The sequence below is a fragment of the Thermobia domestica genome, chromosome 9, assembly GCF_964235325.1.
Source record: "Thermobia domestica chromosome 9, izTheDome1.hap1.1, whole genome shotgun sequence".
NCBI lineage: Eukaryota > Metazoa > Arthropoda > Insecta > Zygentoma > Lepismatidae > Thermobia > Thermobia domestica.
The window spans coordinates 209222247-209366425 of NC_137462.1; the positions used below are offsets into that span (position 1 = coordinate 209222247).

Below are 144179 nucleotides of genomic sequence, written 5' to 3' on the forward strand. Positions count from 1 at the left end.
CCTACAAGACTGTCAAACCAACTTAGATATCTACCTTTCAAATGAAAAGAAAAATGTGCGATTTATCATGATAATTTGTTTTTAAGCCTTGTGGTAAATGTTTCTATGTAACTTAACGTAAATGTTTTCGGTATTTATGTTTAGTCAGGGGTGCCCACAAGGGGGGGCTATGACGCAAACTGCGTCATTGAAATATCTGGGGGGGTAAAAATCTATATAAATATGTTTGAGAGGGTGTAAAAATTAATCAAGATGTTTTTTTTTTTCATGGAAGAACACCTACGGATAGGCAATTGAGGGGGGTGCGTCATGGACATGAGGGGGAGGGCACCACTGGTTTAGTTATATTTGATTTAGTTTCTCTCAGCAAATTCATGTTTCTTTGAGTTAATATAAAAGTTTATTCTTCATTGTTTAATCTTGGTAACAATAAACACGTATTGAAATCTTAATAACTTAATTTTATTCTCTTCCTTGGATAAATCTGTAAATGTCCCGTGCGTAACGTTACGCACGGGACAACATTTCTATACCTCATGAAATACATAAGGAAGATAATAAACAAATTTAATAAGTACCACTAACAGGCTAATAATAATTCTACTTTGGAGCAAAAGCTTCAATATTTTATCCTCTGCAATTGCAAAGGAAAGCCAAAAAATACATGTTTTCCGTTACGCATGGGACAGCGAAACATGACATGAGAAAACTACGATTTTTGCCTACCAGAATAAAACATTAATTAAAACAAAATTGTCAAATATTTGCCAAAGGTCTACTTCATATTTTTTGCTATTGTTCATATAATTACAGATTTAAAATTTAGTTTGAAAATTATTTGAAAATTGGGATATGTGAACAGTGTTGAGCATAATGAAGAACAGATAAAGTTTATGTGGTCAAAACCTAGTAAATATATTTTACAAAAAGATTTTAAATGTCTCAGTATATAGTTACACTATTTGTTAATAGAAAAACATAAACATCATAGTTTCAAATTAATTTTGAAAATTTACTGACAATGGACCACTTGCCAGAGAATCGCCCAGAACTGTGCTACATGGAAAAGTTCCAATGCATCGAATCATCTTATATGTGAATAAACAGTGTTAGATTTGTGTGTATGAAGTTAAGTTATTGCTATAAATTAATCAGATCGTGGGTAAATATAATCTATAAACTGTGCGACTGAAATACTTTTACATTATGCAGCTAGTAAAATCGAAAAACGACTCTAATTTCTTCAACTACATCTAGCCATTCTCTACGAGAAGGACTCGTACATAGTAGGGTAACTTAATAAGGTATTTAAAATCACACATCGTAACATAAGAAAAGCTCCAGCTGTATCTCGTTAATGGGAAGAAACGAGAGTATTGCCGGAACGGAAGAGGCAATATCATCGGTGGGCATGTAACAAAACAGTACCTTAAACGGAAGAACGGGACCAGCACCAAATTAAAAAGGACAATAACACAAGTGCACAAACAGATAACCAATCTAAATCAATACTACTCGAGTACATATTATCAAGTCATTTAGTGTTCATTGGTGTTTGTGAATGTGAGTTTTTTCCCTCTTTTTTTTTGTTTTAATTAAAGTTTGTCATCGGAAAACCTATGAAAATTCTCTTCTTCTATCCACCTTGAAAATCATCACAGGTATGTGTTGCACTATTGTTTTCTATGCTCTCTTTTTTTCAGCCTCGCCAGAGGAGTAGATAATCAGCAAATTATAGCTTCTGTCTGTCAGCGTATGAAAGTTATGTGTGACATTATTGGCCTTTGTTTCACTGAAGTTAAAACCACAGGAAAGACCCTGGGAATAGTACTTCATTTTGTTCTGAATAATGAGATTTGTCATTTGTAAATTCAAAGTAGTCATACATTAAAATTTAAATGTTCACATTTGCCTTTAATTTAATATTTGTTATTCAAGCTCTACCAACATTTGGATATTCATTTACATTGTTACATATTAACTAACTTTAATTATTAAAATTTAAATAATCTTTTCCTCTACATTACCTTTTTCAATGTTTAGGACAGTTCACTCCCTGTCCTACAGACCTGTTATCTTCTACGTCGTTTAGTTTTTGAATCGAGAAGATTGGACTATTAGTTAAGGAGATATAAGCCTCTAAAACCAAAACTATCAAAACTATTAATTCGCAGGACCCATCTTTGATAGCCGCCATATTGGATTCTGGCCACCTGTCGCAGTGGGGCCACTTCGATTCCTGCTTAGTTGGATCAAGGGAACAACATATCTGAGTGGCACCTTTTTAACACAAAGTGCAGGGTTTGGCCATTATTTTGCCTTAAGCTCCCCTACTAACAGCGGAGCATGAAAGCTTCTCAGTTGCGGCATCTGACCTGCCAATAATGGCAGAATATCTGTGATGATGATGATAATGATAGGTCATCATAGTCAAACTTCAATTAAATACTGTTGTATGCACTTTAGGTCTTAAAATTTGGCGAAAATGTTCCACTTCCATCGTGTTAAACAGTTCACAGTTAACACTATAGCCTAAGAAACTCGAAGATTTCTTATCACAGAAACAAAAGCTTCCAATCCAATTAGGATTGTTGCAATCAACTCTCTAAGGCCCTACTTCATATTATCGTCCCTCCTTCTTGCTCCATCCATTTCTTCTTTCCACTGCTCCACCTTCAAGAACATCCTATCTCTGCAGGACTTCTGTCAGGGACGTGGTGGGTCAGTGGTAGAGCATTCATTTTTGGCGTGTGGGATCCTGGATCGATCCCAGCTTCCGGTGTGCTTGAGATTCTCCCAATTTGTTAGTCCTCAATTACTGTCCAACTCATCTTCATCATTTTTCCTTAGCCTAATTGCAGATTTCCTCTGAGATTAAAAAAATCATGTTAATTTTAGATGTAGCTATTGTAGTACCTTAGTATCCGTATTTGGATCAAATATTAGCTAAAAAATTTCGTGTTCGAAACATTGCTACTGAATGACCACATTTGCATCTATATTAAAACAATACTACTTTTATAAGTTTTTTTTTTAAATTTTTACCTTTCACATTAATTGGATGATAAAACATATTTCGGAATAATTATATGCTTTATTTCCTCCTTCTTTCTTTTGTACTTTTTACTGTTGCTTAGTATTGTTACAATATTACAATACTGTTTTTAACAAAATAATCTATAAGTAAGTTTCGTTTCATCATTGTAACATTTGTATACATAATAATCAACTAAAGTAAATTATACCACAGTCAACACACAATTTTCAGTTTGTTTTTATTTTAATATATTTTCTCCTTCAGGTCATTGTCCAAAAATATTAAAAAACGTAAAAAGCGGCTCGAATGTTTTTCTTTATTTTTTCCTTGACGTCATTTTCAATTCTACAGAATTTGATTGGTTCATAAGTGAAGGTATGGCAGACAATACGACGAGTGATGGATCTTATGGGTGATGATGTATTTTGTGGGTGTGTAGTGTTGTTATTTCATGGATGTTTTTACTGAGACTTCGCTAAAATATGAATACATTTAACATAATTAGTTTTTGTCAAGTATTGGACATAAAGTCTTGAAATAAATAAGCCAAAAGGTAAGAATGATAGTAAATTTGCTCACTATAAGATTCTTTTGTTTTTATGTTTCTGTTTATTTTTAAGTAATAATGTAGAACTGCTTCTTTAAATAGGATTTATGTCATATATCAAAATGTAAGTCTACATTAATAATGAAGATTGCAAGTATTGCAAAGGTTTGTAGTAAAATTTAGTAAAATATTAGCATATTTTTTTGCAACCAAGTCTTCGGAAAACAGGAAAGGGAAACAAATGATTTTGAGCGAGAACCTATCCTAGTAAGGTGTAGAGTTATATTTTTGAATAATTTTGACATAAGTAATATCAGACTGAAAGGCGTCATGGTCCAGATTGAGAATACCTGGCACAAGATGTGAAACATACCTTGCGGTTTACGAAACTTAAGTGAAAAAAGAAATATTTTAGGCTAGTCTTCCACAGATGGCGGACTTGGATTAGACTCACATAAACCAGTTTTTAACGTTATATTACTATGTATTTATTGTTATTTTAGTGTATATTACCTAGAATTACTTTTCTTTCCTTTTGGCACACTACAAATAATTGTTGGAAAATTATAATTATTTCACTAATTTCCTTTTTATTGTTTTAAATTATGGCCTATGTTTAGCAGAAGGGGTCCAGATCTTTTCTCCTAAATTATTTGTGCGAGCGACATAAAAATATCTCAATTGGCATAGATAAAATTCAGAGAAAGCCATCAGAAGTAATTGTCGAAACATTACCGATACAAATCTTTTACAATTTTTACGTATAAATGCGGCTTGAGAATGTATGACATAAAAACTACAGTGCAAAAATTATTAACCAACCTTGCTGAGTGGCCAGTAAAAAACACGAATGTTATTTAACCGAGTGAGCGTAGGGCGAAGCTGGTGTCCCGAATATTAGCAAAGTTAAGCGTCTCATGGGAGCAGGCGCGTAAGCGAGGGTAGTGGAGGCAAGTGGGTTTGTGCAAGATACGAGTTTCAATTACACCTGTCATGGTTCCATAGTAGTAGTGCACCAAATGTAAAAGACACATTCTGTACATCGTACAGAAAAGCGGGACAGGACGTTTGGGCGCCGGACGCTTAGGCGCAAAGCCGTTTGGGCGCGAGGTACATAGTAAAAATCACAATTTACGACATATAAAGTAAGCTAGGCACTGAAAACTAAGCGCGAATCAAGATATATACATTTCCTACACTTCTATTTTTATCTCACCTCATTTATCTGTATATTTTCTAAATTAAATAGTTTAATGCGTTTGTGGCGTTTCTTGCCTAACCTCGCCATGGACTGATTTTTCGCTTGGTCACGATTCTTGTACTTCCGATCTAATGATCTAATTTTTCTATTATATAACAAAGCTAGGAAACGAAGGAATCAGACGAACTGTTAATAATTTTCTTAATGTTAATTAAAACATATTGATTTAATTTTTGTATTTTTTAAAAAAGTTAATGATTACATACTTATGAATATTAACGTTTATTTTATTTCGTATTACGTTTGCCAAACTCTTTTCTTCCTTAAGTCCAATAAAGAACTACCAATAAAAGATTTCCGCGCACTCGAGTTGAGGGAAGTGACCCGCGTAGCGTAGTCGCTAACGCTTTCGCCTACGGTGCGAGCGGTCCCGGGTTCGATTTCCGGTGGAGGCACTCGGTCGAAAAAGTGTAACACGCTCTTTCAGGCCAGCCACCCTGAATTAGGTTTTCCTTATTCACACCAGGCAAATGCCGGGGTGGTACCTAATTTATAGGTCCAGGTCGCTTCCTTCCTTCCCTTTCCCCGGATAGTGTGCTCCCTCAAACGTGACGGGCTAAATGGCCTTAGATGCCGAGAGCCCAGAAACCTATAAAATACTAAATTGTAATCGAGTTGAGGGAAGGATGTTAATACAGGGTGCCTAACACATTGAGTTTAGGAACTGCAGTATGCTGTATTTCTGGTATCACTTTTTTATTAACATTCCAATATAAAAATCAAAACTTAACACACTTTTTTTTCGTCCCATTGTAAGCATTTAATCTGCATTAAAGAGAGTGGCGAAAGGAAAAAAAGAACAATTTCAAAGTGAGAAATAATTGTTAAGTGTACATATATTGGTCATTTAGCCACTAGAAATGTGTTTGACATTCACACTTATTGCATAACTACAGTAGAAGGCCTGCTTTAAGTTTTTTAATGGAATAGGCTCACTATGTATGTAATGCAGCCAATCATATCTAGTCTGGTCTACTTAACTTTGGCTTGAAAAGTTATCAATAAAAAGCACACTTAACTTTGGCTTAAGCTTAAATTTACAAAATTTAATTGTTAATTCAGTTTTTAGAATTTTGAAATTCCAGTATTTCTAGTATGTAAAACAAAATCCAGTATAATTCAAGGACTTCCACTACAGTAGACACCTTGTGATATCTTGATTCGAACTTAGTACTCAGCGCCTAACATAATGACTTTTTAATTTAACTCGCGCCCAAACATCACGTACCGTGCAGAAATATACCGCCGGTGAAAAATAGTATCTAATGCAGTCATCTTTCATATGCATTCACTTATTTTATCCATTACACTTGTAAACCTAAAATACACCTGTATGACTTTGCATTTACTTTTGTCGCCTGCAGGAATTTGTTCCTTAGAAACATGTCTTTTCTTACAAAGTATTGAATTTTACCTGTATTCAAAATCGTCCAAAATGGGTATGCCAAAAGTGGGAAGGTTCTAGAACACATGTTCCCCACACAGGGTAGCAGCTAGGTTCGTTCATTTCTGTACGAGTTAAATATTTAATTCACATATTACCGAGCGAGCATTAGCGAGTGAAGACTGGTTAGAACCCCACAGGCACGTTGTTTTCTTTCTTACAGCTAGATGGGAAGTGGGACTTGTACAATCGTCTACTGAAATCAAGTATCATATTTCTTCCGTAGATTTGACGAATGTAGCACCCACAAAATGATATAGCACTCAAAATTTTGCCCCATTTCACCACATTTGCCCAAAATTTTGCCCCACTTCAGCACATTTGGTTCAGATACAACCCCCTCCGCTTGAGTTTCCGCTCTCTATTTCTGTTTTCCCTTCATTCTGCAGTATACACCGAGCCAAATTTAAGATTGATGAGGCTCTAAGCCAGCGTTTCCCAACCGGTGTGCCGCGAATGGATCGCTAGTGTGCCGCGAGGAAATCGAAACAAAATTATTAGTTCTATAGCAATCAAATTGCAAGACATTGGGAAAAATGTATATTTGTATTTAACATTAACACGAACCTCTACTATGAATCTACAATTTTGAGTTTCACACTGTTACTTTTCTGTACATTTTTAATGTTGAAAATAGTATTTGTTATCATTGTTATGGCCACTATTGCTTCTTTATTGTTGCAGACTATTTCGTAACTTGAAATTTTAAAATACATTCAGTCCTTTCGACAAAGCAAACATGCATACAAATTACCTACATTTACGTTTTAAAAGTAAAAGAGATTTGTTTGTTCATTCGTTATTAGTGATCTTCCTTCTTAGTGAAAGGTTTGATACAGTTTTCAAGAAAAAGTGTATTTTTAAAAGCCTTGGTCCCATATCTCATTGCAGTTGTTTTCTATTTTTGAATTAGAATTAAAAAAATCAGCATAATGATTTACCACGGGAGGAAATCAGTGATCGAGCTTTCTTCTCTGTGAGAAGGAGATCAGTAATCAAAGAAAAAATTACCACTATATTTTATATTTACAAATAATAATAATATCTATATGAGTGTGCCGCGAGAATTCAAGTTACACCTGTAGTGTGCCGCAAGTTGAAAATGGTTGGGAAACGCTGCTCTAAGCTATTGAAGGTAATAGGGCCCCTTATATGTCCAGCTGTGCAACTATCCATGCAGAACGTAGAGACCGTATATACTGAAATGAGCAAAAGAGTGATATTTTACGGAGCAAGTGACAGAAGAGGGCCCTGTTACTTACATCGTAAGAACCTACACAACACAAATTACTGTTGCTATATGTAAATTTTCTTTTTCTTTTTATTTATTTTTTGCAGTGCATTTTGGAATTGTACTTCCAGTTCTTTTTTACTTTAATTTTTGGACCCGAAGAGAGTTGGGCCCTAAGCTATAGCTTATTTACCTTATAGGTAAATGCGACACTGAGTGTACACGTCCTAGGTTAGCTATTAAGACAGTGTCTATTGTTTAGTGCAGGTAGCTAGAGGCATTATGAATACTAATAGCTAGTCCTTCAACAGGAAATCTTCACACCTGTTTGTCATTATATTTACAATATTAAAGCAGACGAGACAATTTTGATAAGATGACAAAATTAAATAACGACTTCAGCCAAATAGGTTTGTATTAATGTATTACCGGTATAATTTACACAGTTGTCAACTTTCTTGTGTACGTGGATTCAGTTTCTTTAGTTTTTTAACCCATTATTGACTTCTTCTGCATGCGTGGGTTTGCGACTTCAAATTATCTACCATCTTAGTATCCAAGAAGTAATTTTCCACCAGACAAAATTTCATAAAGAGATTACTCAAAACCTGTGTCAGACATCACGTTGCTCAACCTGATAAGAAGACATTATTACATAGATTAAGTATTTACCTAGTGGCCAGAAGAAGAATCTAGTTACAATAGTTGAATTCTTTTCATGAAATACATACCACTTTTATTTAATTTTTAATCGTACCAACGAAAGGGTACCACGATTGGAAACATTGTTTTATAAGAACGAAAATTCCAGAAGTATTAGTTTAGTTAATATTTATTACTTACACACTTTATTAGTTTTTTTTTTTTTTTTTAAATTTCGGGGAGCAGCCGAAGTGTGTCAGCTAGCAGGCTAAAAGAGACGCTATAACATGAGAGGGGAGAATTCGCCAATCAACAGAAACAGGTCACACCTTAGGACCTCCCTCGCCTGCAGACACTGCTACCAACTGCTATTGTTTTTTTTTTTTCCCTTAGTTCCACAGCATATGTACTATAAGCAAAGAACTTCTGAAAATGTTTAGCTCCTCAAATTTCTTTCCTCCTTTTTAGTTGGCTGTCTGTAGATACGTATGTGTCGTTGACCTTAAATGTACGTTTTTTTTTTTTTTTTTTTTTTTTTAACTTATGCTATTAAATGTAACGCAAACTAACTAACTCTATATCTTATGGGACCCGGAGGTTCAATGCCGCGTTCACAAAACGCTCTTTACTCGCTTCTGTCCTTAGACAACTGGATCCAGTTTCTACTTCGTACTCCTATTTCTGCGAGATTCTTCTTAATATTGTCCTCCCATCTTAACTTAACGCAAACTAGAACCTTAAATTAAAATGCTGTATATGGAAGATGTATATTATGCGTACCTTTAAATAAGATGCTGAATAATAATTATATATGTATATATATAATTTAAATATTGATAGGCAAATTAAGCTTGGGAAAGGTGTGCGGTGGGTTTATCTAATACGGGGGCCACTATTTATATTTTAAGCCTAACAATGAAAAAACAGTAATTTGTCATTGAAAATTGATTTATTGTTTTTCGAAATATTCTCCTTTATGATCAATACACTTTTGCATTCGTTCGAACAATTTGTCAAAGCCGATTTTCTTGAGACACCTCCATAATAAATATGGTTTCTGAACGCATCAACGGCTTCTTCCGCCGACGAAAATCGTTGTCCACGCAATTTATTCTTCAGATTTGGGAACAAGAACAAGTCAATGGGTGCAAAATCGTGACTGTACGGCGGATGACCCATCAATTCGAATTTTTGAATGTTCATATAGTCGGTTGTTAGACGAGATGTGTGAGAGCTCGCATGGTCTTGATGAAGAATGATCCGACGGCGCTTGTTTGTTTTCCGTATTTTACGGAAGACCGGCAAACAAATTGTGTACCATTCAGAGTTGGCCGTTCTACATTCCTCGAAAGGCAGATATACAATATCATTGTAGATTTTGTGGGGAACACGCCATGTACGTGTGTTTTCTCAGGGTCCTCCTGTTTCCTCTTACTTTCTTCATTCCACCATCTCATTCATTTCTAATCACCGTCTCCTTTAACCTATACGGTATAACCATGGGAAGAAAAGCTGAAATCATTTTATTTCATTTTTCTTACCCATGCCTGCACCAAAAGACGTCTTATAAAATTGTCATCAAGGGCGTATCATAAAGCCGAAAGCCTAGAAAAGATAGCTTTAAATGTACTAGTAAAACTTAGCTAGGCATCAAACGTTGGAGGTGAGAAAGCTACAGTAATGCCTCGAATGTACCTGGTATACATTCTAGCTTAGGAATAATGAATTAAAAAAAAAAAAAATGTGTTGTGTGCATCTCATTCGTTGAACCTAGTCTGCTGTTGCGTGACATAAAAATCTGAGTTGAAGCAGCTTCTTTTTCTCCTCCCTCGTGTTTCTGCAAGGTCTCTTCAATCTCTTTTCAGCATAGACGGGATATATTAAAAGAATGCTGTTAAACAAAGCAACAAATTAAAAAAAAAAAAAAAAAAAAAAAATCAAAATGAAATGAAAATAATGTTGAAATCATTTAGTGACGCAGGAGTGGATGCTGTTCGAGCTTTAGTTCAGGGTTACAAGGAGTTTAATCACAAGCTCTTGAAGAAATATGTTGTTCAGACTCCTGACATTCAACTATCAACTGAAGGAATGCATAAGAAATTTAGCAACCTCGAATCTAGGAAATTTAGACACTGCTTTCTTTGCTCTAGAATAATATCATACAAAGAATGGTCAATACGAACCAAATGCTCCAAAATCAAGAATAGTTTCTGTGCGAGAAAGTACCACAAAACAGAATTTTGTTTATAAGAGAAAAATGGTGAAAGATTTGCTCGGTTATTTTTGTATACGAGTTGTATGTAGGCACGAAAGTAACCTCTCTTTACTAGAATCAGACGAAATAGCGTAATTAAATTGGCTGCTGAATGGGAGGAGGATTATTGTTTTAAAAGATCATTTTGCTTGGTTTCTAAATTTTAATGTGTTTTTGGTATTTAAATTGCCTCTTACTGAAACTGAAGATAATATTAAAATGAGTAAATAATTTCGAGCAAACTTGCAAATTGAGGTTAATTTTATCCCTCTTACCTTTGATCAATTTCAATCCAAACGACAAGAATGATTTTACTGTAACACAGATACAGTGTAGCGCAATTTGATATTAACCACTAATCTCTCATATGCTATTTGGATTCAAATCAGACTATTATTTTCCTGGTGTGATTTCGGTAACCAATCTTCGTGCTTTGCATTGTATTTCCTTAAGTGAAGAGCTTCAGCCTCACAAAGATCATAACAGGTTAAGTTTGATTATTATTATTATTATTATTTATTTATTTATTTATTTATTTATTGGTATAGAAAACACTAAAACCAGCAATAACTTTTTAAAATGTTTGTGATTATCTACACTCACACTATGTACGGTACTTGACGGTGACGGTCAATATACATAAATGAAGACAATATTAACGCTGTCACTTAAATTTCGCTCAATTTCAAATAGTTCGTTCCAGTCGGTTTCTGCTTCTTTAACCCGTAGACGAATTGAAGCACTTCTGCTTACGGTCTATGTACAAATCTGAAAAAATGTACATACAATTTAAAGTCTCATAGGTTTGTATTTTTGAATGAAGCTGTTTATGTTGACTGATAGAGCGTATGGAATACATATTACAAGATAAAAGCATTTGCTCACCTGTTTGTATTGTTAGAAGCTGGAAAAACTTCGATATTTCCGGTACGTAAGTGAGTATTCTTTTTCTAGGATTATGAAGTCTTAATATATGTTACAGAAAAAGTTCTTCAAATGCTTTTAACTTCAACATGAATGGACATTTTAAATTTATATACGTAATATAGTAAATTTCGAACACTTTTTTTTTTCTACCAGTAATAACGTTTTCGTAATAATCTTGAGGTCCTATAAGTTGTGTTTGATTAACTCTAGATGTTTCGATAAGCTAGAACTGCGGAAACTTGAACGTTTGCAGCTCTTATATGATCTTTTATTGTACTTCCTTCCTATGTTTCGTTGTTGATTCCGGTGTAAGAACTGTTACAGTGACAATGGCGTGGTGGACCCCAACATATTGTTCACAAAGTAATTTTTTTTAAATACAAAAAGTGCTTTTTAATATTTGTGGGTCATTTGCAGCTAACATGAAACTTAAATTTCTACGCAACTTTATTCAGAGTTGATGACAATTTAGGCCAATATGGAAAGGAAATCAAATTACTCTTGGATTTCGTTGCACTTGAAGTGGGATGTAAGTGGAAAACCCTTTTCATTCATTTAACCAAAGTTTTCCTAGTTGACTGTTTGTATCTTTCTTGTTGAACCTAATATGCCCTTAGAAAGAAATTCAACCATTTCTTCAAAATCAAGAACTTATTTACGTACAGAAAAGGTATATATCTTTTAGTTTTAGAAATTCAGTAATGCATAACATTGAACACCAAAAGTACATTAATTTTCGTTATATATATGTAATCAAACTGTCGAGGTCCTACAAAATTAATACCGGGCCATTCCATATGAAATCAACAAATCAAGGTCGCTCATGTGTTTTAGATTTTCTTCAAATTTTGTACAGATGTTGTGGTATCCAAACATAGCACACTTGTAAAATTTTACAGCTCTACCTCAAAGGGGACTGCTGTAGAAGCGATTTGAAATTTGGGGGTTTTGAGCAAAACAATACCTAAGTTTACCTTCGACTTAAAGTACTGAAACCGCTAGATCTCCGAAAATATTGAAGCTATTTGAAAATGGTTTTCACTAAAAGAATCTTAAATTTGTAGCATTTAAAACATTGTACTAATAAACTTCTCAAGCGGAGTTAAGCATATGAATTTCGCCATCAAAAGGAAAAAAAGAAGAAAAAATGTCAAAATTTGGCAATTATTTCTGAAAAAGGCCCACCTAACATTAACTCAAATTTTCAAAATACACTATGTGATCAAAAGTATCCGGACACCCCCAAAAATACGTTTTTCATATTAGGTGCATTATGCTGCCACTTACTGCCGGGTACTCATTATCAGCGACCTCAGTAGTCATTAGACATCATGAGAAAGCAGAATGGGGTGCTCCACGGAACTCAGGGACTTCGAACGTGGTCAGGTGATTGGGTGTCACTTGTGTCAGAAATCTGTACGCGAGATTTCCACACTCCTAAATATCCCTAGGTCCACTGTGTATCTTGTGATAGTGAAGTGGAAACGTGAAGGGACACGTGCAGCATAAAAGTGTACAGGCCGGCCTTGTCTGTTGACTGACAGAGACCGCCGACAGTTGAAGAGGGTCGTAAAGTGTAATAGGCAGACATCTATCCAGACCATCACACAGGAATTCCAAACTGCATTAGGATCCACACCAAGTTCTACGACAGTTAGATGTGAGGTGAGAAAACTTGGATTTCATGGTTGAGCAGTTGCTCATAAGCCACACATCACGCAGGTAAATGCCAAACGACGCCTCGCTTGGTGTAAGGATCGCAAACATTGGACGATTGAACAGTGGAAAAACGTTGTGTGGAATGACGAATCACGGTACACAATGTGGCGATCTGATGGCAGGGTGTGGGTATGGCGAATGCCCAGTGAACGTCATCTGTTAGTGTGTGATGTGCCAACAGTAAAATTCGGAGGTGTTATGGTTTGGTCGTGTTTTCTTAGTGGGGCTTACATCCCTTGTTGTTTTGTGTGGCACTCTCACAGCGTAGGCCTGCTTTGATGTTTTAAGCACCTTCTTGCTTCCCACTGTTGAAGAGCAATTCGGGGATGGCGATTCCATCTTTCAACACGATCGATCACCTGTTCATACTGCACGGCCTGTGGCGGAGTCTTTACATGACCATAACATCCCTGTAATGGACTGGCCTGCACAGAGTCCTGACTTGAATCCTATAGAACACCTTTGGAATGTTTTGGAACGCCGACTTCGTGCCAGGCCTCACCGGCCTACATCGATACCTCTCCTCAGTTCAGCACTCCGTGAAGAATGGACTGCCATTCCCAAAGAAACCGTCCGGCACTTGGTTGAAAATATGCCTGCGAGAGTGGAAGCTGTCATCAAGGCTAAGGGTGGGCCAGCACCGTATTGAATTCCAACACTACCGATGGAGGGCGCCACGAACTTGTAAGTCAATGTTATCCAGGTGTCCGGATACCTTTGATCGCATAGTGTAAGTATCTTTGGTGTTCCTCTGCAACATATAAAAAAAAATTAGGAGGATGTTTTTTGGTATGTTCAATTAAAACAAATTATGACACAATGTAAGTTGAGGGCGGATTTAGGCACTTTTTGCTCAAAACTCCCAAATTTCCAATGACTGTTTCTAATTTTCCGTGTTGAAAATGTTGATACTTGTCAAGACTGAGGTGATTCAGTAAATGAATTGTGCCAGAAATTTGAAACTTCAAGTACCATTGCTGAAGGGACTTAGATTCTGTCATTAGTTCCAAAATCATGGACGACTATGAAAACTATTGAAACATTTAAAGAACCGAGTATCTCGTTCGTACATTAAAAGAACTGGCTTACTCAGAAGATATAAGTACAAATAATGGATTCAAACTGACAGAACTCAAAGTGATTAAAGATATAGACGACTTCATTGAGATTTTGGTAGGAAAAAAAAGTGACAAATCAGCGCAGGATCACTTGATAGCCAAATCCCAGAGCGACTACTTCAAATTCACACAATAGAGACTTTGGATGACAAATCATGCTTAATTATAGTTGATTTTGCTGAAAACTACTCGTGTATTCAAGATGAAGTTTAAGAGTAGCACTGGACCAACATTCTGCTCAACTGTGCAACATTCTAATCTTTTTAAATGTGACATCCTAAGAGATCCTGTAACTTCTGTTATCATATGTTTCATTATGTTGTGTCAGTGATATGTTAAAGCACGATGCAGTTACATTTTATGCTTTCCAAGTTACTCTTTTGAAGTATGTTAACGATATTTTCCCTCAGATTACTTTGGAGATGGGTCAGGAGCCCGATATACAGACTATAAATAAAACTTTGTCAGCTTATGTCTGCACGAGTGATTTTGGACTCACTTGTGTGTGGAACTATTTTGCCACAAGCCACGGCAAATGTGTTTTTGATGGCATAGATGGGACGCTGAAATCTCTAGCGAGACATGCTAGTTTACAGAGTCCACTGGATGACCGGATTGTTACTGTTGCCGATTTCTTCGAATTTTGTCAAACTATAACTAACTATAACCAAACCCTTTTTTATGCTGGAATATGTTGGAAACTTTCCTCCAGTGCTTCAAAAGAGACTTCAAGTTGCAAGGGACACGTGAAATTCATCATTATGAACACATCAGTCTGTTGAAACTTAAAGTCAGTCATGTATCTTCTTCAAAGACAACATTCACGTATTCACAGGAACATCGTGACGAATGTGAATTTCCTTCATTCCCATGGACCCACGAAAATGTTTTTCTAACCAAAAACACCTGACATATGCTGGATTCCATACGAAAAGTGCATCATTAATATTGGAGTACTGAGTATTTCAACTGGTGCTGACAGAAATTACAGGATTTCTGAAGAAGACATTCAAGCTATTGAGATCTTCTCTGAAATTGGTGATAAGAGATCTTAGGCTCAATATTTCAAATTGCTTACAATCAACCAGGCTCAATATTTCAAATTGCTTACAATCAACCAAACATGTAAATGTTATTTGTGTATTACATAACGATAGTTCACTATTGTTCAGTGTTTCTTTTGTTAAATCATACTATATAGGCTGCGTAATAGGCACATATTGTTATAAAATAATTTTATAAATTACATTTAAAGAAGAGTTTCCACTCCCCCCACCCCACAATAATCATCAACCATTGTAAAGGAACATACTTAGCTATGCAAGTCGTATTACTAGAAAATTAAATAATATGAGACTTGAATTATTATTATTTTCTTCAACATATCAAAAAACACTCTCCTAAATTTTTTATATGATAAACAGGAATACCAGAGCTATTTACTTTGAAAATTTGAGGTTAATGTTAGTTGGACCTTTTTCAGAAATAATTGAAAAATTTTGACATTTTTTCTTCTTTTTTCTCTTTAATGGTGAAATTCATATGTTTACTGACACTGACACTGAATCCAGCATTTCAGGGCACTTCATCACCGTTGTAAAATTCTGTAACTAAATTAAAGATGTTTGCAGGAATACTATGTCCTTTTATAGAACAAGATTTGACTAAAATACCATGCTCCTTTCTGATCTTCTGGGCTTTACGAACGAGATACTCAATTGTTTGAAATGTTTCAACAGTTTCCATAGTCGTCAATGGTTTTGGAACTAATGACAGAATCGGAGTCCTTTCAGCAACGGTACTTGAAGTTTCAGATCTCTGGCACAATTCATTAATTCAGTCACCTCAGTCTTGACAATTATAAACATTTTCAACATGGAAAATGGAAACAATTATTGGAAATTTGGGAGTTTTGTGCAAAAAGTGCCTAAATCCGCCCTCAACTTATATTGTGTCATAATTTGTTTTTCTTGAACATACCAAAAAACACCCTCCTATTTTTTTATATGTTAAAGAGGAACACCATAGATACTTATTTTGAAAATTTGAGGTTGATGTTAGGTGGGCCTTTTTCAGAAATAATTGCCAAATTTTGACATTATTTTTTCTTCTTTTTTTCTCTTTGATGGCGAAATTCATATGCTTAGCCCCACTTGGGGAGTTCATTACTACAAGGTTTTAAATGCTACAAATTCTAAGATTGTTTTAGTGAAAACCATTTTCAAATAGCTTCAATATCTCCAGAGATCTAGCGGTTTCAGTACTTTAAGTTGAAGGCAGACTTATGTGTTTTTTGCACAAAACTCCCAAATTTCGAATGGCTCCTACAGCAGTCCCCTTTGAGGTAGAGCTGTAAAATTTCACTGATGTGTTATGTTTGAGTACCACAACACATGTACAAAATTTGAAGAAAATTTAAAACACATGAGCCACATTTCAATTTCAAATTTGGTGATTTCATATGGAATAACCCTTCCTGTTTGTAAGTTGAAATTGAAACAATAAGTTTAACCATAGTAAATTATGGTTTGTCTGGGAATAACAGAAATTTCTTTAGTATGTCTATGCACATAATAAAATAGATGACAGTGTCTGAGTTTATGATAAATTGATAATGCTACTTAGAGAAAACAAAATAATAGTGCTATTGTGGATAAACATACTAGTACAAATATAAGTGCTATTTTCTTTCATGAATATATATGATTGGTTGTTTCTGGGTAAAGATAAGAGCATAACATCATATCCGTATTTTATTCATGCTAAAGTAAACAAGAAATAACTGTGATACCGAATTAAATAGTCGGACGAAGTGTAAATAGTGACTCTCAGTAGTGTTGATTGATTTCGAAGTGATTTAAATTGGATGATTTTATTAAATCAATAATGTCAATCAAATTTATTTTACTTATAAAGAAGTAAAATGAAGTATTTCTGACCATTCTTGGACGCAAATTGAACGTCAATCTGAAATTAGCATCTTAATCCGCATTGGTGTGATCTTAATAATGCAAATGTAAACAAATTATCAATTTAAACAAACATGAGAACATATCTGATGTTAGCCATAAAGTTGATATCTCATAGGCTTTGGTATTGAAAAGGGTCAGTAAACTCCAAACGAGCAGATTTCCCAGCTTTGTATCCCAAGTAGTAACTGTTTTGTAGGCGGTATATGCATATTTTATATAAAAAGATAGAAGCTGACGATTTACTTTTGTCTCACAGTTCCACTGTCTTATCAACAAAAAATGCAGTAAAAGGAGATATTACAGTGTTCTTAGAAGTAATTTATTTCCTTATGATAAGATTAGCTTATCTTTCTTTTTTTTTCTTAAGTTAAAAAAAAATCACTGATTTATATAGTAGCTGAATTAATTTAATAGGAAATTCAGTTTTTTGTTAAGTTTGTGGATAATTTTACATTTATTCAGTACGTAGATAATCAACTGAGTGCAATGTAACACGTAAGACACAGACCAAACACTTTTCTTATTTTATTTATTCATATAATAAACTTATTGATACAGGCTGCTGGGCTAATGTACACTGAAATTAATAACAAGCAAGAAATGTCAACAACAACGGGAAAGCTAGTCGGTTAGTTCCTATATTAAAGATCGGTATTTGCCTTGTTAAAATGAAGAGAGTGAACGGCCACTTAACTTGAAACCGATTCTTTCCGATTGCGAAGCAAGAAGGCCAATTAGCGTATAGCCGTAGATGAAACATGTGACAATCGACTCAAATCGTATTTCAGTAGTACTATTGTAACATCCACTAAGGGCTTGGCGAAGAAAATAGTGAAATAATTAGCATATTTGGCAATTCAGTTCTTAATATGTCAGTGGTTGTACATGCACTCAAGCAATGCATTTCCACTGGTAACTTAGTCAATATAATCCACATTCAGGTAAAAATGTAATAGATCTGGAGTTTCATACGTTAGTATTTACATAGTAGTGAATGTATTTAATATAGATGTCACGTGATTGAAAATAGTGTGTTGATAAGATATTGTGATAATTTATGACTAATTTTGTTTCTTTTTTCTCGTGATAATTATTCTATTTTTCCTCCTGATAATCAATTATTACAACGGATTGGTATAGATAAAACATAAAATTGTTTTTCTCCTGTCTTCAGTAGTTTTATAGAACGAGTTTCAGAAGAATTATTGATTAATCCTATGTTTGTAAGTATACAACGCATATATAGATATACATATTTTATAATGGATAAAGATAATTCAGAACGTTTACATTTTATAATTAATAGTGAATGTAGTTCACCTAAAAAGGTGTAAGAAAATACATTGTAAATTTTCATATCACATTAAAGTTTATATAGCAAAAGTGTGTCTTATACAGCGGTAATCGTGTACTGAGAAATGTCTTATTTGAACGAATTTCGTGACCATGCCAAGTTAGTGAGAGAAGATCTTCCCTATGATTCCGGGGAATGAGTTTTATTTCTACGTATATGTAACTGTGATATATACTGCATTTGGCTGGTTGTTTTGGAATTTAGTGTTCCTTTTTAGCACCAAACGTGGACCTCCAACGGCTATACGAAACGTGGACCTCCAACGTAATGTGATGCAAGTAAAATACCACATGGACATCCATCGGTAATCGAACCCAGAATTACAACAAGGCTATTACATTATATAGGTACGAGGAAGCTTGTGTACATTTTTATTCGTTTAACTTTCATGTACTTACAGACATAATATTTTTTTCTGTTTGTGCGGAGATTATATGAGACGTGGGTCGAAAACTTAACGTGGATATTTGAATCTATGTGAATTTCTCACTAGTTGATAGGGGACATTACAGTAGATTCAATTCGAAGGATGGTCGTGTAGTAAACACAGGTCAGTATTTCGTTCTTAATTTACTATTTTTCCTTTCTCTCATTCATTTTGCGGAGGTATGTTCGTTAAAGAATATGAACTTTGCTTCTGAAATATTATGTAAATGGTTACACGTACTAGTTCTCGGAATAAGTTCGTAATAATTTTGCATAAAGAGAGAAGGCTAAAGTGACTAATTAAAGATAGTTATATTATTGTCAAATCAATGTTTTGTGTTGTCCCATGATTTCAGGAAGTCAGCGATCTTCATGCATCATTTCAATGCATCTCGAAATACTGTAAGAATTTGGAGGTAAGAGAGTAAGAGGTTTTAGCATGGATACTATTAGCGTAAAAAAAAAATGCTTGATGCATATAATAGCGGCTGAGCCTGCGGCTTTGGATTTTATAGATTTCACGATTTTTGTAGACAATATACGATACCTTTGATGATTGCTTAATCCCTAAATTGATTAGTTAAATATTAATAGATTAGGTAAAAGAGATTCATGAATTCTCGGGAGATAAAGTAGCCTGCACGAAATGCGTATATGTAGATAATGTGTATAAAACAAATTTCTGTTGTTGCTGAACAAATACCTTTAAGTCATGTTACTAACAATTTGTTTCCTGTTCCGAAATTTTGAAATAAACTCTCAATGATTTCAACTATCTTGTCTGTAGTTTTTGTCTAGAGATGGTAAGGATTACAAGTTAAGATAATCAAATCCACTCATTTATATTGTTAATATTATAAAGGAAACACGTAAGTGTAGAATTAAACCAATGATTCCCTGAATAGATTTAAAAAATATCAGGTTGTCTGAAAAGATGGAGCCTTTGGAGCTCAAAATTGAGAATTCAAAAGTAACACTGTAAAGCCACATATGCATCATTTTGTTCGATTATCTTCTGCAATATTTTCAGCAATATCATAATCTCATCACTATAGAACTTTGTAGTTTTTGGTCAAAAAATTATAAAACATGGTTTTCACAGGCCTCCTTTAACAGAATTGTTGGAATTTTCCCCAGCCCAATAAACCCATTTTTTTAAAGTATCATATTAAAAAAAGCTTCAAACTTTAGATTGAATGGTAACCTTAATGAGATCAGAATTAATTTTTACATTCGTGTTTCTCAGCATGCGCCTAGTTTGAGAACTAGCTTTAAATGAAGACTCGCTGTAGAAAACAATGTAAGGGCCAGAAACAAAAGTTACTGTAACAGTAGAGACAAAAGATGGTAAATTGTGTTCAAGCGTCACAAAATAGAAAATACTATTGCTTAGAAGTACAACCTAGCATATAACGAAGTATGAAAATCGAACTAAGGCATAAACGTGTATATATATATATATATATATATATATATATATATATATATATATATATATATATATATATATATATATATATATATATGGTGCTTACATTGTTTTCTACAGCGAGTCTTCAAATATGTACATATTCATCAAAAGGAGATCTCCAGAACAGAATACCATTGAAAAAAAAAATATGTTTAGGAAACATACATAACGAATTTTTTGTTCAACTGTAATCTGGAACAAAAAGCAAATCGACTGCGTTCCCTGTTTTTGTAGTACATACTCGCGTATTAGTACAACCAATGATACGAAGTAAAATGCCTTTCTCCATGTGTCAATTAATTACAAATCGAAAATGTTTCATTTAAAAAAGGATTTATAAACATTTCATTTTGATAATTACACACATACAAACGAAAAAGTGTTGCAATATGAGAACAAAAATTTTCTTTTATGATAATTACAAATGCACAAATCAGACTTCCACTTTTTCTTTGTTTTTATAATACTATAATTTAAATCGAAGACACTGCAAACGCTTCACTTTAAAAAGGAAATATTGAAGATCTACCACTATTTACTCAAAACTACATCTGGAGAATTACACACAAAAACGAAAAATGATTGCATTAGAAAGGAGATCGGGGAAGCTTCCGAATGCTTCTTGCGTGTCTGGTGAAACATGTGACTTACAGTATGATTATAACATGTTACAAAAGTACTTTGATCGTGACAGCTGAAAATAAGACTTAAGAAAATAAGAAAAAAAAATCCAACATTTCAGTTCTTAAAAAAATCAACCCATTCAGATTCTTGCATTTTTTGAGGAAAATGTTGACTTTATTTAGGTAATTCGTGTGCGAAGTTTCATTGCAATATCTAGAAAGTTTGAGGAAAATATATATATCAGTCCTGGTTGACAATACTAAATTACATATATAGATAAGGAAAAAAGTAAGGTATACGAAATAAAAGTTCTTAAAAACAGTAATATTTTTTTCCGAGTATCATAGTTAATACGCCATTGTCTTCAGAATGAAACAAGCTTTCAAAAGGTACCATGCGCATGTCTTCATAATGTACGAAGAAAGAGAAATTTGTGATAAGTAGGGATTTTTTTTTAAAGACTTGATTCCGCCTCGAGTGGCCCCGGCTACAGTTATCCGAATATGATTACTTTGATTTTTCCGTACTATGGCCTATACGGAATGTGTATGCCATGTTTCGTTGTAATGTCTAGAATAGTTACGAGAAAAAGTTATTTCTCAGTCCTGCTTGACAATACAAATGATACTTAAGGGAAATCGAAGCCAGTAACAACACTCTTATCCCTCTAATATACCACGTATTACACTCAAATTACACCATTCAATTACCATTCGCTAATAAAGATGCAACAAACTCACATAAATAGCAAATAAAACAACACTCATTTCCCTTGTTTGGCTCGAAACTAAATCATATAAAAATTTTTGGATGTAAGAAAGGGGGAAAATGGAAAATTGCTATAATGTTCATTTTTTAATATATACGCATAAGCTGTGGACTTAAAGTACAGACAAACAATATTGATGAACAAATGTATTCCCCTTGATTCATAATTTTATCCAGGTTTATTGTATATTATGTCTGTTTTATTTTATTTTTTAAATTCTAATATAAGGAGTAAAATAGTGTTCACAAAAGCGAAAGAAATAGTTTGATACTGACCATAGTGAACGTATTATTATAAATTTAAAATATTTAGCATGGAATTCTACTTTGCATGTAATTGATTTCTTTTAACTTACTCCGCCTTAAATCTGAATAGCTAAAGATATATGCTATTGCTTATTTGTGCTAGCGAAAGAAGCATCCGTATTCCCCTTGAACTATAATTCTATCAAGGTTTATTATCTGTTTTGTCTGTTTTATTTTTTAAATTCTAATATAAGGAGTAAAATAGTGTTCACAATAAGCGAAAGAAATAATTTGATGCTGACCATAGTGAACATATTATTATAAATTAAAAATTATTTAAGTGTTTTCAGAAAGGTGCATAGTTTAATGAATGCCTGTCATTCCAGACGCTGATTGTCGTCTTTTTGGGCACATGGGATCAAGTATTTGGTAAACGGTGCAGTGTATGTATGGAGAGCTATTTAAAATCGTGCTTGCCGATAAGGTGACTGTGTCCAATAACAGTGAATTCAAGATGTGATAACTTTATAAAGTTTTTGTGATACATAATTTTTACAAGTATATCGTACTTCAACAAATTGGAATCCTGATTAATTCTACAAAATATAAAAACTGTATTTGATCAAAAAGTACATCAAATACTTCATCACATGTGTCCATATAAAAGACTACTGGGTAGCATCTGAACTGATGTGCATTTATTAAACCAACATTTGTGGAGCTTAAAAATAGGTAAGAGTTTTATAAAGGCAAATAGTTATAGTAGTGGACCAACTGAACAAACCTACTATAATGTCACAAAAACTTGTCATACTTCATTTTTCTTTTCTATCCACCTACCACAGTATGCTGTCTTATTTTCATTTTCAGTATACACTTTCGGTAGTACATCTTCAAATTTAAACACCAGTGTTTTTTACGAAATGGGTTCAATGAGTAATGGGTGTCAGTTTCTGAACAAATGTGCAGTTTTTGCATATCTTCTGCAATCATGCATATCTTGGACATGATTTTTCTTGTTTATATGAAGGGTTGGTATCTTAATGAATATATAGAGAACTTGGAGAATTGAAGAAATCGTTCAGATCTAGAGATCGCATCGATACCAAATTTGTGTTTGTACATTTATATATCTGGTGCGTTAAAAAACGTGTACACACTTTAAACTGTCATAGAAAATCTATTTTCCAACCTACAAGGTTATATTTCTGGGAAAAAATAATGTTCTACTTTGGGGTGGCACTGGAAGTTTGAGAATGTTGCTGCGGTTCAGAGACAGTGGATCCGTGAGTACGAGACGGATCCACATTCAGGGGTAACAATTACATGTCTACGAAAGAAATTCGAAGTTCATGGAACAGGCGTGATGTGCAGAAAGGCCGATCAAGGCGACCTCGCACTTGTAGCTGAATTTTGAGTTACATTCCTGGAACTATTTTAGCATTCACCTAAAAATCTTCAAGTCAGTGGTCACGTGAGAGCGGTGTAAATGCTAGTGTGTGCTGTACATAATGAAGCGTGTGTACATACCAAAGCTGATACAACAGCTGGGTAGCGGCGGCCCAGATTGCAGGATAAAATTTTGTGAATGGGTTCAGGAATGGATTCACACGTGAACCGGAGTTTATGGATAGTGTTGTTTCGTCGGATGAAGCACAATTTAACTTAATGAAACTGTCAATAGGTATAATTGTGTGTACGGGGCTGAAGATAATGCCCACATTACTGTTGAAAAGGCTGTGAATTTGGCTGGTGTAGATGTGTGTTGTGGTTTGTCTCCCAGGACTCGTTGAACTTTTGAGTTTTGACGGTAGTTACTGGAGAAAAGTACCTAACAATGCTTGCTGATTCTATTTTCCCTACCATTCGTGCAATGTACGGTTATGACATTTTTTTTTTAAACCAACAAGATGGAGCTCCGCCTCATACCTTGATCAGAATGTATCAGGGCAGTGAATACGACGCAGGGGAGCAATTGAATTTCCTGCACGCTCTCCAGATTTTACGCCGCTCGATTTTTTCTTGTGCGGTACAGTAAAAGATATGATGTACCGTCGTAAACTACATAACTGGGGTACACCTTGGGGTGAGATTCAAATCCAATAGGACACTTTGGTATTTGTGAAATCCAATAGGACATTTTGATGCGAAGGATGGAAACAGTCGTGTCTCATACTCAGAAATATAATAAATTTGAAGGCCACCATTTTGAACATTACTTTAAACACTATTTGAAACATTCAGTTTCACCAGAAAGTATACTTTATTTTTCAAATTAGACTGTAGCCTTACTTTTCCCAGACATTTAATCTTCGAGGTTGGAAAATAAATTTTATATGACAGTTCAAAGTGTCGATACGTTCTTTGAGGCACACAATTATATATATATATATATATATATATATATATATATATATATATATATATATATATATATATATCTCGAGAGAGAGAGGGGGGGAGTTGTCCCAGAAGTAATACGTCACACATTACTTTCTGACGCTACTATCCATCGCAGAGCGTTCCCGCCAGATGGGTTGTATAGTGGGGAGCTTTGGGAACACAGCGCATCGCACGGCAGTTGACTCTGACCTCCAGGAGCGTCAGGGCGCGCAATAGAGTGAACTCCGGTTTGGAAGTTGGCGTCAAAGAAATGGAGAAATTCGTGGAGCAGCTATACACTATCAAATTTTGCGTCAAATTGGGCATGGAAGACCTCAGCCGACACTTATCGGATGATTCAAGAGGCCTTTGGTGAGGACTCTGACCAAATCCCAGTCGGATATGTGGCACAAAATATTCAGAGAAGGTTGAGAAAATTTCACAGATGAAGTTCATTCTGTATGCCCTGCAACATTGCGTGGTAAAGATACTGTGGCCTGGTTGCGCGAGTTACTGAATTCTGATTGAAGAGTGAATGTTTAATTGTTAGGTGACACACTAAACATTTCGATTGTGACCGAAGAGTTGCAGATGCGGAAAGTATGCGGGAAACTCGTTCCAAGAGTTCTCACTGACCATCAGATAAGCAATCGAGTGGCTGTTTGTGTAGAATTTATCCAGTGTTGTGAAGAAGACCCTAGTATATATATATATATATATATATATATATATATATATATTTTTTTTGACAATGTAATAACCGGTGATAGGACATAGATCTTTGAATGTGACCCTGCAACGAAAAGGAAGATCGCTGAATGGCACACGGAGCAGTCCCTTCCCCAAAAAGGGGAAAATGAGCAAGTCGAAAATCAAAGCCATGTTCATTGTATTTTCTGATGCTAAAGGGGGTGGTCCATTCTGAGTTTGTACCGATTGGGCAGACCGTGAACACCAAATTTTACGTAGAAGTCCTCAAAAAACTGAAACAAAGGATTAATGTTAGGAGTGAAATAAAGAATTCGTGAAAGCTTCACTGTGACAACGTTTCCAGCCACGCCACCCTTGTCGTTCACGACTACCGGCCCGGATCGGTGTTACAACGGTTCCGCAACCGCCCAATAGTCACGACTTGGCTCCACCAGTTTTCTTTGTTTCCGAAGGTTAAGGTGGATCACCACCCGGAAGTCAGTATAGGCATTAGTTCATTGCCTTAACCAATACGTAACGAAATGCCACATATTATAAGTGTTGCACTATAAAATAATGTTTTGCGTCAGCTACAACATAAGATACTATTTCCTGTTCTTATGTATTCTGTTACCTAAAAAGTAACATATAGGAGAAAAACATGATGAGTTTTAAGATGAGTACGCAACATGGCGCTTGCTGTTAGATTTCCTATTCCTGTGCTCAGTTTTATGAAATTTTTACTTACAACCATAAATTATTTTACAAGTAGTTATCTCATTATGGAATATGGATAATATAGGGCCGTTTTTCGTGTTATGTTTTACATTTTATCCAAATATTATTCTAAGTTTAAGAAAATAGTTTTAGCGGCTGAATCTCATGCTTGCGCAGAACGCCATAATGCGCCGTTGCCAAACTTGCATGTATACTGTCGTGGTCACAGTAGTAGGGCAATTGCTTGTTAGCGTTTAAAGTCCAGAGGCGGAATCTGGGGTACCGATCATTTTGGGTGTATAGTAGTTCTTAATACTGTGTTTGTAGCTCACCTATCTACCAAAGAACAAAAACATTATCAAAATTTCAAAATAGAATTTTAAAAATTGAGAAAACTGCGAAGTATCGAAGTTTGTGAATTACTTTTCATTTTTAAACTATTTATTGACACCTAAATATTATACATACGTGCAATATCACGATAGTTTCTTTGATCATTATTTTGAATGTTAAATATGAAATATGTGTTCTTTCTTTCATTTGGGTTAATTCTAACTGGGGGGGGGGGGGGGGGTAATACAAACCATGGAGGTAAATACAGGCTCCAGAACTGAGTACCTTGTTTGTGTCTAAATTGTGATTAAGGTAGAAAACAACGAGCCCTGCGGGGCTTTTACCCCCCTTCGCACGCTCAGCTATATTTTGTGAGGTAAGTAATTCTGGCCCCCAATAATTAGATTTATCCCTTTTTAGAGGGGTAAAAGGAAAATAAAAACTCTTATTTCAATTCGTAGTAAATCATGTGTAAAATATGATCGTGTCTAAACACTTTTCTATCCGTAACTCCTGTGGCAACATCGCATGGGTCGCAATGTGCTCTGCCATCTAGGAGAAAGTTTTACCCTAAAGATGACTAGCGATCGAGCTTAAAGAAGAAATCCTTGAAATCATAGACATCAAAACGACTTCAACGAGGCTTTTAAAAGACGTCCTGGTTGAGGACTTTCAGTGGGTGTACAACGCATGAAAATGGGTCATACTTTGAAAATTTATAGGTGAATGTACTATTCTGATGAATAAACAATGAAGAAAAAAAAATGATGCATTACTTCTGGGACGAACCCTGTATATATATATTTGGCTTAGTTAAAAATAGGGTTGGCTGGTTTAAACCAGCTTTAAAAAAAAAAAAAAAAAAAAAAAAAAAAAAAAAAAAAAAAAAAAAAAAAAAAAAAACTGGTTTAAACCAAAAAACGAAAAACGTTCGTAAAAGGGGTAAATGTTCGTAAAATCTTGATGAACACACATTTGTGAGTTATCACATTTCACTCTCGTATATTATAGTATTATATTCATACCCATTCTTTACTCAAAGATATTAAACTACAAAAGCAACTTTATATATATATATATATATATATATATATATATATATATATGTGTGTGTGTGTGTGTGTGTGTCTGTGTGTGTGTGTGTGTGTTTTTTTTTGTTTGTTTGTTTGTTTATGAATGTTTCTTTTGTGATTTTTTATAGTTTATTATTTTTGTTATGCAGTTGCAATCGAAGAAAATTCTGAATATTGTTTCGTTTTAATAATGTTTACTGTTGATAAAATACATCGAGATGCCCTACTTTTTTGGGAGCGGGGTTATACAAACCTCACGAGAGGCATTTATTGAAATCTGAATTATTTTTATGTATAAATTGGTCAGAGCCAAAGTGGACTCAAATAATTCGTATCTTTATTGACTATTCTTACTGATATGCAAATTAAGTCGTGGTATTTCTTTAACTTGGACTAACAAAAGTCGCAGTGAACTAACTTGGACTAAATTAGTTCTTCTGTACAATGGTTTCACTTCTGCAACTGTTTATCTTTTTGTCCTTTTGAAATGATTCTTGATAATTATATTAACAAGTATGTAAAGATCAGTACAACATTTTTTTTATCAGGAGTCCTTCGTGAGTAAGTCGGCAGACGTATCGCATTTATGCCCAATTAGTCCCGGTTTCGAGTTCAAATGGAGAACAATTTCTCTCGGATGTAAGCCGAAAAGCCGTTTTTATTCCTCTTTAAGCTTATGTGACCCCTTTCAGCATAACCTGGTTGTTGTATAATAACACCAAGACGAAGCAAACTTATTTCTGTCCATATGGGATATAAATACGTAGAACAAATTATTAAAAAAAAAAAAAAAAAAAAAAAAAAAAAAAAAAAAAAACACGGGTTCAATAAAAAACCATGGTTTTTGCCAACCCTGGTTAAAAATATTTTTAATACGAGAAGTATTTTTTTCTTTTTTGAACGGTTTACTTTTAACACGTTCATAAAAAGGAGATTTCGACAAGGCGTTGGATGTGGCCGTTCCTTCTACGTGCTGTGTGCTAAACCCAAGTTGCGGCATGAAGAGGTCATCTATCAAGGACTTGAAAAGAAATTAAAAATTGAGTTTCGACTCGTATCTTAGACATATATTTTTACGTTTGTGTAAGCGTTTATGAATGAAGAGTAAAGTAAGTTTAAATGAGTGTTTTGGACGTCAGCGTTTTATTTTTATTTAAATTGTATGCATTTACACTATAGAGTCTACATCATTTTATGTTTCCTTCAACTAAGTTAGACATAATATAATTTATTATAAAATATGGACAATATTTTAATTTTTGTCTTCCTTTTTCTGTAACACAATTTTAAAACAAACTGTATAGCACTATGTTTCAGCCAAGTAAATCCTCGCGGTAAGCGGGTTTGCATATTCACTCTCCTAACTACAAAAACATTTACAATCGTTCGAAACCCAATCATTTCACGGATTTAACCTGTTTTACATAATTTCTTATGATGTAAAATTAATTGTGACTGGTGCGAAAAATACGTTTATACTTTGCAGGAGCTATAATTTCTAATTATTCAGCGTGAACTGAATCGTTTTTGACTGTAAACAAAAGCTAGTTGGCAGCAGGAAACCGCTTTATACAAATGTTCAAAGGAGGTTTCAGATAGCGTAAGAAATAGTCATGTAATTTGAGCGAGTAGTTTGTTAATGTTTCCAAACCCTAAACAAAGTTTTTATTTATTTATTTATTTTCTGGCGTGCTCCTAATTGAATCCGGGGACTGAAAGCATTTCTCTGAATGAATACTTTTGCATTCTTTCCTTCCAAATTCTATTAGGAGAGAATATTATTCGAATTGGGAATGTAAAATGCCATAGCTAAAAATAAAATACTAATTACGTTCAGTTTACTGCCCTCCCATTGATAACATAAAATGATTCAGTAAGTTTTTTTTTTTCTGAACAAATAGAATATTTCGTTTTTTTCTTGTTATGCAGTTTCAAATGGCAAAATCATAATTTCTGAGTCAGTGAATGAAAAAAATATAGTAAGTATAATGTGAACATTACTATGCATAACTATTTCTGGTGGGATGCTTATCTCAGATTAAGACTCGAGTACTGTCTCAGATTTCACATTAAATTACGTCCCTTCTTATCTGAACCTGATTGTTGAAAGCAAGGTTAAACTCGAATTAATTAGGGGGGGGGGGGGCGGTGGCTCACTGGTAGAGCGTTCACTACCGGTGCTTGGGGCCCCTGGTTCGATCCCAACTCGCGCCGTGTGGACTTTGTGGTAGATAAACACCGTGCTCGTGGGTTTTCTCGGAGTTCTACCGTTTCCTCCCACTTTCTTCATTTCACCATTTCATTCATTTCTCATCTTCACCGTTTCCTTTAGCCTAACCGGCATAACCGTGGGACGTAAAACTTAAAGATTTCTTTTCATTTTTTCGAATTAATTAGTCAGAGAGTGAATCTAACACGGTTACAAATTATAATAAAGTATGCCGTGTACGAGCGTTGCTTACCCGCTTCACCGAGTTGAAATAAAAACTATAAATGCACAACCCTTATGTCATGTTTGGTACAAACGACAGTAAAAATTAAATATTACTATTGTGGGCTGAATTTGGATTTAAACAGGATCAGAAGTTCCATTCTTTTACGACACTAATATCGATCATTTTTATATCTCCCCCAAGCTGCGGGGCTGAATTTGGATTTAAACGGCATCGGAAATGACATTGTTCATCTGAGCGACCCCGAGAGCTGTGGATTCGCCACTGATATCGGTCAATTTCGGTCATTTTAAAATATCTCCTCCTCCCCTGTGTTGTATTGTCAAAGAAAAGTGATAAAAGCATTCCCAGTCCTAAACCTCGTCTATGTTGAAAATTTGATTAAGAACGGTCAGGTGGTTTAAGCGATGCGAAGTCATAAAGTATTCACTTTCATTTTTATGTATTTTTCTATATCTGCCCCTCCTCATCCCGTAAGTTGCACCGTCAAAGTGAAATGATAAAAATCGTCTCAGGCCCGAACCTCATCTTTGTTGCAAGTTTAGAGATCGGTCTTGTGGTTCAAGAGTTACTAAGTTTTATTTATTTTTATGTATCTCCTCCCCCTCCTTCTCCGCTAGGTGTACTGTCAGAGTAAAATGATAAAAACCCTCCCAGGCCCGAACCTCATCTATGTTGAAAATTTGTTCGAGATCGGTCTGGGGGTTCAAGCGGTGCGAAGTTACATAGTCACTTTCATTTTCATGTATATAAAGTAACATTAGCATGTATACATATGTTAGGATTTGGTAATATTTTTACTATTCAGTGTTGTACACATTTGATTTTTATAATTAAAATTTTGCCAATAGATAAGAGACAAATGTAAATTCGCACATAAATTATCATTTCGCCCATGTAAATAAATACTGTATCGAGTTGATAATTTTTTTTTACAGTTTAACAACTTTAAAATTTTATATATATATTGAGCAGAAGTTGTCCAAGTTGTATTCGAATTCTGATTCGTCTTTGATTGGTACTTGATTCATTTAATTTTTGCTTGACGTCTGTTAATGCAACATAAGCCACATTTCTTTTTAATACTTTACTTTGATGGTCAGGCGAAGAAGTGTTACATACAGTTCTTCTGATTCTTTTCTCAACATACATCCAACAAAATATTTAATAGTGCTTTTTCCAGCGAAAGGCCCCAATACCCAGTGGCGGCTTGTGAGTATATGATATGGTAGTGCCACAACGTACACAATAAATAAGCACATATTTGTAAAAATAAAAAAAAAAAAGTACATGGAAAGGCACACATAACATTATTTTATTATAGTCACACACACACATATTATATATATATCTTCCCTTATAACGGATCACTTGCTTAACACACAATTTTAAATTACGCATTTGCTTTCCTAAATTTCCTACTTCCAGTTAATTTGTCGTCATATGATAGGAATGAAAACGGATATTTCACTAAATTACTTGCCGCATTCATCGTAATGTATTGTTCTAGTTTCACGGAAAGTAATTACAAATATAGAAAAAGAAGAAAACAGCACTACACTTAAATACTCAGCATCAAAACTTCGCAAAAATATATAATTGACAAGTTACATACACACACCACATTCAACACCACAAACACTCAGGCGCACAATGTGTTTATGTTTCAATCAGGGGGGGGGGGGGGATCATACCTGGGTTGACAATACAATAACGAAATAAACTTCAAATCGATTTTTGGGTCAAATCTAGATGGTACATATTGATATGTAATAAGTAACTACAGTAGTTTGGAAACACTGCAACAGGAACAAGTGAATCAGGAGTGACATGTTTGAATTTCAGGCGACTTAACTCCAAACCAAAGCCCCCTTTCCTAGAGCATCAAAACGTAAAACGAAACAAATCTCCCGCTTCGAGCCACCTTCGATCGTGGCACAAAACGCTAGTTATTTCTCCGTACTTTCCTCCTGCTCCCCAACTAACGAGCATGCACACAAACTATTTTTAGAACAGTCGGGAGAGCACGGGAGAACTTGGCACGAACAGAATAGAGATAGGTCTATATACTGCTAGCGTGCAAGTAATACTGAGCGCATCCAGTCACTGAGCGCGACTCAAACCAGCTTTTCGTGAGCAATGACGATGTTGCAAGTAAAGTATTGTGCATAAAATTAAAAAGTTTGTTATTTAGTAAGATGCAAATATTATTTATATTATTTTTTGTGTTATTTGTGGTAGTGCCACGGCACATTGACTCCCCTTCAGCGGCCGCCACTGCCAATACCTAATCCCCAGTGGAGATATTTTAATTTACTTCGTCGCATTTTTATTCCCTGCATAGACCAATGAACTGTCCTTGAATGAACTCAAACTTCCTTCGTGGTGAAGTATCTGAGATGAGGGCACATTCAATTGTATGAAAATAGAAACGGAAACAATGAAAATAGTGGTAGTCGCGTGTTTGTAGCATATTATATACGAGCGCTGACAATCAAGTAATGAGAATTGTTGAAAAAAAAAACAACAACTTTGCTTAAATTTTTAACCTGATCACCTTCAAAGTACTCCCCATGTGCCGGCACACACTTACTCCATCGGCGTTTTCATTGTTGGTAGCATCTCTGGAAGTCATCTTTTGGGATGCCTGCCGAAGCTCGGTTACAGCTGTTTGAATGTCTGTTTCTGTTTCAAAATGATGTCCTTTAAGAACTGCTTTCACCTTTGGGAACAGAAAAAAATCACACGAGGCGATGTCCGGTGAATAAGGAGGGTGTGGTAGCGCTGTAATGGATTTTGATGTCAAATACTGCCGAACAGACAATGCAGCCGCCCCAGTCCTCCGGTCATCTTTTTGTTGCTGTGTGAGGTTTTTCGGAACCAGTTTGGCACACACTTTTCGCATTCCCAAGTTTTCAGTTAATATCAGGCGCATTGTTTCTCGATTCATGTTCAGTTCATTCGCAATCATTTTCACGGTTAATCGTCTATCCGCTCGCACAACTTCCCTCACCCTGTCTGTATTCTCTTCCGTTCGTGTTGTTGTGGGTCGCCCACTGCAGTGTTGTTCTTCGATTGTTGTTCTGCCTTCCGCAAACATTTTGTGCCAACGATATCCCTGTGCCATTGATAACACTTAATTTCCAAAGGCCTGCTGAAGCTTCCGGTACGTTACCGTCGCAGTCTCGCCAAGTTTCACACAGAAGGAGATTGCGTAGCGCTGCTCAATATTATGTGCTTCCATTGTTGTGACGGGGATCCAACACATGGCCGCACTCTTCAACTTCTAATTCCACAATGAATAATATTTCGTGAGTGCCACGTGCTGTGCTAGTGGAGCAGGCCGAAAATCACACGCTGGCGGCACTTTCAGCCTGCAGGGTTGCCAGCATCAGCTGATAAAAAACATTCTCATTACTTTATTATCGGACCTCGTATTTCCTTATCGGGTTTTCATTGGCGCATCAGTTCAGAAATTCTTGAAGTATTTGTAACACTTTCTTTACTACAGTATTTTACAAATTGGGTAATGCTTTGTGAAAGTATAAAATCGTCAAATATTTGTTTGTGTATAAACTTAGGTTAGATGTGTACAATTTTGGTCATTTTATGTTTTTTTTTCAAACGTAATTTTAAATTTTAATTAAACCTCAGGAAAAAATAAGAGTAATGTTAATTAATAAACTCAGTATTGGTTTTGAGTGTTCTGTACAGTTCCATATATCACGAGGAATGAATATGACCTCGTTACAAATATATATATATATATATATATATATATATATATATATATATATATATATATATATATATATATTAGGAATTGCTATTCGCACCGATGGGTGGGATATGCGGATTCTTAGGCGTAGAATAAAAGTCTGGAGTAAAACAGAGAAGTGATATCATTTTTCACTTTTATAAATGAATGATGCGTACAGGACGTTTGCAAGAAATTTGATTACCTTTTTTTTTTTTAAGTGCTATATAATCTGTTGCAAATTAAAATTGAATAATAGAAATACGTGAGTGGAATAATTATGTGTCTATTTTGCAGGATGTCTGGTGGAGAGCGTAGAAAGCGAGCTTCTCGTGGGCAGGGATGGGAGGAAGCCAGTGGTGAGTTCTACCAAGAGAGTTACCCGTCGGATGTTGACATGGAGGCACTACAACGTGATCCGTCACGGATTGCAACTCTGCTTCCTAGTAAACAAATTCAGCATACTCTAGCAAGTAAGTTTTACAAGGAGTCACAAAATCTGTAATAAGCAAAATGTTTCTGGTACTTGATTATATGTACTTACAAGGAAAGTACTTGGGCTCAAATGGATGAATACGCACAAAAAGGAAAGCATATCTAATGTTAGCACCCCGAAAGCTAACAGTGATGTCCGTTTTTCTGCAAGATACTGTAAACGTCCTCAAGAGCAGAACAAAGTAGAACATATGCCATTAACTTCAGGGCTTCTATAAAGTATGTCCCCAGGCCATTTTTGCGGAAAAGGGTTGGGTGGATGGAAAAATCGGCGCACACGTATCCCATTATTTTTAGGAACACAGTTTGAATGAAAAAGCGTCCCAGGGTCCCCTTGAGGATTCCAGGCAGGATTCAACCTATATTTTCAAATGGTAAAGGGGGTGAAGTAGTATATCGTTGGAGAGGTATTGTGAAAAGAAAGAAGATGAAACAAGTTATTTTACGTTCAAGCAAATGGTGACGTTCATTTATCTGCAAGATGTTGGAAACCCACGAGAGGTCACGGTAGGAGGCGCACGTAGATAACGTGGTGTAACTATAAGTCCATATGATTATTCTCAATAAAATGATCAAAGCAGTACGGAAGACTACAGAATGCACAGCCAGATCGATTACACTTTTGAAAGCTTGCACAGGTTCACCATTGTCATAACTAGCTTTCTGCCATGCGTAACGAAGCGTTGGTCGATAAATATCATCCAAGAACTGATTGTAAATGACCGAATATAATTTCAGGAAAAAAAAAAAAACGATGTAAATCGGCTGCTGCACACGGGAAAGTAACTGGAAGTAACAGTAATTCACTTGGCGCACAATTTGTATTGCCGAAAGAAATATACGTCCAAAGGTTTAGCATATGTTGCAGTTTTTGGTTGAATTAGTTTCATATCGACACATTTTCCTACACAGGCATCCCGAAGGATATATTCACCCTCGTGTTCCGACCAAGAGTCACACAATACGAGCTATGTATCGTTGTCAGATAAATGTGAATTAATACGGACACAAAAAACTTGGTAAGATGTTCTTTCGTTATCTTCCCGCTTGCACTTGTGTCCACTACTACATTAGGAGGCCATCGTTCTTCCATGTCCTATGCAATACGGGGACCGAATTGACCACTGGATTCTTGAAAGCATATATACAATTTGTCAGCTACACGTCCATTTTTGTCTTCGGCGTTAGGAGGCCGGGGTTCGATTCCCAGCGGGAGCTCATGTGATTCGGATTCCACGTTAATCAGTAGGTCCCCTCTCATATAGCCTCGCTGCTGAAAGGAACGTTAAACTCAGAATAAACTCAACTCCATTTTTGCGGAAACAGTTGAGTGGATGGAAACATCGGTGCACACGTATCCCATTATTTTTCGGGGCACAGATGTTGAATGCAAACATATTGCCTCAGGGTCCACCGAAGGGTTTTATACAGGGTCCACCTCACTATTATCAAATAGTAAGGAGAGTCAAGTAGTAAATCGTTTGCAAGGTATCGTGAAAAGAAACAAGCTGCAAGAAATCTCGAGTGTGTATGCGTACCCTTGCAAAATGGTGATCACAAACTCCTTCATGACAACTGTGTTGACATTTTGACTGCCTACCATTTTGTACAGGGTAAGTGTAGAGACTCAAAACTTGTTTCACTTTGTTTCTTTTCACAATACTTTTCAACGATATACTACTTGACCCCTTACCATTTGAAAATTTTGGTTGGGCCCTGTCTGGGACCCTCTGAGGGACCATGGGACACATTTTTTTTCATTCAAAATGTGTGCCCGTAACAATAATGGGATACGTGTTCGCCGATTTTTCTATCCACCCAACCCTTTTCCGCAAAAATGACCCAGGGACAGACTTTATAGATGCCCTGTAGTTATGGCGCGTGCTCTACTTTGCGCTGCTCGTGCGGACATTTACAGCATCTTGCAGAAAAACGGACATCACTGTTTGCTTTCGGAGTGGCTTTCTTTTTTGTGCGTATTCAGCTGTTCGAGTCCAAGTACTTTCCTTGATAGTGGAACAGAGGAATATCAATGTATATAATTTCATATTTTGTATGTTTTTTGTTAGTAAACACCTATCATTCCTGTTTGCTGATAATCATTTTAGAAAATAATTTCATGTACACTGCTCGAGTGTAACAACTTTGATTACCGACTAAATGCTTTTTGGAGTATGGCTAAAACAATGTAAACACAGTGATTTCTATGAGACCGTCGGTTTCCATTAGAGTTTGCATACTATTTCAGAAATAATGCCATTTCGCTTTGTCGGCCAGTTTCAGGTCGTGCAGCAATTGCCATAGGTAAGAGTAAAATTACAAATATTTGCGCAGAATCTCCCACGCAGTCGATGCGAATTGCCTATTTCTGTGCTGGCTATGACGGTTGATTTTTGTGGAGTTAATGTGAAGCTTGCACGGACACATTCCTCAGTTTTGTCGCTTAGTTGTGGACGGTCGGAGACTTTTCGCTTAAGATATAACATTTTTCCTTAAAATAAAATGCAGCTTACGTCCCTATCGTCACAGAACTTCCTTCGAAAATTGAGTTGCGTACCAATAACAGACTGATTGTCGTGAAAATCGAGAACTCTCCTCTCTTCGTTAGCATCCGTTTTATCTCGTGTTGCTCCTAGCTGTGAATGTGTAACTAGTCAGCAGTTTTTACCAGCTGCAGAAAAGTTTTATCTTTCCGTGAGTAACACTTTTGTATATTTATGCATCATCAAACATAAGTGTGTTTCTCATCTAGAAGATCATTTGTAGTTGCCTATATGGGTCAATCCGTAAGAAGTGAGCCAGTATGGGTTGCTTAACCATTTTATAATCAAGTGGTTTTTGTTTGTGGATTTCTACATGATTACAGAATCCAAAAGTAATAATTTTAATTTTTTATCGTTTTCCCAACTCCAGTGGCAAATTGAAAGAAGATTTATTTGAAAACATGCGTTGATCGTTGCGTTCATAGGAGTTTGCGTTAACTCACATTATTCAGACTTGGTGAACCCTAGATTGATGAAACAAAAATCCGTTTTATTTAAGAAAGAACAGTCTGTCGTATGTCCAGTACATATTTAGTGAAATTTATGTGCAAAATAGTCCAATTCCAGCTAAACAACGAAATTGACAAATTTGTAATGTTCGAAGAATATCGTCCCAAGAAGGAAGGAAGTAATCTCAGGCTTAATTATTTGGGGATGTGTAGCTTTCTAAATGTGCTGTGTGAAAAAATAAATAAATAAATAAATAAAAAATAAAAAAAATAAATAAAAAAGATAAAAATAAAAAATAAACACCGAGAGTTGCTTTTTTAGAAGTTACAATGTTTCAAAAACGGAGACACCCTATATCTTTATTGGAACAGAGTTTAAAAATCTGAAATTTTGACACACAAACCCTGTATTATACTGTATTATACTGCTGTGCAAGTATCATGTTTGAATTTATCTATAAGTTAATTTACAGGACGTTATAAATTACACACACACACACACAGAGAGAGAGAGAGAGAGAGAGAGAGAGAAACGAGCAAAGTGTATTATATTTATAATAAATGATATATTGTCCAGGAATATGTCGTAATACATTTAAAGTACCTGTGTTACGTCAAGTAATTGACACGATGTAATTTGTTAAATGGACGTAAATAATTTGAAATCGTAGATAATTAGTTTTTCGTGGTCCCTTTAGGTTCGAAGTAAAGTAGTTCTATTGTATAAATAACTGTGGCTTATTTAGTCAGTATTTTATAACACAGTTTGTGCGAAGAATACAATTAATAAAATCACTTTCAAGTTAGAAGAAAATTATTGCAGTACGATTTACAACTTATTTGTTACTCTTGGATCCTGTTTGTGGCTTAGCTGTGATTGTTATACAGCAAGAAGGTTTGACATTTCTTTCCGTAATCTTATTTGTCCTGCCAGTAGCTGTTGTAATTCTAAAGTACTTAGTTTCCTTAGAACATTGTTCATGTGCACCCAACTCTGGTCTTTCTAATTTTTCTTAAAAGCAGTCCTCTGTCTTGCGGGATGATAAAATGTTACAAGTACATCATTATGTTCATCACCAATGTCATTCACTTTTGCCAGCCACCGTTGACCATCAAATACAGATGCGATAGAATATCTTCGGTGAAGTGTAATTTGTACAGCTTTTGTAGTGGATTGGGTTCCATATTGTATATACTTCATGAGGTAATGAAGCACTTAAGATTCATCTTTGACACAGGAATAAAACAATAAAAACTCATTGTGCTAGTAATTGTCACACAGTTTGCAAATCGGTCAAGGAGTTACTGTTGTGATGCTGAATGGATTCTTCATATTTTATGTAAGTAAACTGATTACTTTTAAATGGTCTTGACAAAATACAGATATTTCTCCTGGGGTCAAGATTTAGTTGCAATAAGGTCGCTGCAGACTTGCTTTGGTTACTTCTCGTTTTGTGGTGTCGCCGAAGCGTTTTTACCGTGACATGAACAGACAAACAAAAAAGATACTCAGCTTCCAAATCAAAATTGTCTTATGGAGACATACGTTTTATTAAATTTGTTTCGTTCTTATCCCGACTAGCAGCTTCGTCAAAAAAATAAATGAAGCATTTAACGTGTGGATGATTTTCTTCGATGTGGTTTACTAGATGGTGCTGAAAGTAATGGACTATAGCTGTAGTGTTTTCCAAAGTATCATTAAAGACATTGGCTTCTTACTTTACTTTCTTTTTTTTCAAATAATATACAAATAAATGAGTGGTGGTTTGACTGTTGACTCAGTGATTTACTCTGGGCCTTACAATAAAAGTATAAGTTTTAGAAAAATTAGCCAAAATAATAGTTTCTTCTTCAGTTAGATTTTCTTTTTTTTTTCTTTCTTTCAGAAATTTTATTTGGATTTTTGAAACACTTTTTTTTTTTTTTTTTAATGCAATAAGCTTCTCAGTTGACAGCTATTAATAGGCAAATACTAACAACTACCGATCTCATTTACTGCACCACTGTTGAGATATGGAAGAAATCACTTAAGTGGCTAAAACTTGTTTAGCATACTTGTAGTAGGTGTTTAGAAGTAACCAAGACATTATTATTCTATTCACATTGGTTACAACATCAAAATACTACCATGGTTGAAACGTTGGACATTAACGTGTCTATTTTCAACAAAAACCTCGTTTTAAACAACAACAATAATCGATAATTAAATTATGGACCAAGTCCAACTCTGGCACTTGCTTGTCCGTATTCCATCTTCTGTCCTCAGCTAATAATACATTCTTCTGTGTGTGAATTGTAACGTCTTGTTACTTGACTTGTAGGTAAATATCAAACACGATATTTGCACAACATTGTAATACACGATAGTGGGTTTATGTGTCAAAATTTCAGATTTTTAAACTTTTCGCAAAACGATACACGATGTCGAAATTTCGATTAGTTTTGAAATTTTCCGTTTTTGAAACATTGTAACTTGTAAAGGAAGCAACTTTGAATGTTCACTTTTTGTTTCTCATATAGTACATTTAGGTAGCTACACACTCCCAAACAATTAAATGTGAGAGTAAATTCCTCCTTCGGGCGATATGTCTTCGAATATTGCAAATTTGACAATTTTGATATCAACTATTTAGGGGATTTGGACAATTTCTCATACAAATTTCATTAAATACGTACTGGACATAAGATAGGCGGCCAATGTGGTTACGAATTTTTGCTCCACACACCATATTCACTAGGTCTGGCTCCGTCCAATTAAGGACTCATCAGCAGTATGAGAAATGTAAGGCATGTAGAGAACATATAGAGAAGAATGTGTCCGTGGACCAAATTGCAGATTTCTATCTCATCTCGTATTGGTATATCATGGTGAGGATAAGAACTTTCTGGCCTCCGCTTGTACATGCGAAGAAAATAATTTTCTAATTTCATTTAGTTTAAAAATAAGTATAGAAACTTTTTGCAAAATATTGGGTCAGAACGCAGTTATCTATCGCCGTAAATATTTCACCTTAAACTGTTTTGAAAATAACACGCATCTTTTTCAGTGCACACACACAATCTTTCTGCCTAGACTACACTGAATAATCAGTAATCAAGAGGGTGAAAATTGCAACATCACTTTCTTTTTCAGCAGATCAACTGGAAGACCACCCTCAACAGGAAGGACTTGTTGAAATATTCTCTTCATGTAACAAAGAGACATGTGGGTTTTTTTCTTCAGTGGTGTTCTGCTTCCTTTGAAACCGCCTGAGGACGGTTTGAGCGATCGGTCTATATAATTCGTATGTGGTGAGGGAACGCACTATACGCGGTTAATTTATGAATTTAGTGTCGGTAAATCAGCTCAATGGCCACTGACCAATAGCATGTTCCTGATGAGCTCCTTAGAAACACCATGGAACCAGATCTCCGGAAAATTGTTCTTGCAATCGCAGATGAGTAAGGCATATATTATATCAGTGTTGTTGAGAGGCTCTGCATAATCGGTAAGGTGACAGAGTTGGACTCGTGGACACCACATGAGTTACCGGCAAGTAATGATCACTGCTGGGAGGAGCGGTTTTCTGAGTGTATAAAATAACCGGAAAGCTTCTTGCGTCGCATTGTCACTCAATCTGCTACAACAATCGAGAACGGTCAGGACAGTGACAGATCGTGATCAACGAAGAGGATGTTTCCCTCCACCTGCAGAAAGTGTTTCTGGTGACGCGGAACGTTACAGTGCCGAATTCCATTAATGCACCGCAAACTATCCAAACTTATTCAGAAATGGTTACTAGTGGTCCTTCGAAGATTATCTCATAGATTTCCTTCTTCTCTTTGAGGTTAACCCTGGCGCTTCCCTGTTAACTCTGTTCTGCATCTACGGATGGCCATAACTACTACGCCTTTTTATCCAACTTTGGTCGGATACTTCGATCTCGAGCTTACGAATTGATGCATTGGTGCATCCATAATTGTCCATAATTCGTGTCTTGGTGTAGGAAATTACTTCCCTAAGTTCTTTGATGTTATCATCGAATACCCCCTCCTGTATGTGTCGAAGTCTTTTAAGTGTGGAGACTCATTTGCATCGAGCATTTGGGGCCTCACATGGTCTATCATGAATGAGTGAGGCTGTTCTTTCTCCCTTTACTTTCAGTAATATACCCAAAGAATTCCCTAACTTCTTTAGGGGCTACACATACGCCGCGCCGCCGCTGCACTACAAGGATAATGTGTATTTGTATGTTCTTTTCAGAATTTTTCGTATTTAGGGGTAAAAGTGCTGTTTAAAAGGGCACAATCTGCTGAAAAGAAGAAGAAGAATATATATATAGAACTAATTTTAATAGTTGTTATTGCATCGACATATTTTCTTGTTTCGGTTGCTATGACTACCTGTTTATGTTGTTGATAGAGTAACTAAGATATAATATAACGTTAGACCATCTTGTATGAATTTGGTGTTCATCATTTTAATGTTTCATATTTAGTATTTATCGCACAATATATATATACATATATATATATATTCTAAAGTGTATAATCGTGGTATGTGACTTATTTTAATCTTACGAAATTTATAAATACTAACTATTTAATATTTGTAACTGGGGAATGTAACGAAGAATAACGTTACAGCACGACATCCAGTTGTGCATTAATGACATCTATGATTAAAAATAATGAATGCACCTTTTTATCCGACATTCCTTTCTCTGGTTATGATTGTTTTCACATTTTTGCGACAAATTTTTCTACTGACTACAAAGCCGAAGGGGGCCATTTCTACATCCTGATATTCTCCTTCAGTTAATCGATGGTGTGTGGATTATTTTGATACACTCGTTCTTTCAACATTCCACATAAAAGTTAAATATCGATAAGTCTGTGACCACGGTGACCATAAGCCTCTACTTACTATTCACTCAGCAGTAAACAGTTCATGAACACAGACAAGAGGCCTCTCAGACGTGCGTCAGGTCGCTCCATCCTGCTATGACAACTAAAACTCACATCGTCGAATCACTAACATAACAAAATATAATCGCATAACAACAGAAAGGAAATTAATTATATTTCTTTTGTCATATTCTTCTTCTTCCTTTCTTGAACAACTTGTGCATAATTTAAAAGCACATTTTGCCCATAAATACAAATAAAGATGTTTGTTAAAATACAAGTGTCGTCGTATGTAGCGCCTGAACAATAGGACCTTTTATTTCTTAAAAAAAAAAAAAAAAAGTTCTGGACCGTTAACTATTACATACTAAATACTTAAGTCTTTGAATGACCCTCGTATATATAAAAATTACAATTTATATAATCATATATATCATATTTATTTTTATATCAATATTATTTTCATATTTTATCTCAATTCTCTTAATTAATTTCATTTCAAATATTATACACTTCAACGTCGATAATAGAAGTTGTTCAGATAACGGCGTAGAAGTTGTTTAATTTTAGGTCCTTCTGGGGCCATTGATACGTATAAGTTGAATGTTAACAAAATCTATATTATTTTATCGGGTAAAACTAAAAAGATTGTGAAAAGAATATCATTATGACATTTACATAATTGCTCTTTTAAACAAGAAAGGATCAAATATATGATAAATTCAAACAAAATACAAATTAAAATTGAAATATCGACAATATCCAGAACAAAACACGATAATTAACATCACAATATAAACTAATGTTTCGATTGGAACAAAAGAAGTTCTTATCAAGATCATAAATGTACGAATTGTTCCATTTGTTGATTCATTGAATTATCTTCATAGAATTCAAATAAAGTACAAATAACAAACGAAATCATAACGGTATTTACAGTGAAATAAAACAAGAATCAATTGAATATACTCTTTCTCGGACGCCACAACATTAGCTAAAGTTATGTTACCATAGGATTGAGTTAAGTTACATTGCGTAGCGCAGTCTTGTGTAGTCATGTCTATTGCGTACTTCATCGGTATTCTGATTTCTATATTGCGAATTCCAGCCACCTGTGAATCTATTAGGAAATCGATTTCGTGAAAACGTGTTACGATTACTATTTCTATTGCTATTCCTATAATTAGGTTCGGTTCGAGTACCGGTAAAATTTAATTCATTTGTTCTCCCATTAGAATGAAATCTATTATTATTTCGCACATTTGAAATACCTTCTTGTTAAACATTGATATTACGGACAGAGGCATGATTAACGTGGATACGATTAGGGTTAGCCTGCCCTCTATTGTTATTTTGCATCATAGATTGGCTTTCAAAATTTTGAACAATTATAATGAGATGGTTGAAGTTGACGCACTGAGCCGAAATTAACATTTATTGCAGCGTAAAGGGTAATAAGATACGTATGGATGCTATTATCCTAGATTCAGGTTGAAAAGGATTAATTGATTTCAACTCATTATAAGCTGGTATTGCAAAGTCAGTGATACTCCGGTCCAGTTAGGATGATAATGCCTATTACGAATTAATACATCCCTATTAGCTAACATAAAGTCATTTTCAAAGTTGGATAATAACTCATTCTTAAAATCAGAGTAATTTCGTAGGTTAACTTTGATAGCCGTAAACCAAGTTGAACAGGGAGGTAATAAAACGTGTGGCAGAATTTTTAAGAATTTAGATTCATCCACCCCCATTAGATCGCACTCATCTTCGAATTTCTCTATAAATGTAATAGCTGGTATATCATCAGATCTTCCAGTAAACTTTGTAAGTGATTTGATTTCACTGACACGGAAAAATTTACGTCTGTTCCTATCCTTCACCTGTCGGGAATTCACAGGATGATTTCCTCCACGCTGCGAGGAACGGTTGGTTCTCCGACACTGGCCCATACTAACCTCACTATCACTCCTTATTGAAGATTTAGATGAATCACTTTCTTTCACGTTCTTTCGATGATGATACTGGGATGCCTGCATAATGTCAGTGAGAACTTTATCGCCGTTCGCATGAGCATTGACATGATTCTCATTAGCAGCAACAAGACTTTCTTTGATAGAATTCACTTCTTCTTTCAACTTTCTAATCTGGTTATTATGTTCACTTATTTGGGTGGTGTGATCATTATTATAGTGATCATAGTTTCTATTACTTCAACGGAATTTTGCACCTCGGTGAATCTACGTATAATCTGTTCCATTTTAAGATCACTTTGTTCAATTCGTTGATTCATTCGGTCACCAAAATCTGGCTTTAATTGTCCCATCTGCTGACCAAAATCTTGCCTCAGTTCTTGCTTTAATTGTCCCATCTGCAGATTCATTTGTTCCGTTTGTTGATTCATTCGTTCAACAAGTTGTCCAATCTGCTGTTTAATGAAGTCGGCTAGGTCAGAGGAGTTTATCTGCTTATTATCATTTGATTCAGTTGTATTTTTAATACCAGGAAGACTCATTTTGATATTTCTGAAAATTTTTCTACCACTCCTTAATAAAGTATACACCGTTTTTGATTTTTTTAAAAGCAAAATCACTATGTAGCCTTAAAATCAATCTGCAATCCTGGAGTTAATTATCTAGGAGATTGTTTACTTAACTTCACACAAATCCCCTAAAATCCAGAGGCGGAAAACATCAATTTATACAACGGCCACAGTTCGTATATTTATAGAACTAAGGCTACTGATATATCAAAATCCATTTTACACACTGCATCAAGATATTACCTTTTTATTGTAGTATGTAACAAGTTAAACAAATATACTCTTTAAAAAAGTTTCACGAGATGGATCCTTTCTCATGCATTATTTATTTTTCGATGCTATGACAACTAAAACTCACATCGTCGAATCACTAACATAACAAAATTTAATCGCGTAACAACAGAAAGGAAATTAATTCTATTTCTCTTGTCGTATTTTTCTTCTTCTTTTCTTGAACAACGTGTGCATAATTTAAAAGCACATTTTGTCCATAAATACAAATAAAGATATAATAAAGATATTTGTTAAAATACAAGTATCATTGTAAGGTAGACACCTTTATTGACTGTAGCGTCGAAAAATATTGAACCAATAACACGTGTGGCAAACACACCCTATCCTATGGTCATGGAAGGGGTACCTCGTACATTAGGTGCGGATTTTCTGACAATACCTGGTGTATTGTTTATTTACATATGTTGATAAATTAAACCATGCCTTGTCTGGTATGATAAACATAAACAGGTCCAATCGACCGTCTGCAAGCATATTCAAAAATCAGCGACAAAAGTTATACGTTTTCCCTTGTCCTGTTCATTCTATTGTTACACAACTATGACGCAGTACGGTTTCAACTTCACAAATCTGCAAGTTGTTCTACTCACTCCGATCTGTTGGTGCTAGTTTTCTGGTAAAGTTCCGAGGACTACAAAGCATCTCTTCGGAAATGCCTATGGGTCAATCCATGCTAAGTGATCGAGAAAAAAGAAAAATTGCCGCTCGATCTTTTCAAAAAAATCTAATTTGTTCAGAAATGTTGAGTCGATATAAGAGTCCTTCAAAACCACAATTAATTACTTTTTTTTACAACATCCCATGGCGACGCAGCTGTTGCCGCCATTTTGCGTTTCTCGATTTCAGGCGTGTACGTTTAGAACAAGATAATGTTTCTTGTTTTAGAATATTACTATTTTTATTAGTGTCGGTGTGGTAGTACAGTGATAAGAGTGTGATCTATGACTTGATTTTTCTGTAGGGTATGCTGTTTGCAATGCAATAAACCGTATATGCTTCTTCTTCCTAACGAGGCTGGGCGATAAGCCTCTGCAAATCCATCATAAATAAGGACGTAATTATTTTACAAACTACTTGGTGAACTTTTGTTAATATAATGCTACTAGTTTTTACAACCTTTTGTTAAACTTATTTAAGAATTGTAAAATGGAGTAAGAGAGAAAACATATAATAATGATGATTGTTTATTTACATAAGCTATACATACAACAAAAGGGAATCTGTTGATTACTACTGCTTATTTGCTAAACCAGGATCAAATTTTGTGTGTCATAAAAGTTAGTTTAATAGAGTTTAATATAGATTCTGTCTAACCTATAAAGAAAATCATTATATTAGCAAGGTGATTTGAAATAATACGCCAGGCATAAGATAAGCCTTGGGCTATATCGCTTAGAACTGCCTTAAGAGTAAATCTATCATTTATGCATTGAATTCCATTACTGGCTACTTACATGTTTCGGCCTTGTCTTGGAAGTCAGTTTCTGGTCTTATATTCATACCACACGATAATCACGCAGTAATTATGGGCACTATAAATTACTAGATGCATCACTTCTTCATCTTCCAAGCCTAGAGCAGTGATCAGATTGCAAGCCCACAACAAACCTCTTTGTGTGGCTACGGAGTCGGGATCGAACTTTGGACTTCCAAGGATAGCATAAGTGGTAGCCTACAGCAAACCTCTTTGAGTGGCTTATGGAGCTGGATAAAACTCTTTTCCGAAATCGAGGCAGCCTGTTAATCAAGAATTCATAGGCGAACGTGCAGCAACTTGGCCTACCATTCGAGAACAACCCCTGTGACCTCAAAACCCGAAGTTTAAATATTGCTTGCTGTTCTTGGTTTTCAGGTCGCGAGCTACTTTCTGTAACTAAATTTTACTTAGGAAGTTCATTTTTAGCTTGTGTTCCGTGTCTTAATGCAGCCACGGAAACTTTTCCAACGGTGTTTTGTTAACTTGTAGAAAAACACAGGTTTATTTTGTTTAATATTAGAAGTAAAGTTTTTATAATTTTTTTCGTTTTTCCAGTGTATATTATCCTAATCCTAGGTGACCATTACACTTTGTTTTGAATATCTCAGTCACTGTTTACAGCGAGTGAGTGTTCATGATTGGGGAATGTAGATCAAACGAAAGAACAACACTTTCCTGCATGAGTTGACAGTTAAAACAAGAATAAACAGGATTCAATATCACTGATATAGCAAGCAAAGAGCAATGGGTACTTACGGACTTTTTGCCAAGTATGCATTTTGACTTTTCTCACCTGCTGATAGCGGCGTTCTTCATCAGTGTTGCTGTGGGTATGATAAGACAGTGAGTCACAATTAGAGGAAAGAAACGAGCTTGAGAGCCTTGACTGGACTAACTATTCATTCTACTTTATTTTACTTGACAACAATGAATTTCCAGTTGAATTCATGAATAAAACACCTCGTACAGTATGACTTCATTCCTTAATACTTTGACCCCCTTTTGCTCAAAAATACAAAACGCACTGTTTTTGTATGATATGGTATACTAAAGGAGTAACTATTCCCAAAATTTCAGATTTATTTATCCAGGCCCATTGGAGATATTGGTCAGTGAAACATGCCGAATTGGCATAATTCCCCAACTTTACAATTTTTTTTCAGGCCTTTGAGAGCAGCTACAGCAGCAAACGTTTGTGTATAAACTTATGACCCCGGACTACATGCCACACACATTCAGGCCTCTACGTCAGTTGTTTCCTCTTCCCCCAAAAATGTTGGTACTGTAGGCCCTAATTTCACACCCTTTCAAGTGGTTTTAGGCAAAAATGTTAAGAGGACAAAGTTTTAGCTCTGCACAAGGTGGAGACGCCCAGCAATTTTCATTTTGGTAGGACCAACTCATGTGGAGATTTTGAATAATCCGTAAATGCCTCAAATCGAAAAAACGCAAAATGGCGGCAGCTGCATGTCACTACGAGATGTTTTAAAAATCCAATGATCGTGGTTTAGAAGTACTCTGATATAGGATAAAGATTCATGAAAAAATTAGATTTTTTGGAGATGGTCGAGCGGCACATACTTGATCACTTAGAATGGATTGACTCATATACAAAGTTCAGGAGTGAGCAGGTGACGCCCTGTTTTTTGTTGCATTTATAACAGATCCCGTTTGGCGCTATTTCTTTACCAATTGTTGAATGGTGCGTTTAGCTGGAATAGGACAATTAGGAAATGCTGTAAGGAAGAACTCTTGTGTTTCCTTCAAAGAACCCGTTCTTATCCACAGTATTCATTGGCTTTGGTATCAAATACTTGCTAACGAACGTACAACATAATTCAATACACCTCACCTCACTCTCAGAGGACAGTTGAAGGTTGAAGCAGGGAAGAGAGGGACGATCACGTGCCTCACGGAAGTTCTTATATAGAAATGTACGACCCATTTCCTTGTCAATATCTTACGCAAGAAGTTAACGATGTTAAGGTTCTATTAAATACCACATATTCTAGCGGGGTTACTTTTTCGTGGGCCACCCTGTATATATAAATCTTATATTGTGTTTCATCTTGTTAAAATCAGTCGATGTTTGGTGAATCAAGTGATCACATGCGTTAGGTTTCCTATATAATTTAATGGAGAATTTATTATAGTGCCTGGAAATTGTGCAATCTAGAAGGTTTATGCTATTGTTGGTTTCTAGTTCTGAGGTGAATTTGATGTTTTGTTAATATTGTTTAAATAATTTAGTAGGCTCGTTATATCTTCATCATTCTTGTAAACGTATAAACCATCATCCACAAAACGGTAGTATCTTGTCTTGTTTTTTAATTCCGGTTTCGAATTGATTTATTATGATTTGGCTAAAAGTGGTGAAAGTCGTCGTCTCATAACTAACCATACCTTTTAAGTCTGATATAATGAGGTTTGCGGTGAAATACAGACACTATCCAATAAGTTCCTAAGCGACAACCAAAGAGGTAACTAACATAAACTGGAAATGAGCAATAATGTGTAACACTTAGTTACTTAGGCTTTCAAACAGTCGTGCTATATCTGAAACATAACAAGTCAAATGGTCATTACTTCTCCTTATTGTGGTTTATTCTTTTCCACATCAACTGAGATTACGCCCTAAAACTCTGTTACTTCTCATTTCAAATAAACTACTACAGCAAACATGTTGACTTTCTTAGTCCAAAAGAAACTAAGCTAATACCACTTTATCTAAACCATGGTATTACATTAACTTCGTTAAAAACTATGTAATAACCTAAGTGCATTTTTCTTCTTACCGCCGATGTTTCAAGTAACTCTTGCCTTCGTCGACACTAATACTACTTGATCTTATGTAGTTTCCTAAGCTATCTCATGTTCAGTTGAACTGAACTTAAAATGGAAAGCAATTTTAGTTCGATTAAATCGAATTTACAGTGGACACACGATCCACGAACTCGCCGGCTTACGAAGAACAATATTGCGGAGTACGACCGCGCACACATGCCTATATGTACAGTTCAACGTGCGCAATAGTACTTTTGCACATTTGCCGTAAACACTATGTTAGAATAATATATTCAAAAACTACTTTTTATTTTGTGAGGTCCCTCTTGGCTAAGCGGTTATCGTACGCGCCTTTGCCGTGGGAGACCCGATTTTATTCCCGGCAGGGGCTCTTGTGGTTCGGATCCCACGTTAAATTGTAGATCCACGTCTCATATAGCCTAGCTGCTAAAAGGGACAGTAAACTGAAAATCAAATCATACTTTTTTATATATTTTTTTATTTATTTGGCACTTCTTGTGTTTTTAAGCCTTCATACTGTTTAGTTAGTTTATTTATTCCTCTTTAAATATAATAACGGTATTTTCATTCTATATTCATCATGACAGAAAAATACTTAAAAATGTACAAAAAAATAAATAAATAAAATAAAATAAAATAAAATAAAATTTAAAAAATAAAACAGACAGTACCATGTTTCCGTAGCATGAACGGATTAATTGTACGTACATTAATTTCAATGTGAAAAATAATTTCAGTTCAGAAGTTACAGAGCGCATTAAATTCATGACCTGTCGATCGACTGTATTTAGTCAATTTTGTACAAATTATAGTCGTGCTATGTTCTAGCTTCCATCCTCATGTGACTTTTGTATGTCTTTTTAGAGGTTTTATGTGCTTCTGTTATTATCACTAGAGGTCTGCGCGGATGTGGAAATCTGCATCAATATAGCTTTCACAGGATATATTTTTATTTCCTTTGTGGATGTTGGTTAAATATGGAGGTGTTTGTGAAAGGCAAGAATTTCAATTGTCACTCTTGATAGCACTAAAGTGTGAGTACATATAAGCAGCTGAGCAAAATAATGTTTTCTTGAATTTTACTTTTTTTTTCTTTCTTTCTTTCTTTGCTTTTAAATTCTGTAATGAATTGTTAATGTGATTTTGTTTGAGTTTGGGGTGGTTTATTCTTCTTTCTTCATCTCTTGTCTTTGAGTTTAACCCTAAGATAACTCATACCACATTCTTTGCATTTAATTCTATATACAACTCGTGCATGGGGTCCCTGGTTCGCTCCCAGCTCGCATCAAGTGAACTTTGTAATGAACAAACACCATATGCGTGGGTTTTCTCGGGGTTCCCCCGTTTCCTCCATTCCACCATTTCATTCATTTCTCATCATCACCGTCTCCTTTAGTCTACTGGGCATAACCGTGGAGCGTAAAACTCAAAGATTTTATTTCATGTTTTGTATATAAAACTCCCTGATCACTTGGTTATTGGAGTGTAATAGGAGTTATATAGGAGAAACAGGAAAGAGATTGGAGGAAATGATTAAACAACACAAGGACTACGTTAGATTGAAGAGGGATGGTAACGCAATATATAAACATGTGAAGGAGACAGGATAGAAGGTAAAGAGAGAGAAGAAACGTAAGAAAATGGAAGAACGCGGAATGGATACGAAAGGAAGGAAGAAAAAGAGCAATTTACGAACTGGAATAGTGGGCTAAATATACATAATGTATGGAGAAGGATACTGGATAAAGCAGAAAAGGAAAAAAGAGGTAACACAGATGTATTGAATAGCAGGTAGCCAATTAAAAGTTTTAAGTTTAGGTTCTCGAAAATGAAAGTTCATTAAAATAACACAGTTGCCAATTAAAAGGTTAAGCTTTCAAGTGAAAGTTATATCATTAAAAGTTGCAAATATGTAATCAATTAAAAATTGTTAAGAATGAAAGGACGCATCTTATTGGTTTCTAGATATGACCTCCTCTCATTTACTGAGATATATGTTGTTGTCTTAGCAATTGTACGTATTTTATAATGTGACTGATAAAGGAAAATATATCCGAAACTGTAACGATATTATTTATGCTTTGGTCAGAATTTGTTTTTTATTTGAACTACACGTATAGAAAATACATGTAATCGCGTTTCTTCCAGATTATAGCTGAACACGGTTACAGCGAATTTAATCATGCGTGAACAAAATTCGTTATGTGATTCCCAAACTTTTTTTCAGCGGTATTCTGTTTTGGAGATTTACTCTTGATAAATACGTATGTTAAGCCAATTCTAAAACAATAGACATACACTGAGAACACGATTGACGTAAGAATTATAATTACATTAAGGTTAATATTTCAATCAACTTTTGAAGTATATTTTTAGTTTTTTTTGGGGGGGGAGGGAGGGGCGGAGAAGGTTCCAACAACCCTGATTATTAGAGTTGAGTTAATTTTGAGTTTAACGTCCCGCCTGATTATTAGAGTATTAAAATTTGAACTCATTACGGTAGTGGGTTTGCACCTTAAACTGTAGGTCTACGTCTCGTATAGCCTCGGTGCTGAAAGGGCGCGGTGGCTCAGTGGTAGAGCGTTCACCTCCGGTGCTTGGGGTCCCTGGTTCGATTCCAGCTCGCGCCGTGTGAACTTTGTGGTGGACTAACACCGTGCTCGTGGGTTTTCTCGGGGTTGCCCCGTTTCCTTCCACTTTCCTTATTCCACCATTTCATTCATTTCTCATAATCACCGTCTCCTTTAACCTAAGCGACATAAGCGTGGAACGTAAAGCTTAAAAGATTTCATTTCATTTTTGAAGACTTTCTACGGGAAACTTAAATAAATATTTGATGAAATTTAGGGAATAAATCTTGAGTGGTCTGCAGCAATAAAAGATAGCCGAAGAAATCTGTGCTAAAGAAAAGGTTAAGAATCGCTACGTTTTTCATGTTCTTAAAATATTTCAAACAAAGTAAACTTCTTTCTGCAATTTTCAAAATTCGTTCTCCTGCTTACATTCAATGTTTGAGTGAGCTGAGTAGTAATTTTCGTACAAAAATAAGAAAGTCGTTGTAATCAGTCAATAAAATATATGGGCTTTTGTTTCAGCTGCAGCTAATCGCCAAAGAGGAGATACAAAGCATACCCTGCGTAGAAGAGCCTCTACACGTTCACAATGTCATAGCACAGCTCGTCGTGGCTCTGCAGCAAACGATGTTCATGTTGCTATGTTACCTGACCTTACAGGTAAGTGGGCTATTTATGGCTAAAAATAGTAGTGACATAAGACGTTAAAAACTCTCAATTTACTAAACAAACAAACAAACAAACAAAAAAAAAAAAAGGCAGATATTACCATCAAACTGAATGATCATTCCTCAAAAACAAGAAAGGAAAGCAAAACAATGACATTTTCATTTCATAATCTGTCGGCCATTTATTGCTTTAAATCAACTTTGAAATTTCGACACATTTTAGTTTTCAGCTTCTAATAATATTTAACTTTGGTCAGTTATGTCTTCTTTCTATTCTTTCACAATCCGTCAACGCACTAAATGGTATGCAGTAATTTGCAGTCGTTCAACAGTAGGGTAATGATAAGATTTTTGCTACAAGATACCTGTTTAAAAATGCTTCCGTATCAGACAGACCTTATACTTACTAGTATTGAGAGAGTATTTTACGGCGTATACTCGCCTAATATTTTTATAGTTGCAGCATACATTTGCTTGAATTCAGGAGGTATAAGGATGAGTATAAGTTATAGTTTTGAGAACGTTCGAGCATATACCTACCAAAAATTTTAGCAATAAATAATTGGAACCTATGGAAAAGAAATAATAAATACTACCAAACACATTTATAAATCAACCATTATACCACCATACAACGCATTTAAACTTTTGCCACTTCGAAATACATCGAGAGAACCATGTCACAGCGCATCATGTACCGTGCCATCTTCGAACTGAGGTAAGTTACCACCCCTCCCCCCCCAAAAAAAAAAATCCCGCAATTTATTCAGAAGTGTTACAGCTGAGCGTACGTTACTGAAAATAACAGTATCCGTCTTTTTCTAGTACGCACGTATTAGAAAGTAATGTTGAAAGGAAAATAATTTCCAAAACTTCCTTCAGGTTCTCACAATACAGAAGATAAGAATTTACGATTGTATTAATGTTACAAAGTATTGTATATTTTGGTAAGCTACTCACGTTTCTTACACATATTCAGTTTATTTAGGCAGGAAAATCGTACTCGAAAGAAAAATCGGCGAGTAAACATTAAAAAGAAAGACTTGAAAATAAATTGACATGCAATTTTATTGTTTTGCGTTAACAGAAAAATTTCTGGGAAAGAGTTTTAAACTTCCCATCCCCTCGGTATGACCCCGGAAAGCCATAGTTTTGTTTGTTCCATTAGTTTGTTTTTATTATAAGAAACAGACGAAAAGAAATGTAGGTAACTGATTGAGAAAAACGTCAGATACTGGAAATAACTCAACAACAACTGACAATACTGCACGTTCAGATCATCATTTGAACGTCGGAAGACCGCAGTTCCTCCGCTCCGCTGCTATTTTGTACTACACAGAATACCCATCACGTTTGCAGCCCTGTTGCAATCGTGGTGTAATGATGGAATGCATATACGCTCGGGGGAAAGCAAGCGGATAGTCTATTTAAGATATAAAGAAAACTTCTGGTGACTAACACTACAGGAAAGAAAAGAAAAGAAAGCAACTAAGTTGTTATCGCTGGTGTGGAAGGTCGCTTCTATTTATCCTTCTACTCAATAACCAATATACATTGTAGGTCTCCCAATCATCTTCCTCCACCGAGATATATAACATGCTTTGCCAACTGTCACTCAGACTTGGGAGGATTTGAGTGAGAGTTGGTACGCAACGTGGTCGATCGTGTTCGAGCTATCTGTGTGTGATGATTAACACTACAAGTCCTCTTTTTACCTTTTGGACTTGGTGCGAGGGATAGCTCACTGCTCCTGCAAATTATCAGAAAGCACGTACCACAACCTACGTCCTCGCGGTATGAAGAATTGTCAAGTTCAAAGCTAAATGATTACATCAGTAACATATACATTTAAATGATCATATTTCAACTTCAAAATTATCTGAATTACATATTTCTGCTTTAGATAAGTAACCTAACATACACGTCAGAACACAATAAGAAATACATTTGACATTTTACAACAAAGTTTTAAAATAAATTTTGTTGTTTTATTTTATTTTTTATTTTTATTATATATATATATATATATATATATATATATATATATATATATATATATATATATATATATATATATTACTTAAAGATCGATTAAACCAAAATCTGTAAATTCGACTCGAATCAAGTGGCTTATTCACAAGATAATGTGTATAATGAATCTTACTTTTTACTTTTTTTTTCTTTTAACAAATTCGTAGTAGGCGTGCTGGCTATTTGAAATGATTTTAGGTCTTAACACAATTGAAGAAACATAGCTCTCGCGAAAGATAATTCGCTGAATATTCCTGTCGCTGTCTCAGAACAAAATTGGCACTTTACTTACAATTGCATCCAGGTAAAATTCCATAGAACAACGTATCCTGGCGAGAAGTACGATGAAATGGTCCTCTGACGATTTGGTATCCTCCCAACAAAAATTCTCTGCACTCTAAGACTACTGACAAGTGTCCTCTGCCTGATAACCGAGAGAGATGCTTTTCTCTTTGTACAATCACAAACTACTTATATTCAAAAACTACCAAAATAATGTTCGTAACCTGTCGTTCGGTTAAAGCACTTGACTTAATTGTCCACTATTAGTTTGTCGGGCTGCTCTCTACACGACCTCCCCGCTGTGGAGGTTTCAGTCTGTCGTCCGACTTCTTTCGCCCGATTTTTCCTCCCGTGATGGGGGCTTCGCTGTTTGTCGCCAGACTAACTTGTGCTTCTTCTGGTCACCGTGGGTCACGTGAATAGCAACCACTCACTGAATATAACATTGTCCACTATTGGTTGATGACCAAAAATTGTCCAATCACAAATTAGTTTAGATGTCACTTAGACACTTGGGGTGACTTGCTAATTCTCGTTCTCATGGAAACTGAAGTAGAAAAAGTCTCTCAGCAACTTTTCGAACAAAGAGTTGTCCTACGCACGCACACATATAAAAATAAAGTTAATTTTATCGTCTCCAAGTCGGGGTTTGACGATACGACTGAATTCACTGTTGCCAACTAGTGTCCTTTTCACTAAAATTAGTTGGAAAACTTAATAAAATAAACGTTTTAATTTTCTTGCTTCGGTGAGCGTCCCGCTATCGATAGCAAAGTAATGCGCTAATATTATCCAATATTCTAAGGAACATCAAACAGCGTACAGTATTGGGTGGTTCATGTGCTCTTGTGAACTGCATAACGCAACGCAACTGTTTATATGGTGACCAAACTTTGTAAAATAGTGGAAATGCAGAAGTTATAAATGAACAAAATTTGGGAGTGTACTTGACGAAAATTTGCTTGACTAACGTGTTACGCAGATATACTACCAAAATTTTAGGCTTTCTTTTAACACAATAGAAGAATTCAAAAGACATTGTGCTTTGGATACCGAAAATGGAGATTAGCGTAGAGTGCTGTAGGAAGGCTGGAGCCAATCCAATAAAGATCCATTAAAATGTATGTATTTTAAAACTACAAAAGTTTTGTCGCTTCGAACAACTTATGTTATTTTTAAGTCTTGATTTACTAAAAAATAGACTATGCGTAGATATCTCGTATCTCTCGGTGATCATTTCAATGCCTTGTGGTTGCGTTCATGTATTACTATAGCAGGGCCAACAAAAGATGGTCTCTGAAGTTTTTTACCATATGCGGATGGGAAATGCAGCCCGTACTTTGGTGCTAGTGTCACCAACCACGGTTACTCTGTCTTACACCATTAATTAAATTGCCAATATAAACTCACCGAAAAAAGCCTTCACACATGAGTAACGCCGCTGCGAGCTGTCAAACACCTTCTCTTGCTGTCCCCTCTATAGTAGGGTGTATCAGTGTAGGCAACAAATTAACTGTCGCTTTTGTCACATGGTAATGCTGTGTTAAGTAGCGTTTATTATAAAGATGAGTCATAAGTCCTGCAATATTCTGGTACACAACATATCTGATTTATTACAGTGCAATGAAAGCAAATTAATATGCAAAATGTAAACTCATAATAAATATACTCCATAGTTCTGGATAATCTCAATAACATTTTAAAACATTTTTCTGACCAGAACAAAATGAATTATTTAATAATTATACTATTTTTGTTACAGTTTCAAGGACCTAACGTCCTCTTCATCAGACATTGAGAAAAGACAGATGACAGCAAATCTTATATCTTCCTCAGCCGTTAGTTAGCATTTTCATTTATATAATTTTAATTCTGGTCAGAAACTGGTCAGAAAAATGTTTTAAAATGTTAAAATGTAAATTCTTATGTTGGACTAACTACAGCCACCTTCTTGACAATTCCTCGATTCCTCATCGATGTCACTTCTTGTTCTCAAAAGCAAAGAAGTCAGTCACTCCTGTTTCCGCCTCCTGGTAAAACATCGCGATTTCAGGAAGTGCACCATAGACCGGAACTGATAGTGATCCGGAAGTACAAGGCCAGGACTATATGCTGGATGTAGCATTAGTTTGATGCCATCAAGTTCCTGCATTCGTGTTTCGCTTTTCGAGCCGAATGTTGTTTTGGGTTATACTGTTGCAACAGGGCGCACTTTCTGTTCACCAGTGCGGGATATTTTGGTATAATGCACCATACATCCGTGTTAGGATAGTAAAGATTACTTTTTATCTAAAAGGAGCAAAGTATTACTTCAAATCAACTAGAGTTAACCAATAAATGTCGATACTACTATCTTTTTCACCGTCAATCTTTATTTGGCTTATACCACAATCACAAGCCATTATAATTAAACAGGAACCTTCCTGTATTCTGCAAAATATACTAATAACGTAAGCCATCCTTGGCCTTACATTAAACCTAATATATGAGTTGCCACTCTTGCCTCATTTACCTAAATATCGATATCTTCAGCCACTTATGGCTCCATCCCTACAACAACTCAATTACACATATAAATAATCACATAGTTACGCTCTTCATTTTCTAAACCTAATTACGTTTTTCTTTTGTTTACACAATCTATATTCTAACGTTTAACACTTTTCACTCCTAACATCTTCCTGGGTATCACCTAAAAACGAACTGCACCACCTGACTCCCAACAATCCGCTCCAACTGTTCGGAATAAAGGTAAGCATTAATGTACGACCGTTGGGAACGAACTCGAAGTAAATTACCCCCTCGTAGTTCCACCTTACTTTATGCTCGAAATTTCCATGTTTGACAACCATTTCTGGAAGTTAGCTATTGCTTTCTTAACCACTGTTTTTGCACATTTAGATTTCGGAAAATATTTCCACTTTTAGTCACAATGTCAATTCGTTTTAGAAAACGTACATCACGCGGATTTTGCAGCAGTTATAGGCACACATCTACTCTCCTTTGGGCCTGAGTTGATGTCAGCTCATGTGACACAATCCGGCAGAATCTGATGTTTTTACCCTGTTCGTGAAAGTGACACACTCTAGTGGACTGAGACATGGCGAGTTGGTTGACAGTCACCGTACACTGATGGATGGGTTTTCCTCAAATGATGTGTCGTCTGACCTTAGGATCTGTTACCCTGGGGCGACCGGACCTTGGCTGATCATCGACATATTTACAACCTTCATGAAATGTCTGGAACCAATGAGTTGCTTTGCTGTTTCCTGCACCTTCCCTTTCACATGACAGATGTTTTGGATTGCTGCTGCAGCGTTATGCCTGAGTTTGAATACATATAGTACAAGCTCACGTATCAGACTTTGTTGAGCACCAATCATCTCCATTGCCACTGAAAACTGACTGAAGATTGATGAAATGGCGGTCACCGTGTTAAATAGTCCGTTTGCCACACTACCTCTTGGCCCAGTTTGACCGTGGACTTACGGTAAATCACGGTATATATATATGTACGCTTGTTGTTTCGGTTGTGGAAATATTGCAAGACTTGCGACTCATCTTCGTAAGTTAAAGCGGTGTTAATGATTTAAGATTAAACTTCATTTTATTTGTTAAATTTATTTGTATTTGTAAGCTCAATTACATGTATTCTTGTCATTAGTTTGAATTACAGTTAGTGGTTTTTGAGGTTAACATTCTTTTCAGCACCTCAAACGTTATAAGGCATATGATATGTGAACTTACACCTTAACGTGGGATCCAAACAAAGTTCCTATTAGGGAACTGCAAAGACGTGTATGAATTATGCTGCATTATAATTTAATATCGAAGTTCAGTAAGATATGTATATTAAAGAATAGCTTTTCATTATTGTAGTTTGGATGTTTAACAATGGATTGTTGTTCACTTCAAATTTGAAAGTGTGTGTATTTGTGCTGGAACAGTAAAAGAATAAAAACTAACTATATAATATATTTTAATCTTATGTAAATATATTAATATGATGATTTTTCTTCCGTAGAAAATTTATCAAATGAAGAACGGACTTGGGAAGAAATAATGCAGATAAAAGCAGTCCCTGTTAATATGGCTCAAAAACGAGAGCTGAAAGCCAAACTTCAGGTAAGTTTCTACCCATAACGGCTGACGCGTTTCGGGAGAGAACTTACAAATGTACATATGTTCCTCATATGGAGGAACAAGAAGAAATTTTACCGTCCCCTTTTCTGAAAGAAGCATAGTTACAAGCTTTTGGCGTACGAAAATTGTGAAGGTCAAATAGCATTTCTAAAATTGGGTTTTGGCGAGTTTCAAAGCTGTACGGAAGTCGTATTGCAATGCAGTTGTCAGTCTGGGAAAAAATAGGCAATCCATCCATTTTATGTCTTTCGTGACGGTTTCAGGTCTATCGGAACGTAAATCCCTTTTAACCTTTTTATACCAATTAATTAATAATGGGACTGGATGATACCTCTTCATAGTGCCTAGCTTCAGTAAATGATCAATCTCTATCTGCAAGTCTGTTTTTAGACAGGTAAGTCGATTGGCACGTTAGAAAAAAAAAGTTTCGGTATTACAGAATGAGCAGAGCTATATAATATATGTACTGTGTACTGGCTGTAGGCTTGTGGTGGATAGTAATACTGAACTTACTAATGAACTTGAACTATTTGTTATATCTTCTTATATTTAAATCTAAATAAGTAAGTCTATCTTACTTTTCTTTCCCAACTGTAAATCTCAAATTACTATGATACAATTCAATCTTTTCACTAAAAAATTACGCTGTTACTAAAATTCTCGTATCTTTGTACGAGAAAGTACGTCGTCCACATACCTATAATAGCGTACCGTAGCAGTATGTGTTCTTTTAGAATCTTACTTTCAATCGCGTAAAGTATCAAATTAACCAACAAAGGTGAGAATGGGTTCCCCATAGCTTCGATCTGGTTGTAAATATTACCTTCAAACGAGAAGATATATTTTAAGCAACATTCAAGAACCTTGAATATTTTGTTCACTTTGAAGGTACTAAGGTTTTTATTGTACATGACATATGTTAGATAATAGATCTAACAAGGACGTTTCCTTTATGTATCTTTGGCAGGCCATAAATTATGGGTGATCCAGGTCAGGGCTTTAGTAGTGAAATCGCCTAAAATACATGATTTGGTAATGATTCTGTTGGTATTGGCCACAACTTTTTGCAAAGGGTTAGATTCTAATATATGAACTCCCTTGAACGTTATCCAATTTTTTTACATTTCCTTTGGTATGATGACACATTTATTTCCTTTCAGCCGTTATACACTAATTACTATGTTGTGACAACCACTCCTTGAAATCATAAGTCTAGTGTATCGTTTTTTCTTTTGGTCTTTGTCTTTGTGCTTTACGAGTACTTAACGTATTTAAGGCCTGTATGTATTGCAGGTATACAGTTGAATCTGAATTTTTTCCTCATATTTTGATCTAACGTTTTAACTGGTGTTTCCACGAATGAAACAAATTCTCTGTCTGAGGTTTATTAAGTTTAAGACTGACGAACTATTCTGAATAATGGTTCGAATTTCTGTGATGCAAGTACCTAACTTAAATTTTGGACGTATGTATCAATGTTGTTAGTTCTATTCTTAGTGTTACGTTTGGCGTTCCAATTACCTCCTATTTTTTTCTTTTTAACCGATACTATTTTTCTTTTGTTACATTTTCAACTTAAGAAGATAACAATAAATTCATTACTAATATCAACCGCAAGCCTGCCGCCGGTACACAGTACATATATTATACGCGTACATATATTATAAATCTCTCACTCTGCAAGTACCAAAGCAAATATTTGGAAAAATTTGTTTTTGCGTGCCATTTAACTTACCTCTCTGAAAGCAAGACTTACAGATAGAGATAGACCATTTATTGAAGCTAAGTAGTATATAAATGAGTATCCAGTTCCATTATTAATTAATCGGTATAACCAGGTTAAAAGAGATTTCCGTTCCGATAGACCTGAAACTGACACGAAAGACATGCGAGGGAAAATAAAATGAAAACCGCAGTTATTTTTCCTACTAGTTTACTGCAGGGAGAATGTTTGCTTTTACATTATTTTTCTACATACCCAGTACAGTGCATTTACGCCATCGGATAGGAGGTCCTTCGATAGCGCGAAAGAAAAATTCTTTTGGTTGATGCTGTAGCCGCTCGTGTACCACCGATTGGACATTTTCAACAGACTTGAACCTCTGCCCTCAAAGCTGCTCCTTTAATGGACCAAAAATGTGGAAATCTGATGGTGCCAAATCTGGCAAGATGGCAGATGTGGGAGACACTTGGGAAGGGTAGGTCTCAATGGTTTTCATGATTGCACGAGCAGAATGAGGGCGGGCGTTATCATGTTGAAGCAAAGCATAACACCTGTACTCAGCAATCCCCTCGCTTTGTGCGTATTGCTGGCTTCAAATGGTCCTTGAGAAGGTCGATGTAGGTGGCACCAGTCACTGTAGTACGTGAGGGCATGGAATGTTCCGGAATAGGACCAATCTTATCCCAGAATAAAGTTAACATGACTTTCTTTGCAGAGGGCTGGTTGCAAAACTTTTTTGGGTTCGGCGAAGAAGAATCGCCATTCTTTGCTTGCACATTTCGTCTACGGTTGAAAATGGTGCACCAAACTTTCATTCCCGGTGACAATATCGACTAGAAAATCGTCACCCTCCTTTTCATAACACTTTCAGCAGCTCTTGACATGTATTAACCCGACGATCTTCCAGTTCTTGCGTCAGTTGTCGAGGAACCCACCTAGCAGACCCTTTTCTGTAGCGGAGTTCGTTATGCATTATGTGTCGTACTAAACCGAAGCTCATATTCAGCATGGGAGCCAATTCAGCCGGGATGACACGCCGGTTTTTCTTAATAAACTGATCTGTTGCAGCTATGGACTCCTCTATCACAAGCCGGTGAGTGAGCAGGACAAAGAGCATCAGTCAAGGAAGTCATACGTATCTTCTGTGAATTTCTTGCACCACTCATAGACTTGTCGCTGTGAGAGACAGGCATTCCTACGCTTCGTCTTCATTCTCTGATGAATATCAACGGGTTTCACACCTTCATTTCATAAAAATCGAATTAGCTGTCACTCATCTCCAACCTCATCTACCGGCAGTGCTTTATACTACCAGCTCGGAAAGACATCGAAGACTGTGCAGATTTTCAAACGCCTAAAAAAGATTTTTAATGGCACCTTTGCGGCTTTTAATCGATTCTCCTTCGTATAATGGTTGGGATTTTTCGTAGATTGACAACTGCATTGAATAAAATCTATACGCAATACAGTTTCCGTACAGCTTTCAAACCCCTCAAAACCTTAGAAAAGAACATTATCTAATTTGAATTATTACATGGATCCCAGTGAAAAATCGGGTATTTATGAAATAAAATGCGGTTGCCATGAGAGTTACATAGGCAAAACCAAAAGAAATCTAAAGGTCCGTGTTAAGGAGCATATCAGGGATTGAAAAGCGAAAAGCCTTACATCGATCTGTCGAAATATCTAAAAGAAACGCAACACAATGTAGAAGATTCAAAAATTTGATCAGGAGTCAGAAATGAAGTGGAGAAGTTTGCATTTAAAAAGGTATTTATTCATTGAAATAAACCAAAATTAAATTTAGACAAGGGATAAGAAGCAATAATTTCAAAATTAGCACAGCAATTATGTAATAACGAAATACCAGCACAATCTGGCAAGCTTTCACTAAAGAGCAAATGAGCACACAAATCGACGCCGTCATATTACAACTTGCATCACCACCACTTGATGTGTAATCGTTGAACTTGACAAAGTGTGTCCCAGCACTGCTCTTTCCTTCGTAGTTCATTCCATTTTATTCCTTGATGTTTTTTCTTCTGCCTGTTTTTATCCTCCGTAACCAAGACTTTACGGGAGAGTCGTAAGCTTAGAAGTACAAATAATATTCATGAATTACAGAAATCTGTTAGTAGAATGATCATAAGATATTCCTTTAAATATAATGCGTTTTATGTAACTTTCTTTCGCCTTTCGCCTTCTGAGGAGCACTATGGTTTCAACGATAAATCTTTCTCTTTTTAATATATATAAAACCTCTGTCCAGAAAGTTCGGTGAAGGATATCACTGCTCACGGTCTTAAGAGTGTGCCACCGCCGCATTCCGCGCCGAACAAGTCGACATGTCTGAACAGAGGTAGCGCAACAAATATGCTTATTGTGTGTTAACAGCACATTATGGAGTGAAGGTGTAATGCGCACGGTCGAAACCAAAAATGAATACCAAAATGGAGCAGCGAATGAATATTCTGTTCTATTTCAAACTTGGAAAAATCAGCGAAAGAGACTCATAAAATGCTGACAACGGTTTATGAAGAACGTTCTGTCATCTTAAAGTGTGATTATGAGTGCTTTAAACGTTCTGAGAAGGGCGGAACACCATAGAAGACGTTCTCCGAACTGGCTGGCGTGCCCTGGACAGACAGAATTTTGGGAATTTTGGGCCAGAATCGTTATGTGACAGTGCGAATGATAGAGGAAGAAGTGGGAATTTGACGTCAGACGGTCTACCTCATAGTGGCCCAGGGTTTGCGTAAAACACAAGCTTTGTTCCAGACTCGTGCCCCACAGTTTGACGTCAGAACAGCTTCTTGACGCCTGCGGAGACCTCATCGACATGGATCGAAACCCAAATTTCCTGAAAACCATCATCATGAGCGACAAGACTTGGTACCTGAGGTACCACCCCAAGGCAAGCATCAAAGTAGGGAGTGGCACGGACCAGAGTCGTCGAAAAGCAAGAAGATGCGAAGAGAGAGATCCCGAATTAAGACAATGCTCGTGCTGTTCTTCGACTCGGAGGATCTCATCCATAAAGAATTCTTCCCTGAGGGCGCCACGTTAAATGCCGCTACGTAAATGGAAATACTGAAACATCTGCAGCAACTGATCAAGCAGGTACGCCCTCAGTACGTTAGGTAAGACACCGGACCCTGCTGTACGACAATGCCCGGCCACATACTGCCTTTCTAGTGCAGCAGTTCCTGGCCAGCAAGGGAGTTGTGTCAATCACTGACCCTGCTTTCCAAACGTCTCCCTCGGACGTTTTCTTGTTTCCCAAATTGAAATCTGAAGGATCTGAGGGTTTCAGAAATTTCATACATCCAACGTAATGTTACGACTCAGCTGAAGGCAATTCTTAAAGAGAGTACGCCAGGAATTTCAAGGACTTGTACAACCGTTTCCGGAAATGCATTACCTTCGAAGAACAGTAACTGCTGTTTCAGACAAGACAACAGTCCAGTCGAAAAATAGACACATTCACCGAACTTTATGGACAGAGGTTATATATATATATATATATATATATATATATATATATATATATATATATATATATATATATATATATATATATATATATATATATATATAAAATATTGTAATAGTAACAAACAGTAATAGTTTTATGACTAACTTTTTTTTAAAAGAATATTTAAAAATGAGAGAGAAACTGTTGTTTTAACTTGTATTTTAAATACATTTACGAAATACTATAAGTAGGATAGGCACTAATGCTAAGGAATCATCATCTTTAGTTTACGGTACTATATGATTCACTGAAAAAAAAATCAGTAACGATCAACATCCAAGAACAGTAATGGTTGTATCATGGTAGTTTTAAATAGGAATGTACTTTGTAAAATTGTAATTTTAAAGTTTTTGAACAAAAGATCTGTAAAATTAAGAGTAGCATAATTGTAGTTAAAGCCGCTCTACACGTGTCGAAAAAAAAAAAAAAAAAAAAAAGAAATACTTTTTTTCTTTGTTTCTTATATCTAGAGAGCTACAAAGTTAAGACTTCAAGGATTTGAGCAGTTCAAGTGGCAGAGACGAAAAATGTGGCAACAAATGAAAAGTAGATGGAAGGAGATATTTTCAAACTTGGAATTATGGCAGCATAGTTTAAAGAAGATTGAAGGCAATTTCGGAACAGGTGTTGTGGCATATTTTTTATTTGTGAAGTGGTTAATGTTTCTGAATTTGGCAATCTTTTTTTTAATATTCTTATTCATTGTCCTCCCAACTATTTTGCTAGACAGTGTAGACTCTGGAACATGCATGGATCCTAGAATGGTTCATGGCGATTGTTGTTCTAACAGAACGATAGTCGAGTGTTGTTCAGCAATGTATGTAAATCAATCGAGTGAAGAAAATTTTGTTTTAGATATAATACAGGGTACAGGATGGATGGAGAAAACATTATTGTTTTATGGGTTTTATTCTGCAGAAGTATTTACCATTGATGCTCAAAGACATCTGTTTTATGATTTGCCGCTTGCATATATTGCAACAACTGTAATTTATTTTATCTTGAGTTTGGTTGCAATTGTAAAGTCGGCTGCCGAAGGTTTTAAGGAGCGTTTGTTGGAAGGGGAGGGTCAGTTCTACCAGTATTGTAATTTAGTTTTTGGGGGATGGGACTTCTGTATTAATAACGAAAAAGCTGCTAATATCAAGCACAAAGCGTTATTTAACGAAATCAAAGGGTGTTTGGAATCAGAAAGGCTAAAAGAAGAGAGGCAGAGCAGATCAAAAGAAGAAAAGATTAAACTTATTTGTGTTAGGGTAATTATCAACATAATTGTCTTGATAATTCTGATTGGAGCAGGAGCGCTTATTTATTTAACCTTTAACTTTCATATGAAAGAACGAAAAGATCGACAAGAACCAATCACAGTTTCCCAGCACTTACTTGTGTTGGTATTGGAGTATCTACCATCTCTTACTATTGTCGGACTGAATTTGATTATACCATACTTTTTTTCTTTCCTCGTCACACTCGAAAAGTACAGTCCAGCTTTCGTAGTAAGGATCAATTTGTTCCGAACAATATTCCTTCGCTTAGCTTCTCTTGGAGTTCTTATGGCGTCGCTGTACTTGACAGTATCATGTGACGTTGAACCTGATAAGTGTGGTAATGATCACTGCAATACTCCACTGTGTTGGGAGACATACGTCGGACAGCAGATATATAAGTTAGTTATTCTCGACTTCGTTGCTTCAGCTCTTATTACATTCTTTATCAACTTACCACGCATGTTGATTGCCAAGCATTTTGAAAGTAAATTTGCCAAATTGATTGGTGAGCAAGATTTCCAGCTTTCTACACATGTTCTTGATGTGGTATATAGTCAGGCTTTGTGCTGGCTAGGAAGCTTTTATTCGCCTCTTTTGCCAGCTTTGGCAACTATTAAATTTTTCTTTGTGTTCTACATTAAAAAATTCGCTTGTCTAGTGAATAGTACTCCGTCTTCAACAGTATATCGAGCATCGAGATCTAGTTCTTTCTTTATGGTAATTCTTTTGTTATCATACGTTTTAACTGTACTTCCTGTTGGTTATTCCATTGCTGAACTACAGCCCTCGAAGGCGTGTGGACCATTCAGAAAGCGAGACACTGTTTGGAGCTTAATAGTTGTCACATTTGAAAAGTTACCAGACTGGATTCAGTCTTTGTTGTTCTTCTTTGGTACGGCAGGCTTTGCTGTACCTGCGTTTATTGTCCTCCTGCTTGCTTTGTATTATTTTTATGCTGTATCTGAAGCTAATAAACACATGGTTGCGGTATTAAAGAACCAACTGATGCTAGAAGGGCATGATAAACAATTTCTTTTAAATAGGCTTAGTGCTTTCATTAAGCAACAACAAGAACACCAAAAAGCGAGCCATCCACATGAATTGACAAACATAACTGATATTTCGAACGAAAGTTAGGAAGGTTACATGAAACCAAAGCAGTGATTTTTCTTTCTTTGTAATATCAGAATTTGTATTTCATAGTTTTTTAATACGATACTCTTAGATTATATATGAAATGACTGATGGTGATCATTCCTGTTTGTCTGATGTGCGAATGCATGACTGATTATTACTTCCATTTGTCTTATTATCATTTTTAGAGTGAGCACATAATGAATATTTTGATTTGTGAGTTGGCTGTGACTAGTACTGATTTCATCTTTATAATCATTCTGCTATGTATATTGAAAATTAATTTCCATATTGTTTGAAAACCAGCTTTTGAAACTGTATGCCATAGGAGAAAATGGATTATTGCTAAGGTATAATGTGAATGATTTTAGAAACCTAATACACGACAAAGAAGACAATTACATTTTCAACACTATAAAAGTATTGCATAGCTCATAACGTAAGCTTGTGTGATGTAATAAAGACGATAAATGTGTTTTTTTAATCGTTTGTGTATGTCAGTTATCGAGTATATTGTGAAGTTGAATTAGCTCTTGTACAAACTTCGAAATGTACGTTCGTACATGTAAAACAGTTGTGCAATATTGTATTTATATTTTGTTGAAGTTAGCTTTGCGAGATGTTTGTATTTATGCTTTTTATTATAATTATTTTGTGCTTATTGAAGATATATACATATATATATTTATGTATTATTAAACACACCAGAACGCAGTGTAAGACAGGAGTGCACTTTTTTTTCTGTGTTCAGTGGTTGAATAGAAAGTGGATCCAATTTCTGGATATCTTGAACTCGTATCTTGTGTATATGTGCGAAGTTATTTATTATGTCAAGGTGAAGTGCTTTTCGATGCTTCTTCCGAATAGGATAAATTTTATACATAATTATTACTGGTTGGCTGAAGTTTTTAAAGTAAAAAATAAATAAAAGTGCATAGTGAGAACATTTTGAACTATAAAATTATTAATCAGTGTGTATGCTGACAAGACTGAAGCAGTTTTGTAACCATGAAAATAATACCAAATAGCTCTAAACGTTGAGAAAGCCGTGTTTGCACATCAACAGTTTGCTGTTAAATCGGTATGATACTTCTGTCAATTTTTATATAAGTATTAATAGGATTCTTTTATATTCAATAAATGGGAATGTGTTAATGAGATAAATCCAAGTACAAAGCAAAGCAATTATCACTAATTAGTCTGTATTTAGTGTCTGGAAATCTATAGTTTCTAAAATAGAACAACAGTTGAATGATCGATTTGTAGCGGTGAAATGTTCATAGTGCTGAGGCTTTCCTGTAATATACGATGTACTGTGTTCTTGAGCACGAACAAAAATTCTTGGTTAGGTCATGTAGGTAATCTGATATATGATGATAATCATCAAAAGGGAACTTGAGAAAAGATCCGGCGCTATGTTTCGGTGAAACAACATGAGCCAATATTTGCATGAAATAATTCAGTGTTATATTTCGTAAAACACGTGTCTAATTACGTGTAAATGTTCCCTCTCCCCAAAAAGTAGGTTGGCTTGAAATTGTTATGTATTCAACAAGAGTTCGAAAGTGGTTCTAAGGTAACTAACTTGGGAACCTTAGTTGTAACCCTTAATCTTCAATCTGTTCGAGTTCGCGTTTGGGGATCTGAGTATCGTGCTGGGGTCTGGAATGCTCCTAAAATTATTCCTCGATGAAACTGGACCTATGACGAAACATTAGTAGGAAACTGAAAACATTTATGTTGTGTAGCGCATATAGTTAGTTATTAAAAGTTCCACAGTTAGAGCAAGACAAGGAATGGGATAAGTTAGCGCTTCTACATCATTCCCCGACGACTCTGGACATACAGTAGGGCATATTGTCTCGGGGAGGGCTATCACCATAGCCATATTTAATACAATGTTCAAGGCCTTTTAACAGTAATTTCTTGTCTGAGAGCATTGAATTCATGAAATCACATAGTGCGTGACGTGCTGAACTCGCCGTCTACCTAATGTACTTGAAATAAAATCTTAATTATGTCACTCCATTTAGTCGTCTGCGCTCCATGAATAATGTTGATTTTCATGTCCGGATGCTGTGGGGCACCAATAGAATGTGTGCACATTATTGTCTTTTAAAGCTGAAAGTGCGGTGTACATCTTTGGTTAACATACTAACTGCCGTATTAGTTGAATTTAACTCACGCTAGTGTTAAGTCCGGCACCTCATGAATCAAAAATAACTTAAACGTAACTTTATTGTAATAGTCTGATGGGTGGTCCTTTGGGTAAAATTTTGCAGTTGTTTTAACATATTAATTTATGTTTTTATTGTTACAATACGTTCTTAATTTATTTTAGTAACAAAGCACCGGGGTCTCCAGGACTTTTAATTATTTATTTTTTTCTAGTGTAGCAGTCAGTGTGTTAAAGTTTGAAAATACCTAATAAGTCACTGTACTGTGCTGTTAACCTCATACACATACTGACGACAATGTATATACTGACTAATATATATATATATAAATATAAAATTTGCGAGATTGAAAGCATGACATTGTTCAACTGGAACACCTGTATTTGATAGTCGTAGTTCATCTCATTGTCACATACCCGTCCTGAATACTGCAGAAAATTGCCTTGCGGATACCGTTAGCAAACATCATAACCACTAGTATCTCATGAAAGTTCGATTCTCGGTGGGAACAGAATTTTCGATGTTGATCCAGCAGTGTTAAATAGTTCGAAGCTACTTGAACTAAGAGCAGACTGGGTCAAGAAAACCAGGAGACTACGTGCTAATGTTTAGAAGGAACGCTTTCCTTTCTTTTCTAGTAGAACGAAGTAACGATTTAGTACTAAAGGAATGTTGAAAATTTTTACGTTCCTTTGGGAATTACTTGTAAGGTATATATTTAAAATTTTGTCGCTGGTTGTGCTAAATGGTGTGTGCAGTAATAAAGCGCGAAACGATTAGGTTCGAGCCTACCAACATCAGCTCTGCTATCCATGAAAAGCTGTGCGACTAATCGAGTCCGTGCATAATGACGTACAAGGCTCCAGACTGCCTTGGCAAAAATTATGTCTTCTACTTGCATTTCTCATAGAAAAAGAAAATATCGTTGCTCAGTGTAAATTATACAGCAAGACTCGAAGCAAACGTGCAGAAAATCGTCTAATTTACAAGGGTGCCGAGGTAAGAAATTCTACTTAGGACTCATTTATCTTGATCTTTTTTCCTTTCTTCGGGATTTATACATACTTGGTTTCTGATAATCTAAGATAGTTACATTTAGTATTTACTAAGCTACAATGCTTGGTACGAATTTTATGAGGAAAGACATTTCCTTTGCGTTGTCTCACAACTGATCAGCTTAATACAGCATGTTTGTGTTGGTCACATTATCACGAGCGGCATTGTAACGTAGTCACAGTCACGTACATTCCCAATTAATACCATAAATTAATACAAAATAATTATAGACATTTATTTCTGTATAGGAATGAGGAACGACGGTACAAAAATTGTAGTTATTTTAATGTGGAGTCTGCAATCGTAACTGATCTTCATAAGAAATTTGGCAACCTAGAGCAAATCACAATGCTTGATATTACTCTCAGCTCACGTGTTCTGGCTTGGTTCTTTCTTGCGTTAGTTTGCGTTTAAGGGAATAGCCCTTTAAACGCCTGCCTTTACGTACAAAATAAGAATACTTTTAACGTAATGGGAAAATGTGCTTTTCTATCTTGCAGCAGGTGAGAGAAGAGAGATGGGCGGGAAGGTGGAGCCCTTCAGCTCTGTGCCGGTTTTGGGCACTGCATACGATGAAGGTGACGGTAGGAGGAAAGACGTGGTAGTTAGAGAGAAAGAATGACTCATATCGTTTCAAGGACGAGAGGTCTTCGCGGTATGTTTTCTACCAAGGATTATATCTTCTTTACGACACTCATATACAAAGTATTATGAAGAAAAAATAAAATACTTTCTTAATTCACTTCAGAATTTAGGAATTTGGTAACATAATTTTATTTTATTTTTATTTATTTATTTATTTTTATTTTATTTATTTATTTTTTGCAAGCGTTTAGAGAACAAACTAATATTCTCGAACCACATTTTAAATTGATTTGCCTCTTAAGAAGTTGCTGTGAAAGGGAGCATGCGAAACTACAGACAAATATGTAAGTGTTAGACTTATAATTCAAATAAATAATTAGAAAATAGAGAACAGCCAGTTTTCAAGTCATGTAGTGTAGGTTTAAGGCGGAGAACACCGCGTTGGTTAAATTAGTTGGGTCCTCGCTAGATTTGAGGAATTTCATGCATATTTTGAAGCTTTCTCATGGATATATTTGGTTAGCAAACACGTCTTCTGCATAGAGTACCAGGGTTGAATTCCCAGTAGAAGCACATGTGATTCAGAATCATCGTTAAAGAGTAAGTCTACATCTTGGTGCTGAAAATGAATTGTCGAATGAATTCTCATTTGTGTTACAAACGACCGAATGAATACTTGAATTTTAGTGCATTATGAAAATATTATCATGTCCCTATTTTACAAGTTAATGAATATTATAAATATATGAGAAATGAGACCATTTAACTTTTTATCATTATTTTTTTTTTGGGGGGGGGGTATCTGTTTTAAATTGCACTGTTAATAAATACGTATGTTAATTGGTATGTAACCAAATGATGATTACAGAATTAACTGAGAAATTCATTTTGAAGAAATAGAGCAGTGTTGGCAACATTAATTATTTTCCACTTCTTGAATAGCTTGAATTCTCTGTGCTAGTCAAGAGTTTAAAATTAAATAATTCTGTAGAACATATACGTGATATATGATTATGCAGTCTTAAATTTCTTTTTATTTTTTCTGTATTTTTGTACCTCATATCAGAATTTAAAGAATAGCTTCGAAGTGCAGAATCATTAGAGGACCCAAAGGCGGGGATTGATTTTACAGAGGAGGGGTACAAAGCCTGTTTCACCGCCATTGTCGATGTGACTTCCTTTTTGTAAAATCCTGAAGCTGCAACTGCGCATTACTATACCTATGCAGGCTCCTTTCAGGGATTCATTGCCATAATGGAAATTAATTCAGTATGGTTTCCTTATTGGTGGTGCAATTTATGTTCACGGAGGTGAAAATAACATAAATATGTCAGCTGAAATTGTTGAAACTTTTGTTGTGTATTGAAGCATGTTTGGCTATCATTAGTAACGCAGTCAAAACTTACGTTTTGGGGGTTGACAAAAGATTACATCTACCAAAATTTTAATTCCTGTTAATCGCCATTAACAGATTATAACATGTCTGAACAAATATCTGGAAACAACAATATAAATCAACAACTCTTGGATGCCAATGCTTGGTTTTTTTCTTTTGACATAATTTCTATCTCGTTATAAGTATAATTCTTTTACAGCACTTTGAATTCCTTTTTCATTTTTCATAACTTGAGTTGAGTAGTTATGAATATAGAAAAACCTAGTTGGAATAACAAGAAAAAAAGTAACAACTTTGGTCCCTATGTGCATTAAATTGCTCACTTGAGTGAGTAAAACTTTTGAAGATTAATTTAATGTAAATTACATCACTTTTAGGCCTGTATATCAATAGTACGCTAGGATAAGATTCAATTCACTTAAATTCAACTCGTTCCTCTTTTTTCCTTCTTTGAAAATTACATCACGAATAATAATGCTAAAGAATTACTAGTCAAATATTTGATGCATAATATCATTATACTTGTCATGAGACCGGACTGCTCATATTTTTATATATAGGTTACCACGTTTATTGATATCATAAACTCCTGGTTGCAACTCCTGCCGAATCTAGGTATATACGCAGCCCCTCCAGAAATTTCTTTCATTCCACCATTTATTATCTTATTTTCCTTGTTTCCATATGTGCGTGTGTTCTGCCATTTATATTTGTGATGACTTCATTTCTTGCTCGACCTTTTCTTGTTCTTCCGAAAATGTTTTATAGCAACACCATCTCCGTTGCCTGGATTTTTCTCTATTCTTTTCTTCATCGTTACCCATGTTCCCACAGCGTAGACTGTTAAGGATACGAAGTATATGTTGTATATTAGCAGTTTAGTGTAGCTATGTTCTTGTTTCACATCAGATATTTCACACTTGCGTAAAATCATCTTTCCTACTGTAGTCACGTATTGCTTGCTTATTTCATTCTGCTATTTTCAGTGGCTTGTATTTGTTTCTTTCTTTTGTTGGGTGTATTATTCCTGCCATATTCTTCAGTAGATTTATCACAAGCATCTACATTAGTGTTTGTCCTTTGTCGGTTTCTCTCCCAGGTCATTATGTTATCTTCGAATATAGACATGTTTCTGTTGCTGTGTTAATGTCCTGAAACTGATTTTAAAATAAGGTGAACGCTGAAAAGATATAACACGTTCTTTTAAAGAAATGGAACCTGATTAGGGCAAAGTTAGTTTTTAAATTACATTTTCCGAATACTAAAGTTTACCTGTACTACCTGTATGGCCCAATTAAACATTCGGTATTTGGCCAGCGAAAGCTTTTTGTAAGCTGGAAAGATACTAGGATTATTATTATATCAGTATTTCCAGACGAGTAATTCAAATATTTAGTATATATTGATAGCTGATACCTACCTTAGTAAAAATCAGGATCCGATTCGTAGTTGTCACTATCCAGATCAAATTAAGAAAGTATAAAGAAAAGAGAAATATCCACGACCTGTGAAAAACTTTTTTATGAAGGTGTATTGCACTAAGTTCGTGTTAGGAACATTTGAAAAGCTAAAAGATTTTGATTTGAAATCCTTGTCGCACACTGCTCACGAGTTGAATCTCGTTAGAAGGGTGTCTGTACGATATTTTTAAGTCCAAAATTTCAAACCGATTTCGTGCCCCATTACTTTTAGAAACTAAAGCAGGATTGTTTCAGGTGTGTTTTGGAACTCTTGAGAATCTTATGTTTTGAGAAAGCGTTAAAGAATTTTACCGTTGAATATTGCAGTAAGTATCATATCGATTTGACCAACTATTTTGTAATAAAGATCTCGTATCATGTGTTCCAGTCGTACAAGCAAGTAAATACTGTTGTAAGTTTTATATTGAATTGTTAAGAATAATCAAACAGTTAATCGCATTTATCATAGTTTTAGCATTTCTCGTATTCCAACATTTGTACTAAACTTTGTAATTTTAAGTAGAGAAGAAGCTAAGAACATATAGAAGTCTATATATACATACAATTAATGCCAGGATGCACATATTTGAGGATATGGTATTTGGAAGTGTTTTAGCATGTAATATACATCATACATTAGAAAAACAAACTTGAGAATGTATTTGGCTAGGATATGTACAGTATGCAAAACTAAATCAAGTTCATGGTCTTCAAAAACAGATTTTATAGAGTTGTTTTGATTTTAGATTGAAATTTTATTCCAAGTACTCGTTATTGTAGATACTAAGCTTAAATATACGTTAGAAATTTACTTTAATTTTTTTTAAAGAAAGAAAACGAGGCCATGTCTTTAGGAGGTTTTTTAATTTGCTAATCAAAGACTGGCGAGAAAAATACCATGTCTGTAAGGGTTTTTATTAGTTGTTCCTACAAGGTGAAACTAAGTTTAGACAACACTAAAATACGTTACTTATTGAAAAATTAATGAAGTAAAAAATAACTCCTAATATACAGCTTATTCGCTTCCTCTACAGTGAACTCCTTCAAATCCACTGATGTAATCCAAGAATTTGTCGTATTAGAAATAGAAGTACCTTCTTATTATTTTAGTTATGTGAATTTTTGACTAGTCGTTGGAAAGCCTAAATAGCAGGTCTTTTGTCCTTGACTTTGATGGAGAATTTTCATCTACGTATACGAGAACAATCTGTAAAAAAATATAAACTTTGGTTTATTTTTGTTCCTAGTGTGTATTGTTTGAAAAGTTGTATCTGTAGAAACACAGGAATTTAAGTCCTGTGTTTCTACGGATACAGAAAAGCTTGATTTTTTATCCTGTCTGGATTTGATTTTTCACATGAATTTTCGTTTAAGTATTTCTCGATAATCCTATACTTTGTTAACTCAAGAATTAAGTTTCATAGTTTCAAGTAACTATGTATTCAAAAACCTCTTCTCCCTTCCCCCTTCTCCGTCATCAACTAGAAAAAATAGATATACGAGTGAAGATATTCGACACTACACCAAACTGCTTTCAATTACTCTACATTATTTAGTGTGTATTTCTTACAGCTATGTTAAATTTAGTACCTGGAGTTGTACGTAATAATGATGTGGAGTAGTCAGGATTAAAACTGGAAATCAGACGTTTAAGTTCAAATCCTTCGTCTAGATAGCCATTGGCTGTTAAGTACTGTTACAGTTATGTTGATAGCTCGCATCTGGTTTATAGTGTAAAATTTTGTATGCATGCGTAACGGTTTTGTTATAGTATAAATGTATATTTCAGAGGCAGGGATCAATTGGTATTACTGAGCGCTGTATTTATTAAATAAAGCACGATTTATTAGTGTAAAAATGTAAGTCATTTGTAAGATTTCTATTTCTATTGTTCTATAAAATATTTGTATAATTACATTCCAGCTGGTAAACGAGGAGGGATTTGTAAAACACAGTTAATTGAAAGGATTATTTAATTTCGTTTTAAGAATATTTATACATATGTACTGGATAATGTAACAGTAACGTTGCTCAAAAAATCTTTTCCAATCTTTTAACTTGTACTAGTTTTCTAAAGTAGGAATTCGGAATATTTAGAAAAAAAGTATTATTTCATCGCAACAATTTGTTATATATACACAAAGTGTGGACTTAGTGGTAACTGTAATTGTGGACTAAGGTTATTAATGGATTTTTGACATGTGAACCATATATTTCCCTATAAATGTGTTAGTGTCATCCGTTGAGAGAATGGTATTAAATTAGCCCTATGTATACAATTTTTACTTGTACGCATTTTTTTTTTTTTTTTTAATATGATTTATAAACATGCTGATTTCCTACATCCCAAACTAGGTTGATGTGCCAATACTTTACAATGTTGTATTCTTTTATGATTATATAATGTGTTTTGTATTGAATGCGTTATTGAGATTTTGGATTATTTATAAAAGAGAAAACTGAATTATATGTTGTTTGAAATAAAATGTGTGTTTGTCTCGTAATAACTGTCCTCTATATTGGATATTAAATACGTACCGATAGGTAATTGAATGCCCCTCCAGAGGATCCCGTGTTATCTACTTCTTAGTGTAATCACGGGCGCCGTTATAAGTTGGCAAAAGACTTGTTCCATGTTCCGCCATTTCTAGTTGGTTGGGTCATATATCGAGCGCATCGGCCTAGCCTTCACTCGGTGCGATGTTTCAATTAAGTTGACGAACATTATTGTCCACGTATCACAGTCTAGTTAGCCACTACATCTCATATTGTCTTGAAAGTAAATGCATCTATAGTGACCAGCCAGAACATTATGACCACCTACCAAATGGTCATGGTGCCTTGCACGAGCTCCATTGGACCCATGGATGCCCACGTGAATGTTCCCCAAAGCTTAATTGAGCCGCCACCAGCTTGTCTCCGTCCCGCAGTCAGGGTTTGAAAAAATTCGTTTTTTTTTTAAAAAAAAAAACCTGGGCCCATATGGGTTTTTCTGGTTTGTGGTTTTTCGAAATATTTCAATGTCTTGGGAGTAAAAGTGTTAAAAATGACTTATATTTCAAGTTGTTATCGTCACAACTTGCAACAATTTTCTGTTCACTGCTGTTTGAAAAAAAAAGTCACCATTTTTAAATTTTACATTGGATCACCGAGAAAATCTATACAGCAAATTTAGAATCGTCTCGTGCTTCTACCCTCAAACTTTCAACTTAAAAGTCCGAAAATTGCACCCTGTAGCTTGGATACTCCCTATTTTGAAAAATGGCCGCCATTTTGAATTTTACGTTGGATCGCCGCCACAATGTATACAGGAAATTTCAACCTAAAAGACCGAAAATTGCGCTTTGTAGCGTGGATACCCGCTATTTTGAAAAAAAAAAAAAAAAAAAAAAAAAGACACCATTTTGAAATTTTACGTTGGTATGCCACCAAAATCTATAGAGGAAATTTAGAGCGTCTCGTGCTTGTACTCTGAAAATTTAAACTTAAAAGACCGAAAGTTGTACCCTGTAGTGTGTGTAGTACAGGCAGCAGACGAACAAATATTAGATCGAGTCATCTCAGGAGCCTCAGTGACGTTCGCCAGATATGAATACTAAATACTATATTAATTTAAAACCACGATATAATTCATGATTTATAAGATAAATGTTTCAATATGTCTTATATGAAATAGGGATGAACCGATACTGATATTGAAGAGGCCGATACTGCCAATATCGATACCGATACTTTTGGACACATTTCTTATATATTATTAGGAATTTTCAGAATAATGAAATGATCAACTTTGAAATAGTGTATATTAGACATAAGGCCAAAATTTGACATAGGCCTAGAAAGACAAAAAGTAGAATTTTGTTAGGTTCCACACAAAAAATATATTTCTTGTAAATTTAATTCAACTCTCATAAAATGAACAAAAAAGCAGCAAATACTTCTTATATAGTATAAACTTAATTCTAAGAGACAGTGACAGATATTTAGAGCGATAAGGTACTTTGAGGTAATTGTTTAGTATTGGGGGGGGGGGAGTGAAAAAAAAACAACAGATGATTTACTGGAGAAATGAGTTGATAGTGGTGTTCAAGTAGTCAAGAAGGTATCGTACGCAATTTTTTGAAGGCTGTAGGGACCTGTACAAAACGTAAAGGTAAGTGGAAGTGATTGCCCATTTTATGTCGAGAACAGAACCCAACGAACTCCTGCGGGGCTTCCAACCCGTTCCTATTACTACTTATATACTATGGATTCTAATTTAACGTATGACATCATAAATACATTATCTGCCTCTCATATGCGAATTCGAAAGAGTTAAGAAAAATAACAAAACTGTATTTTGCGTGGCCAACTTCCAAGATAGACAGGTGGCCAACTTATAGAGTAGTAAGTAACGAATGTCTTATGGGAAAATGCAGGTTCAAGACGAACTAGGCCAAGATAAGCAGGTGGCCAACTTAGAGAGATGGCCAAGTTGACAGGTTTCACTGTATAGCAAACTATGGAATCCTCTCTCGTGGAAAATTTTCTTCGGACGCCCATGATCCTGATTGAGGATCTTTGGCTTTCCTTCACCACTATTTTGGCATCGAGGGACAGAAAATATCAGTTGAGTACGAGTATTGGAAATCAAAGGCATACACATGCATAAAGAAATCGATTGTACAATTGATAATAATTTAGATCAACTTTAAGTCTAAAAGAAACCGATGAAATATAAGTGTCATTGTTAATATTAAACGAATTGAAAATAGTTCGGAAAATGTATCGGTATCCATTTGCCGATATCGATACTGCCAACGATATATCGGTACATCCCTAATGTGGAATAAATATTTTCCAGCGTAAAATTAATGGTTTCATTGTTGAAGTTCATTTCCGATACTTTGTGCGTTCAATTACGAGAATTTCAAATGCACTTGTTGCAAAATTATTCTTTCCCGAAAATTAATTTAAAACAATTAACAAAGATATAATTCATATTTTATAAAGTAAATGTTTCAAAATGCCTTAAATTAAATTAAATATTATCCAGCGAAAAAGGAATAGTTTTATTGTTGAAGTATTCACATCCGATGCTTTGAGAGTTCAATTGCGTGAATGTTTCGAGCACTTTCACGACGCGTTTTTCCCGAAAATGCAGCTTTCTTTACTGTATATCGAAACTTACACTAGTACGGAAGTTTGTACTCAGCACTTGAAATAGTAAGTGTTACAGTCTTCGGAACTCCGAGCATTAAGCTTTTTAAATTTGACAAGAAAATCTTTGAGTTTTACGTCCTACGTTTATGTTAGCTAGGCTAAAGGAGACTATGATGATGAGAGATGAGTGAAATGGTGGAATGAAGAAAGTGGGAGGAAACGGGAGAGCCCCGAGGAAATCCACGCACACGGTGTTTGTCCACCACAAAGTTCACTTGGCTTGAGCGGGATCGAACCAGAGACCCCACACACCAAAGGTAAACGCACTACCACTCAGCCACCGCGGCCCCTAAATTTGACAACAATTTTTACGCTATTGCTGATGATTCTACAGAATGCTTATTTGAAGAGTAGCAACAAATGACTGTACTAAACTATTGTTGAAAAACTAAATTTTACTAAAGAATACTTGTGTTATCATGAAAGATAAGAAATAATACTAATAGTTTTACTAATTTATTTACATATTTACTGGTAGCACCGGCACCTACGGTCTTAAACCCGTCAAACGCGTGAGGGTAATGTCCCTCATTGTAGTAGTGAATAATTCACTTCATCAGCGTGGGAAAATTTTCCCACCGGAACGTGACGTGGGCGCTGTTGCTAAGCTGGTATACGTATGCTCATACTCTTGGACGTCTACCAGCTGTAGAATCAAATGAAACATGTAGAGATGCGCACGAGTCGAGACATGTCTCGAATTCGAGTCGAGACACACTTTGTAAAATTCGAGACACGAGTCGAGTCGAGACAGCTCGTAAAAAGCTCGACTCGACGCGAATGTCTCGAAAATCTTTCCATAATTTTTAATATTATTTTGAAGAAAAGTACTCATTCAGAAACACTCAGCACGAGAATTTTGGAAACTACTGGACTTGTCAGCTGTTCGAGGAGTGCTGTGGTGAGTGTTTTCAACAAGTAGCGAAACCAAGGGGAAACGACGTCCAAACGCCGAGGCGTTGGGCGCCCCCCACCTCATTACATATGTCGGACGTTGTAGGCTGAGCAGACTGGTAAACCAGGACAGGCAGCGAACTGCGTCGGAACTAACATCAGAGTTTAATGCTGGCTCAAGTACAAGTGTGTCTGAACTAGTGTTGTAAAATTTCCGGAAATTTTGAACCTGTTGGTAAAAAACCTTTTTTATTTCTTTCCGGAAAAATTGGAAACATTGAAAAATATAAAAAATGTTTGTATTAGGTTAATTTTACTAGTAATGATATCCTTTTTTTTTCAAACGCGTGAAAAATATGTTCAAAAATTTCAATATTGCGAATATTAAAATATAGCACTCGAAAATAAAACTATTCCAATTATTATGTGTATTAAAATACTAGATTTACGCCTATATGTTTGTCCCCACAGAAAAGTTTATATGTTTGCCTACAGTCCTTTCTACAATGAGATACTGAACCCACAAGTGCTAGAAACGTGCCGTTTTCATTGGTCGATTCCAAATTTTGTGTAAATTGTCCAGTTCTAATGAATATTTAAAAAAACATGACCATTAGTTCTTTATTAAATGTTTAGGGGTACACTGGAAGTACTGAATTTTTTTAAAAGTAAAGCTTCATACCCTACGAGTTATATATTCCAACATCACATAGTTGTATATAGGGATTATATATCTCTTAGGTGTTTGTTTCATGGCTAAATAATAAGAAAACGAAGGGTAACCATTTCTCCAGTCTAAGATGAATCTTCATTGTTTGGAGAGTTTTTTTAATGAACTCCGTATATAAATGACATAATTAATTGTGTGTAATTTATTTACTTATTACATAATGCGTGCAAAAAGAAAGAAAACACTGGTCATAGATGAATTAGAAATTCCAACCACAATTCGGCTGAAATCTTGCAAACGGTGCGAGATATTGAAAAAAAAATAGTCGAAAAAAATTTCCCCTTTATGATACCCCTTGCCGATTTTTATGAAGGCGTTCTTCACTTGTATCTGTAAAAGAATACGTACAGACATGAGGAATAACAAGGAGATTCATGCTCATATGTGAATGATGCGCTGTGTAGAGAGCGCAGGTTCAGCTAGTTGAAAATTAATTTCTGCACTTATTTCTGTTATGTCCTTTATTCGTGGATGTGCATTAATTACAGAAGTTACATTCACAGTTATATGTCCAGTTAAATTGTCCAGTTCTAATGAATATTTAAAAAAAACATGGCCATTAGTTCTTTATTAAATGTTTAGGGGTACACTGGAAGTACTGAATTATTATTTTTTTTTTTTTAATGACAGTTACGTACAAGCTTACCAACATGAAGTGTTCTGTTGCAACAAATAGGTCTCTTGAATAAAACTGAGTTCTCAATATGCTTTTTGGTCTGGTGAAGGGTTTTTTTTTTTTTTTTTTTAATTTTAACCAAATTATTTCTTAAGAGAAAGAGCAGTAGGCAAATTTCACTAATACTCATGCACTAAAACATATAATTACTATTATTTAATATTTTAATATAGACACTTATATAAACTTTATGTACACAATCCTGTATGTAAACAAATACATGTTTTCTAGTTGGACAGATTATCTATTACAATCAAAATGAAAGAGACTATGTTTCTAACTTAACTCTTAAATCATCAGACCGACCTCGATAAAATTTTCAACATAGATTAGGTTCAGGATAGTTTTTTATCATTTTACTTTGAAGGTGCAACTTGAGGGAAGGGAAGAGGGGAAAATGACATATAGTGTCGAATCGATAGTTTTCGGAGTCGCTAAGATGAACAGTGACACTTCCAGCCGTTTAAATCCAAATTCAGCCTCGCAACTTGGCGGAAGGGAGAGAATATATATATATATGTCGAGTTTTCTCTCGGTACGCAACGGTACGCCATACTGGCACCTTTTAATGTTAGCGGAATATTTCCTTTTCTGTCTTAAAAATGGGTTGACAAGAAACTTAAAAAAATACCAAATAGTAAATGTATAGGTTTTTTGAAAATCAGTGTTTTTTCTTTTCGTTTTCCTTTTTTTCTTTCAGAAGAAAGAGCTGCGAATCTTTGTTCCTTCTTGAAGCCAGTTAATAATATTCAGAGATCTTTCCCTCACTGGGATCCTTCCCTTTGTTCATTACTTTTTCGCATGGTAAAATAAACCATAAAGGCTCTGAACGGACCAATTTTTTTTTTTCTGAAAAGTGATGTCTCCCAAAAAATTTGTATGTCGTTAAGGGGACATTTGCCATTTTGAGATTTACTAATATTAATGCATTAATCATGTTCTGTCTGCATGAAAACACGATTACATTGACTATATGTATGATTAAAAGTGATTTTATACAAAATTAGATAATTAATTGCTGCATAATTAATTATTAATTATGTATTTTTATTACATGTCTTTCTCTGTTATCAATTGTCAGAAACATTTTTTTAAAAAAGTATATGATTCTTTACACATTTCTCATTGACATAAAATAATAATACACGTAAATATCGTGACAGATGTTAAATTATTATTAATTGAAAATGGAAAAGTGCATTGCTGATACTACTGAATTCCGTATGAGGAACAAACTTTCAGTTTTGAGCACTATTTTTGTGAAAAATACTTTATTTATTCCTATATATTGCATATCAGGCAAATCCCTATATATTTGTCTTTTGATTGGTACCACAGTTTTGGATATAGACATATGCATTTCAAAAGAAGACATGAAACAATTTCGTAATATGTAAAATGCCACCTTCTTGGTTTGTGAGGTGGCGCCTCCCACTTTAGGCGACGTTTTTTTTTTCGGAACTTCTTGCAGTCTGGATAAGTCTTGACAGAGTTACCAACGCACAATTTTATTCAGCTAGTATTTTAGAAATGGGTCGTACGCGGCGATGTCCTTCCAGAAGTAGGAAGAGAAATAAGCTTTCTAAGGCTATTCGTTTATCTTGGATAAAAAAGCGTTAAATAGAAGATAGCTCCAAGTGTGACACTTCTGTTTGTGTATCTTTGGAAGAAACAAGTGAAAGTTCTATGGAGGTTCCAATTGCAAGGGATGAATCAGATCATAAAGAAAGGTGAGATTTATTTTACTTTCCATCCTGATTATTAATTACTTTGAACCAACATAAAATGATTCTTTTATAAAATTGTTATCATTCTATCTAAATGTATACAGGGAAAGAACATTGTAAATCCAGTTTTGTGGATTTTACTCCAAAACTATTTTTGTATTCTGACTGAGCGTGTTCTTTACGCAAATAGCTGCTTTTAACATCCAATTTACAGAGGAATGATCAATTTTTTTTTACTACTTTGAGTAGTCCAAAACATCTTGTGCAATGCATACTTTTACGGTTGGGTGCAATCTCAAAATTGAAGAAAAAAATTTACTTACCATGTTCTTTCCCTGTACCCTTCCATGTTTCACTAATCTTTTAGTGGATTATTATAATATTGCTAGGTGTATTATTTTTTTAAAATACAATTAATGAAACATTTGCGTGTTTAATTTTATACAGCGATACATATAATAATAGTATTATGCGCAATGTTATATATGAAGGGCTTGGAACAATATGCCACATTAAACAAAAAGTCACTATTTTTACGATCCTTGCATATCTTACGACCTGCAGTAGTCGATTTGGCTTTAAAGAAGTGGGGGAACACTCTCTAGGTATTAATATAAAATGCTCTAATAGATTGAATAACAAAATTATTATCTAAGATTTCCGGATAACGCGTCCGAGAACGAAATAAAGTAGGGGAACGGATATTCGATTTTCTGGTAAATGGAGAACGACGTTCTCCGTATTTCCTCCAAATCGACCACTGATAACCCGTTGATCTTGACAAGTTTGCAAAAATCGAAATTAGGATCAGTAGATATCATAAGTATTCTTGTTTAAATTACTTTTTTATGAAGCAATGGCAAATTTCACTTTTCTCTCCAATCATAAATATATATTAGTTCAGCGTCCCTTGTCAGCAGCGAGGCTACATGAAACATGGTCCTACTAGTTAACATGGAATCCGAACCACAATCGTTCTATGCTCTCCCTTCGGGACTCGAACCCAGGACCCCTTGCACAGAAGCGCACGTGCTAGCCACTAGACCAGCGACATATATATACACGTTGTTCACTAACTTATACTTAAAAGTTTTTTTTCGTGCGATTTATTTCTCTTATTTAATTTCAACAATAAATATTTTCTTTATGTATCGAAATGTTACTTTTAAAAAAAAAAAAGGTTTGAAATTCAAACTTTAAATCTATACGTAATTTATTAGTGGAAAGCATTTAAAAAATCATACTTAATTTACAGATTATTCCTACTAAGTAATTTTTAGAACTACTTGGTCAACTCACACACTTGAAGGGGACTCAGCCTCCTACAACAACATTCAGTTGTTTGTGTACATCAAAACTTCCGGCAGCATGATTTTCGCCCGCAACGTGGAGTTTTTTTTTTTTTTTTTTTTCGTCGTGGCTTTTGCTCCACATGATTTTCTACTCTTGGTTATTTCCCGAAAAGTCATGAAACCGAGTCTAAAATTGAACTGTTTTAATCTATCTGAATTGCAAACGAAAGAACAAAACCAGTTTCACATTTGAACTTCAAGTAAAAGTTACTTTTTTGGTTTAATTTTCGAGCGACAATAGGAGATAATATAATAGTCATAGAGAAGAAAATCTAATTCGAATTTTTAAAAAGATAAACACATTTCGTAGCCCTACATACAGGAAAAAAGTAATTTTTCACCATCTGTCCTTCAATTATTCACCCTATTCACACTCTCGTGGATACCATACCGTTCAGCATATAAGCACCAAATTTCTATAAATTTCATTTTCATTTCTATAAATTCTTTATATTATTATTATTATTATTATTATTATTATTATTATTATTATTATTATTATTATTATTATTATTATTATTATTATTATTATTATTATTATTTTATGTCATTTCAGCTCTGACACTGAGTCTCTACCATCTCTTGTAGTGGAGCCCGAAACAGAAATTGTTAGTCGCAATGACTTTCCAAATGGCTATCGAATTGTAAATTTGGGACACATTCTCAAGTGGTCCATAAAGCTCCAAGAAAACAACAAAGATATGTGTCTTAGGAAAAATGGATTTTCATAGAGAGAGACGTTCAGGACTAGTGTCTTACCTCTATTTCAAGTGCCGCGTGTGCAAACGCGAAGTATGTCACTCTACGGAGGAGGAACAACAGTCTAAAAGATCTGTAATCAATACTGCAGCTGTTTGGGGCACTGTTTCTATTGGAAGTGGGTATTCTCATCTAGAAGAATTCCTCAGTATTATGGATATCCCATGTATGAACTTCAAACTATTCAACAAGATTGAACAAGATCTGGAACCTGTAAGTAATAATTGACAAATCCGTTTGATCTTTCCAGGAAAAAAAAACTGAAAAATAGACTTTCCTACTTATCAACAATATCACAAGTGGCTAATATAATAGTTGCATTGATATAATTCTGTATAGAAGATTTTATCACAATAGAACTTGCGCTATGAAAGTAATCTTAGTTACAAACAGGCCCGCAACCAGCCATAGAAATCTGGGGGTGCCATAAACATGTTAGGGGGGCCCAAGTCATAAAATAATTGTTACAAATATATAAATTCATGATTTTTTGTGTTAATATAGTATATGATGCATTGAGATCTGCGAGCCATGAAAAATTTAGGGAGGTCTGGCTCCTTGCCCCCTTCTAGTTGCTGACCTGGTTACAAGGGCAACGTAATAGTTTCAATTGCCAAAAATGTGGAAAATTCGAAAAACTTAAGAACATAAATCGGTGATTTCAGCTTTGATAGCGATCAAATATGACGGATTTGCAATAAATTACTTTTGCTTCCGAGGAAATCTTTTTTTTTTTTTTTTTTTATGCACCGCGACTAAGGAAGGCTGTAATGATGAAATAAGCGATAATGGTGGAATGAAGGAAGTGGAAGGAAATTAGAGAAATCTAAGGGAAACACTTACGCGGTGTTTGTCCACCATAAAGTCCACATTGGTGGGACCGAGATCGAAGCAGGGACGCCCTCCGCTGTAGGTGAGCGCTCCACCACTGAACTACCGCGATCTCATAAGAAGAAATATATTGATGGGTCTCCGAAGCGGCTAATTTTGAATTGTAAATAAATTAATGACAAGTAAATTCATTACTACTTCATATTGAACGGGGGAGTGTGAAAGAAAGCATGAATTCGCCGCCTAACTGCGAATATTTGAGTCGTGGTGGATGGTAGAGCTTTCACCTGGTACGTGGGTTTCCTGATTTGATCCCATCTCGCGCCAAACGGACAGATATCATTGTGTGCGTTTACTTGGGGGTTCTTTTCTTTCCTCCACTTTCTTCATTCAACCATTTCATTCATTATCATCAACGTCTCCTTCAGGATCGGTGCATAAATTTCATATCTAAATGCGAATGCGGGATAAATTTGTGTTAAACAAAATGGGGTCAACATGAGCAGCTGTTGAAGGGTGGGGTGTAGTGAGATTTTGAACTCAGCATACTTTTAATTTTGCAATTTCAACTGAAAATAATGGAAAAAATATGTTATAAATCAGAGCTGTCCAAATGGCGGCCCGCCAAACCATTTTCTGCGACCCAGAAAGCTCTCACGATTTACAATTGTTATTACTGATAATATTTTCATTTATATTTATTCATTCTTTTAATGTTTCCACACTTCTTTCTGAATAAGGCATCCATTTAGCGCTTCTGTACAACAAAAAGGCGCGGACATCCACAGTAACACTGCAGTTGGTAATGTAACTACAGGGAAAATATCGTTGATGAAAGGGATGATTACTTCAATAACCAATACATCTGGTCTAGCTTAGAAAAGGAGACCCTTTCTTCCTCGAACTCTGCCTAGAAGCCATAAGGAGCCAGAAATACACCACTTCCTTTCACAAACACATAATAATAATAATAATAATAATAATAATAATAATAGTTGTGACCCGCCACCTTACTAGTAAAGACGGCTATGGCACTCAGGCTCATTATAATTGGACACCACTGTTATAAATGGTTCAATAATATATTAACAAGCAAATTTTATTACAATTAACGTACATAGTTAAACTCTACTTATTTTCAGTCGCTTACTCCATTGGAGAAAATGATAAAATAACTTTAATCACAAGGAAATTGAGCGAGCGAGACCTTGATGTGAGGAGTTCGGCGCTTAGATAATATATATATATATATATATATATATATATATATATATATATATAGCCAGTATATGCATCTGACTCACAAAACCGGGTTCCTAATGGTTAAAATAATAATCTAACCCATCTATTTGGAGACGTATCAAAGTTGAAACTTCGATTTAGAGGTTTTTGATTACGTTTTCGGAGTTTGCACCACTCTGCGACCCAAGCATAGTCTCGTTATGATCCTCAACCTACGTAAACCGCCATATAACGAATTGTGGATCACACTTGTTTTGCTGCTCTAGTGGAATTTTCATGTTGATGTTGTCAAGAATACTTTATGGTGTGTGTGATGAGATGGTTGCGCACCGGAGCCATAAGGCGGATTTTCATGCCCGCGTTAGAACGGAAGCATCACATGTAGCGTATTCACCGTAAATTATTTTCGTTTTCATACATCCGTGCGTGTATTGCGCCAAATTACTACTCCCTAGCTAATGCGCATGCGTAAAATAGAAAGTTTGCGACTTCCGCCATGTTAGTCAGTGAATACAATAGTGTACGCGCGCTACTTCCGTCAGAATTGAACAAATTTCTACTCTGACGCGAGTGTAGCGCGCCATCTCCGATGCGTGATTTCATTGGCTGTTTAGCACAATCGCTCGCAACTCACGGAGGTAAAGGACACATGAAAATCCGCCTATACGAGGCCGTGTCCAAAAGATACAAGTGCACATTTGAAGTACGCTTATTTCCGGAAGTGACGTCACCTAGTGTGCGTCAAAAGGTCCAAGTTCACAAGTGTGCGAGTGCATAGTGCGTAGTGTGCGAGGATGTACACTACGTTAGTATACTTGTGTGCTTAATATGGCGATTTCTCGTAGAATGACCTAATAAAATTTTAATAGGCATATTCTTAATATTTTTGTTTAAGTAAATATATTTGTGGACTGATTTTATAATAATTTACTTGATAAACATACAAGTTAGTGATTTTACAAGTCGAATATAAAAATATTACGCAAATAACAAATGTATTTACGTTATGTTCTTTGAGTATGCAATAGAATTTAAAATAGTATAGGGAAAACAAACAAATAGTTTCTTTAATAATGCTATAAAGACATTTGTGCTTAAATATTACATGGTTTATGTAGCTTAATTGAAATAGTTGCACTATCGGTAATGCGGCTATTTGCACGTAAATGACAAATTTTAATGGTGTATGAATATATTAAGTTCTAGCATAGTATACATAGATTATTCATTTCTCTATAGCTACAGCTACAGCCGCAGCCGCAAATGTTAATTCATAGACACATAAGCCTAATTTTATAGTTTTGATTCTAAACGAATTCCTTTCAACGATACCATATTTCCTTGCACTTGAGAAAGACTGTAATATACCAATTACCGTACATTGTGTATTTTTGACAGGTACCGAAAAGTGAAATACAGATCAAAAATTCCTTTCTCCACATTTATCAAAGATTTCACAAATTACTCCTGGTAAGTCTTTACTATGGCCATTTCATTTTTTTTTTTTTTTATTCTTCGATTTAGCGATTTGATCTCTTGGTTCTGGTTTTAACAACTTACCTCTTCACCCATATACTGTATATAAGGTAGTAGGTAGGTTGGTTCCTTTTTGTACCAAAGCATAATATTTAATTCACATAATATTGACGAGCGAGTGTTAGCGAGTGAAGGCTGGTTGGAACCCCGCAGAGCACTTTCTTTTCCGTCTTCGTTACGAATCGGTTCATTGAACGATTCATTGAAAGAAATGTCCAAAGTAAAGACTTGCCTTCCTCTTAATTCATATAATCCCATTACTGTACCCAGTATTAAAAGATTATGAATAATTTCTCCCGTATAGTTGAACAATGAGAGCCATTACATTACATACTGTATTTTTTTCATAAAACCGTCTCTTAATTTTCATAAAATTCTTATTATATTTTTAGTAGTTTATTTTACGTTTATATTTGGACGAGGGGATTTGTTTCGTTACTGAATAACCATTTTCGCAGTGGGAAGCATGTAGGAGAGTATATTTCAAGAGAGATGTAGGGCGCCGAAAGCGTAGTAAAATGCACGTAAATGTTGAAGTGTATACAATATACAGAACTCCATTCAAGCAGGCTTATAACAGAGTAATCTCACTTTTTTTTTTTTTTGTTATTTTTACCATACTACTTTCATTAGGGTTATTCGCCTTGAGTATGTATTATCCTTATAAATTGGTATTTCATAGCGACATAATAGCTTTTTTCTGTAATTTTGGTCCTCATGTAGTTCAACTTTACCATTTCTTTCCTTGTCATCCTTCTATGTGTTAACTTTTGCTGTAGATTAAGAATACGGAGACACTATTTCGATGATTTCCAGGTAAAATCAATAAATTCACAGTGAAAGAATAACATCTAAGGAACTTCAATATTAGCGCAATATGGTAGAAAGAGTTCAATCAGTATGCCTGAACTCAAAGAATACAGTAGAACTACAACAATTATACTGTCATTGTTGTGAAATCTACCGTACAGGAAGCAATTATACTCAGTATCAACCCTCTCCCAAAGTAGTTTTGTGCCACATTATTGTAAATACCGCTCCCCTCGGTGTCCTAACGCTCTTGCACGTTGCCTACTTTCAGTTGCAATAAAATTCCTAAACTAATTCGCAAAAGTGTCTTCAGCGCCCTAATGACCAGTGCTACTCTTCTTTCGGGAGATTATTAAATATTCCCTCCGCAAGCATGCCTAATAAAGTAGAATATCGCCAATAGTTTAGTGTTTTTTATGCTGTTACGAGTTTATTGTGCACATAAGACAACGCACACGTATATTATATATGTATTGCATTTATGCTCCGCTCTTGTTAATCTGCGCGTGAAATACCCAAAATGACAAATATTTGCAGGCACGGCAAAGCTGAAGCTGTTGGCATACATGAAAAAAACTCTTAAATCATTTTATGGTTACCCCATATAGTCAATCTGTACGGTTTATTTATCTTTAATATAACTGGAAAGTCATTCATCTAAAGAAAAAAAAGCATGCTAATTTTTTCTAGTACGCGAAATTCTCCCTTCTTTTGCCATCAATGTTCCATATTCCACCACAACGAGGCGCTGTAAGCAAGTGCTGATCAAAAGCTAATTTTACGAAGTGTACACTATTTAGTGTGCACTCCATTTGTAGACTTCGAGTGTGCATCCTCGAAGTGTGCACTATGCACTTTTGGACACGGAATCTGAATTAACGTGAAATCTAAACCATTGATCTTTCACGAAATATTACCCGAATCTCCCACACAGCAAGCGAGAACGCTATTTGGCCACAAGGAAATAGTTTTAGAAACCGTTGGTATTTCGACTGTAATTCAGCACTCTTGCAGGGACATAAGGTGCGGGGCCGTAGGCTAACCAAACATTGATGATTGTATATTTATTAGATGCGAGATCGAAGAGTGAGCATATGTGGGAGTCAAGAGGTGAAGCCTCAGTCGCTATCACATTTTATACAAAGTAAAATTCAAACTGATATTTTCTGAACGTTGCTAGTCTTTACAATACATACCAGACAAAGCATACAGAGACAAAAAATAACTATTTATCCGTATAGTTTCTGCACAATCATAGAGAAACTGAGTCACATTCTTGATGACTAGGGAAATTTATCTTGTTCGTTATTGACATCACTCAAAGTAGAAAGTAAATGGGTAATGAGATTTGTAATGAATCAAAATTAGAACAAAATAACGATATGTCATGTTTTCTAAACCAATGTATATCTTTTGTAGATAAGAATAAGAATAAGAATAAGAATTATTTATTGTCGTTAAACAACATGATGTAATAGACAACGTCAAAATTTAAGTTTGCGTACATATAATATTTACAATTTTAATTAATCCATACAATATTTTATATTTTACCTGGTACCACTTTTCTATTCTAATACTGAAATTTCTTCCGTAAATTCTGAAATACTATATATACACTTTTCTAAGAGCCACTTTTTACAAAAACATTTAAAATTTTTAATCTCCATTTCTCTCACTCTAGGTGGCAATAGATTATACAATTTCATCCCTATATATTTATAACTATTTTGAGTTTTGCACAGCCGTACATGGGGAATATTTATTTCATTTTTGCGCCTTGTATTGTGTGAATGAACACTACTTCGAGTAACATAATTTGTACAGTTTTCTTTGATATAAATAAGGCACGATAATATGTACAAGGACGGGATGGTCATTATTTCAAAATCTTTGAAAAAATGTCTACATGATTCTCTCTCTGGAATTCCTGTTATCGTTCTTATCGCTCTTTTTTGCCACTTAAATACTGTTTGTGCTCCGGAAGAATTACCCCATCAGGCACGTAGCCAGGATTTCGTGAAGGGGGGGGTCCGTGACATGAAATACTGTGGTATTCACAAAAGGGCTCTATCACTCTAAACTATTTTAATGGAACATATATTGGTTCTTTTAGTCAGGACTTCGTAACGGGAAGGGGGGGGGGGAAGTGACATGAAATTCTGAATGCCCAGGAGCTCGATCTATCTAAACTACTTTACTATCAACATATATTCGTTTGTTAGGACAATAAAATGAGGATATGTTGTCAAGTATTTTAATAACAAACTATAAAGAAATTTCGAGCAAAATAATAAAAAAAAAGTATTGAAAAAGATTTTGCAATATTTACGTCCTTCTCCTGTTTATTCAAATATAACAATTTTCCTTACGTTATGACCTCAATTATTACAAAAAGTACTTACTGAATACTGTCTTGTGAACTATCTTCTAATATAAATAAAATAAAGAGTTTGTTTGTGTGTCTGTCTGTCTGTCTGTGTGCGGCCTGGGGACCAGACGAGTGGACCGAGAGTTACCAAATATTAGTCACGAATACCTTGGTCCAGGCTCCAGACCAGAGTTAAACGTTTTTGTCGACATTCGAAACAGGGGGGACTCAGGGGGCGTTTACCGGGACATGTAAAAGTAGTAAAAAAATGGCCGATATTTATTTATTTATTTAACAATCACCAGATACAGCTCAGAGGCTATTTTACATTGGATATCCAACAACATTAACAATATTAACAACATTAACAATAAAGGATTTGGGAAGATATCGGCCAGAAGGGCCTGTTTAGTAGGTGCCCTCCCGGCATTTGCCTGGTAGGACTGAGGGAAACCCTAAAAAACCTCAGTCAGGATGGTAGGCAGCGGTATTCGAAGTCACGACCTCCCGAATTGCGAAGCCAACGCTCTACCACTTGAGCTATTAGTGTCGAATTCATATTTTCGCGGTCGCTAAAATCAATGGTGAAACTCCAGTCGCATTAACTTCCAAATTCACGCTATTCGGCTCCGGGCCGGGGGTGATATACCAAGACATATAAAAGTAATCCAAAATGACCGATATTAGTGTCAAATCCATAGTTTTCGCGGTCGCTGAAATCAATGGTGACACTTCCATTAGTGATGACTTGCAAGAATGCGGGCCGGGAGTCAGCGGGAGGTGGATACCGAGACATGTAAAAAATAACACAAAATAACCGATATTAGTATCAAATACATAGTTTTCGCGGTCGCTGAGATCAATGGTGATACTCCCACAAGCGTTGACTTCCAAATACAGCCACTGTGCGAAGCATGTGTATATTCAACTAGTTTTACAATATATGCGTTCCTTTCTCTGTTGAATCAAATGCTAACAGAACTTTCTTTCAACATATTTTTTTGTTTTTATTATTCCGTCAACTACTGTCGGTTTCAAATGACAGGTTAAGGGGAGCAACAGAAAATTGTGCTTGAAATAACATGTTTGATACTGCAAGGGTGCGATGACAAAAAGTTATGATTAAAAATGTCCACGCTGTTACACAACGGCACTTATGCTTTCGAAAGCTTGAAATCTCCCTGACTAGTAGCAGGAATTCTGAGAATTCCATAACTTTTCTTGAAATTTCAAATTTCCTGACTCTTCCAGAATACCTCGCTTACCTCGCCATCATATTGCACGTAATACAAATCTCCTCATAAGAAAGAGTAAACAAAAGCTTCCTGTAGTTTTCTTTTTAACTTTTAACGCTGGTCCTTATTTTTGTCATTTCATTTTGTTTTATCCTTCCTTATTTTTTTCATTTCTGGTCTCGAAGGGGGGGTCCGGACCCCCCGGACCCCCCCCCTTGGCTACGTGCCTGACCCCATAATAGTATGCCATACGACAGATGAGAGTGAAAGAAAGCATAATATGCAGTGATTAATAGACTTTTACTTACAGATATTTTCAATTTACGTAACACATATACTGCCCTTGATAATTTTTTACAAAGTTGCATAGTATGCACATTCCAGTTTAATTTCGTATCTAAGTATATCCCTAATAGATTAACTGAGGAGCATTCTTTTGTATCAGTTGTGGAGCTGCTGAGATGAAAGTATAACTTCTCTGTTTTATTATGGTTCAAATTTAATTTATTGTGAAACAGCCAATCAGTAGATTTATCTATTGCTTTATTATTTTTCGTGTGTATTGCGTTGATATTATTATCTTTCATTATAAATGTAGTGTCATCGGCATACATAACAGTGGTTTCTAATAAGTAGTCAGGTAAATCGTTAATGTATACCAGAAATAGAAAAGGTCCAATGACACTTCCCTGTGGCACTCCTGTTAATATTTCAAGTACGTTTGACTGTTTATTTTGTACACACACAACTTGTTTTCTACTTTCTAGATAAGACCTGATCAATAAGAGCTCAGTTCCTCTGATCCCATAATACTGTAATTTCTGAATCAATATTTCATGTGAAACAGTATCAAAAGCCTTACTTAAATCTAATAATGTTGCGCAAGCGAATGAACTGTTTTCAAAGGCATCAATTACCTCAGATACAACTTTTTCAACAGCTTTAGTTGTGGACATACCTTTCCGAAACCCATATTGTGCACAGTTAATGAGATTGTTATTTTCAAAGTACAGAGTTAGTTGTTCTTTCATGCAATGTTCAATAATTTTTGATACAATTGGTACGAGAGATATTGGTCTGTAGTTGCTGGGACAGTTTTTGTCCCCTTTTTTATGTATGGGAATAGTAACCGCAATCTTAAGACAATCTGGGAACACTCCTTCTACTAGTATCCAATTAATTAAGTGTGTAAGGGGTTCCACTATTACGTCTATAATATTTTTAATTGTACTATTAGTAAACCCATAATAATCCTCGCTACCAGATGTCTTAAACTTACGAACCACTGACAAAATTGCTTCAGGTGTTACGTTTGTCCATTTAAATGTCAAGTTACTAGTTTGATTTCTACATGAACTTAGAATACTTTTGAAGTCTATAACATCGTTTTCTGCGGACTTAGAGATACTGCTTGTATTACCATTTACATACTTAGCACTACTTACAAAGAATTCATTAAAAGTGTCAGGGGATATTGATATTGAGTCATTTTCTTTTCGTACCCCTATTTCCCTGTTTATAATTGTCCACCCTGCTTTACATTTATTTGTATGGTTTACAATAAAATTGTCGTTTGCCTTAATTTTTGCCGCACTTATTTCCTTTCTGTAGCGTCTTTTAGCTCTGATGTATTTTTCTTTTCCCACAGGACAGCCCGATTTAGCCCTATTATACCAAGCAATGACAACCTTACGAAGCTCTGCTAGTTCTGGAGTGTACCAGTTACTAACATTTTGCTGTAATTTGTTTGTAGATAAGTTATAGCATTTAAATTTTCTTGGACAGCATTCGTTTAGGCATCGTGTTAAATTATACATAAAAAATTCACACGCTTCTACTACATTTTTACATCTGAAGAATATTTGCTGCCAGTCAATTTCTTTTAATTTATGCCTTAAACTACAGATATTATCTAAACTCAGTACTCGAAAACTCTTGGTCACCACCCTAGTATTATTGTGTTTAACAAAGGGGTATAACACCCATAGGCCATCGTGATCTGACAATGAGCACTGTACTACACCACACGATAAATCATTTCTATATACATTTGTAATAATGTTATCTAAACAAGCTTCCTTTCTTGTTGGCTGATCATTTAGAAAATAAAAGTTATATGATCTAAGTATATCAGAAAAATAATTCTTGGTAGGAGTATCAACTAAAACATTGATATTTACATCCCCCAGATATAATATTTTATATTTATCATGCTTACTTAAGTAGTTAGTAAGGTCTTCCCAGCGTGCAAGAAAGACATTGACATCCGTATCTGGTGTTCGATAAATTGATACCACAATTGTTTTCGCGCTAGGAAATGAAATTGCAACTACTTCAAATTCCCCCTCATAGCAGAAATTATCTACGTTAATAACAATATAGTCAATGGTGAAGCCATCTCTTAAATAAATTGCTATTCCTCCATGGGTAATTCTACTTCTATAATAGCTTGCTGCCATGATATAATTTTTAGGTACACCTTGTCTCAAAAAGGTTGAGCGCATTCTTTACTGGTGTTTTGAGGCAATAATTTTCTAAGTCCAGCTTCGGGTATCTTCGGGAAAAAGTAAGCCAGGTTCGAACCTCCAAGCCAGCCTTTGCAATCGGGAAAAAGTTTGCAGATTTGTTTTTCTTCTTTTAAATATAATAAGACTTGTTACCAAGTGTTTAAAAAAGCAACATTGATTGAAATACTTAATGATACAATATTTCGAAACCTTTTTTTTTTTAATGTCAGCACATGCTTGTTTGTCATTTAGCTCTCCATACGTAATGGAACATTTAAATACGTTAAAGAATCTTTCCATATGTAAAAGAATGCTCAAAGTTAAGAAATAGAACATAATTATCGCCTGAGTACTAAAATAAAAGTCAAAGTAGAACAGAAACAGCGTTTGTAATGGATATGAATGTCATAATTATCTTGAGATCCGTTATACATCGCTAGAAGCACAGATCCAGAAGTCCTTGTGTTAGCTCATTGGTAAGCTGTCGGATTTCAAATCTTAAGGTTAAGAGTTCGAATCCCGTCTAGGTTAGTCCTTTATTTTAAATTATATTTTCCGCAATGCATGAAAAATTATATAAAATAATTACATTAGAATACATAAGTTGTGTATATATAACATAATCATTGCAGAACATAGTAATTATTATGTTTAAAATATAACATCTGAGATAATTTTCACAGTAGGTCGGTATTATATATGAGGATGTAAATACAACTTAAGAAACTCGTTCAATAGCAATAAATAAGTTATGTAGTGTATTTATTTGCAGCTATTTGTCATATAGAGGGTAATTCTCAACATTCATAATACAGAATGTCATTTATGTTCTTGAAAAGTTATAAACAGAGGGTATAAACAGAGAATCCAAAGTCGGAACGCTCACAAAAAAGTTCATGAACCCCAAAGGTCACGTGAGCAGACTGAAATTGTCCTTATGAAGCATGCCACAGCAGAAAGTCTTTACATAGATTTTCAATTCAATTCCTGATATATGCTTTTGCAATGTGGAAGTGATGATGCCTTCAGTCGCCCTCTCTCGCTCGCTCGCTCGCTCACTCTCTATTTATACAGAATATAAAAGTGGATTTATGTGTGTATTTCAACATAATTCTGATATATCTAGAGCAATTTTAACTATATTTCTTACAGTCTGGAAAAAGAGTACTGTCGGGATACATATCAAAAATGCTAGAAACGGGTCGATATTAGTATCGAATCCATAGTTTCGTGGTCGCTTAGGTGAATGGTTCTACTTTCAATTCAAGTCCAACTAAGCTCCCATTAGCACCCAGGGTGGTTACGTAGCGACATAAAGATATCGAAATCATTCGATATTAGAATCGAATCGTAAGTTTACAGCGCCGCTAACAGTGCAGCATTTCTCATTAGTCCACAATAGTCCACATTTCACATTAGTCCCATTGCCTAGAGGGCAACATATTTGCAGAGTGCAAAGTTTAAAACTTGAATAATATTTTATTTTTTTCCGTATGAAAAAGTTATAAATCAAGAGCAAATATACTATTTCACGAACAATCCTCTTTTACTATTCTAATATGTTTAATAATAGCGTAAGAAATCTAATAGTAATTCAGAACATGTTTCACAGTTGTTATTTTTTGTTACATAGTTGTAGCTGTAGCATGTAGTGAGTGGAATTTAACTGTAATAAATTCACTAATTAACCATATTCGAATTAAGTTTTATTTTTAAGTTCGGGATGAAGGGGCGGAGAAATATGTAGTTATTGGGGGCACCGAGCTTTTCTACATTTTACTTTCAAGATCTCCATTTTTCTTTTGTCATTTGTTCCTAATAAAAACAGTTCAGTCACTTTTGGATTGTCATAGGATAGTAGGAGTTGGATTTTGGGATGCAGCCTGTGAGATTCTAGAGGAGCTAACTGCTTGAAAATGTATTTTTGAATCATCTGTAACATATGAAATAAGGATATGTATCATAAAAAATTGAAAGTAACTATGTCTCCGTAATCATCACGGTCAAATTGCAAAGTCAAATAAATTGACGTTTGGTATATAATCAGGCTCCAATCCCAACTGGGAAGTTATCATACGCGTGTCACTTTCATTATAATACATATCCTTAGGGGGAGTAGAAGTCCGAATTTTTGCGAAAAATTGAGTTGAGTTTAGTTTAGCGTCCCTTTCAGCAGCGAGGCTATATGAGACGTGGACCTACTGATTAACGTGGAATCCGAACCACATGAGCGAAAAATTGAGTATCTCACAAGCCGTTCAACTGAGAGCTGAAATTCAGCATATAACTCTTTATTAAAAATAAAGAGAATATGTCCTGGCATTTTTTAAAATTATCTTTTATGAGCGGGGGGACGGGGGTGCATTTTCTATATATTGGAAATTGGTAGTGGGTTGATTTGTAAAAATAATCGAAAACGATTGATATTAGTTGAGAAACAAATTGAGTAATGCAAATTAAAGTTCTTTTTGAATTTTATACCCACTGCTTTCTATTTATAATTGCTGAAGCTGGTGTTTAATATATGGAGCGTTCCGAGCATAAGGCAATCAAGCCATAAAGTTAGAGAAAAATGGCCATAAAATTTCTATTCTAAACTTAATTACATGGGCATTTTCAATTAGTACGGCATGCTTAATTACATAGAAAATTAGTTTCTCTCCCTCTCTCTCTCTCTCTCTGTTTTTTTTTTTTACGTTGGTCTACTTTTCCTTGATTTGAAACTTTCAAATTTCACCCTATTTTCTACTGAAATGTGTCTGTAAGGAAACAAAGAATTAATTATATATGATAAATTTAAATTCATTTTAATTTGGAAGATGAGAAACACTTTGCCATTATATATCGTAAAGGTCAGACCCACCAGTATTGTAACAGAGAGGTGCTTGAGCCATTAACGGTAGAAATTCAAACTCCGATAAGTGATAATTTCACAGTCTTGTTTTATTACAAGTGTAACCTCTTTAGCCAATGGAGAGGAGGACGTGGGCCATCGGTCAGAGTTGATGTCGATGGGTTTTGGTGGGTCGGAGTTGGTCACAATGGTTCAGAGTGGTTCATAGTTGGTGGTGGGTAAGAATGGATCACGATGGTTGATGGATCAGAGTGGGCCAATGGGGCATTTGGGTGGTGGGTGATAGTGGGTCATGGTGGGTCGTGGATCAAATTTTCATTGACCCACACCATCTCTGGTTAAAATTGTACTAAAGATAAGAGGCACCGAAGATGCATGTCGGCTATTATGCTCAAATTTTGCTCATGGATAGTACTCCACCAGGAAGCAATAAATCTGAAACGGTTCACGGTATCACCTTCTAGAACTCGAGATGTAGGGGTTTGTCTGATTGGCTAAATTAAGACGTCAATGATTTATCCTTCAACAACCAAGCTTTTTATGATCGTTTCCGTGGGGAAGTCAGAAGAACACGTGCCTAGTAATCGTAATATTGATAGTTTGCGTCCACCCCGGGTATTTGTTTTGTGTTTTTTGATTCACCTAAATATAAACAAATCACACATATAGGCATTTTGACATATTTTGGGAGAGTAATTTTGTGGTTCGTTGGCGTTTCATCGCGTCTCTGCTGCTGGTAGTAAAGTTTTCAAAATGGAACTTGGGCCACCACGGATCGTCGCTGCGGGGCCACCAATTTCTGGCGGGAGGTCAATAGTTGACCATCTGTAGTCCACCGACGCTTACAGCTTAGAGTAATGAACGATGTGTTTGCCTTGTAGAGTTCATGACTACCGACGTCGGCAGTCAACTAGCTTTTAGTATTCCTTTACTAACCATCTATTGTTCATGTTTGTACACGGTGTTGTCATAATAATAATTATTATTATTATTATTGTTATTATTATTATTATTATTATTATTATTATTATTATTATTATTATTATTATTATTATTATTATTATTATTATTATTATTATTATTATTATTTGTAGTAATAGTAGTATAATTGATGATAGAATAATTATTGTCTATGTATTGTCCAGGTAGGACTACACACAGGATGTTGCTCGTTTTGGTTCGACTTGACTCTAATCCGAGTCGAGTTGGAAGATATTTTTCGCGCCGAGTCCAAGAGTAGACCTCAAAGATGTCTGTTTCGAGTCAAGTCGAGTTTCAAAGAAAAGTCGTTCGTGCCCATCCCTACTAATGAGAGCTTAATCGGAGTTAAGCGAAATTGAAAGTCTCACTATTTATCTAAGCGACCCCGAAAACTATGAATCTAATATCGATCACTTTCTACCAATCTTTTATATGTATCCCCCTCCCATTCACCATAGGTAACCCGACAGCACTCTTTTCGAAACTATAAGAAATGTGGTTAAAATTACTCTAGGCCAGTGGTTCTCAATCTAATTCCTATCACGATCCCCTTTTATCACACGCTATTGCCAGCGACCCTTTTATAATTTGTTTTATAATAAGCTTGTGTGGGATTTTTAACATACCTATTTCTATAATAGTAGAATCCATTTTTTTGTTTATAGTGAACAGTGCCATGGAAAATCAGCGCCCAGGGCGAGAGTATAGTACGATGTCACCATATATATGAGTGACGTCGACAAACTAGCTACGAAGCGCCACCATGGTTGGCACGAAGCTCAATAACATTTTCAAAATAAACCCTACCTTTCCTTAATTTTGAGCACATTTTATTACGTTTTTCCTTCTATTTTACACATGTGCACATGCACTTTCCTAACATGAGTAACACACTTCCTCCGAAATGTGTGGCCCCTTTTTCCGGCGCCCGGCACTGACAGTGGATACAGTAACTGTAATATCTATATTCCCAACGACGAAGGTGCTGGTTCAAGATGGATGTTAAACTCCTTCATTGAAGAGGCCATTAACGTATCCGATCTAAGCCCACAACTTCTTGACCAAATAATAGAATGATCATGCGACAAGTCTTTGCAACTGCTTTTTTGTAACGAAGACTTGGACAAGTTCTGCCTGATGAGGAGAGAAGAATATCCTGGTCTGGGGATTGCTGCTTTAAAAGTAATAATTCCATTTGCTATATCGTACTTGTGCGAAAGTGTGTTTTTTATGGTAAACATTAAAACAAAGATAAGAAATCGCTTATCAGTTGAAAATGGCTTGATAATGTTCGTCATGAAGATTGAACCGGACATTGCTGAACTAGTGAAATTACACCATGCTTAGGTGTCTCATTAGGTTTTAATTTTAATTGTATTTCAATGTGCTGGTTTTGTTGCATGTGTATTTTTCTAGTATTTCTATATACAGTTCTCATTAGTTTTATATCATACCTCTTTGATTTAAATTCATTTTTAAACAACTCTACTAACTAACTAACTCTATGGCCTATGGAACACGGAGGTTCAATGCCGCGTTCACAAAAGCTCTACACTGACTTCTATCCTTAGCCAATTGGATCCAGTTTCTACTTTGTATTCGTATCTCAAGGAAAACCATCTTAATATTGTCCTCCCATCTACGCCTAGGTCTTCCTAATGGTCGTTTTCCGATTGGTCTTCCAGTCAAGATTTTGAAAGCGTTTCTACTTTCTTCCATTCTAGCTACATGACCTGCCCACCTAAGCCTTCTAGACTTGACGACCCTAACAATGTTGGGTAAACCGTATAAATTATGTAGTTCATCGTTATGAAGTTTCCGCCATTCCCCATTCCCGTTCCTCTTGGGTCCGAATATTCGTCTAAGGATCTTGTTCTCAAATACTTTCAGTCTATGATCTTCCCTCAAAGTAAGCGACCATGTTTCGCAACCATACAGAACAACAGGCATGGTTATCGTTTTGTATATTTTAAGCTTCAAATTTCTCGACAGAATTCGCGACGATAAGACTTTGAACCGAATAGTAACACGAATTCTACACCCTTTGAAAATGTTCAGTAGACTTATTTTTTATTGTTCTTTACAGTGTGTATAAAAAACAAAAGTATGCCTATCAGAACAAAATTAAAAATAATATTTAAAAATAATTTCTGGTATTAGATTCTAACTATATTTATCTCTTCCGCCTATCTTCGCGATCCCCTAGGGGCCGCGACTCCCAGGTTGAGAAACCCTGCCCTAGGCATACATGAGTTATGTTGGAACATACATACATACACTTTTATGTGTATAAATGCAGATAAAAGAGAGTTGAGAGAGAGCGATTAAGGAATTACCGCTCTCAATCTCTTCACTTTACTTTTGCGATTCGCGAATTTCTTACGTGACAGTTTGGGGCTAGCTAGTTTTTTGTCTTGGACCACGATCCGATTTTCGATATGCTCTACCTAAATGCTGTAATGCGAATATTGAGAAGTTATCTGCGATGAAAGTAGCTGCAAATAAATACATTACATAACTTATTTATTGCTATTACACGATTTTTTAAATTTGTATTCAATATTCACACATAACACACCGACGTTCTGTCAATACCTCAGATGTTATATTTTAAAGATAAGAATTACTTATGTCGTGAAATGATATGGATATATATATTCAACTGATATATACAACTGATGATATGAATATATATATTCAACTGATATATACAACTGATGAATTGTAATGTAACTATTTTACATAATTTTCATGCATTGAGGAAAGTAGAATATCATAAAAGAATTTCACCTGAACGGGTATCGAACTCACGATTTAAACGCTCGGTAGTGTACCACTGAGCTAACATGACCGCTTTTCGGAAGCTGCTTCTGAAATATAACTGAGCTCATACGTAAATGCTCTTTTCCGTATGGAAATCACAATGACGAAACGAGAGTGTGAATACATAGTCTCGAAATTGTATCATTAAGTATTTCAATGTTACTTTTTTCTACACTTAATACCATTTCAACATGTCTTATTATATTTAACAGAAGGAAAAACATATCTGTACATCGTTTCCCGATTACTAAGGTTGGCTTTGGAGGTTCGAACCAGCAGCTTTAGTTTACTGTTTTCCGAAGATACCCGAAGTTGGACTTCGAAAGAGTTTGTCTCAAAACAGCTATCATCATATCGCTCAATCTGTTTGGTATATGGTATATGTTTTTATACGTGTAAAGTCAGTATAACAATTCATTCTTTAAATAGCTTTTCGTATGTATTAATATTCCTTTATAAAAAATGTTTTTGATATTATTATTACGGCACACCATTTTCAGATTTCTTTCGCGAGTCGTTGACCAAGTCGTTCCCCACCAGCGTTGCCAGACTCACAGCTCGGAATTATTCCAAAACCTGATCGAACTTATGCTAGATTCGGTCAAATTATGCTAGATCCTCATAATTACTAATTCAGGAGTTAAAAAAAAAGGAAGTTGAGATACGATAACGTAACTTAAAATACACAGAGAGCAAGAATGCAATACTTCACGCACCAAAATTTTAACTCAGCTAAATTAATGCAGTCGTTGCCAGACTCAATGGCGTATATATCGTATAAATGAATGCAAAATTTTTGTTTACATATTTTGAAAGAAAATTACTTCGCAGCATAAGGGGAGTTGGGAATCGTCTGCTGGGGGGGGGGGGCAGATTTTTGGTCGGTCTCGGAGCTGTCATTTCAGGAATAAATATGATCATGAAGTCAGAAATAAAGATGGTGAAGTTGTCAAAAAGTTGGGGGGAGAATGGCCCCCATAGCTCCGCCCATGTCTCGGAGTTAAAGGATTAGAAAACCCTTGGTGGAGCCACAAAAAATCCCAAAGACGTTTCGAACTTACTTCGGAAAATAAGACTGCCTGTATGGTTTACCGACTGTATGAATCAATGGAAGAGGATACATTTCTGCCGTTATTTTTCTTCCCACGACCAACTTCTTTCTCATCTCCAGGTTTTACGGCTTTCTGATAAACTTGCTGAAATTGCGCTAGATTTGGGCAGGATGCTAAAAGCAAGATGCTAGATGCTAGAGACATGCAAATTATGCTAGATCTAGCATCATTATGCTAGATCTGGCAACGCTGTTCCCCACAATAGGCGTGTCGTGCAAGTAACCAATCACACGTCAGGTACTAGCTTTTACCTACCTATTGCTTCCTTCTCACAGCTCAGAACATTGGTAACTATGGATAGACGTACAGCAGTAATTACTTTATGGGAGTTGGAAGGTTATTCTGCAACTGCAGCTAGCAGGCGAGTAGGTGTCCCGGCCTCTACAGGAAGGCGATGGATTCGGAAATATGGTGCTACAGGTCAGACTGATAATTTACGATCTCCTGGTCGTCCGCATGTGTCAAACGAAGCCCAAGATGCGAGATTAGTAAACGAAGCCCGGTTAGACCCACCAAGGACGTCTAGACAGCTAAGGGAAGTTTCTCTCTTTCCTGGTAGAAAACATACAGCTCTGCGAAGGCTTCGTCATGCTGGGTTACGTGGCCGTGAAGGAAAAACTCTCAGACGACCACAAAATTTACCGTCTCCGTTTGCACAGGCGAATGTGGGTCTCAATTGGGAAAACGTAGTTTTCTCAGATGAATCCATATTCACATCATCAAAGGAGGGACGCCGTTTTGTGTATCGTCCGAGAGGCACCCGATATGACCATGGATATGTGGCTGCTTGCAATCGCAGTGGCCATGTATCTATTTTATGTTGGGGTTGGATTTCCAGTCGCGGAGCAGGACAGCTTCATAGAATTGAAGGACATCTGGACAATGCTCAGTACTTAGACATTATCAGTAATATCATGGTGCCATCTGTACGAGTATTTCAGCCTGATGGTGTAATTCAGTTCCAGCAATACCAGTCGCCAATACATACTTCCCGTGTGATTCAGGAATGGTTCGCAGGGCACCCTGAGATTGATTTAATCGACTGGCCGCTCGTGGAGCAGACCTCAATCTCATGGAAAATATGTGGGCAGAAGTGAAGCGTACTCTAAGGGAAAGTTGGCCTGAGGCAGATCCACCAAGAACTCAGGATGACCTGTGGCATCTTGTTTCCGAATCATGGCTGGAGGTAGGGGAAGGAGATAGATTTGTCACCCATGTAATAGATTCCATGCCCAGAAGAATGGAGCGTGTAATAAATTCAGAAGGGTCTTGGACACAATATTAATGTCCCCGCCTTAACTCCCGAAAACAACCCTTTTCAGGGCTACCTAAACGCTTCTGAAAATATTTCTAGAAGTAAACCACTCCTTGTATCCGATTTCTGTGCAATCCTACTAACAAAAGAATGATAATTAGCTGTAGGTTTTGAACTCAAGACCTCTTTATTGGCAAGTCCGTACTCTACAAGTGAGCTAACATGAACACGCAAACCCAACCTGAAGAAACACGACTTTCAATTTCTGGTATTCGATGACAATGATGCTCATATACTTGGCAAATGTTGTATTCAACTTGGGATATTCCGCAACACACACACACACACACACACACACACACACACACACACACACACACACACACACACACACACACACACACACACACACACACACACACACACACACACACATAAACAAAGCGAAAGAGAGAGAGAGAGAGATATGAATATACAAAAGCATATTCAACGTATTCGAATGAGACTCTAAGTAACGACATTCCGTTCTAAAGAGAGTTTGTGTTTCTTCCCGTGACGTTAAGGGGATCGGGAAAAGTTATGTGTCTTGAAGCAGGATACGACTTTGGATACTCTGTTTATACACTTTCTATATCCGTAGGAATATATTGTATTTCACGAATGTAAATGACATGCTGTAATGAGAATAATGAGAAGTTACATCTGTATGACAAATAGATTCAAATAAATACACTACATAACTTATTTATTGCTATTGAACGAGTTTCTTAAGTTGTATTTACATCCTCATATATAATACCGACCTACTGTGAAAATTATCTCAGATGTTATATTTTAAACATAATAATTACTATGTTCTGCAATGATTATGTTATATATACACAACTTATGTATTCTAATGTAATTATTTTATATAATTTTTCATGCATTGCGGAAAATATAATTTAAAAAAAAGGACTAACCTAGACGGGATTCGAACTCTTAACCTTAAGATTTGAAATCCGACAGCTTACCAAAGAGCTAACACAAGGACTTCTAAAACTATGCTTCTAGCGATATATAACGGATCTCAAGATAATTATGACATTCATATCCATTACAAACGCTGTTTCTGTTCTACTTTGACTTTTATTTTAGTACTCAGGCGATAATTATGTTCTATTTCTTAACTTTGAGCATTCTTTTACATATGGAAAGATTCTTTAACGTATTTAAATGTTCCATTACGTATGGAGAGCTAAATGACAAACAAGCATGTGCTGACATTAAAAAAAAAGGTTTCGAAATATTGTATCATTAAGTATTTCAATCAATGTTGCTTTTTTAAACACTTGGTAACAAGTCTTATTATATTTAAAAGAAGAAAAACAAATCTGCAAACTTTTTCCCGATTGCAAAGGCTGGCTTGGAGGTTCGAACCTGGCTTACTTTTTCCCGAAGATACCCGAAGCTGGACTTAGAAAATTTTTGCCTCAAAACACCAATAAAGAATGCGCTCAACCTTTTTGAGACAAGGTGTACATATAGAAGTATTTCTTCATTTCTAAGCCAGTGTTCATTAACACAAAGAATTTGGCACGGAAATGAGTCAAGAAAAATTTCAATTTCAATTAATTTGTTTCTTATTGATTGTACGTTAATGTGGAACAGCAAGATATTTTCAAAGTCACAATTTATAACACCTTTCATGTTTGAAAACAGACCAGAGTTACTTTGTGCTAAAATTATATCATTTATGTTGCTAACATTAAGAAGTCTAGTTAAGTTAGATTGTTTAATTCGACCAGCTTCATTATTATCTATTAGCTCAACTTCTTTTGCTGTACCATTATATGACTCTGTAAACAATTTTCTATTGTTTTTCGTGCACCCTTGTATAGCATTATGTTGAGGTTTGAGATGTGGACAGATTCTCTTTGGAGTCAGATGAAAAAAGCTGGAGAGGAAGAAAGAAGATTAGCGATTGAAAATGGCCATGTAGATCCAGATGGTATACCATGGATAACTGTATACGTGGACGGAGGGTGGAGCAAAAGAACTTATGGGCATGGATACAATGCAGCTTCTGGAGTGGTGAACAAATTTAGTGACTTATATAGGAAGGAAATAAAAACTAAACCATACAGAAGTCAAAAAAAAAAAAAAAAAAAAGGACAATATATAGGATTTGTAACGTAGAGTACCACTAAGCAATGATTTTTGGAAGTGCGACAGGGAAAGAGGGGAAATGGTGTGGGAAATATTTTAATAAAATGGAAATATTACCGAATCTCGTGACATTAGATACTTTAAATTTGATATTTGCATTTCTCATTGAAAATCATTTGACATGTTTTTAGCGTTTTGTGATGTTTAGATGGGGCGGAGAGGAGGGAAGAAAAGGAAAATGGCGGAAGGGAAAGGAAAATAGGAAGGGGAGAAAAGGAAAATCGAATGGGAGCTTCAATTCGTATCTTGCCAATATCTCGGAAACTCTGAGGGTTAGAAACATAGAATTTCGTATTTGAACTTCTCATTTAAAATAATGTAGTACGTATTTCAGTGCTTTTTTTTTTTTAAATATAGCCCAGAAGGAAGAAAAAGGGCGGCAAGAAAAATGGACGTGGATTACAATTACTATAATAAGATGTTCACTCCGGGTTAGAGACTTGAAATTTGGTATTGGGATTTCCCATTTAAAATAAATTAATACATGTTTCAGCATTTTTTGATATTTTAGTGAAAGTAGAAGAAAAGAGCTACATTGTAATTCTTATAATAAGATGTCGATATCTTGGAATCTTTGAAGGTTAGGAACATGGAATGTGGTATTTAGACTTTTCAATGGAGATTATTAGATACTTATTAAGCGTTAAGGAAAGAAAAGAGACGGGAAGAAAAGATGCTCAAATCTCGGAACCCCAGCATGTTAGAGACATGAAACTTGGAATTTGAACAAAAATTCGGGAAATGTGCAGTTGTATGATATGAAGCACCATAGGCAGAGCAAATGTAGGGGATCTGAGCAGTGGCGTAACTAAAGGCTTGGGGGGCCCTCCCGCAGACAGGGTGGAGTGGGCCCCCTTCCCTACTTCCCACTTTGTGATTTGGGGGCCCCTGATGGCTTGAGACCGCCCGCAATGCAGGGTCTACGGGGCCCTTATTTACGCCCCTGGATCTGAGGGCGAAGCCCCCACGTACTCAACCTGCAAACCTGGGTTGGAGCTAATCCTTTGGCAACTACAACTGAAATTTAATATGCTTGCAGGATTATGAGGTCGAGTAAACGCCTAATGAGATGCGAGGCCGTACACGGAGCGAATTTCCGGATCTGAAATAAAATTCAGTGTGCTTGCAAGTTTATCAGATGCAAGGCCGTTGGCCGATCAGAAGGGATAAGGGAGGCTGAGGGCGAAGCCCCAAATGAAATTAAATATGGTTCTAGGTTCATGAACTGAGAGGCCGTAAACCGAGCAAACTGGGAGATCTAGGGGTGAAGCCGACGAATATTTTATCTATATATTCAACTAACCACATTCTTTTTAAAATAATGTTTGTAAGTTGTTATTTCACCCTACTAATCATTGTGAAGACGGGAAATGAATCGTTTTGTTTGCTATCCACGTTCTATTTGGGGTCTAATGGCTATTATGTGCGATGTGAACGGGATCCCGTGTTCGATTCCCGGTGGGTGTACATTGAACGATAATCTTCGGATTTCAGGAGTTGTATATCTACGTCTCATTTAGCCTCGCTGCTCAAAGGGACGCTAAACATAAAATCAAAAGTTCAACTTGGCATTATATTTTTTGTTAGTATACATTCTGTGGAGATTGGGAACACCTACCGCCAACAGGGCTTTCAATAGTTTCCGCTTCCACTCCTGACTGTGTGAATTTTTCGCGAAATATGTTCATATGAAACACCCAAATGAGCTCCGAAACATTCCTGAAAGCTTTCACAGATGAATGGACAAAGCAACCAATAATTTTCTTCTGAAGCAGAAATATTCTTTCGTGAAGGTCACTGCAAATGGGGGTGGGGTTTATTGACCACGGAAGAGAAGATCGAAGAGCTGTTCCCATTTGCAGACTTCCTTCTGCGAACTCGATATTATCTCATTGCCAAAAGCAACAGCTGAAGTGAAGGGATGAAATTTTATAACCACAATACCTTTTCCTTTTCCAGTACATTTTTTGTACTAGCTGATTCACAATTTAGACTAGCGGCAATTATCTTAGCCAAGATTCCAAACACCTCGGTCTCCAACCCAACTGGGATAGGTGGGGGAGAATGACATTCTCTTGTTTCTGACCAGGGACGGCGTTAAGGGTGGGCGACCGCCCACCCGATGGATGGTCTCGCCCACCCATCCGCCCACCCCAACAGAAGTAGAATAATGAAGGTGACCAGTGCCGGATTTAGGTTTGATGGGGCCCCTAAGCTATTGAAGATAATGGGGCTCTTTGTATTTCTAGCTTTCTTTTTCAGCGACAAAATTTCGCCTTTTTTATTTGAATATATGCTATATGGTAATTTATGGACCTAATACATATCTAAGTACGTTTTCGCATATATTTCGTTATCTTAACTTACTGTTTTGAATACATTACAGAAAAACTGTAAAATTTATAAAATTAGCGGTAGTTTAATTTGGTCCCAATAAAGCCCCTTGCCGATCTTCTCTGTTTTCTTTTTGCACCAACTATGATCAACGCTCCACGCCATGCTTCTACAATATGTGGAGGCCGCATCATTTCTCATTTCAAGTTGTTTCTAGTCAGTTGGGTAAAGTTTGAAACGTTTCCAGGGATCCGATGTAAGTAAATACAATCTGAATATCATCCAGGGTAGGTAATTACTGCCTGAAGCTCAACTAATCGTGTAAGCTTTTTCCAGGCCAGGTTACTAGAGTAACTCAAAATGGAATGCAACTCTTGAAGATTACACAAGGTGTAATACGACACAAAATCGCTGGAAGCAGAGGCGAATCTAGAAGGTTAAAACTGGAGGAGGAGCAACTAAAACCCAGATTATGATAGATATATTGTGAGTTTACTATAAACTTTCAAAAGTGTGTAAGTAATGGCTTCAATAATTTCTGTCACTCAAAAAACTGGGGGCTTAGACCTCTCCGGCCCCTGGTTAGATACGTCTCTGGCTGAAAAACCTGTTGCAATAAAATTATTATAAGTCATATAAATGTAGGTAGCATCTTTTTACTGCGACGTGAAAAGATGTTGGTACCTTGCCTTGCTATGTAGTAACTAGTGCCGATAACCTAATGCATTCAGTCTGCTGCATACTAACTTACACAAGGTAAATTCGGGCAGTTCTTAACGTAACAATACATAAAATACTGTTAATATATACAAACGAACGACTCATATGCCTATAACGAATGGATGAAATCACTATGATTCGTGCTCCTATCCTTTCCTTTAGTCAGGGGCGGATCCATTCTGAATGTTTGGAGAGGCAGTCGCTCGAAGTCAATAGGTTTTATTTTACGTTTATAATACAAAGGTGAAAATTCTTAGGATTGGTTTTATTTTTAAAATAAAAAATATTCAATTCTGGGGGCGATCGCCCCCTGGATCCGCCCCTGCCTTTAGTGATCCATTATTGCACTCTATAGATCACTATATGAGCTCCTCCGTGGCTAAGCGGTTAGCGTACGCACCTTTGGAGTGGGAGACCCGGGTTCGATTCCTGGAGAGAGCTCATGTGGTTCGGATTCCACGTTAATCAGTAGATTCCGTCTCATATAGCCTCGCTGCTGAAAGGGACATTAAATTCAAAATCAACTCAACTCTGTAGATCACTTTTTGAAAATCAGTGCCAAGTTCTGAAAGTTCTGAAAATACTTCTGCACACTACTTTTCATACTTACGTACAGCGAAATTTCTATAATTTCGCGATATAAAGATTATTGCCGCTTAGGGCTGTAATTCCAATATATTTTACTATTATTTCGCCAGCTTGTCGTTTCATGTCTTCTTCTTATGCATCCACTGTTACCAGACTCAATTTCTTGTCGAGTTCCAAACAGTACGTGAAAGGGTAGTACTAGAGTTCTATCCGCATACAAGATACTGTATCACTTATGCTGTGAAGTCTTATTAAAATAGTTAAGTGTAATGGCTGTAAAACAGGGTCCCGATTACAAATGGGGCTCTGAAACAAGATCCCCATTACAAGCGGAGTTGGGAAACGAGGGCTCCATTATAAGCGGGGCTGGGCAACAGAGATCCCATTGCAGGCGGTTTGGGAAACAGGGCCCTATTACTTGCTTCATGAGAGCTTAATACATAATAGTACAGAACACCCAGGGGTGTAGCCAAGGGGGGGCCCATCGGGGCCGGGCCCCCCCAAATGGTTTCCTGGCCTCCCCAAATGACCAGCCTTTAAAACATCATAGTAAAATTATCTCGCTTCATTCATTTAAAAGTAACAAAGTTTATTGACAATTAACAATTTATGGTAAAACAGTAAGGAGAAATATTGTTTTTTTCCATACTGATCAAAAAATATTATAGTATCTCTTCCTTATACCGATCGAAAAATAGGATACTTTTTTGTGACAGCAGATTACACAATTTACTGCGATTTATATTTGACAGTTTGAAGACAAACGTTTTAACAAGGTACTACAAATACACCCATAAAACAAAGATATTAAACTGATTTGTAAGTACAGTATATTTTTATATGCTTTAACAAGTGTTTTAAAAGACATAGAGGATGGAAAATTTGGTGAGAAACAGTGCTTTTATTCAATTTGGATTTCATTCACTCTCTCTTTTATTTCTACTCAGTGTAATAAAATAATTATGTTTTTTTAGTCACGAATAATAACTATTTTTGTCAGGAAACCGTAAAGAAATTAAGTGAAATTTCAAAGAAAATCAATCTTGTTGAGCTGAGCGAAGCGAAGCTCTTATACTCGGGTTAGCCGTTTGGTTGTCCGCGAACTCCTCCTAGACCGTTTGGCCGATCTCAACCAAACTTAGCACGCTGATAGAGTATGTCGTGCTGAGTGACAACATAGGTCGAAATCAAAAATCCGATGTACCATCGAGGAATAATCACCGAAAAACGCTTACTCCTAGACCGTTTGACCAATCTCAACCAAACTTAGCACGCTGATAGAGTATGTCGTGCTGAGTGACAACATAGGTCGAAATCAAAAATCCGATGTACCATCGAGGAATAATCACCGAAAAACGCTTCCTGATTACGTAGTTTAAGCTCGCTCAGCTCATTTCATTGCAATCGGGTATATACATTGCATTCCTAGTGTAGATAGGTTCTGTATACAAGGTCTTAAATTTAAATATAAAGGTAACCAAGAAAAGTTTTGTTGCTTTTTCACCCACCACCTTCGAACATTGATATGTCACCTAACTTGGAAGATCAAAAATAGTCCCCATCAGCATCGACGACCTTCTGAAAACGTTCTGGAAGGCCATGGAATCCATCGCGGTAGAACTTGGTGGGCCGTGAAACGAAAAAAGTATCAGGTGCATTTTGGACTTTTACTAGGGATTTGAACTGGCGTCCTCTAAGGTGATTGTTCAAAGAATGATAATCGGGAACAGGTGATAATCGGGCGGTGCAATACCTGGGGAATATAGTGGTTGCAATATTGTTTCCCATCCAAGGCGGAAAATGGTGTCCTGAGTCATCTTAGCCACGTGGGACTTAGCGTTGTCCCGTAAACGAGGACCCATTTGCAATTCAGAAGCGATGGCTCCAGAGTTTTGAGTTTTTGTTGAGCACAGCTCAACTGCTGACACTACACAGTTGTATTGATACTCTGAACAGCTGGTAGCAGTTCCCGATGCACGATGCACGAAACACACAGAAGGACCTTCATCAACGCACTGTCCAGAAATGGCTCCGAAACAGTAAATAAACACAGGCGACTGCCGCGTTGCCTTCTGGCCCGGAGTCAAAATATGTGAGACCCATTGACCCAACTTGTAGTGCTTCACAAGTTGATGGATGTGCTGCCGAATGGTTTCTCCACACACTGAATTGTAGTCCCAGTTCCTCTTTTTACATGTGTTGGTCTTCTGGCACGTGGTGTTTTCGGGTGTTTCGTCATCGTTCTTAAACTTGTTAAACTATCACTGCAATGTCCGCGTCGTCACGACACTTCACGACACCATGTTCTGTCCCGCTGCAGCGGCGTTTGACCTCCATTTGAACTCGTTCAGCATACGAGTAGTAGTGGTCCCCGTTCGCCCGAATGACTCATCCTCACTCTCTTTTATGACCGGGGTGAAAGGTCAATGACCTTGGCCCAGGGTCAATGACCTAGGGGTACCTAGGACCACCCCCTCTAAATTTTGGCAGGGGTACCATGGCCCACCCCCTAAATTTTGGCAGGGGTACCTAGGACCACCCCCCTTAAATTTTGGAAATTGCCAAATCTAAAAATTTGGTATGGTAACCTAGGACCACAGTATGTACCTCTATCAGTATTGGGTGTCTATGTCGTTCCCTTTTATGGGTAAAAAATTGCCAAAAATTCAAATTTCGGGGGTTTTTGACCTAATTTATCCCCTTTGATGAGGTATTATTACCTATATGGTTATATGGGCGTATACAGGGGTCCATTACCTTTCATAACATATGGGTATATTAATGCACCCCTTGAAAAATTTGGGAGGGGTACCTTGGCCCACCCCTTAAATTTTGGAAATTGCCCAATTTAAACATTGGGTATTATAGTACAGGACCCTAATATGTATTATGATACATTTGGATGGTCCACCTCGTTCCCTTCTAGGGGTATCAAATTACCAAAATATAAACGTAAGCAATACGTAGTACCACGTGTTTGGTTTCGACATAAGTTATCCCCTTGGATGAGGTCCTATTACCTTATATAGTTATATGGTCATGTATAGTGGTCCATTATCTATCATAAGACATGGGTACATTGGTGCACCCCTTTAAATTTTTGGGAAGGGTACCTTGGCCCACCCCTTAAATTTTGGAAATTGCCCAATTTAAACATTAGGTATTATACTACAGGACCCTAATATGTATCATGATTAATTTGGGTGGTCCACCTCGTTCCCTTCTAGGGGTACAAAATTGCCAAAAATATAAACGTAAGCAATACGTAGTACCACGTGTTTGGTTTTTGGTCGATTTTATCGCCTTTGACGAGGTGTTATTATCCTATATAGTTATATGGTCATGTATAGGGGTCCATTACCTTTCATAAGATATGGGTATATTTGTGCACTCCTTTAAAATTTGGGAGGGGTACCTTGGCCCACCCCTTAAATTTTGGAAATTGCCCAATTTAAACATTTGGTATTATAGTACCGGACCCTAACATGTATTATGATAAATTTGGGTGGTCCACCTCGTTCCCTTTTAGGGGTACAAAATTGCCAAAATATAAACGTAAGCAATACGTTGTACCACGTGTTTGGTTTTGACCTAAGTTATCCCCTTGGATGAGATCCTATTACCTTATATGGTTATATGTATAGGGGTCTATTCCCTATCATAAGACATAGGTACATTTGTGCACTCCTTTAAAAATTTGGGAGGGGTACCTTGGCCCACCCCTTCAATTTGGAAATTGCTCATTTTATATATTTGGTATTATAGTACTGGACCCTAATATGTATCATGATAAATTTGGGTGGTCCACCTCGTTCCCTTTTAGGGGTACAAAATTGTCAAATTTTAGTACAACCACGTGTTTGTTTTGGCTCAATTTATCCCCTGGGATGAGGTCCTATTACCTTATATGATTATATGGTTATGTATATTGGTCCATCCCCTATTATAAGACATGGGTATATTGATGCACCCCGGGAGGGGTACTTTGGCCCACCTCTTTATTTTGGAAATTGCCCAATTTAAACATTTGGTATAATAGTATAAGACCCTAATATATATTATGATAAATTTGGGTGGTCCATCTCGTTCCCTTTCATGGGTACGAAATTGCCAAATTTTAGTACAACCACGTGTTTCGTTTTTCACCTAATTTATTTCCTTGGATGAGGTCCTATTACCTAATATGATTATATGGTCATGTATAGGGGTCCATTTTCTATCATAAGACATAGGTACATTGATGCACCCCGGGAGGGGTACCATAGCCAATCCCTTAAATTTTGGAATTTTTTTAATTTAAGCATTCGCTATCATAGTACATGACCTCAATATGTATCATGATAAATTTGGGTGGTCCACCTTGTTCCCTTTCATGAGTAAAAAAATGCCAAAATATAAACATAAGCAATATGTTGTATCACGTGTTTGGTTTTTGGCCCAATTTATCCCGTTTGATGCGGTTCTATTACCGTATATGGTCATATGGTCATGTATATAGGTTCATTTCCTATCATAAGACATGAGTACATTGATGCACCCTTTAAAAATTTGGGAGGGGTATCTTGACTCATCCACTCAGTTTTAGAAATTGTTTTAATATAAGCATTTGGTATCTTCGTACAGGTCTTCAATATGTACCACTATAAATTTGGATGGCCCACATCGTTCCCTTTCATGGGTAAAGAACTACCAAAAATCAAATTTCGGAGGTTATTGACCCCTATTTAGCACGTTATATGGTTTATTACCTTTATATGTTTATGTTCTCTTTTAAATTTGGGAACTATAAAATAACATAATTTGGTAAACGTTTTCTAGGACCCATTTGTGTTCCTCTTATGGCCAAATATTCAAAATTTAAAGGTTATTGAACGGCTTTATTATTGAATAACTACAGGATTTATTACTTTTTCATAAGACACAGGTGTATTTGTGTACCAATCTTAAATTTCGGGAGGGGTGCATTTCTTATTGTCATATCAATAATTGGTAATTGTTCTTAAAATTGGATAGTATTTCATTCATTGGGTAAATCATTATGATCACGTGATCAGTTATTGACCTATGATGGGATTAGGAGTCCAGGACATTGGTACATTTAAACTTTGTAGGATAATTTGAGAATGCGTCATTGGTATTGATTATTACAGCCAAATATAAACGTAAGCAATACGATGTACCACGTGATTGACCTTGATGAGGTAGTGTACAGGGATACATAGCTAACATTATTGAATCTTATGACTCATAGTCTTAAGGGAATACATGCTACAACACTGGCAAAGTTATTGTTGATGCAATTTGATTGGTTGATCACTATCTTTCGTGCAATCTGATTGGCTGATCACTATCTTTCGTGCAATCTGATTGGTTGCTGATTTTCAAATCTTTGCTGCATTCAGTTTTGTTTTAACATTTAAAAAGTTTGAAACTTTGGTTTGACATTTTTTCGTTTGATATTTTTAGTTTAAAAATTTTTGTTTCGAAATTTTTTGTTTGAAAATTTTGTTTCAAAATTTTGTTTGAAACTTTTAGTTTGAAATTTTTGTTTGAAAAGTTTTTGTTTGAAATTTTTGTTTCAAAATTTTTTGTTTGTAAATTTTTGTTTCAATTTTTTTTTTAATTTTTTCGTTTGAAATTTTTCGTTTCCAAAATTTTTTTCTGTTTAAAAATTTTTGTTTGAACAGTTTTGTTTGGAAAATTTTGTTTCAAATTTTTAAAAGTTTGTGCACTCATTAGTAAAGAACCGGAACTGTTTAGAACTAAAACCTCTGGCAACATTGTGGTGCAATAGTACACGTCAGAACATGATAATGCAACGTCATCAGTTTTTCATCATATATAAGTATCGTTCGAGTTAGTATTCATGATATCATCATGGCTACTTGTCTGCAGTTTCTAAACACGCGTGATGTGATGAAATCATTTACCAAGATTACTGATTTACAACAGAATGTACCTTATAGAATCTTAGCTAGCCAAATGATCCCTACAAAGTTTGGATTAAGAATCGTAGTGAAGCTTGAAAATGATAAGAATATAATTTTACCAGCAAGATATTTACCCATGGAAGCATCAAAACAAGAAGAACTGCTGCGTTTCTTAAATACTGGATCTGTATCTTTATGTTACAAAGGATTCTTGGGTCGAAGTCATCAACTTGAATTTAGTACACAGCCAGATTCGTAAGCAATTGTGATGTAATCATGAATTCAAACGTCAGCACATTTCTTTCCAATGACGTCAGCCGTAGTTGTATGACTTTGGTTGGTCGGCATGACGTCAGCAACTGTGATGAAATCATGAATTCAAACGTCAGCACATTTCTTTCCAATGACGTCAGCAATAACTATAAACCAGCAAATACAGTGTCAGCTCATGAAATCATTTGAGCAAGTGCTTTTCAGGAGGAAAGATGTGTACTTCTAACGATAAAGAGTTCATCTTCGCAAGCTATTATCCAATAAATATATTTCAAACAAAACATGTGATGATTGGTATCAGTGCTAGAACATTTGAACCAGTAATTCGATTGGGCAAAGCAGAACAATTTGGTGTACAACTGACCTGTGAAGAATGGCACGAATCGACCAAATGAACGATTATTTTCATGATGAGCTAAATGTGACCATAGTCAAATCATTAGGCTCAAATCATGAAGTGGTGCTGCGTACAGTCCTCGAAGAGAAGATGGTGCTGTTACGTAAAAAGAGTACATTCCATGTCCCTCGCAACATGGTGTATCTAACACAAACTGAATGGAACAAATTCATCAGCGTATTTCAGTGTGTGAAACATGCAGTGGAAGTGTGCAACAAAACAAGTATATTCCTGAAAAAGTACTATTTTGAAAAATGTGTTATGCATATTGTACAACATGTATCTAGATATTGTGATGGTTGTCAACATCGTTCGTTGGTGCATACCTGTATTGATAAACAGTTTATTTGTGATCAAATGGACATTGAGTTTCCACCAATTGATATTGCAATAGACCTTAAAAGACTTCAATTGGAATTAAAATTATATGCTAAAGACAAACTAGTGCAAGAAGTTCAAAATACATTGTATCGACAATATCCAGATCATATATCTGGTATGGATGTATGTGGAGTGTAATAAAATGATCCATTTTAATGAATTGTGTTTTTTCATTTCAAGTACAACCCCAGGTTCTGACGTGTACTATTGCACCACAATGTTGCCAGAGGTTTTTGTTCTGAACAGTTCCGGTTCTTTACTAATGAGTGCACACTTTTAAAAATGTCAAAACAAAATTTTTGAAACGAAAAAAATTGGAAACGAAAAATTCAAACAAAATTTTGAAACGAAAAAATTCGAAACAAAAAAATTTTAAACAAAAAAATTTGGAAACGAAAAATTTCAAAACAAAAATTTCGAACAAAAACTTTTAAACAAAATTTTGCAACAAAAAATTTCAAACAAAAAAATTTTCAAACAAAAAATTTTGAAACAAATTTCAAACAAAATTCTGAAACAAAAAAATTCAAACACAAATTTGAAACAAGAGTTTTCAAACAAAAACTTTCAAACAAAAAAATTTTCAAACTAAAAAAATTTACGTTTCACGGTTAACCGTCAAACTTTATCCGGTTTTTAACTATTCGATTAACAAATAAACGGTTTTGATCATATTTATCAGTGAGTGCAAAATGTTGAACGAAACCAAGATTTTTAAATGTTAAACAAAACTTAAAACTGAATGCAGCAAAGATTTGAAAATCAGCAACCAATCAGATTGCACGAAAGATAGTGATCAGCCAATCAGATTGCACGAAAGATAGTGATCAACCAATCAAGTTACATCAACAATAACTTTGCCAGTGTTGTAGCATGTATTCCCTTAAGACTATGAGTCATAAGATTCAATAAGGTTAGCTATGTATCCCTGTACACTACCTCATCAAGGTCAATCACGTGGTACATCGTATTGCTTACGTTTATATTTGGCTGTAATAATCAATACCAATGACGCATTCTCAAATTATCCTACAAAGTTTAAATGTACCAATGTCCTGGACTCCTAATCCCATCATAGGTCAATAACTGATCACGTGATCACAATGATTTACCCAAAGAACAATTACCAATTATTGATATGACAATAAGAAATGTACCCCTCCCAAAATTTAAGATTGGTACACAAATACAGCTGTGTCTTATGAAAAAGTAATAAATCCTGTACTCATTTAATAGTAAAGCCGGTTAATAACCTTTAAATTTTGAATATTTGGCCATAAGAGAAACACCAATGGGTCCTAGAAAACGTTTACCAAATTATGTTATTTTATAATTCCCAAATTTAAAAGAGAACATAAACATATAGAGGTAATAAACCATATAACGTGCTAAATAGGGGTCAATAACCTCCGAAATTTGATTTTTGATAGTTCTTTACCCATGAAAGGGAACGATGTGGACCATCCAAATTTATAGTGGTACATATTGAAGACCTGTACGAAGATACCAAATGCTTATATTAAACAATTTCTAAAACTGAGTGGATGAGTCAAGATACCCCTCCCAAATTTTAAAGGGTGCATCAATGTACTCATGTCTTATGATATGAAATGAACCTATATACATGACCATATAAACATATACGGTAATAAGACCGCATCAAACGGGATAAATTGGGCCAAAAAACCAAACACGTGATACAACATATTGCTTATGTTTATATTTTGGCATTTTTTTAGTCATGAAAGGGAACAAGGTGGACCACCCAAATTTATCATGATACATATTGAGGTCATGTACTATGATAACGAATGCTTAAATTGAAAAAAATTCCAAAATTTAAGGGATTGGCTATGGTACTCCTCCCGGGGTGCATCAATGTACCTATGTCTTATGATAGAAAATGGACCCCTATACATGACCATATAATCATATTAGGTAATAGGACCTCATCCAAGTGAATAAATTAGGTCAAAAACGAAACACGTGGTTGTACTAAAATTTGGCAATTTCGTACCCATGAAAGGGAACGAGATAGACCACCCAAATTTATAGTAATATATATTAGGGTCTTATACTATTATACCAAATGTTTAAATTGGGCAATTTCCAAAATAAAGAGGTGGGCCAAGGTACCCCTCCCAAATTTTTAAAGGGTGCATCAATATACCCATGTCTTATAATAGGGAATGGACCAATATACATAACCATATAATCATATAAGGTAATAGGACCTCATCCAAGGGGGATAAATTGAGCCAAAACAAACACGTGGTTGTACTAAAATTTGGCAATTTCGTACCCCTAAAAGGAACGAGGTGAACTACCCAAATTTATCATAATACATGTTAGGGTCCAGTACTATAATACCAAATATATAAAATGAGCAATTTCTAAAATTTAAGGGGTGGGCCAAGGTACTCCTCACAATTTTTTAAAGGAGTGCACACATGTACCCATATCTTATGAAAGGTAATGGACCCCTATACATGACCATATAACTATATAGGATAATAACACCTCATCAAAGGGGATAAAATCGACCAAAACCCAAACACGTGGTTGTACTAAAATTTTGGCAATTTGGTACCCCTAAAAGGGAACGAGGTGAATCATCCAAATTTATCATAATACATATTAGGGTCCTATACTATAATACCAAATGTTTAAATTGGGCAATTTCCAAAATTTAAGGGGTGGGCCAAGGTACCCCTCCCAAATTTTTCAAGGGGTGCATTAATATACCCATATGTTATGAAAGGTAATGAACCCCTGTATACGCCCATATAACTATATAGGATAATAACACCTCATCAAAGGCGATAAAATCGACCAAAAACCAAACACGTGGTTGTACTAAAATTTTGGTAATTTTGTACCCCTAGAAGGAAACGAGGTGGACCGCCCAAATTAATCATGATACATATTAGGGTCCTGTAGTATAATACCCAATGTTTAATTTGGTCAATTTCCAAAATTTAAGGGGTGGGCCAAGGTACCCCTCCCAAAAATTTAAAGGGGTGCACCAATGTACCCATGTCTTATGATAGATAATGGACCACTATACATGACCATATAACTATATAAGGTAATAGGACCTCATCCAAGGGGATAACTTATGTCGAAACCAAACACGTGGTACTACGTATTGCTTACGTTTATATTTTGGTAATTTGATACCCCTAGAAGGGAACGAGGTGGACCATCCAAATGTATCATAATACATATTAGGGTCCTGTACTATAATACCCAATGTTTAAATTGGGCAATTTCCAAAATTTAAGGGGTGGGCCAAGGTACCCCTCCCAAATTTTTCAAGGGGTGCATTAATATACCCATATGTTATGAAAGGTAATGGACCCCTGTATACGCCCATATAACCATATAGGTAATAATACCTCATCAAAGGGGATAAATTAGGTCAAAAACCCCCGAAATTTGAATTTTTGGCAATTTTTTACCCATAAAAGGGAACGACATAGACACCCAATACTGATAGAGGTACATACTGTGGTCCTAGGTTACCATACCAAATTTTTAGATTTGGCAATTTCCAAAATTTAAGGGGGGTGGTCCTAGGTACCCCTGCCAAAATTTAGGGGATGGGCCATGGTACCCCTGCCAAAATTTAGAGGGGGTGGTCCTAGGTACCCCTAGGTCATTGACCCTGGGCCAAGGTCATTGACCTTTCACCCCGGTCATAAAAGAGAGTGAGGATGAGTCATTCGGGCGAACGGGGACCACTACTACTATACGGTACATGCTTTTATGACGCTCTGTGGATGTCCCATGTTCCCTCTGTCTTTGCGCAAGTTCACGGTGTGTCTGAATTGCTACAACCAGGTAGTATATTGGATATACCCACACCAACAACTGACGTTCGCCTTATCTCCACTCGCATTCAACTCACGGTGTGAGGTACAATTGAACACAGACCTCCACGAAAAGGGACAGAACTTTCTTGGTTACCTTTATAGTTATGCACGAAAGTATAGCGTTTGGTCCCGGGCAGTAGTTCTTGATTAAGCATAATAAAACCTATCTTGAATATAATTTATGGATAATAATAATAATAATAATAATAATAATAATAATAATAATAATAATAATAAGAAGAAGAAGAAGAAGAAGAAGAAGCTAAAATAGTGTTTTTAGTTTTCCAGAAGAAAACCAAAATTTTCCTTTCTTTCAGGCCTCAAAAACACTTTTTATGGCTTTGTACATTGTAGCTGGCCCCCCCCTCAAAAACGACGGGCCCCCCCCTGCACAAACCTGCTGGCTACACCCCTGAGAACACCGTTGTTGTATGTGCGTTTTATCTTGCTTGCTTTTTCATATTATTTGAGAATGACTACAGCCATTTTTCTTTTAATTTTTTTGGGGCCCCCAAGCTTATACGTAAATCTGGCACTGAAGGTGACATCCTATACTTCAAAAGCAATAGGTAGGTTCTAGGACTCTGTTTAACTCTGCAATGAACAATTATTTTAAGACAGATACTCATAGTAATATAATGATGACAAAAGTCGTGATAATTGAATTAAAGTTTAACACACACATACACAATCGTGCTATTGAAACGCCAGTGTTTGTATGTGCTGCACTGAAAAAAAAAAAGTATATTTTAAAAAGCCGACTAAATAATGGACAGGTGGCCAGTATTGTCTATTGTCTCATTTCAAAAAGAGAGGGGGGGGGGAAGGGTGCTTTGTGTCGACGCGATAGCTTCTTATAAAAGGGTTGCAACTTGCAATTGTTTACATCAATGTACCAATTACCACATGTCTTATCCGTGTGGCATTAAACAGATTTGAAAAAACCCTTATTACAGCATTGTTGAGTTGATCTCTATTGCGTTCAGAAGTCTCGGTGTTCGGTGCTTGTTCAGCTAATATGCCGAAAAAACTTATCAGCGATCTCTTCTCAGACTCAGTGTCTTCCTTGTGTTGAAAGAAACGCGATTTTCAATCCGTTGACGTTAGTAATAATTCTTCTTCAATAGAGAAAAAGACAAAAATACAAATACATGTGACAACCAGGATTCTCAATTTGAAGTGTTCGATTACGAAGAAAGTGAAAATGAACTAGATGCTGGAGAGAGCGAAGATGACAGTATTGCTTCTGAATATACTGATTTATACTTTTTGTCTCTTGCTTTCTTGTAATAAATCCCTCAAAGATAAAAATGTTTGCAGTAGCCTATTTTATCCTTGGTTTACTTTACCTACTTGTGTATTTTATGTTATTAATGAAAAGTAGAGTATTATCTGTTAGTCTGTGTTGTTGGAACCTTCTTTCATTTCTATGCATTCATGTACATTCTTGGAGGGAGAGGAGTTAAAGCTATCTTGAACTTCATCGACTACACAGTACACACCGTTATTATTGCTTAAAAAAAAAAAAAAAAAAAAAAAAAAAACTGGAAATAGAGGTAGTGTGTCTGCCACGCGGAATTCTGTAGGTCGAGCCTATAGCCCATCCTAAGTCCTGCATTTCTCCAGTCCCACCAGGCGAATGCCGGAATTGTACCTTCTATAAGGCCAAGACAGCTGTTTTCCACATCCTTGTTTCTCCCCAATTTCGGTCTGAGCCTTAGCTAACTAAAGACTATAAAAAATGAAACTTAATTATTGTTGAAAAATGTTTACATTGCCCAGTTCTCATTTTCATTGTCCGCCCACCCAGGAACTAGGTCCGCCTCTTTCCGCCCACCCCATCAAGCGTTCCTGGCGCCGTCCCTGTTTCTGACCCTGCCAGCACAAACTATTTTTATATTCTTACACTGGTGATCTCTAGTTGGTACAAATTGCTACTTAGATACACTGTTGTGTGGTAGGAAAGGGGGAGGAGAAAAACCCTTTCCCTGAATTCATTTATAAAGAGTACTTTATACATCTAAAAAATATTTATCTTCAGACTTACTCGGACACAGACGCACAGCCAGAATTTTTTGTATTGAGGTGTCCAGTACTACAAGACAGTGCTTGTATATAATATTGAAACGATTCTGCACTTGAAAAAACTATACATATTTAAAATTTTATCAAACTTCCCTATGATAGAATTAGATTATTTTTTTAAAAAAAAAGGATTAATAGTACAGATGAAATGTAAAATCAAATTATGAGAATACACCAACAATTTATCTGCTAAGGAAGTGTGGTTTTATTACGGAAGTGTACGGAATCTTTTGAGTTATTGTTTTTGAGGGTCTGGTGTAAGCGGAGTAACCCGTGGGTGCGCTCGTGCTCAGAAATAAGCTTAGTGGCTAAGGCATAAGATTCTACAAGGCAGTTAGTGACCAGTTGGGATAATCTTTTTTAAATTAAAAATCAAGAAAATCAGTATTTTTAAATTTTAACGCTTTACTCTTATTCTATGGTGGCTGCAGGAGATCTACTGCCTTTAGCGGTATCTGAACATTTTTTTGTTCTACTGTACCCTATCTCTTACCGGAATTGAACCCTGGATAGCGAGCTCCGAAGGCAAGTGTGTTAGATACTAGACCAAGTAGAAGACCTTAAAATCAAATTAATCTCTAGTAGACTGTTACCTTGAATAGTATCAAATTAACATCTCTAGAACTGCTTTATATCCTTGTGCCAAGCAAAGGGGGTCTATGTACCCTCATGTCCAAAATTATTGTCGTATATCTATAAATACCTTCTTGTAAGAATATAATTTGATAATGATTTTGCAGGTTGCTTTAAATACTGATACTATGTGTATAATCGGGAAATGTATGTTTGTGGTAAATTTCATAGGAAAAGAATTATAAATATGAGAATTATAATGAGTAAAATAAAATGTTGCTAAATGGACAAGGCAATTTTATTTTCGTTTTACTGTTCCTATTTACTGCTCTTTTGACATGAAATTTGCCACATGTCATTTGAAATTTGCCACATATACACATACTAACATTGTAAGAAATACTGGACGGATTTGTTATCAAATTTTATTCCTAGAACAACATATTTGTAGACATGCGACAATAATTTTGGACATGAGTGTACATTAGAAATTCTGATTTTTGATACCGTTCAGGAACGTAGTTAGAGTTCTGATTTTGGGAAGCCATATTAGCAAATGGGCTCCATATAAATAATTTTAAATAAATATTTGGAGGGCTAAGCCAACTTTCTGGGGGTCCGTGGGCCCCCTGTTCTCTCCTAGCTACGTTCCTGGCACCGTTGTAAGCATGCGACAAATGTACAATTTTTAACAGTAGGCTATGACATAAATGAACATTCTTTAGGGCTTAACGAAGCGATCAACATAAAATATGTGCAACATTTCCATTAGAACAATAAATAACGCGAAAACACTGAAAACATATTCCTTAACCTATTGCCTAGAATCGAGCAGAAAACTTCAATATCATGAAATCCTTTCACTTAAAAGCGAATTTTTTACAATAAATTTAAAAAAATGAACAGACGCCACTTGGAAATGTCATCGACGAAAGACAGGGGAAAAAGTCGATAACGCCGATGTTAATAAATCTGAAAAAATCTACAAAGTGAAAAAAAAAAAAAAAAAACTGGCCTGTTCCAATTTCAGGGTGATTTACCCTGTACTTTAATGAAACTAAACGAAACCAAACCATTTGGTATGTTGAGATGGAAACACTTTGAGATGCAAGAACCAACTGAGTTCACTACAGGCGATAGAAGCGACCTACGCAGGTGACCTCTCTTGACACTGATACAAACTACGTAGTGGATCCGCCCCCTTTAATTCAATGGCCATTAGAGATGAAAAGGTGAGGGTTGAATTCCTGAGATAAATAAAGCAATAAGTTAAAAGTGGACGGTGAGCAAAAGTCAGACTCACTCTCTTTCACAAATGGGCATTCAGTAAATGGAAATGTGCATTCAAGATGCAGCATTCAATTATCTATACAAGCCGGCTTCCAAACTACCTTTTCCTCCTCCCAATTTTACAATTTAGGATTTAGCTTCTTAGGCCCTTTTTAGACGGTATGATAAATCATCAAGGGTGGAGATATTTTTATCATATGCAAGAGAGATATTTTCTATTCACACACGGTGATATCGCTCGGAGATATTCCTCACAGAGGTCAATAGAGTCTGACATCTTTCGGAGGTTATGTGAACTATTTCAGAAAAATACAGGGCCACGATGTTTGCTTGTGGTGTGTGTGTGCGCGTTTCTACCTGCCACTTGTGAAAGGACAATTCCTGTTTCTTGGTAATTTGTGTTCCCGCCGTAGTAAAATAAAGAGCTTGAAATGGAAAAGAACTATTATGCGGCTTTTGCAATTATCATGTCCGTAGCAATGATATAATTGTGTTTATGTTTAAAAAAGAAAAGAAATATAGAAGGTGTTGCCTATTTAGACACTTAAGAATCGTTAATAGTAAGCTGAAAGACGAGTGTCATTTTATTGCTGGGGTTTTTAATTCATATTTGTATTTGTGTCCACAGAATATATCTAAATTAAAAGATAAAATATACATTCTTGTCCCAAGTATTTAAACATACAACACCCCCCCCATTATATATATATATATATATATATATATATATATATATATATATATATATATATATATATATATATATATATATATATATATATATATACCTTGTATACTAATCCGTAACTACGCAACTTCTCGTTAAATCTTTTAGGATTCATGGTATCTTTAGATACCATGGCGTAAGTGTTGTCTTTGACCGCTTATTTAGGTTCTATAACAGGTATTTAGGCCGGCTTTTTTTATTGGTCAAAAAAAGGATGCATTTTGGAATCAGATGGTCATCTTGGTGGCGCCAAGTGGGGACAGAGGGAAGTGACTTATCCTTGAGGAAATTTCAAAACTTTTTCAAGCCTTTAGTTTCTAACATACCAGATTGAAACTTTGCACACGGATTGTGTGTACCTTTGAGTAGGCCTATTTCTCAATTCTTTAGATCCATGTGTACTCGGGCCCGAGGCTGAGGGTCGCAACTATTCCGAGGGGGCGATTTTTTCGGAAAAAATTCTGATTTTTACCAATTTTTCCGCTTTAGGTGTACGATACGCACATGTGAGTCATACCGTTGGAAAGGGCTTGTTATATTGAAGAAAATAGTGTTTGAACCATGACTCTAGGCCAAATAGTAACGACGCAGTAAATTTTTATAATATGATTGAGTTGATTTTGAGTTTAATGTCCTGTTCAGCAGTGATGCTATGTGAGACGTGGACCTACTGATTAACGTGGAATCCAAACCACATGAGCTCCCACTGGAAATCGAACCCGGGTCTCCCACGCCAAAGGCGCGTACGCTAACCGGTTAGTTATACGTGCGTGTGTGGCCTAAATTCAGACTTTCAAAAAAATTTTCATCCCTTTGTTTTCAAGATACAAGATTGAAATTTAGCACACGCATTGTGTACGTAATACGTATTTTCAAGAAATTTTCAGATCCCTACGTGAACCCAGGGCCGGGCCAGAGTCAGTGTCGGATGTAGAAGGTAAAAAATCGGGGAGCCAGCCAGACCCCAGACTATGATAGGTATATCATGACTTTACTATAAACTTTCAAAAATATATAAATAATAAATTATTTTTTGACTCAAAAAACTGGGGTCCTAGGCAGGGCATGATTTAGAGAGGTGCAAAAGTGCACGTGCACCCCCGCGTTGTTGTAAATATATCGGCCGCGGTGGCTCAGTGGTAGAGCGTTCACCTCTGGTGCATGGGTTCCTGGTTCAAACCCTGCTCCCGCCAAGTGAACTTTGTGGTGGACAAACACCGTATACGTGGGTTTCCTTCCACTTTCTTCATTCCACCATTTCATTCATTTCTCATTCTCACCGTCTCCTTTATCCTAACCGTTATAACCGTGGGGCTGAAAACTAAAAAAATTCATTTCATTTCGTTGTAAATGTACACTACCTAAAGTAAGAAGCTAGCAGAGAGCTTTGCAAAATAAATAGTTTAAGTCAATTTTCTGAAGGTTGAAGGAAAAGAATTCATCGAAATCAGACACTTAGCATTTCCAAAGGAATTTCTCATTCACATCACAGATAAAGCATTTAAAAAAACTCAAATTTAATTCAAATGTACTGGTAGTTCTAGTACAGTACTGGTAGTTCAGAGAATCCTAGATCTAGGTCCCCCGGGCTAGAGCCGCCACTGGCCAAAGTGGTGAAGTGTTTCGGGAGGATCCTTTAAAAAAAACGGGTTTTCCCGAATTTTCCGGTCCAGGTGTATGATACGGACATGTGAGTGGTATCGTTGGAAAGGGTTTGTTATACTGAAGAAAATGGCGTTTGAACCATGACTTTAGGCCAAATAGTAACGATGCAGTAAATTATATATATAATGTAAATTTTGCAGGATTTAAATTTAGCACACGTATTGTGTAATAACTACGTATTTTCATAAAAATATCATATCCCTACGTGAACCCAGGCTCGAACTAGAGGGATGCAAAAATTTCGAAAAATCGAAAAATCCCTCATTTTTCCTCGATTTTCCAGTTTCTGGTGTATAATACGGACAAAGGAGTAGTACAGTTGGAAAGGATGTTCTATTCTGAACAAAATGAGATATAAAACATGATCCTATGATAAATGATCCCATGATCTTAACATATTTCAAATTCTATCGAATATCAAATTCATGGTGTATATTTAGAGATGCAAAAAAGCTGGCTTTTTTGAATCGATGGTTTTTTCACATAAAAAGCCGGCTTTTTTGGGAAAAAAACGAGAATTTTGGAAATTTTGGCTTTTTTCATTTTCATGATTTTTCTATCTAAATAGCTTTCTTATAGTATATTCTATACTTAGATAAGAATTCCATGACCTAAATGCCATATTTCGCTCTAAAATTCACCATCAAGATGGATGGAGCACATGTTTTACGAATTAAAGCTAACATGAAGAATGTAGTATTTGAGGGCAATTTTAGAGGCTATTTAACTTTATTTTAGCTTTTGAGTTATCGATATTTTTTCTTCTCGATATCATTTCAGTTTGTCGTCTGTTTCATTTCTAAGAGCTTAGTACTCTAGCTTCTAACGCAGAAGTTAAACTTACATTTTTCTATATATCCGTCAAAGCGTACGTTTTTCAATATATCCGTCTAACCGTACTTCCACATTTCTGTTATACTGTAGCTGTGCAACGATTTAGCAATAATTTTCCGGATACAACTTTGAATACTAATTTATACAATAATCAGTAGCGGATTTAGAAACGTACTTTGGGACGGGTTTCTCTGATTGTTTCATTTTCTAAAATCTCCTAATTTTATTTGGGAGGAGCTTGAAGTTTATGAGTACAGGCATAACTAATACTGTATTTCGTTTCGTTTATATATTTAGCGATAATCTTCCGGATACAACCTTGAAGATCATTTTATACTGAGAATCAGTGGCGGATTTAGAAAAGTATTTTGGGAGGGTTTTTTTCTTACTAATGTTTAATTCGTAATTTTTATTTGACGGCAGCTTAAAGTTTATGAGTAAAGGCAAACTAATAGATATTTCGTTTGTTTTAGACATTCCGTAATTTTGGGGAACAGGCTTCAGTCCGAAAGACCGCCCCCCCTAACCCTCGCAAAACCGTCACTGCTGGTAATTAGTAATAATAACGATTTAAAAACAATAAGAAATGAAGTCAGCCAACTCACAGTACACGCACTATTTCTACTTCATAGATGGAACGAAGAAAAGTTTTGTCAGAATGGTCCAATGCTGAGTTGAATTCCGGACTTCTCGATAGAAGCGCAAAAGCTCCAGTCAATCATGTTTGTTGTGCAGTTGTATTTATCTTAACTTAAATATATTCCGTAGTCCTTTTCTTCTGTGTGTGTTGGTGGGGTGGAGAGAGTTCTATAATGATATGAAGGGTGTGAGCCAAGAACATGGTAACTAACAAATTTTCAATTGCTGAGTTACGCAGCATCAGATAGGCAGCAACGCATACCGCTTCGTTTAATCCCTCATATATAGACTTATGTGAAAAATCAGCTTTCCGATTTTCAAAATGGATTGTGCAACAGAAAATTTCTAATTTCTTAAAATAGTAAAATTATGGGTTACCATGTTCTTATCTCACGCCCTTCATGTTCAGTCCCTCTTGTTAAAAATACAGAAAACTTGAGGACTGAATAAACCGTGATGGTGCTTATATAAAACTGTAGAATTTCAAGAATATACAAAACCAAAAGCTCTAGGTGTGCAGCCTTTAAGTGTATCATATAAATCTAAGTATTTTTCTTATGTTTTATTTTAATTTTATTTTGTTCCAAAAAGAGGGTATGGAATATTTTGAAGTAAAAATACTACATAGAATTTTGCTACTTATTTGAGTATTTTTTTAAAAGAAGTATTTACTTTTAGGGTTGGCTGGTTTACACCAGCTGTTTTTCTTCTTTTTTTAAAAAAATAAACAACTGGTTTAATCCGAAAAAAAAATAAAAGGTACGAAAAATGCGAATCGTTTGAACTTCATGGTGACGTTTCCATACATCAAACCATCTGCATTAGTTTTATTTCCTTTTCACCTTTTAATCAAGGTGTCCCATGTTCAATTCTCGGTCGAACCACAACCCTTCTTTCATGCGTAAACAAAGTAGCGGTTCGGATGTCACTTTAAGCGAAAGTCTTCTCCTTGATAACCTCGGTATTACGTAAGGATGTTAAGCCTGAACATACGAAACGAAACCAAATTGTATATTTCTGCATGCCTGAATGCCTGTTGTTTTATAAAGAAGCCAAGGTTGCTTAAATATACTGATATAAATTGACAAAATTTATCGATTGCCATCGTAGCTTCCAACATTAGCTTGGATTGTACTTTCAATGATATGTACGCACTAAATTTGTAATTTAATACCTCAGTTTTAGCGTACTGATTATGATACGTTGACCTTTAAATTTTACATGCACAGCAATAACAGGATTTTTTCCGTTATTGTTTTACATTTAGAGTAATGACGGGATTTTCCGTCATGGCTAGGGCGGGAGTTTCTCAATTTAAGAAATTTACTGACCGGACTTCTTTAAGCTTATGTGACCTCTTCCAGCATAACCCCGTTGTTGCATAATAACACCAAGGCGAAACAAACTTATTTCTGTCAATATGTAATATAAATACATAAAGCAAAATATCTAAACCCAAAAAACCTGGTTTAAACCAAAAAAGCCTAGTTTAAACTCCCCCCAAAAAACGGGTTTTTGGCATTTTCAAAAACAACCATGGCTCTTGCCAACCCTGCTTACTTTTGTATGTAGGAGGTTAAAAAAAATCTTATTATATACATTGGTTAATCCTTTGGAATTCATAATGTAAATATGTTGAGAAGTAAAACTGTTTGAAATATCTTTTCGAAATTCATGGTTTATTTTCGAGGTTTTATATTATTATCGGCATCAACCACTAATTAAATGACTTTTTGTGTTGTAGAGAAGCGAAACAAAATCTGGTTTATCAATTTAAAGCAGAATTTTCAAAAAAGCCCAAAATTTCCCAAGCAAAAAAGCGAAGCAGAAAAAACCGATTTTTTTTTCAAAAAAGCCGGTTTTTTTCCGAGCCCTTGCATCTCTATGTATATTTCAAGGTGAAGTTTCCCCATCTATTCAATAAACTTGTATTTCAGCTCATAGAGGCATATATTTTTGCTAACTTCATATACCCTGCATTTCATTGCAGTTTATTTTATTATAAACCATTACTTAATTCTACATATTATAGAATTGTTCATAATATTTGTCAAATTACCTCCGACATTTTCAACTATAAATGTATTTTTTTTCATTTCTTTATATAACGAAATGTAATGCCATAGTGACATTTTGCACTATGCTCTCTCTTTCGTTACGAGCTAAAGGTGACTATTTTATTTCTAAACGAAAAATAAAATTAGTTATATTTAGTTCCAGAATTAAAGATGATGGAAATCAATGAGCTGACCACACACAAAACAACTTAAATCCATCTTCTTGACCATAGCTAATTAAGGACTACAATTGAAGAGCATTCAATTTATTTTTGAACTGTAAACATATTCGTAGTTTTTATTAATACTAAAATCTAGAACAGTTTTACGCTTGTAAAATTCTACTTCATTTTGTTCGCTTGACAATAAATATATAAATACTTGCAGAATATCGAATCACATCTTAAACTGTAACTATATTTTCCTGTTTACTGGAGTCCTGTCTGATCAATGAAAAAATAAAAATAAAAAAAAAGTGGGACCCAATGAGCTACGGAATAAGATACACAAGTCACCTACTATATACTATATATACAGGGCCGGATTTAGGGGGTGCAAGGGTAAACGTGCACCCCCTTCCGTTGTAAATATACACTACCTAAAGTGAGAAGCTAGCAGAGAGTTTTGCAAAATCAATAGTTTAAGTCAATTTTCTGAAGGTTGAAGGAAAAGAATTCGAGACCAGACACTTAGCATTTCCAAAGGAATTCCTCATTCACATCACAGATGCCTAAAGGCATTTAAAAAACTCAAATTTAATTCAAATGTACTGGTAGTTATTAGTTTCCCCCCCTCAGAGATTCCTGGATCGGGCCCTATATACCGGGCCAGAGGTGGACAAAAAATCTAAAAACACTTCATACAGGACACGTAAGTTTGGCCCTCCACTGTACAACACGTGTTCCGGTTGCCGATCGTTCTTTTGTTTTCAATGTGTCATGTGGACCTTCCTCTTCCGTGTCGTGGTGTGAAAGTGGTGCGGTAAAATGGGCGACCTGACAGACTTCCAAAGAGGCATGATCGTTGGTGCCCGTCTGGTTGGAGCTACTGTCAGATAGGGACCGGAGAGCATTAAAAAGGATTGTAGCAGCTAAAAAAGAATACCACTGCAATGAAAATTACGTCTGAACTCAATTCCGGCCTATAGAACCTGGTTTCATCGAAAACAGAGCCCGACGGGAACTTCATAAAATGAAAATTCATGGCAGGGCCGCTATCGCCAATCCCCTAGTCACAGCAGTAAATGCGAAGAGGCGTATCCAGTGGTGCAAGGACCACAAGGCGTGGACTTATGAGCAGTGGAAACACGTAATGTGATCCGATGAATCGACCTTCACCTTGTTTCCAACAACCAGTCGTGTTTACGTATGGAGAACACCGTCGCAGGCCTAGGATACAGACTGTCTGCTCCCAACTGTAAAGCATGGGGGTGATTCTGTTACAGTATGGACAGTGATATCGTGGTTTTCTGCAGGTCCCATCATAGCCCTGCATGGAATGATGAATACTAAGGAGTATGAGGCCATTTTGGGGGACCAGGTTCTACCCATTGCCCAAATATTGTTCCCTGGTGGTACAAAATTCCACACACCACGATTCAGGAGCTCTATACGTCCATTCCACGTCGGATCCAATCTGTTTTGGACGGAAAAAGAGGCCGCACACCATACTAGGTATGATTTTCACACTTTTGTAAACGTTTTAGATTTTTGTCCAATCCTCCCTATATATATATATATATATATATATATATATATATATATATATATATATATATATATATATATATATATATATATATATATATATATATATATATCGGGTGAAGCATTTAAAATTGTTTTTGGGAATATCTTGAAAACTGCAAATCGGATTTTAAAAAAGTTGCAACAAAAGTTGTTCGCCTCTGTAACGAGTCGCCGTGAGGACACCCCCCGGCTCGCGACTCAATGGACTCGTCCCAAGATGATGACGACTAACGAGAAGCAAGGGAGAGTAAAAGAAACAAAAAAAAGAAATATAAATATGTTATACTGTTATATAATCAAGCTAAATTTAACTGTTATATATATATTTATTTCCTTGTATCTTTGTTACTTTTTTTTTAAAAAGAAGAAAAGAAAAGAAGGAAAGAGTAGGAGTGCGCGAAAACTAGAGTCAATATGGAAATCATTCAAATTTGCTAGCGCGTCACGTGAGGGTTCGTAGTTTCGTGGTATGTGGTTGCCTTCAGCCCGCATACTCTTTCGTGATTCACCAACCGAGACGGATCGTAAATTCGTAGTTTCTTCGGACAGGATGGAACGTGGTTTCGTAGCTGTAGTTTGTCAGCCAACATGGATTATTAATTCACGATTGCATGAGTGGTGACGGTTGTGGAACGAAACGTGTCCAAGTCTTTGCATGGTGTCGTTGTTTGTGTCAGAGTTTAGCTGTGAAGTTAGACTGGGCCAATGAATGTATTGGGCATTACGGCAACAAGAGTGAAAAGTGTGGAAAGAAGTGCTTAGTGATATGAGTAAAATCACAGTTTCTCAGAAGCTAGTATTTCTGTTATTTTTCTTTCTTGTTTTAAGCCGAAAGATAATAGAAGTATTGGAGCCGAGGCAGGAATTGAACGGGGGACCAAAAGGAGGTCAGCTTGTTCCCGTTTAGGCCTATATGTTACGAGTTTGTTCAAATAGCCAGTGTAATCTTTTTGATTACTATAACATTAGTTGTCTGGTTATTGTGTGGAGCATTTTTGCCCAAAGGACGAACTCTGCACATTTTTGTGGGACGTTAATTTGTGAAAAGAAAGGAAAAGAACTGAGAAACTATAGTTACTTGCTCTGATTATTTTTAATGCAGGAAGCTTTACTCTTATTAAGCTCATCTGTTTATGCAAGTAACTGTTTGCACGCTAAAACTAAGTTTAGTTTGAATTTGGCGAGAGATTTTGAAAAAGGGTTTTTAGACCAAGTGCCGTTTGACCAATATATTTATTCGCTTCAAGTTACATCTCAGTCAGACAACGAAGCCAATCCCGTTACCGTGACACCACAAGATAAGGTAAAAGAAGAAAGAAAATTTGGGTGAGTGAATTTTAGATTTAAGTAGTATATGGGTCACTTTGTGAACAATTGCAGATTGGTTGTGGTTAAGGTCGTTTCCGCTTTGGTTAGGACGCTATTTTCATTTGTATTAAATTGCCACTGTAGGGATATGTTTCTTAATTTAGTTAAATCCTCCCCAGATTGTAATTTAGAAATTAGTGGAATGATAATCCGGGAGTATAGATCCGAATAATTACGAAGAATATTAAGAGAACCGAGATTATTTCCTTGTGGATATGTTTATAACCTTACAGCGTGATTTTGAATCGTTAATACGTTCATATTGCATTCATTCTTGTTGAATGATTTCCATTAAGATTCTATATCGAGCCATTAAGAGTAAATAATTGGGTTTTTGATAAGAATTAAATACTGAAGGTTCATTGTGCGATATTTTGTGCATATTTAAGGTTAGAAATTGTGGAATTAACATACATTACGTTATTATTGAAAGTATATTTGAGTCGGTACAGTCACAGTTAATAAAATAGGACTAGGTCCAACTTTAGTAAAGAGTATTGTAAATCGAATAGGTAGTTTATTCTAAAGAATTTTGAAAGAATAATTGAGATATTACTTTCTTAACCGAATTGATTGAAGAATCATTGAATTATTGAGTTGAATTCTCAGTTTTGTACAGTCGGTAACGAAAGTTAATGAAACGAATATTTACTGGTAAACATCGATATTTGCTTACCGATTACGATAAAAAAATTTTCTTGAATAGTATTCTTGAATTGAAAGTTGAATGTCGAGACTGTTTAACTTCAGAATTATTATTATTAAATATTTTGTTAATATTCGAGAAATTACCTTCAGACTTTATTTTATATTCAAGCGAATTTGGATTTGAAATTAGAATATTGAGATTGTTGTTAGGTATTACGATTAAATTAACAGCTAATATATTTGAATTAAATTATTATAAATTTTGAATTGGATTTCTTACGTATTGCTACGCGAAATATTAATATCTATATACATTTTATTATTATTATTATTATTGTTATTATTGCTGCTTTGTGCATTTATATTAATCTAACGTATTAGTATATATGCACAACCAACGCTTTGAAATAAATATTGTTATTGAAAATTTGAAATCTGGTTGTTTAATTATTTATGATTATTTGCATATCCTATTTATTGGTATTTGTCATTAACATATTCACAAGGAATTCCAATCCGTCTAGTCTGATAAAGCTGTTTTGAATTTATGTGTCTGTTCGGCCAAGACTCTTCTTTCAGGTTTGCTACCCGAGTTTAAATCGATTGTTGAATTTTTTTTTCTTTCCCTAGTAGAGACTCTCGATTTGGATTCGTGTGGCGTAGCTAGGGGGAAAGGGTCGTTACATAGTCACGAAAGAGTATCTCAGAAAAATTTTTCTTAAAAAATTTGTTTCTTCATCAAACAAAAAAAGAGAAAATTAGTATAAGAAATATATCTAGTCCTTATTATAACAGTAAATATAAAATTAGTTTCCAAATATTTGATAGTAAATTTTGTATTTCAATTCCCTTTAAATTTATGCTTCTCTTATGCAAAGGTTTTGCAATTTAATAGAAATAATTGGAAATATTTGTGATTTCTTATCTCTTCTGAATATATTTGAATTTTCGCAGCTAGTTTTTGGTCGATTCGATTTTCATTTGTGTAGTGTAGTAGTAGTCTTAGACTTAGCTTGTGTTTATGTTAATATTAAGTAACATTTATTATATATTTCTTGTATTGTGTATATACATATTGAAATTCAGTGCAATGGAGAATCTTAGAGACCATACAGTTATTGATATTCCGGATTCCGAATATTTAACGTTGGATGCCACAGGGAATGTCGATTTAGATAGAACTTTAGAATTTGGTTCTGTTAACATGGAATTAACTCCTCCTACACAGGGTAGTTTATATATACATCAAATACCATCGCCTTTTGTAAATTTATCTAATCGATCCACCCATTCATCGAATGGTACTTTTGGTTTCAGCCGCATGGTTAACGCTACTAGTTTTGATGGTTCTAGAATGGAACAAAGACAAGTGTCCTTTGCTGAACCAATGTTAAGTGAAAATAATTCAATACCTTCCGGGAATAATGCTGTAAGCGATGAGCGATTGCGTCATCGATACCTTAATTTAGGAAACTATTACAAAAGGGTTTCTTGTATTAGAAATTCGACTCCTCGAGTGGGTAGTAATAGAAATTTTGTAGGGAATGTCAACTCCAACTTCCGGTCAGAGGATAGAAACACCGAATCCTGTAGACCTAATGTTTTTTCAAACCCAAGTTCTCATGTAGAGTCTAATCGTTTTGATTCTGATATTGAGCATAAGCTAATGATCAAGTACACTCATATGCGATCATTGAGTTACTTAGAAAACAGGTTGCGAGACATAAAGAATGTTAACGGTAAAAACAGTATTCAGGTTTTTGAAATGCTATTCAAGTTAGAAGAAATATTAATGGATACCAATTATTCCTTAGGAATGCTACTTTCTGTCTTGATACCTAAATGTGAAGCGGAAGTATTAAAAGTTGTAACTTCAGCATTGAATGAAAACATGAGTTGGGTAAATTTTAAGCAAAATATTTTGATGAAATTTGTAACTCCCATTACTATACATTCGCTAATAGGAGAACGTGTTTATAGAAAACAGCGATTAACTGAATTTGTAAATGATTATGTGAAATCAATAATAGTTTCAATGTCTGTGTTGAACATGAGTATTGAGGAAGGGGATTTGGTCAAAACAATTTTATGCGGAATGAATCCAAGCATTAGGTTCAAAATGTTGAATTATTATGTGCCATCGAATAAGTGGGAATTGTTAGATATTTCAGAGAAATTTGTTTCAAGATTTAGAGAACAAATAGAATACAATAAATATTGTGGGATTACCAAAGGCAAACCAAATGTGGTATTATCAAATAATAGTTCGGTGACTCGAGATTTTAAGACGAAAGATAGTGTTAAACTAAATCATAATGTACAACTGAATTCAATGAATGAAATATCTAGGAGTTCGATTGCTTCAGGATTTCGTTCATTTAAAAATAATCGGTCTGATCAAGTATTGAATAAAAACTTTAGCAAAATTCCATCTGAAATGGACGGAGTTGTTGCGACCTTTGTGGTTGGCAAAGTGAACAATATTCTAACTAGTGTTTGTGTTGATGGGGGGTCAAGTTTCAACCTCGTTACCATTGATATGGTCAGGCGTTGTGGTTCCGAGAAATTTATTTACGAAGTAGAAGAAAAAACTGTGAATGCTCCTTCGGGTTTAAACTTCGTGACAAAGGAAGAAGTTGTGCTAACTATTAATCTTTCGGGATATTTCCAAACTGTAATCTTCAAGGTGGTCGAACAATTGCCTTGTGATTGTTTGCTTGGGATGTCATTTCTTCGGACTACGTCTGCTATATTGGACTATGATAAAAACCTTTTAATTTTGAACAATGGAAAAAAGAGGTTACGACTTCAATATCGGCGGGATGTGTTCAAACAGAATATTGATGGATTTAGATCCAGTGATCGTGGTGGCCAGCGAAGGTTTTGGCAGAATAAGTCGTCTTCAGCGAAAGCGGCTAATGGGAATTCTTCAGGCCAGACTTCATTGTTCTTCAGGGCCGATTTATCTTCCATGGGGATTAAAGAAAAAGGGATCCAGTGTGATTTGGATTTACAGCAGCTGGAATCTCAGATGTTGACAATCAACGCTCCGAGTTCTTCGCAACTTTTGGAACTGCGTGATTTAATCGAGTGCAACTTGTCAAAGGGACATACTGATGCAGTGGTAGCGCAACCCAAGATGGAAGAAAAGCTGGTGACAGTTGATAATCAGGACTTAGTGAAGAGTAACGGCTTCAATCATCGAGCGGATACTTTGGTTGATTTAGCCATGATTTCAACTAACTATGAATCAGTTGAAAGGACAGATGATCAACCTATATCGACTAACAGTGCGAGTCCAAATGGTCAATTGGAAGACAATATTTCGTCAGTGTTGGGCCACAAACAGGATTCTACTCTTTGTAATGGATCTTCAGGTCGATCAACTTTGAAGAAAAAGAAGACGAAGAAGAAAAAGAAGAAACATTCCAAAGAGGTTCTAAATCGAAGTGAAGAAACTAAGCCAAAGAGTGAAGAAGACAAAGGCGCTTCGGTCCATCAATGTTCAAAGCCAATTGCAGAAAAGGAAGTGAATGGCAGTTCATCGGAAGCTTCTGATGCTGACGTCGAATTAGCTGAAAATTTTCATACGCTTCCAAAACGAAATAAGAAGTATGTGATGGAGAACTTACCTCGTCGGACTTTAAAACTTGATCATTCCGGACAGGTGAAAAACCGTGATAGCATACAGGTTGAAAAACCTAAACGCGACGATACCTGGAGTTATCGGGATCCGGAAGTTGAATCATTTATTGATTCAGTTAAAAATGAATATGCTGATGTTAAATCTGAATGCGTTAAATATATTAAAGATCTCGTCGGAAAGCTTATAAGTATATATTTGTTTATTTGTATTGTTAACTTTACTCTTGTTAAAATTATTAGCGAGCATTCTGGGCTAAAGGTGTGTCCAATCGAAGCTTTTTGTGGACGTCCGAGTTATACCCCTTTAGAAATCCGATGGAACATCTGTGAGTCCGATCTCGCTGGTAAAACTTCCCAAGAAATTTGGCTGAAAGCTTTGGTAAATATGGAAAAAAGCTGGAATAACAGAAGGAAGCTCATGATGCAGCGTAGAAGAGAGGTAAACTTAAATATAGGAGATAAGGTTTTACTCCGCACACATGTTAAATCGTCCTTAAAGGATCAAATAGCCAAATCTCTAAGTGACAAACGGCATGGGCCTTATGTTGTCAGGAAGTTCCTCACACCCAATACTATTCTTGTCTCTGATGAGAACGATACTATGACTTCTTATAGAAAGAGTCATGTATCAGACGTAAAGATTTATCGTGAACCACGATTGAGAGATCATTAGATCGGAGTCATTTCAGGAAGAGATAAGAAAATTATTGTAAGAGATAGGTAATACGATTAAGAATTGCAAGGAATTATATGTACATGTGTATTTTTTTGAGAAGTTACTCATCTCAACTTCTTTGTTTTGTTGAATGAATTCAGAAGCAGTGGCCATGAATACAATAAAAATTGTTAAAAAATGGTAAGGTGAAGAGTATATGTTAATATTTATCTTAATAAATTGTAAATAGTATTTATTGAATTATATATATATATGTTTTGTATATATGTTAATGCTGTCTTGTATTTTGTAGCCACTCTATATTCCTTGCCAATTGGAGGAAAATTTTTGCATGTTGCAAAAACTTTTTTTTTACGGAGGGGTGATTGTAACGAGTCGCCGTGAGGACACCCCCCGGCTCGCGACTCAATGGACTCGTCCCAAGATGATGACGACTAACGAGAAGCAAGGGAGAGTAAAAGAAACAAAAAAAAGAAATATAAATATGTTATACTGTTATATAATCAAGCTAAATTTAACTGTTATATATATATTTATTTCCTTGTATCTTTGTTACTTTTTTTTTAAAAAGAAGAAAAGAAAAGAAGGAAAGAGTAGGAGTGCGCGAAAACTAGAGTCAATATGGAAATCATTCAAATTTGCTAGCGCGTCACGTGAGGGTTCGTAGTTTCGTGGTATGTGGTTGCCTTCAGCCCGCATACTCTTTCGTGATTCACCAACCGAGACGGATCGTAAATTCGTAGTTTCTTCGGACAGGATGGAACGTGGTTTCGTAGCTGTAGTTTGTCAGCCAACATGGATTATTAATTCACGATTGCATGAGTGGTGACGGTTGTGGAACGAAACGTGTCCAAGTCTTTGCATGGTGTCGTTGTTTGTGTCAGAGTTTAGCTGTGAAGTTAGACTGGGCCAATGAATGTATTGGGCATTACGGCAACAAGAGTGAAAAGTGTGGAAAGAAGTGCTTAGTGATATGAGTAAAATCACAGTTTCTCAGAAGCTAGTATTTCTGTTATTTTTCTTTCTTGTTTTAAGCCGAAAGATAATAGAAGTATTGGAGCCGAGGCAGGAATTGAACGGGGGACCAAAAGGAGGTCAGCTTGTTCCCGTTTAGGCCTATATGTTACGAGTTTGTTCAAATAGCCAGTGTAATCTTTTTGATTACTATAACATTAGTTGTCTGGTTATTGTGTGGAGCATTTTTGCCCAAAGGACGAACTCTGCACATTTTTGTGGGACGTTAATTTGTGAAAAGAAAGGAAAAGAACTGAGAAACTATAGTTACTTGCTCTGATTATTTTTAATGCAGGAAGCTTTACTCTTATTAAGCTCATCTGTTTATGCAAGTAACTGTTTGCACGCTAAAACTAAGTTTAGTTTGAATTTGGCGAGAGATTTTGAAAAAGGGTTTTTAGACCAAGTGCCGTTTGACCAATATATTTATTCGCTTCAAGTTACATCTCAGTCAGACAACGAAGCCAATCCCGTTACCGTGACACCACAAGATAAGGTAAAAGAAGAAAGAAAATTTGGGTGAGTGAATTTTAGATTTAAGTAGTATATGGGTCACTTTGTGAACAATTGCAGATTGGTTGTGGTTAAGGTCGTTTCCGCTTTGGTTAGGACGCTATTTTCATTTGTATTAAATTGCCACTGTAGGGATATGTTTCTTAATTTAGTTAAATCCTCCCCAGATTGTAATTTAGAAATTAGTGGAATGATAATCCGGGAGTATAGATCCGAATAATTACGAAGAATATTAAGAGAACCGAGATTATTTCCTTGTGGATATGTTTATAACCTTACAGCGTGATTTTGAATCGTTAATACGTTCATATTGCATTCATTCTTGTTGAATGATTTCCATTAAGATTCTATATCGAGCCATTAAGAGTAAATAATTGGGTTTTTGATAAGAATTAAATACTGAAGGTTCATTGTGCGATATTTTGTGCATATTTAAGGTTAGAAATTGTGGAATTAACATACATTACGTTATTATTGAAAGTATATTTGAGTCGGTACAGTCACAGTTAATAAAATAGGACTAGGTCCAACTTTAGTAAAGAGTATTGTAAATCGAATAGGTAGTTTATTCTAAAGAATTTTGAAAGAATAATTGAGATATTACTTTCTTAACCGAATTGATTGAAGAATCATTGAATTATTGAGTTGAATTCTCAGTTTTGTACAGTCGGTAACGAAAGTTAATGAAACGAATATTTACTGGTAAACATCGATATTTGCTTACCGATTACGATAAAAAAATTTTCTTGAATAGTATTCTTGAATTGAAAGTTGAATGTCGAGACTGTTTAACTTCAGAATTATTATTATTAAATATTTTGTTAATATTCGAGAAATTACCTTCAGACTTTATTTTATATTCAAGCGAATTTGGATTTGAAATTAGAATATTGAGATTGTTGTTAGGTATTACGATTAAATTAACAGCTAATATATTTGAATTAAATTATTATAAATTTTGAATTGGATTTCTTACGTATTGCTACGCGAAATATTAATATCTATATACATTTTATTATTATTATTATTATTGTTATTATTGCTGCTTTGTGCATTTATATTAATCTAACGTATTAGTATATATGCACAACCAACGCTTTGAAATAAATATTGTTATTGAAAATTTGAAATCTGGTTGTTTAATTATTTATGATTATTTGCATATCCTATTTATTGGTATTTGTCATTAACATATTCACAAGGAATTCCAATCCGTCTAGTCTGATAAAGCTGTTTTGAATTTATGTGTCTGTTCGGCCAAGACTCTTCTTTCAGGTTTGCTACCCGAGTTTAAATCGATTGTTGAATTTTTTTTTCTTTCCCTAGTAGAGACTCTCGATTTGGATTCGTGTGGCGTAGCTAGGGGGAAAGGGTCGTTACACCTCGAAGGGGAACATACAAAGATACCACACGCGACCCCCTGCCCCCACCACCCGGGGGAGGGAGGGGCAACTTTGAAATCTTAAATAGGAACCCCCATTTTTATCGCATATTCTGATTCTCCGTGAAAAAATACGTAACTTCTGTATTGAACATTTTTTCGTTACGTGATAGATGGCGCTGTAATCGACAAAAACAAACATAGTACAAACGAGTTATTGTTTCAATTTTCTAAAGTCGGGGCTATCTTGCCAGATTATTAATATTCAAAGTCTAGTTTGGATTTTAGTCATATTTTCCGTTTAACATTTTTCCATTTCTTACTTGTATTTATTTTATTCATGTTTATTTTCCTTTGCAATTAGTATAAATTAGTTAACGTATAAGTAAGTGTAATTAGTTATCATTATTGTATTTTTCCTTTCATTAATTATTTCATAATACAATTATATTATTACTGGTGAGCTTATGTCCGCGACCCATACCTTACATATATATATATACAGGCGCGGATCCAAGGAGGGGGCTATAGGGGCTATAGCCCCCCCCTTCTTGACGCTCAGGTATACACTGGATAAAAGGGCTTCAATCCTGCTTTACACAGGATAAAGCGGCAAACTATGGTTTAACCCCTCCCTTGATCATATCCTGGATCCGCCAGTATATATATATATATATATATATATATATATATATATATATATATATATATATATATATATATATATATATATATATATATAATATTTTATATTTGAAATAGTTAATGCCAAAAGGACTTCAGTCAAACAAACTTAAGTTTTAATAATAATAATAATAATAATAATAATAATAATAATAATAATAATAATATATATTTGTATACCTTTCGAGTCGTCGTCTGGAGACATAAATTGCACTATGTAGCAACGTCGCAAATAAAGAACCATAGATTTAGATGTATCAATCTATATCGATTCTTTTTCAGATGGCAACTAAAGTCGATATTGATTGATACTGGCATCACTTATTAGTGAAGCAATCGATTTAACGCTTTGTTGTATTCGTAGAGTAATGCTAATGGCTTCAAGTTACTCTGCGACGTTGCCACATAGTAAAATTTTGATTCCCCATAGAGCCTGAAGGAGGCCCCGGAGGGCATTTCATCATACAACATTTTCGCTTTATTGTGACCTGCAGAAGAGTGCTCTGTGGTCCGCAGGCACCATTTTTAGAACACCCATAGTTTATATTATAATAATCTTGTGTTCTTGGAAGAAGATAAACCTTTCTAGCCTAATGGTTACTATTGGTTAAAGAGCTCGCCTTTGGTTAAAATATTTAATCTGACATTGTAAATTAAAATACAATTTATATAGAAGTGAAATAAGTATGAAGCATATATATATATATATATATATATATATATATATATATATATATATATATATATATATATATATATATATATATATATATATATTCAAAATTCGAAATTCTAGTTATGAAGTATCTATATACGATTTCTGAATTCGGAATTGAGTTGAGTTGAGTTGATTTTGGGTTTTACGTCCCGTTCAGCAATAACAGGAGGTAAGCACTAAAACGCTTGATTGACAAACCAGAGTAAGAACTGAAAAATAAAACAATATTGAATAGGTCTACAACAAGGGTTGCTAACCTTTCTTAAGTTTGAGCGCTACTTTTCATTTCTGAAATCACTAGCGATCTACTGATTAAAATATAGACTAATAATGAGGACATAATGGACAGTAAAAAAAAAAAAAAAAAAAAAGGAAATACGATTCATAAAATTAAGATTATTTAAATATTTAAAAAAAACTAATTAATTCATTCTGATTTTCTCAGAAACGTTCATTTGTTATCAGAAACTAGCAATCAGTCCATCGAGATTGGTATGCTTGATTGATACAAACAGTAAGACAGACCAACGTGGGCTACCTCTCACAATTACTTGTAGACTAGTAGACCATGGTTGATGTGTCCATCTCTGGTCCCCAATAAATTTATGTGGAAGAATTATTGCAAATACTGTATTTAATTTTAGGTTTATAATGACTTGTTTCGAAGATATGGACAAAGGTTTCAATCAAGGACGTGCCGCTTCTGATGTATGCGGTCTAGGTTTCAATTCTCGGTGCTAGTCGGTTTTATCTCATTTTAAACTATGGATCTACCTTTGCTTTAGCCGAGGTAAAATTTCATAAATCAAAGCAAACCAAATCGAACGGCTAATTTGTTGTAGTTTTCGTAGTTTGGAAAACTATTCGCATTTCATGAACAGAAAATGGGGAAAAGATATTCCTTTCCTTTTTGTCAACAGATCACAGGACGACAGGTATAAGCAAATTCTTAGCAAAACCTGTTTTTTCCGCTTTCCTTCCAAGAAGCTGGCAGCGAAGAAGGGTTGGAAGCGGTGACCTATTCATTCCTTTGTTTCTCTACGGGGGGCTATACCTGGCTTGCATGCGATAAGTTGAACATGTCGAACTTATCGCATCGTATCATATGCAGGAGAGATATCATGAGATAAACTAATTTAGATGTGATGATTTCTGAAATTTATCTCTACCCTTGATGATTTATCATAACGTCTAAACGGCCTCTACCGAAGGACCACACAGATGTTATCGAAACTATTGTGCTATTGTTTCTTTGTATGCTTTGGTAGAAACTTTTTTGGATATCGAAGCCCACTTCCTTTTGTTACTTGCGGACACGTTGAGAAAAGCAATTTAGTAA

The 144179-nt window shown here is 35.6% G+C and overlaps 1 protein-coding gene across 1 annotated transcript; it reads left to right on the forward strand.

The window, feature by feature from the left end:
• Positions 1 to 3390: 3390 nt before the first annotated feature.
• Positions 3391 to 74104, forward strand: LOC145660577 (transmembrane channel-like protein 7). Its single transcript, XM_081725809.1, has 5 exons — positions 3391 to 3590; positions 33744 to 33919; positions 52037 to 52174; positions 58520 to 58620; positions 64367 to 74104. Exons 2-5 carry the CDS (start codon positions 33745 to 33747, stop codon positions 66299 to 66301), a joined length of 2349 nt encoding a protein of 782 aa, XP_081581935.1. The 5' UTR covers positions 3391 to 3590; position 33744; the 3' UTR covers positions 66302 to 74104.
• Positions 74105 to 144179: the final 70075 nt, after the last annotated feature.

Bases quoted from the DNA above. Each gene is read 5' to 3' on its own strand.
- LOC145660577 (XM_081725809.1), top strand. From the start codon at position 33,745: ATGTCTGGTGGAGAGCGTAGAAAGCGAGCTTCTCGTGGGCAGGGATGG. The intron at 33,920-52,036 runs GTAAGTTTTACA...CTTTTGTTTCAG, and splicing joins AATTCAGCATACTCTAGCAA to CTGCAGCTAATCGCCAAAGA. The intron at 52,175-58,519 runs GTAAGTGGGCTA...TTTCTTCCGTAG, and splicing joins TATGTTACCTGACCTTACAG to AAAATTTATCAAATGAAGAA.